The 144,179-nt window shown below is 39.1% G+C and overlaps 1 protein-coding gene across 1 annotated transcript; it reads right to left on the bottom strand.

Moving 5' to 3' along the window:
• Positions 1-92,590: 92,590 nt before the first annotated feature.
• Positions 92,591-134,615, bottom strand: IL20RA (interleukin 20 receptor subunit alpha). Its single transcript, XM_060190833.1, is given in 7 exon segments — positions 92,591-95,543; positions 95,546-95,774; positions 97,612-97,824; positions 98,613-98,788; positions 100,449-100,627; positions 112,297-112,432; positions 134,348-134,615. Coding segments are annotated over 6 exon segments (1,434 nt in total). The 5' UTR covers positions 112,374-112,432; positions 134,348-134,615; the 3' UTR covers positions 92,591-94,983.
• Positions 134,616-144,179: the final 9,564 nt, after the last annotated feature.

Here is a 144,179-nt window from a genome sequence, read left to right as displayed (position 1 = left end):
TGTCATAATAAGCCAGCATTAGTATCAAAACTTCCTCGTCTGTCCCCAATACTTCACTGCTACATAACAGAAGTTTATCATAACAGATGTGTACCCTATTTCTAGATCTCCCTTTCCCATGTTCCAACTACCATTATGATACTGAAATTTTTGCACTTAACCTCCACATAAGGATTGCCAATCTGCCTCACCTATTGCCTTTGTTTCTAGATGCCAGGGTAGGTCTACCAGGGAGAAATCTATCACATCTCCTGATATGAGGTCCACTCCTTGACTCTCTTAACAAGTACAAATTCTGAATATATTCCTCTTCCCACCTGCTTGCATCTTCTCTTGATATAAAACAATGGGGCTAGAAAGAAAAACCGAGGACAGAAAACATAGATCAGTAGGGCACACAATTAATAAAATAGACTCCCAAATTCCCGGTGGGTATTTGAGTGGATTGCCATCTCCTCTCCATTTCAGAGTTCATGTGCTTCAGGTGGTGTCAATTCTATGCCTCTACCTCAGTGTGTGACATCATCCAATGCAATGGAATTATCTCCTCCACATGGATACATGGGATCTGGTCAGAGCCAATGGGATGAAGACTACTTTCTGTGAGCTTTAGGTTGCATTTTTGTTTTTAACAGATTTGAGCTAACAAGAGTGGGAGACATGGGGCTGTTGTGTTGCTGTCAGCTAGATACTGGGAAAAGATGTAATAGAAAGTAACAGAGATGAGCCAAGGAAGTAAAGAGTGAGAGAGAGAAACTGAGTCCTCACCTGGCCATGGCATTAAACAGATTTTCACTGATGTTATTATCTAAGTTGTCAGTTATTCATATAGTCATTACAAGTTGGGATTTCTGCCACTTACAACACAAATGGTTACAACTGATAAAGAAAAATGTTTATCAGCTTAGGAGCCTATGTGACCTCTGCATCCCTCTAGATCTGAGCTCACATTCTGCAGTTATGAGTAGGGACATTCCATACTGCCCCAATATTGACCTATCTTCCTCAGGTGTAGCATAGAGTATGTTGTCCAGCCTCCCTTCAGAGGATGGAACATTCTCTATCATTGTTGATCCAAGTTGAGGGCAAGGTCCTATAGGGGACCACAAAGGGGTCTATTGTGTTGTTCCTGATAGAAATGACCTGTAACAATGGAGAGAGGGATTTATGTGAAGTCTAGGCCTGTTTGGGAATCTCAGGACTCCCCGACTAGGGCCCCAGCTGGTAGAATGGCCTGATAGTGACTAAAGAGTCATCGTTAAAGTGTGCCAGTCTCTTGCCCTTATTCAGTTTTTTCAGTCCTTGCTTTGATAAGGTTAGCTTTGGAGTGAGTGAGGGAAATGTAATAGGAAGTAGGTGAGGAGGGTATCTAAGTCTAAGTAGACACTATTTCATTATGTACTTTATACTGACTCACTACAGACTATTGTGTATTTTTGCTTTCAGGTATATATTTTGCCCTAGTTTATGGATATATGTGAACATATGCTCTATCTCGTGGGACCTGGTCTATATCTAGGCTTTGGGACTTAGTTTAGAAGTGAACCTCCTGGAATGGAATTAGAGACTACTATGAAAGGAAAGGTCTCACCCCAGTAATGAGGATAAAGGGTTCCATGCCTGATATTTCTGGACAGAGTCTGAAGTGAAGCATGCTGAGGTGGTACTTGCTGCATTGATTAGATTGGGATCGGTGGATGCAATATCATTTGGTATGACTTGAGAGAAGCATGCAGGAAAGTGAGCCCCACCCTAGAGTTTCCAGCACTGAGGGAAATATAGGCTCTATAGTGGAAGTGGGAAGTTCCTGCTAAGATGTCTTAGGGTTTAAGAAGGCAATAGATAGTTATTGCTATAATCATATCTTTTGGCAATTGGGTTAACTTTGAAAAATCCCTTTGTTAGGATTTTCTGTATCATACACACCATCATCATATTTTATGTCCTTTGATATTATTTGTATATAGCTATACCACCAGCTGCTTCTGTTCTCCTTGGACTAAGCTTTTAAGAGAGTCAACATATCAAAGACTCAGCCTATATATTAAAGAGACTCTGCTTTAAAAAGTTTGAGACATTCAATCAGTTTTTCCCTTCTCATATTACATAAACAGTGATTTATATGACTACAAAGTAATAGGACTGTACATAAACACCATTCCCACCACCAAAAGACTGTGTCCCATCCCACTCCTCCTCCCCTCCCTCCCCCACCCCCCACCTGGCCCCATGAAGCTGAATATCCACCTCACCCTCAACCCAGGGTTTTTACTTTGGTGCTCTACTCCAAATTTAGTCAGATTCTTCTTTGAGTTTCCCTTTCTGTTATTCTTTCTCAACTTCTGTTGATGAGTGGGATCATCCCATACTCGTCTTTATCTTTCTGACTTAGCTCACCTAACATAATTCCTTCTAGCTCCATCCAAGATGGGTCAGAGAAAGTGGGTTCATTGTTCTTAATAGCTGTGTAATATTCAATTGTGTATATATACCACAGCTTTCTCAGCCACTCATCTGTTGTTAGGCACCTGGGTTGCTTCCAGGTTTTAGCCACTATGAATTGTGCTGCTATGAACATAGTTGTACACATATCTTTTTGGTTGGGTGTTATGGAGTCCTTGGGGTATATCCCTATGAGAGGAATTACTTGGTCATATGTAAGCTGATTATGGGCCCCAGATCACATCAAATCAATGGGGTTTACAGTCAACAATATTTATACCCCTTTCCTATATTAGGGAGCTACTCTCTTCCCTGATGCAGCTTTCTGGTCCTTTTTACAGCCATGACATCATCTCCCCAGACAATAACTTGGATCTACTGGCATATCAGATTTCAGGCTGAGGGGCAAAAAGAAAAAGGAAAAAAAAAAAAAAAAACAACAAAAAACAACTGGTATAGCCACAGATCCTTTGGAATTTAACTAAAATATGCCTACTAGCTATCTACAAAATGGAGGACCCCCAACTCTTCATCTGCACTATTCCATCCTTTAGGTCAACAATTTGTTTGACTTTGTATGTTAACTCTCTTGTCAATGTCAACCAGCAGGTTCCGGATGCTAGCATGATGCTGACCAGACTTCCCTGGACAGACAACCCCACCAGTGTGTCCTGGAGCTCCACTTCCCCAGAACCCTTCCCCACTAGGGAAAGAGAGAGACAGGCTGGGAGTATGGATCGACCTGTAAATGCCCATGTTCAGCGGGGAAGCAATTACAGAAGCCAGACCTTCAATGTTCTGCATCCCACAATGACCTTCGGTCCATACTCTCAGAGGGTTAAAAAATAGGAAAGCTATCAGGGTAGGAGATGGGATACAGAGTTCTGGTAGTGGGAATTATGCAAACTTGTACTCCTCTTATCCTATGGTTTTGTCAATGTTTCCTTTTTATAAATAAAAAACTAAAAAAAAAAAGTTTATCAGTGGTTCTCAGCCAGCAGGATGGGGTGAAGGACTAAAGAATCTTTTTCTTTTTTCATCACACAAATTGTGACCTCTGCCTACATCTAGTGATTATACATCCTTTTCTGATTTCTTACAAAGTTCCATCTAGGATGTATTACTTAAAGTCTTAAGCAATCACATCATAACCTATAATCTTTCTCTTCAATTTAAAATCATGTTGATTCTTAAGATATGCTTCCACAACTCCATGGATCTGAAAGGAGTGCTATGTGTTGCACATTGTTATAATTAACACTAACTGGTGGTTATCACTATTGTACTTACTGTTTTCAGGTACATTTCTAGGTGTTTTAAAGGTACAAATTTATTTAATTTTCACAGTATTCATATAGATTGGGATATAAATTTATACCAGTCATACTAGAGGTTGAGTGAGGCATAAGGAGGCCAAGTCAATGAAGCATCAGGCTCTACATATAATTCCTTTCTTCTGCTGTCCTCAGAAAAGGGAAGATATAGCTTTATTCATAGATTCATTCTCTCTTTCTCTCTCTCTTTCTGTGTGTGTGTGTGTGTGTGTGTGTGTGTTGTGTGTTGTGTTCTATTTGTGAACAGTGATGAACCAAGGTAACTTTTGAGGTACCATGAAGAGCACAGTAAAGAAAGAAACTGAATTGCTATTATAATGATTATTATGGGACAATCTTTCTCTTAAGATGCAAGCTAGGCTATGTACTCTTTCATCTTACTCAACTTTGGTAATTACAGATGTTTACTGCTATTTCTGAGAATTCATTGAGCATAATTTTGTTCCCAGTTATTTCCCATTCCCAGCTTCTGTGCTCATCAGTTTAAAAACTTAATTAATTGACTGATTAATTCTCATGATATATATATATATATTTAATTATCTTTATTTATTTATTGGATAGAGACAGCCAGAAATCGAGAAGGAAGGGGAAGATAGAGAGGAAGAGAAACAGAAAGACACCTGGCAGCCCTGCTTCACCACTAGTGAAGCTTTCCCCCTGCAGGTGGGGACTGGGGGCTTGAACCTGGGTCCTTGTGCATTGTAACATGTGCACTCAACCAGGTATGCCACCTCCTGACCCCCAATTCTCATGATATAAAGAGAGATAAAAATCTTTGATGGAAACTACAGTTTTTGCCAGGCGTTCCTTTCCCTCTTCCTTCTAGTTCTGAAGTTCTGCTTTTGCTTGGTGCCTGGCTCCCAACCTACAGTAAGGTGCAATCAGTAGAAGGTGAAAGAAAGTCACCTAGATAAGATTCATATTACTTATTTTAAATGAACTTATTTTCCGGAGCTGGCAGATAGCTCACCTGGTAGAGAACAAACTTTACCATGCAGGAAGACCCAAATCTGAGCTTCTAGTGACCCTGAGGGAATATCTACAAAAAGAAAGATTCATGGATGGTGAAGCAGTGCTGTGGTATCTTTCTCCTGTCTCTCCCTACCTACATCTCACTCTCTGGCTATAAAAAAATATTTATGCCCTCAAAGGGAAAGCTTCACAAGTAGTGGAGTGGTGCTGCAGTGTCCCTCAGTCTGTTTCTTTCTCCTTTCCTTTCTGTCTCTGACCTCTATGTATAAAAACATATTTATGCCCTCATACATGGGGAAAGCTTCATGAGTGGTGAAGTGGTGCTGTGTTGTCTTTCTTCTGTCTTTCTTTCTCTTTCCATCTCTATCACTCACCCTCTATTTAAGAGAAGGAAAAAAATGGCCAGGGGGTGCAGTGGAATCATGTAGTCACTAAGTCCCAGCAATATAAACAAAAATAAACAAGTTAAAATAAACTTATTTGTTGATGAAAATTTTCATGAAACAGAAAGGAGTGAAGGTTGTATAAGTCTGTGAATGTAGCTAGTGTCGTTTAATGGCATACAAACATGACTAAAATAACAAATTATATCACAAAGTGTATCACTTAGACTATTTTGATAAAATATATTGGGTGACAGTAATAACAAATATTTATTTCTCAAAGTTTTAGAGGTTGGAAGTCTGATTTGAGGGAACTGGTATGGTTGGGTTCTGGTAAGAAGTCTCATCTTGGGGGCTAAATGGTGACACACCTGGTTAAGAGTAAGGATACTGAGCCTGCTGGGGGAAGCAGTGCCAAAGATGTCTTTCTTTCTCTCTCCCCTTTTCCTCTCAATTTATCTCTGCATCTATCCAAAATAAGTAAGTAAATAAATAAACAAATAAAACATTTTTAAAAGACGTGTCCCATGGCCTGTAGATAGCTGCCCTTTTACTGTGCCCTGGTACTGTCAAGAGAGAGCTCTGGGTTCTTCATCCCCTTAAGTTGGCACCAACCCCATTTTGGGACTCTACCCCCATGAGCTCATCTAAATTCAATCACCTCCCACAAGTCCCACCTTCAAATAATGTTACTTTGGGGACTGAGATTTCAACATATGGATTGGGGGAGGTATATTTGTGCCATTGTAATATATTATTCATACTTAAAAATTCAAGAATGTACCCCAATCCATTGAAATGGGTACTTTAAATGGATGAATTAAATAGTATCTGAATTATATCTCTTTTTTTTTTTAGTTCAAAGAACTGGCTTGTCCTTTTTTTCCTTTCTGTCCAATAGCACAGTTCAACTATGAATGTAACACTATAATACAACACAGTATGTCAGAACACAAACTGAAGAAAACTGGAGCTCTTACCTGACTAGGGAAAAATAGAAACAAGCTAGGAGGTGTAGATTGACCTGTCACTCCCGTGTGCAGTGGAGAAGCAATTAAAGAAGCCAGAACTCCCACCTTCTACTCCCCATAAAAATCTTTTGTCCTTATTCACAGAGGGATAAAGAATAGGGAATCTGGGAGTCGGTCTGTAGCACAGCGGGTTAAGCGCAGGTGGCGCAAAACACAAGGACCAGCATAAGGATCCCGGTTCGAACCCCGGCTCCCCACCTGCAGGGGAGTCGCTTCACAGGTGGTGAAGCAGGTCTGCAGGTGTCTATCTTTCTCTCCTCCTCTCTGTCTTCCCCTCCTCTCTCCGTTTCTCTCTGTCCTATCCAACAACGACAACAACAATAATAACTACAACAATAAAACAACAAGGGCAACAAAAGGGAATAAAAAAAAAAAGAATAGGGAAGCTTCCAAGGGAGGGGATTGGATAGGGAGCTCTGGTGGAGGGAACTGTACCTCTGTTATCTCACAGTCTTGTCAATTATAATTAAATCACTACTACTATACTACTACTACTACTAATAATAATAATAACAATAATAAAACTGGAGTTCTAAGTAATCCTGTGAAGAAGCCCTACCCCTACTTTCAGGCTATTGTATGAGAAAGGTACACTTGTTTGTTGAGTTTTTGGACTCAGGTTTTCTTTTTATTTCAGCATCTTAGCCAGTATTCTTTACAAAAAAAATTTATGAGTGATTTAATATTGATTTACAGAATTATAAGATAATAGGGGTATAATCCCACATCTTTCCCACCACCTGAGTTCTTTGTCCCCATTTTCTCCACTGGAAACTGCATTACTTCTCCCAAGATTATAGATATGGGTTGACTATTACTTCTATAGCTATCTATCTATATTTACATATATTAGCTCATTTTTTCCTATGGTCTTGCCTTCTATTCCTTTCAAAGTCACATCTACTACTTCTTAATGTCTTCCCTCCCCAACACACATTTCACCCCCTTTTTTCTCTCTGGGTCCTCATGGAATTTGAGTTCAAGACCCTCTGGTCATCTTCCCCTAACATATCCCTCTGGGAGTGTGGACCAAAATTCTTTATGAGGTGCAGAAGGCAGAAGGTCTGGCTTTTGTAATCGCTTCTCTTCTAGACATGGGTGTTGGCAGGTTGATCCATACCCTAGCCTGTTTCTATCTTTCCCTAGTGGGGTAGGGCTATGGAGAGGTGAGGTTCTGGGACACATTGGTGAAGTCATCTGCCCAGGGAATTCAGAATGAAATAATAGTAGCATCCACAACTTGGTGGCTTAAGTATAGTAAGATATAAAGCAGGACAAAATGTTTAATGAAGAGTAACTACAAAGTAGGAAAAGAGTAGATTTAAATAGGGATTTTATGGTGGGTAGAAGCTAGGAAGTCTATTTTAGGTATGTTCCTAGGGGTCCATGACTGTGGTAAGTTTTTGCTGGAGCTTGATAGATAACCTGCAGGTGGACTAAAATTATTGTTTGGGGAGGTGGTGTTAGAGCTGAGAATAGGACTCTCAGGGCAGAGAGTAGTTTCCAAACTTGAAGAAAATATATAAAAATAATTATTTATTTACCATGTCAATTTGATCTGGAGTCCACATCTATTCATATTTAGCACAGGAGCCTGTATAACCTCTGAATTCCTGTCAATCTGTGTCTGAAGTCCATGGTCACAGCGAGGAACATTCCAGGCTGCACTCATTTCAGGACCAGTTTCCTCAAGTAACAGAGTAGGATAACCCAGTTTCTCTTCTAAGAGTAGGGAAGTCCTTGGCATTATTAGTTCAAAGTGAGGATACAGTCCTGAAGAAGTCCACAAGACGGCTTATGATGATATTCCTGATGGAAGTGACAAGTGATGGTGGAGAGAGGGATCTATTAGAATTCTAGGCCCATTGAGTCTGTGAAGGAATCCAAGGATACCCTGACTAGAGCCTTAGGTGATGGAGTAGCTCAGCAGTGATAAAGAAGGCCATTACTAAGTGAGCCAGTCTCTTGCTCTTTTCTAGCTTTTGTAGTCCCTTCTTTACCTGACAAGCTTAGAGCTTTCTCCTGGTTATTAAAGCACTGAGTATCATTTGTTCTATCAAACCAGTATAAGGTTTATGGGGTTTGGTTTTAAGCCATGGAGGAAATACCCCTAGCATTTTAGTGGGGTCTAATCTAACTTTGAGTTTTACTGTATTTACTTGTTTGGTGATTCTAGTAAGGATTTGCAAAGACAATCGTTGTCCCTTAGTTGGTACGTATTTATTTTTTTTGCCAGTATATTTCTTGACCAACTGTATACAGTGTTTCTTCTAAAGAGTATCTGGGGGTGTGGTCCAGGAGTTGGTGCAGTGGATAAAGCACTGGACTCTCAAGCCTGAGGTCCCAAGTTCAATCCTCTGCGGCACATGTACCAGAGTGATATCTGGTTCTTTCTCTCTCTCCTCCTATCTTTCTCATGAATAAATAAATAAAATTAAAAAAAATGTAAGATTATCTGGGGGTGATAATGCTGATGCTATCAAAAGAGATTAAGAGAAATATCTTTCTTTTGCATAATTAGTTGAATAGATTAAGAGATTGAAGGAAGTGAAGTATGAGGTAGGAGAGTATGGTGTCTAAACCTGTTATAAATATTTGATTAGTCAACTTATAATGCCTTATTTAGGCCTTTCTACTAGATTGCTGAAGTAATTAGTTTTAAAGGCAATCACAGAGGACTATTAAGCACTTTTTATTTTGAGGTATATAGTTATCCCTAATTTATGGGTATAATATACATGTATCCAGTCCCTTAGGCCCTATCTTATATCTGGGATCTGTATATTTCTTAGACAGTATCCTAACTTTAATTTTTACAATGAGAAAGACAAAGGTTTTGAAAAACAAGAGAAAAGAGTTAAGAGCTTCTTCCTATTCCTTTTCTTTCATACCTTCTGTGTTTCATGCTAACACTCAGATTATAACCAAGATTGCCCAAGGACTCACACCACATGTACCTAACATGAAACTTTTTCGTCTACCAGGGTTGCTGTTGGAGCTTTGTGCTTGGATGGCTCCACAATAGTGGTGGCCATTCTTTATACAGGTGATAGACAGGGAGAAAGAGAAGCTATCTCCCTGTAGAAGGGGTTTGGGGGACTGAACCCTAGTCCTTGAGTATGGTAAAGGTGTGCTCTACAAGGTAAGCCAACACCCAGCCCCTATTATGAAACTTTATTTTACAGAACTCAAGACAGTAGTGTACTCTGTACTTTATATGATAAGCTACTACCAAATTACTGAACATTTTTATATTTGTGATATTACAGTGGATTACAAGATCATAGAATTACAGGGTATAGTTCTATATCACACTCCCCACCAAGATTCTGTTTCCCTACCCTCCCATCTTTCAAAGATAACCATTAAAGTTTTGACAAGTCTTAGAAGCAATTTACTTGCTTTTTCCCCCCTTTCTTTTATTGCAGAGTCTTATGTATCAATTTTATAGATTCCACACATGTGTGAAACTATATGGAAGTTGTCTTTCATCTCTTTATTTATTTTTCTAAAGCACAAGCACCTCCAATCCCATCCACTAGAAAAAGAGAGAGACAGGCTGGGAGTATGCGTTGAACTGCCAATGTCCATGTTCAGCGGGGAAGCAATTACAGAAGCCAGACCTTCCACCTTCTGCACCCCGTAATGATCCTGGGTCTATACTCCCAGTAGGATAAAGAATAGGAAAGCTTTCAAAGGAGAGGATGGGATATGGAGTTCTGGTGGTGGGAATTGTGTGGAGGTGTACCCCTCTTATCTTATGGTTTTGTCAGTGTTTCCTTTTTATAAATAAAAAGTTAAAAAAAAATAGCAAGACCAACCTTTTTCTAGGTGAGTGATGTTTATTTCATATTTATTCCTTTTTGTAAAGATAGAAAAGAGTTAGAATATGAAAGCAAAGTGTAAAACCCATGGTTCTCTTCAGATCCCTCCTTTACTATAAACTCATTTGTTAAATTGTCAAACTTTGTAAAAACAAAAACAATGGCTTAAGCTCAGTGTTATGTTCTGAAAATAATCTAAAAGGTTAACTCGGTACAGCAGAAAGAACCATTACTTCTTAACAAAAGCATGGATTTTATTTTTTTCCCTTTTACATGATGCAGTTCCATTCCTTCCACTGGCTCAATTGTCCTTCAGATAATGGGAAAGAGTAGCTTGCAGATACCAAGCACTTGGTTGAAAAAATTTTAAAATCCTATCATCTTGATTTTTTTGTATCTTGATGCAAAGCATCTAATTCAGATATATCTAGATGACAGGGGTCAGTTTTTTTTCTTTTATTTAATTTGTAGGATGTGTGTGTGTATGTGTATGCATATGCGTATTTCCTTATGTTAAAAATCATGGATTAGTAAATAAGGGGTGCTGTTGGTCTTGGGATGGCTTTCTGCACACTTGGTGAATCTAGTGTTCTTTTCTATTGTATGATTTCTATTGTACACTCTGCCAGTTATAAATCTCTGCTGTATAGTATGCTTGCCTCGGAATACTGGGAGTTAACACAGGTCATGAGTGAAATCCAAAAGTCCTGGCTATGCATGGAGTGCTTTTACACTGATTACTCAATTCCCTAGAGGGCTACCATTCTTTGTCATTGATAATTTCTGTGCCAGGTTACCCTTAGAGCAGTCCATAATAAGCTACCCAGCTCAAATTGCTGGTTCTTTTCTTTAAGGGGTAATGTTGAATTTTCAAATGAATTGGATAGGCAAACAGGGAAATTTTTTTCATTTTGCAATTCACCTAGTGGCTGTCTTCCAAAATTTGCATTTTTTTTTAAATAAATGTTATTACTGACTTGGTAAGCAGCCATTTCCATAGGCACTTACTGTCACTGGAATGGTATAAAGGAGAATTCACTTTGCCTAATATTACTTAAGTCTTCCAGAGCCCTGCTGCAATCACAGGGTGACAAAACTTCTTTCATTTGATAAAAGGCTCTGTGATCAAATACCATCCTCTTTAATTCCATAACCATGTGTAGAGATGATTGCAGAAAGGGAGAGTAAATAGTAAACCAAGCAGGTCATGGCAAAAAGGCAGGCATTTCGCTGTTGCTTATCTGCACTTTTACTTTATGCTGCCCAACACTTATCCATCCAGAACCTAGTCTAGCACCCAATAAATATTCTTTTGACTGACTGACAAGAGAAACTAAAGTCATAAAAAATATCAAAGCACAACTTCAATTTTCTCATTCAACTGGAAGCTATAGGACTTATAAGCTCCTTTGAGATGCTCTGATAGGTGAGCTTGATTTCTGTAGAATGCCATTATTGGGAAACAAGAATGGCATAAATTGAATCTACCGGGTAAGGAAATTGCCTTGTAGTCTCTTCACAAAGTTGGAGATGCAGGAAGGCTTGGTACAAGGCTGGAGTTCTGCTGAGTGAAAAGAGCTCTTGTTTGCCACTCTCCGTGCCTTGGGCTCCATGTAGTCAAGTTTTAGGAGATTGCTCTGAATCAATTCAATAAAAAATGCTCATAAAGAAACTTTTTTTCTTGGCAGGATGCTTGTCTTGAAAAGTAATATAGAACATTGCTAACACTTCAGACAGGGAAGATAGAAATAGGCCAGAAGGAAAAAATAAAAATGAAATTGTCCTGCTCTTTCTTTTTATTTGTTTTTAATTTTTTTAAAATTTTACTTATAAAAAGGAAACACTGACTAAACCATAGGATAAGAGGGATACAACGCCACACAATTCCCACCACCAGAACTCCTTTTCCTTTTTTTTTTTTTTTTTTTTGCCTCCAGGGTTATTGCTGGGGTTGGTGCTGCACCACGCTATTTTTTCCCTTTCTGTTGCCCTTGTTGTTTTATTGTTATGGTTATTATTGTTGTTGTTATTGATGTCGTTGTTGTTGGATAGGACAGAGAGAAATGGGGAAAGGAGTGGAAGACAGGGGAGAGAAAGATAGACACTTGCAGACCAACATCACTGCTTGTAAGGCGACCCCCCTGCAGGTGGGGAGCAGGGGGCTTGAACTGGTCCTTGTGCTTTGCACCAGGCGCTTTTAACCCACTGCGCTATCAGTCAACTCCCCCCCCCCCATTTTTTGATCTTTTAAGCAGTATTTTAAATAGTTCTTGGAAAGTGAACAAATTTGCTCTGTATTGTGGAGTTATTATCTGTGCCAGGATTTCCATCATTCCTCTGGAAGTGGTGATCAATGTAACTAATAAGCAGGAAATGACTAGACCGAGTCCATATGGAAGACAGCTATCCCACAGTAGTTCAGTGATGCCCAAATTAGGAGGAATGTTGGTCCTAGTAAAACAGTAGTTTCTCCATTAGCTCTGAGTTATCTCAAGTGAGACAACATTTAAGGGTAAAGAAGTGAGGCCATAATAAAGTGAACCAAGTGAGTGAAGAAAGGAGGAACCATAAGTATATAAGCAGATGAGAATTTTTTAATAATTTGTATAATTTTTTTACATCTTTTAGGGTTGTATAGATCATTTGCTAGGTAGTCATGGGCTTTGCCATGTGTGCAGTTCATGTTTGAACCCCAACACCATATGAAAATGCCATAGTACTGGTGAAAGCTCAATTGCTGTGGCATCTCTCCCTCTCTCTATATATCTGTTGTCTATCTTAATAAAAAAATGTCAGCTCTGGAGCAGTGATATCATGCCTGTAGGGAATCCTGTCACTGAAAATAAATTTTTAGAGTGAAGTTCAGAGGAAGGTACAGATATTTCCTTTAGAACAATGTCCTCACGCAAGCTGGGTTCACTCATCAAAATCTCCCATCATAATGGTTCTTTTTTTTTTTTTTTGCCTCCAAGGCCATTGTTAATTGAACTAGACTCTTGCCCTCATCTAGTTTTTGCAGTCCCTTCCTTATCTGATAAGCTTAGACTTTCTCCCAGCTGTTAAAGCACTGATTGTCACTTGTATCCAAACCAGTATTAATTAGGTTTATGGGATTTGACTCCAATTTAGGGAGGAAACAGACCTAGGATTTTAGTGGGGTCTTACTTATCTTCCAATTTTTCCTGAATTTACTTGTTTAATGATTGCAATAAAGGTTGGTATAGGGACTATAATCATCCTTTACTTGATATATAGTTTTAGCCAGTATATTTCTTGGTAAGTTGTATAGTGTTTCTTCTAAAGCATATCAAGGGGGTAACAATAATGTTGATTCTATGTCAGAAGAGATTAAAAGATGGAAGAATATATCTTATTACCTTTTGTGTAGTTAATTGAGTTGATAGAGTTATTGAGGGAAGTGAAGTAGGGTAGGAGAGGAGGGTGTCTAGGCCTAAGTAGTAAACATATGATTAGAGAAATTATGGTGCCTTTAGGCAACTCTGCTAGATTTCCAGACTTGTTAGGTCTAAATCTAATCAAGGAGGGATATTAAGCACTTTCATTTTGAGGTATATAATTGTCCCTTACTTATGAATACATGTATGCATGTACCTAGTACATTAAGCTCTATCTAGTATTTGTAACTGTGGTAGAAAACGTGAACTGGAACTAGGTAATCCCATGTCCTAAACAGAAGTTCTTTATGTAGAGAGCAATCATATCTGTTGATCCTATCTGATTTCTTAAAGTCTACTCTAAAAGGGTCTCCTCCAACACTTGCCAGTGGATGTTCCCCTGTATTGTGCAGTTACTTACCTTTATTCTTTTTTTTTTAGAAGCAGAGAATGGAGAGAGAGAGAGAGAGAGAGAGAGAGAGAGAGAGAGAGGGACCACAGCACCAAAGTTTTCTACAATACATTGAGAGAAGGGCTTGAACCTGCATTGAGCACATGACAAAACAGCACACTAGCCAAGTGAGCTATTTGTGTTTGTGTATTAAGGTCTCTATTAGACTGAGCTGTCAGGGTATCCTTGCCGTTATCTTTCTTCTTGAAGACTATGATTTATAGCACCTAATAGACCTTTAGTATGTGCTCAATTCATGAATTTCTTTTGTTGCATTTTTTTTTTTACTTAAAGCATGTTATTTTTTAAGTAAAGCTAAAATTTGAGAATATACTTTTTTTTTTATTTAAATTTTTAATTTAAGAAAGGATTAGTGAACAAAGCAAAGAGATCACCACAGTGAGTGAATTCATGGCCTTTTAAATAACAAGACCTTGAAAAAGGGATGTAATGGAAAATTCCCCTTGAATTTCCTGATATCAAACTATTTTCAAAATATTTAAATCAAATTTTACCATAGGCATCCAGTTCATCCTTATTATTTATTTAATAGATAGAGATAGAGAGAAACTGAGGAGGGGGCTAGAGAGGGAAAGACAGAACCGCAGCTCTACTTCACCACCTGTAAAGCTTTCTTCCTGCAAGTGGGGACCAAGGGCTTGAACCTGGGTCCATATATACTATAATGTGTGTGCTTAACTAGGTGTGCCACACCCTGGCCCACAATTCATTCTTCTTTCGAGTAATATGTTTATCTTAGGAGTGCCGGGGCACTATATATGCACAATTTCAACATTCCCAGATCAATATTTTCATTTTTATTTTAGATGTATATATACTTATCTAGCAAGAGACCACAGAACTGGGGTTTTTGTCTAGGGCATGACACTCACATTTGGTGCTGGGGTTTCAACCCTCTGCATGTATGTGACAAAGCACACAGTCAGGTGACCTATCTTCTGGACCTCTTCTTACCTTTTATGCAGTGGAACACAAATCTCTTACTTGCAAATTATGTTGTTCTCAAAACTGGGTAAATCATTAACTGGATAGTTACTAACAAAACCCTTGTTTTGTTTTCAGATTTAGTAATGCAAAAAGATCCTTGGGGAGACTAGCAAAGTAGCAGAAAGAATCCATCAATGAGAACACAGTTGAATGTGCTTTTCTAATGGTGGCCTATTTGGTATAGCTACTTCTGTGTTGATGAGAATGCAATCAAGTGTCTTCCAAAGCATTTTGTTAGTTCTGGATGAACTATACAAGCCATAATTTTTATTGTCACAACTTTGAGTACTTTCCCCAAAGCTGGAGGTATTTCATTTTAATCTTGAAATATTTTAATTAAAAAACATTCTTCAACAGGCTAGAATTTCTCCTGATTGAACACTCTTAACATGCAACATAGAAGTGCAATGTGCCTTACTGGATAATTATTTAAATGAGGTGTTGAATACTTGAGTTGAACAGACATCTTAATTGGCAAAATAGATGTATCCATATTTTTCATTTAAATACTTAATAATACATCTATTCAAAAATTTAGAAAGACTACTATTTAAGAAGGTCAATGACATCTCTACATTGTTCATTTGCTGGCATGCTAAAGTTACTTTCTTAATTTCTTCTACTCATGTCATTCTCATGGGTTTGCACATGAGGAATGGGATTTGCCCCTTGTTGAGAGAATGATTTTAATTTTTAGATACATTGAATGGTGTTTTCTGAGATTCTACCAGTTGGTAAAGCTGATAATAATAATACATTCTAAAATATTTTGTAGGGAAGCATTTAGACATTTTTGTGAGATCGTTTTGTTAGCTGCTTATAGTGAGGAAGGTTTTTACCTTTTCTAAGATAGCTTATGATTTATTTTTCACTTGAAACTATTATTAGAATTATGAAAGGAAAGACATTGATGTCTCTCAATGTTGTTATACCCTACCTAATTGTTGATTTGTTTATTTTCTGCAGTGTTGATTTAAATTCGAAAAGTGGGTGCCTGGTGGTGGTACATCCAGTTGATTCCATACATTACCATGTGCAGGGACCTGAGAGTTCATCTGTAGATAGAAAGCATGAGTAGTGAAGCAGAGCTTAAATTTTCTCTCTCTCTCTCCTCCCCCTCTTAGCTTCTGTCTGTCCTATCAAATAAAAGTAATGAAAAAAGGGGTGGGTGGGACAGGGGGTAGCTGCCTAAGTGGTGGAATTGTTGTATAGACACTGAGCCTCAGAAATAACTTTGGTGGCAATACAACGTGAAAAATAGGGAAGTACAAAGTGAAACATGAACTGGACATGATGTATTGCACCAAAGCAAAGGACACTGGGGTGGTGGGGGGGGGGGAGGGAGAATAGAAATAAAACTTTGGAGGCTTGTTACATCATGAAATTGCATACATATGTCAATGACTGCAGTGTGATGCATTAACCCCTTCAATAAAATAAATAAATAAATAAACATATCTTAAAAAATCATCCCCCCAAGAAGTAAAAAATAAGTAAATAAAAATTGAGATAGTCTAAATTTATATGACTACGACTACAACAGGTTAACACTAGCGTATTTCTAAATTACAAATATTGGTGTAGAGAAGTTCCATGTTTTTTCCTTTTTTATCCAGCAATTCTACAATATAGACTTCTCTTCTTGTCTCCCCACTCTTGAATGACTGAAGAAACTACAGAAAGTGAGTCAAAAGTTCACTGTTTGACAACTGGCCACTTGGTAAAAAGTAGAGGTATAATGGGTTTCCAAGTCTGTGTGCACTAACGCACTGGCCCTGGGAGAAAAATTCAGTAATTTCAGCTGTAGAAGCTCTGTCTTTCTCTGTAAGGATCCTTCAACTGTAGGGTCACAATCACAATTTACTTACTTTCTTTGGTGCACCATGCAGACAAGATTCAATTATTCCATTGAAGAAGCAAACCATTTGGTAAACAAACCATGTGCAAATCCATGTGTTTATCTTTTTTCCACTTAAGCTCCCCTCTACACACCTGAGCACACAATTCCATTATTTTCAAACTCTAAGGATAGGAGGGATTGGGCTAGTTTTAGGACACCATAATAGTTGGCTTAGCATGTTCAAACCCATTACATTAAATATAAATCCCTTCTTAGTTTTAGAAAAGCTAGTCTGGTAAAGGAGATCTTTCCTCTTCTTCATTATACCAAATTTTGTAAAAGATGTTTTTCACATTTTAACTTTCCATGGGTATGTAACATACATAGTGCACACATCCTAGATACTTAGCTTTGTGGATTTTCACAAGATAAGCTCACTCCTAAACAGCACCCAAATGGTTGACTTTGAAAATTATTTGTTCTTTGTTCCCACAGTTATTAAGCTTACTTGGTAATTCAACTCTGTACCTCACAGTGAATTTAGAAGGGCTAGCTAATTATAGCTTTAACTGTAAAACACTTTGACAAAACTTGAAGTAGTTAGAGAGCTGCTTAAATTGATTGTAATGTCACATGGTTTCTACTTAAGTTATTTCACCTGGGAGAATGTCAAACCGTCCTCATTAACAGATCACGAATGAGAGGTGTTTGAAATTCAGTTTAATGGAGACTTATGAATTTTTTAAACTATTGGTGTCATTACCTGAAATATTCCTATTTCAGTTCTTTAAGTTGACTTCCTTCTCTTAACTCTTTATATATGTATATGACTTTTTCTGTAACGATGAGTAATTTTATCTTTGAAAGTAACCTCCATGTATTATATGTTGATCCTATGGTTGACTGTCATGTGTACTCAGCTTCATTCTCTAATATATTTTTTTTCATTACCACCAGGGTTATTGCTAGGGCCTGGTGCCAGCACTACAAATCCACTACTTCTGGAAGTTATTTTTTCCCCTTTTCGTTTCTTTTCTTTTTTATTCTATTTTATTTGACAGGACAGAGAGAAATTGAGAAGGGGGAGGAGAGATGGAGAGGGAGAGAAAAAGATAGCCACCTAAATAGTCTTATGAAGTATCTCCTGTGAAGGTGGGGAGCAGAAACTCAAAATCAGGACCTTGTGCAAGGTAAAGTGTGTGTGCCACTCACTACCTGGCTACCTCACTCTCCATTCTTACTGTCCAGCTGCTGATAATGTTATTATATACAAAACCATATTTCAAATATTCTCCAGGTTTGGGTCACTTTGTAAATCTTTTCTTATTCTAGATCATTTCTAATCTAGAGGAGCAGATTCAGCACTACATGACCATCCACAGAGTTATGGAGTTTCCTCATCAATAGCGTCCCCATGTGTTGCATGTGTTGCCCAGAGGCTCAAACAGTGTTGTATGTTTGGTGAGTTGTGTGCTGGAAGGGTGAGTTATCTCTTGGTCCTGTTTGCTTTTGTTTTATGTGTGCTGGGGGCTGGTTTTTTTTTTTTTTTTTGGTGTGTGTGTGTGTGTTTTCCCTCTACTCCATCCTCTATCTTACCACTTCAACCTTTGTCTTTTTTCTGCTGGTAATCCCTCTACTATGTTCTTTTTGCATATTTTTTCAAGTATAAATCACCTTCTAAGCAATGCTTTAGTCACATTCTATGAGTTATGATATTCTGTACTTTTGTTTTCATCTTAAAATATTTTCTAGGACTGGCAAGTGCACTTCTTTGTTATGGACATGACCCTGGTTCAAGCCTAGTCCCCACCATATTGAAGGAAGATTTGGTGTTATAGTGTCTTTCTCCCTATCAGCAACACATAAATATTGTTACCTGCATACCACTGCTTTTTATTTAAAACCCAAAAATTACATTAGATTAGTCTCATAAGGTAGAGATATAAGGAAATGGAATATTTTTAAAGTTTTTAAAAATAATTTTATTAATTTCAATTGAACATTAGGGTGTATGACATACTTGAAGATAACTTATTAGAGCAGATAGATATATATATTTGATTTCCATATGACTATACAAGGAGATGGGATATTTTAAGACAAAGGTTAAGTTTCCCTCTCATTTGCTCTTGTGAGAGAGCTCTTATGCAAACGTACAATTTCTCTCCCCTTCGCTCTCTCTTAACTTCCAAGATGTGGGCTTTCCTTTATTTTCTGTCTCTTCTTTCTACTTGCCTTAAAGTCAAACCTCACAAAATTTACATCTGCATTGTTGTGTCTGTTTTCCCCTATCTTAGCTGGTCTTGCTTTTGAGATCTGAGCTCTGTCTTTATCACCTGTTGAAGTTGTTCTATCAAGACACAAGCCATACTTACAAATGCCAAATCCTTTCGTTAGCTTGACGCTGTTACTTTTCTGTAGCTTTCTCTCCATTCAGTTATGATCTCTAAAACCTATTCCTTTCCTTGACTATTACATGACTCTCCTGGATTTCATTCTGCTCATCTATGCTTTTCTTCTCAGGATTCCCTAAATCTATTCTCCAGGGCTCCATGCCTCCCCTTGATCATTTCATTCCCCCTTTATGATAACTTCTATTTCTTGAATGATACTGGAATGTGTGTTTTTAAAAAATATATATTTATTTATTCCCTTTTGTTGCCCTTGTTGTTTTATTGTTGTAGTTATTATTGTTGTTGTTGTTGGATAGGACAGAGAGAAATAGAGAGAGGAGGGGAAGACAGAGAGGAACAGAGAAAGATAGACACCTGCAGACCTACTTCACCACTTGTGAAGTGAGCCCCCTGCAGGTGGGGAGCCAGGGGCTCAAACCGGGATCCTTAACATTGGTCCTTGTGCTTTGCGCCGCATGCGCTTAACCCCTGTGCTATCACCCAACTCCCGGAATGTGTCATTTTATCCTACCTTGTCTCCTGAGCTTCAAATCTTTATACCAGTGGTATGTTTCCATCTGTTAAACTCATCTAAGTTATCTTCACTGTTGCCATTCTTTGCATTTGGCCTCTTCCATGAGACCACTTAGTTCAGAGCCTTGAATAACACCATTCTCTATGCTGTTACCATAGGTCTAATTCACTAACTGTAGTCAATAAATCAATATGCTTATTTCTACAAATATCCTGCCATCACATGCGTCTCTTTGTCTTCATACTCACTGCTCTAACCCTGCCTTTTTACTGAGTTGGCTTTTCTGATCCAAGTCACTGAGAGAGGAGATGACAGCCTGCATACAATACGGATGCTGTGGATCAAAGGCTACCCTTCTTTTGAATCCTTGTAATCATTTCCCTTCTGCAAAGGAAGTTCAAACTCTTAACATAGCCTCCAAGATCCTTTGGGACTGACCTCGCTTTCACTTGTTTACTTACCCTTTCCATCATATGTTTTATATTCTGAGGTTGTGCAATTTTGATTGTTAGGGGCATTTGACCCTCCATTAACTCTTGCAATCCTTCACACATGCTGGCATGTAGTTAAAAGGATGATATTGTGTCTTTGGATCAAAATTAATGGAACTGGAAGTGATCATGCTTAGTGATGTAAGGAATGATGTGAAAGACAACTACTGGATGGTTTCACTCATATGTGCAAACACATGAACTAGAAAAAAAAACCAATTCTTCCCTAAGGTTTTGGGAGAATTACAGTGGTTACTCTTGTGGGACACAGAACTTTAGTGCTAGATTTGGTGAGGGACTATACCCTTAATAATTTATGATCTTGTGAATCACAAATAAAACATTCAACAACAATAACAACAACAACAACAACAACAAAAATAGTGAGCAGTAATCTCCGGAAAGGCTTTCTCACTTTCTGCCTGCCTATTGTCAAATGGGCTAAGAAACTGTCTTGCAGCATCTTCCTATACCAGTAAAATTCTTACTCTGTGTTTTGATTGTTTCCTTTTCTGACTTTTCCACTAAGGGCAGGAAATGTATTGTTTCCTCTTTCTTCCCAGGGCTTAACACAATGCCTACATGTACCAGTTCCTCCATTAATGCAATATGAGTAAGTGATAAGTTGACTAGAGAAGTCTGTGGAAAACTTTGGGGTGACTGTGGAGGAGTAGGGAGGAATGAGTGTTTGTGAACTGGGTGGCTTATCAACTCCTCCACAGTCTAGAACTAGATCAAAAGTAATTTAAATAAAAAACGAATAGCGTTTTTTTTTTTTCCTGATCCACCCACATTATCATTTCTCTGATACCTGGAAGACTAAGAACCATATAACTTTCTGTTGCTTGCGTGACTGTGTCAAATGATCTGCAACATGTCAGGCATGATCAGCTGCTCTCTTGGGTCTGACACCCACAGGAATGGATTCCTCTCAACCTCTGTTTTTTTCTCTTTCATTCTCTTGGCATGCATTATACATTTCTGTGAGGTTTTTCATCCTAGAACAATTCCTCTGTGAAGAAAACATGCCCTTCATCTTGTTCTAATCCCCCCCTCCCCCGCCAGTAAACCTCCACAGAGAGAACAAAGATGATGACTTTTAAAAAAATTTAATGAGACACTTAGAGGAATGGCACAGAATAGGGTTTTAATATTACAGTTAAAAGAAAAAAAAAAGAAAGAGGATGATTTTTCTGAATCTTATCTTGAAAATAAATCAAAGTAAAATATTGGGAATCCAAATGTAAATTGTACGACTAACCCCAGTGTCCATTAGGATGAAATCGATGCTATAGAGAGCCCTAACAATTCCACAGAAACAAAGATGTTTGTTCCTTTGAAACAAAGTAAATGCTAGTTATGTTTTTGACCTCATCTGTTTTCCCTTAGAAATACTAATAAAGAATGGAAGGTAAAAATCTCTCTTAATAAGTCTCTTCATTGATATTTTTACATCAAAGTCTAGATCAATTTAATTTACAAGGAAAAGAATATTTATTTTCTGAGATGAAGGAAAATCACTGAGTTAAAATGTAGTTATTGAGTGGCTGTGGGAGCAAACAGTACTGAAGAAATATTGTGGAAATAAATATTTGTAAGCGACCACAATTACAAAAATTCACTTTGCCTGGGTAAGAGAAAACCTCTTAGAATTACAATCTGCTTCCAGCCATCCTCCATCCTTAGTGGATGTTTTCTTAGTAAAATGTCAGAGAAAAGGAATGAAAGGGCACTGATGGCCCCAAATCTTATCAACAGAATTAAGATCTTGTTAACTTTTTTTTCTTCAGTGAACATAGCCATTAGTTGCAGTGACCAGCACCCCAGTCACCTGCTTTGTGACTACTGTTATGTAAAGAAGAAATTAGAAGAGAGCAAAGTGCCAGCAGAGGAGCCCTTATAAATCCAGATCCTCATTGTTAATTTTAACCTTACATTTATCCAAGTTCTACCCCATCAAGAGAAGCTTTCCCTATCTCTCCCTCTAACTCCTTTGACCTTGATTCAGGCTCATAGCCTTCAGCAGTGTCATTTATATCCATTTTTTTCATATTATTGTCGGCTGGTAAATTTTATTCCCTCAGGATATACATCTTAGGAGATGAATTTTCCTCTGAGAGTTGAGAAACAACTGTCTTTTGATACTTCATGAAAGTGGCTCTTTCTTTCTTTCTCTCTTTCTTTCTTTCTTTCTTTCTTTCTTTCTTCTTTTAGGAAGTTATTATACTATTGGTTTGATAGTCCAGACAGTGTCACTTTCTGAAGGGTGAAGTCAATTATTAGAAAAAAGCTTAAAAGTATTTAGATGTTTATGGGAAATTGAGAAAAAAAGAGTTCAAGAAGAAATGTAGGATGGGAATGTGTTAAGAGTTTTGACCAGACAGAACCATTGAAGGTGGGTAGGAGGAATAAGCTCTTGATTCCCATAGAGTATCAGAATGAGGGCCAGAGAGAAAGTTCACTGGATAGGATGTGGATCTTGCCAACCATATGACCTAAGTCCAAGCACCATCACCACTATATCAATGGAGGAAGCTTTGGTGCAATGGTAGGGACTGTGCCACTCTCTGAAGGGAGAGCCTGCTCTGCCACTAGAGGAAGACTGGTCCTGAAATGAGTGCAGCCTGGAATGTTCCTAGCTGTGACCATGCACTTAGCTCAAACTGACAGGGCTCAGAGGTTACACAGGTTTCAGTCCTCCTTATTCCAAAGCATGTGCTCTGGATCATAGAACCATAGCTGAAAGCAGGACATCATGGGTGGCAAAACTGGGGAAGTGAAGAGATTCGATTTGCTTACATATTCTCATGGAGAATGTTCAACAGCTGCAGAGCCTTTGCACATACACACATATAAGCTGATAGCTAGAAAATTTCAACTTAAAAATAATTTGGTTGCAAAGAGGATTTCTACTTTAATTTTTATCTAAAGTAATACCAATACATAACTTTACATATATTCAAAGGACTTCATATCTCATAGTGATAAGAAAGACATGGGCAAATAGGGAGATTTTATCATTACTTTTTCACGTTAACTTCTTTGAGATCATATTTTATTTCTACAGGGAACTTCCGCTTCCTGAAAAAAGTATGGCCTAGTAGTTTTAATTTTGAAAGTCTTAAATATTTTTCAGAAATGTGTGTAAACTGCAATTTAATTTTTAAAATATATTTTATTTATTTTGGGTACAGAGAGAAGTCGAGAGGAAAAGGGCAAAAGGAGAAAGAGAAACAGCTGTAACACCACTTATGAGGCTCTGAACCCGGGTCCTTACGCATTGTAGTGTGTGTGTTCAAACAGGTGTGCCACCAGCCGATCCCTAAAACTTAATTTTTTGACCAAGGATGCTATGTATTTACAGGGGTTTTTTGGGGGGGAGGGGGGTTTGAGTTATTTACAATTATTATTAGTACACAAGTAGTTCTCAATGTCATTGTGTGAGAGAACTTAATAGTATAAAAATAAAATTACCTAAAAACTGCATCATGAGCTGGGTGGTAGTAAGCCTAGTTGAGTGCACATATCATCCTCAAGAACCCATACTGAAGCCCCCAAATTCCACCTTCTGGGTGGTAAGCTTCATGAGTAGTGACGTAGTACTATAGGTCTCTCTCTATGTCTACTGTGGGCCTGACATATGCAGTGCCAGGAATGAAACTAGGGACTAAATGCATGCAGTACTGACTTCTGTCTTCTGAACCACTTCCCTAACTTTACAGTGTTTTTTTCCCCCCCTAACTTTACAGTTTTACACTATAGTAGGTCTCTCTCTCTCTCTCTCAATAAATATTTTCTCAGAGTCCACAGGCAGAGCCACTACACCAGCCTAGCAGTCTAACAAATATTTTCTTTATTAATTTTCAGTGAAAGAGTTATAGATAAATACCAGAGCACTGCTCAGCTCTGGCTTATGGTGGTGCTTATGGTAGACATTGGAGCACTGTGCAATCTCCTCAGCCTAGTAAGAAGTCTTTTAAAAATCATTCTATTGGGGGGGGGGCGGGGGTTAATGGCTTATAGTACAGTTGTTGACACATGGATACAACCTCTCATTTCTCTCATTGCAAAATGATCCCAACCCCATTTTATTCTATGCAAAAATACATTATGAGTTTCCCAGCAACCTACTACGTCCTTTGGTGAGTATACTTTTATTCATTTTTTTTCAGGTGAAGAAAGGAAGATGCCTAGAAAAAAGAGAGCCATGGATCCCACACTTAGGTAAAAAGCCCACATAGACTCTGAGGTAGGATGGGAAGAGAATGGGTGAAGGGGGCTTTCGGGTCCTGGTGTACGATCATGGAAAAGGATTGGGAGTGGAAGTGTTTTGCAGACAGTTATCATGGAGAAATGAGAAATTGTACCCATGAAGAAACAACTACTGTAATCCATTGCCTGACCTTCCCCCCCACACACACACACAATAAAAGTTATTTGAGGGGGGAAAAAAGTCCACATAGGGAGTCCTGGCGGTAGCACAGTGCGTTAAGAGCACTTGGTGCAAAGCACAAGAACCTGTGTAGGGATCCTGGTTTGAGCCTCTGGCTCCCCACCTGCAAGGAGGTTGCTTCACAAGCCTTGAAGCAAGTCTGTAGGTATCTACCTTTCTCTCCCCTTCTCTGTCTTCCCTTCCTCTCTCAATTTCTCTCTGTCCTATCCAACAATGACAGAAATGACAACAAAAATAATAATAACAACAAAAACGATAAACAACAGGGGCAACAAAAAGGGGAAAAAAGGGTCAGCAGGAGCAGTGGATTCGTAGTGCAACCCCAGCAATAAACTTGGAGGAAAACAAACAAACAAACAAAAGCAACAAAGTCCACATAGTTGCTGCAGACTTCGGAAATGATTATTATAATACTACCCATATTGATTATGAAAACAGTTGAAATAATGCATGATGGATATTAATGAAAGAGTTAATTAACTAACAAAAAATCTCTGAAGGATGGCATGAACAAAGGTGGGAACAGGAAATAGAGAAAATAATGAGGAAGAAGGCATCCCCAGTCAAGCATGGACACAAGGAAGTGAAATGAAAAATCCATAGGCATGAGAATGAGAGAAACCATGGTTGGTTGGTGGACTCTTCTGCACTCCAGTATCCCAAGTAGTGGGTTCTAATTATAGCCGACCTGCTCTCACCCTTATTGTCAGCACCTTGGTGGACTCTGTAGTCAATCTGTGCCGGGGGCCAAAGCCTTAGCTAAGTCTCTCATATAGCTGGTGAGAGGACATTCCGACCATGACCATTGGAACTGAGATTACTATCTAGCTGTTTGGAAAGTCGCTCACCCACCTCCCTCCCCCACTACCTTAGCAGAACTTCCTCATTGTTTGTGCTTATATTGCGGCTGCAAAATAAAATTTTCAGAGCTTGATCAGACCTCCTGTCTTGCTCTCGTTCTTTGTGTCTCTTGTTCCCTCCATTCTCTCGCCCCCTAACCTAGGTCTCCGTTCATAGACCCTGCAGGCCGGGGCAAATCTGCTTGTGTCATGCCCAGTTCGAAACTGATAAAAGCTGGGTACTGCAGTACAAGTTTTTGCAGGTCTGGTAGGGATCAACCTGTAACCCACTAAGGTAAAATAAATGTAATTCCCTGCCCTCCCTGTGGTCTCAGTTCTTGTTCTTTGGCTACCATTTGAATTATAATACTAGAGAGCAATATTATAGAATATTTTTTATAATAGAAGAAGTAAAATTACACTAAAAAAGTTACCTCATGTTTTGTCTATAACTGGCTTCTCTGTTATAAATTGAGCATTGATTCACCCTCATAAACACAAAATTTAGGACCCAGTAATTCTGTCCTGTGTGTATTGGATGGGTTAATTATTTTCCAGCATTATAATAAAATAGGAACTAAGATTAGGATTGCAATGAGATATTTATAAGATAGGTCAAGATCAGAAAATTGAAAGTGTACAATTTGGAAGGAGAGAGGACTTAAAGTGAAGACTGGATGGGCTGGTTCTGTATCCCTGGTTTCTGTCAGTGGTGCAACTCCAGCCACAGGTGTTTCCTGTTCTTTTCAAATTAGAGGCCTTAGAGCTGGAATAATGCAGTATAGTTATTTTATTTTATTTTACTTTATTTTATTTTTTGCCTCTAGGGTTATTGTTGAGGCTTGGAGCCTGCTAATTATTCCTGGAGGAGAAAAACAAATACTGGATGGCCAATCATATGCAAGATTTTAGAGTCAATGCAAGAGAAAAGGCAGGGTGAAACATTAATAAACTGTGGTATTTTTCAGTAGACCTGAGGATATTGAAGAAGGAAGGTAGTGTCCTGTGGTAGAGGGAGATGGCACTCTGATGGTAGGTGAGGTACGCTGGCACATATATCAGGGAGATGTGAAATTACACCCCTGAAACAATAGTTGTATATAATAACATTTTCTCAAAAACAAAAATTACAAAACTACAGCAAAACAAAACCAACAATTCCCGCTGTTAAGATTAAGCTCTTCTGGTGGGAAAACATTAAGTTGATGTTTAAATATTTTTGAATAAACATAGCATTTTTTTAATTGATTAATTTATTTTGCATTTGAATTAAAAGCAGTTCATTAAATGCCTGATTTTGAATACATTTAAAACTAAGTCTGAGGGAGTCAGGCAGTAGCGCCATGGGTTAAATGCAGGTGGCGCAAAGTGAAAGGACCTGCATAAGGTTCCCTACCTACAAGGACCTGCCTGGCTCCCTACCTACAGGGGAGTCACTTCACAAGAAAGAGGTGAAGCAGGTCTGCAGGTGTCTATCTTTTTCTTCTTCTCTGTCTTCCCCTCCTTTCTCCATTTCTCTTTGTCCTATCCAACAATAATGACGACATCAATAATAACAATAATAACTACAACAATAAAAAATAACAAGGACAACAAGAGGAAATAAATATTTTAAAAAACTAAGTCAGAATTTTTAGTTCTGCTTTTTTTTTTTGTCTGTCACTGCTGTGGCTTCACAACTCTAGAGTGACTTTTTCAAATACATATCGAGAGACAGGGAGAGAAGGAAAGACATGATAGCACTAAAAACTCAATGCTGAGGGCACCAGGCAATAGGTAGCACAGCAGGTTAAGTGCACATGGCACAAAGCACAAAGACTTGCATGAGGATCCTGGTTGGAGCACCGGGCTCCCCACCTGCAGGGCGGTCACCTCACAAGTGGTGAAGCAGGTCTGCAGATGTCCATCCTCTTTTCCTCTCCTCTCTTGATTTCTCTCTGTCCTATCCAATGACAACGACAGCAATAATAGCAAAGATAAACAACAAAGGCAACAAAAGGGAAAAAATAGCCTCCAGGAGCAGTGGATTTGTAGTGCAGGCACTCAGCCCCAACAATAACCCTGGAGGTAAAACAAACAAACAAGCAAAAAAAAAAAAAAAAAAGGGAGTCAGGCTATAGCACAACAGGTTATGCGCACGTGGCACAAAGCACAAGGACCAGGGTAAGAATCCCAGTTCGAGCCCCCAGCTCCCCCCCTGCAGTGGAGTTGCTTCGCAAGCAGTGGAGCAGGTCTGCAGGTGTCTACCTTTCTCTCCCCCCTTTGTCTTCCCCTCCTCTCTCCATTTCTCTCTGTCCTATCCAACAATGAATGACATCAATAACAACAACAATAACTACAACAATGAAAAACAACAAAGGCAACAAAAAGGGGGAAATAAAAAACAAACAAAACAAAACTCAATGCTGCGGGGTAGATAGCATAATAGTTATGCAAAGAGACCTCATGCCTGAGGCTCCAAAGTCCCAGGTTCAGTCCCCCACACCACCATATACCAGAGCTGAGCAGTGCTCTTGTAAAAAAAAAAATCCCCCCAAAACTCAATGCTATGGGAGCTTGGCTCAGACCAAGTCCTCATGCAAGGATGGCAAAGCAGGTAAACTATCTTGTCTGCCGTAAGTGCTGTTTTTTAACTACATGTATTCATCAGAATTGCAAAACTTGTCCATTCATAGAAATCCTGTTTGAGCTTAGAAAACTATAACTCTAAAATATCTGTATTTGTCTCACTATTAACACACATCTCTATGAGAAGAAAAGCAAATGCAGTCTCAATCATAAAAATGTCCCTTTTAAACAATTTAAATGAGAAGTCAAAAAATCTTCTGAAACAGTCTTCTCATATTACAATAAACACTAGAGCCTGTTCCTTGTTGATGTCCACCAGGTTACACTACGAGTAGATAATCTAGGCTCTTAATTCATAAAACAAAGTAAAAAAAAAAGTGGAGAGAACACTTCTATTTTGGCTTTGACTTTTCATTATTTTAACAACTTTTTTCTTTCTCTCCCTAGATAGATACATTAGCATTTGCTACCTAAATGGTACTTCCTTTGTGACTTTGCAGCTGTCATTTTTATGCATTCATCAGCCCTAAGTGCTCTTTTGTGTATTTCTGGAAAGCTATTCATCTGTTTAAGCTAAACAAATAGAGCCGTTTAAGCTGTTAAAATACAGTACCACAGTTGTTTGTTTTTGCATCTTCAAGTTGCATCTAAATGAAAGGTTCTGGCTAATTGGTTCTAGGAATAGTATCAAAAGCAGTCCAAGAAAATTGTTCCTGGTAATTAAGTGGAATGCACTTCTGGTGCTCTCACAGGCCACACACAGAAGGGCATCCTGTCTTTCCCTGTGGCTGCTTGTGCTTATCACAAGCAGTTTAGTGGTGGTGGGCTGGCATGTTGGGAAGGGCAGGAAAAAAGATAAAACTGGGAACAGTGTGTGCAGACCAGTGCTGAGGGAGGGAAAAGGCACTGCAATTGAGGTAGAGGAGTCAGGACAGCACTGGTTGTGTCAGCCAGTGACCAGTGTAGTTTCACTCTCATACCCAATCTTGCTACTCCCATGTACCTTTGAATAGGTGTCCCTTAAGTGAAGTTGGGCAGACTGTAGATTTGGTTCTGGCTTGGACTGTTCTCTTGGCCTTGTACACTCAAGCTAGCTGCTTTGTGACCCCCTCCTCCAACCCCCAATACCTCCCTCCCACCCACTCCCCCATCTTCACTTGAGTCTGGGCTCTAGAAGGGAGAGGAGTTGCATGCCCTCAAGTTTTGTATTGCCACCCTGCCAGGTTCCCAACACCTTTGAAGGTGTTTTTGCTCTCTGTAAATATTCGTATTTTGGTAGGAGTACAGCGTTAAATAACAAGCCAGCAAGCAAGAAACAAGAGAGAAAATGGAAAAGGTTTTTCCTTTCTTTCTTTCTTCCTTTCTTTCTTTCTTTCTTTCTTTCTTTCTTTCTTTCTTTCTTTCTTTCTTTCTTTCTTTCTCTCTTTCTCTCTTTCTCCTTTTGGTCTGCTTTTGAGTAAGAGACTTCACATTTTCATTATGAACATGGCCCTGTAAAAATGAACTGGCCACAAGTGTGGGTCTTAGACCACTTCCCAAAGTAACACAACCCAACCCAACCCACACCATGCCACTCACTTGTGTACAGACTATTGTATTTACTGTGGACTGTAAAACATTAATCCCCCAATAAAGAAATTAAAAAAACAAAGAGGTTAGATTTAAAGTTTCTCCAGTCAGTAAGGGAAAATAAGGGAATTATCTAGGTGTTTATTAAGTGAATGTGATAAACTGAATGAGGGTAAGAACCTTGAGGAGCAAGGTGGCATTGAAAAAAATTTGGGTTTCAGTTCTCCAGTGTTAACAGCTTGAATGTAGCCAAGAATGAGACTGAGGCCAAGTGGAGGGTAGGGAGTTATGTTTCTTGTCAACAGGTTTCAGGTTGATTCGTACCAGGCCTGAGCCATCTTATGCCTTAGTGACCAGCTTTTAGCCTATTCAGACTGGGTGCCTTGCTAGCTGATGGGCTACAGACAGAATAGGTGAGAGCAGATTGGCTACAGTCTGCCAAGGTGCATGGATAGAATCCACTAAGGTTTCACTGAGGCACTGGATTGCCAAAGTGAGAGTCCACCAATTGCAGTGGTTTTCTCTCCACCCCCTTCATTCTTTGCCAGCAGTTTTTTCACATCACTGGAGTAAGGGACCTTAGTTTCTTTTACAAGTTAACAGATATAGAGTTTGTACTTTGAAGTCAGGTGGTCTTAGTTCAAATTATGCCATTGATTAATAATACAGTCACGACACACTTTTGCATAGAAAAACATAAGAAATGACGTCATGACTTTTCTAGCATCCCAATATTTGTGAAGATGATGGTCACTGGTTATAATGGTAAAATCTGGAAGTAGTCGACATGCTCATCAACTGGGAGTTGGTTAAGTATATAACAATACATGCTAAGAGATATAAGTAAGGACTGGGCCAGGGAGGTAGGTGACTCAGCAGGTAATATACATTCCTTATTATGTATAAAGTCCTGTCACCACTTTGGACCACTCACAACTTCACCAATGGAAATGCATGGACAGTAGAGGTGTACTTTGTTTTTTTTCTCTCTCTTCTTCCCTAATCCTCTCCTCTCCCTAGCTTTTTTCTCTCTCTTTCTATCTTTCTTTCTCTCTCTCTCAAAAAATGGACTCGGAAGTGACTCAGTGATATTATGCATGCACATTATCCTGGTTCATTCCCTGACACAGTAAAAAAAAAGGAATATATAAAAATTATATAATAAATATCACATATTTATGCATGTGAAATATATATGTGACAATATTCATATGATGAACAATTACTAAAATAATGAAATGATTAAATTATAGATTTATGCTGAGAATTTAGAAAGTGGGCAGGGGAGATAGCATAATGTTATAGAAAAGACTTTCATGCCTGGGCTCTGAGGTCCTGGTTCACTCCCCTGAACTATCATAAACAAGAGCTGAGCAGTGCTCTGGTCTTTTTCTTCCTCCTTTCTTTTGTTTCTTCCTTTGCATCTTATGTTATACACTTACAACTTTTATTGGAGGGAAAAAAAAAACAAGCCCTAATACCAAATTCATTAGGGAAAATGTTTCAATATAAGCCAATACTAAAGCTAATATATGAAAAGCATATTTCACCTTTCTATGTATCTCTTTCATTAAAATAAATAAAATGTTAATAAAGAATCTGGAAAAATATACATGCATATATGGTAATAAGTCTTTAAAGAAACATACAAATTCTCCATAATTAAAATGATAATCAGAACTCCAATTACTGTTTACATTATCTTGGCACTTCTGTTGTCTTCTGACCCCAGTAATGATGTGTGTGTGTGTGTGTGTGTGTGTGTGTGTGTGTGTAAACAACAAAAAAGACAAATCAATGAGGAGGTAGGAACAGGTTACTGAATAGGCCATTTGAGGGACTTTCAGATAAAAATTTTATCTTATTTCTCCTGAATTTCTAGAATTTAATACCAGGTGAATAATAATACACTGAGTAATCAATGACTGACTACTTCATGGCCCCAAGGCAGAGTGGAACTTCTTAGATTTTTAATAAAAGGACTACAGTTGGTTAGACACAAATTTGTAATGAGTACCAGAAAAGAAAAAAAGGATAAAGACTTCTATATGAGAGGAGTGTGTATTAAGATAGTGTAGAATATGGCACATGAAGAGATGAACTTCTTCTAGACCTCTCTCCTCTCTTTAAGGCTGTTCAAGATCTGTTTATTAGTGCTCCCTGGGTGTCTGATTAGAGTCCCAAGCATTTCCTTCTGTTTCCCAAAAGGTTGGAGTAGTGCCCTGCGGGCTTGTCACCATAGGCCTTTACCACTCCTAATCAGCCAGATGGCAGCTGCAGGAAATGGCTACTAAAGCAACAATCACAGGGCAGTGTTGACAGAGGAGGTCTTCAATTGAATAGGGAACATGAGGAAGCATATTCCCTGGTGTTTCTGAGCTGGGATATTAGAATTTGCTTTTATCATTTGGGCTTTGTGTACATGCTGGAATTACTTAAATAATAAAGCAACAGCTATTTGAGGACATTAATTTATTAGGCCAAATGGAAAACTGCTTTTAAAAATGTTCTGCTACATTAGAACATCTACTTAGAAACACTGATAACTCATTGCCTCTCTTAATCTACAATTTTTACTGACTCTGTAAGTGGCTCTGGGTGCAAGTGGTGCTATATATTTATTTTTTTAAAATTTTTATATGATACGCTTCATAAAAAGCATACTCTGATGCCAGCAGCAACCTATAAACCTATGCAAATCTTGGAAAAAGGACTGGAGAATTAATCACCACAGACTTTTCTTGCCACTACAGACCTCAACATGCTTTCCTCAACAAAGGGGAATGCACAGTTTAGATGCTTTAATAGAAGGAGAGCAGAATCTAACGCAAATGACAGTAATTCCTTTGAGACACTTGTGAACACCTTATGCTCTGACTGTGGACATCCACCCACAGACCTATTATTAGAATACAGACAATGTCCCATTGAGTACCCTTAATTATTGAAAGGCATGTACCTGCTGCTTAATTTCCTAAGTGTCACTTGTGAATTACACCTAATATTTCATACCAAGAACATATTTTATTATCTGTTTGTTTATCTACCCATCCACTTATCCAGTCAAAAGAAGAAAAGGTGTGATTGTCTAATATGCATTAGGTTTCTTCAGGTGGTACAAATATTCCTTTCTGAAAACCATAGTCTATGGTTTAATGTATTACATTTTTAAATTAAAACAGCATTATGAGACTGGAGAAGGAAGGAAACGTGCCTTGCCATGCAGGTGGCCCAGGTTCAAATGCAGACATAACATGAGAGTGCCAAGGCAACCAGAGAAGCTCCTGTGCCATGGTTGTTCTCTGAATGATGCCAGCCATATATACTCTATCCTGCTAAATTACTTTTCAAACATGAAGGAGACATTAAAATCTTCTCAAACACACAGAAACTGAGAGAATTCATCACTAACAACTCTGCCTTGCAGGAATCACTGAAAGGAGTCATACGTAAAAAGAAGCAAAGGAACTTCAATTTCAAATGAGGTCATCAGTGGTAGAATTGAATCAGGAACATGAACAACAGAAGAAGCCAAATACATAGGAAAGGGGAAGGCAAAATGGAAAGAGCAAAACAACCAATGTTGGTGAACCAAGGCTAATTATCAAAGAACTAGATATTAGACCAGAAATTTTAATACCCCAACCTTTGCCTGACCTTGGGTGGAAACTGGAGGAATAGTGTTGGGTGGGATGAATCATGAAGACAGGGATGAAACCAGATGACTTAACTTGTAGGTGGATCTTGGGAGACAGGATCAGAAAGGGAGAAGACAGGGTAAAATTTGGACTCGGTGTGTGTGTGTGTGTGTGTGTGTGTGTGTGTGTGTGTGTGTGTGATGCTGCACCAAAGCAGGAGACATGGGGGAAGGAATAGGAAATGGGGACATGGCGTGGGATCTGGGGGAAGGTGAGGTCTGAGGTCCTAGGTTGGGGAAGAGAGTATTTTGCAGATACCCATCACTCAGAGCTGGGATATTTCATCCATGTGTAGACAACCATTAACACCCAATAAAATGGAAAGAAAAAGAAAAGGGGTGGGGGAGAGGGGAGGACCAGATGAAATACAGTCTTTTGGTAGTAGGAATGGTGTTTATGTACACTCCTATTAATTTGTAGTCATATAAATCACTATTTAATTAATATGAGGGGAAAATTTGATTGAATGACTCAAACTTTTTAATGCACAGACAAGAGGCTGAGGCTTTGATATTGTTGACTCTTTTAAAACTTAGACCAGAGAGAACAGAAGCAACCAGTGGCACAGCTATGTACAAATAATGTCAAAGGACATAAATTATGGTGATGTTTGCTATGACACCTGCTATCCGATGTCAGGCTCAGAAACAAACAAACAAAAAGCTAGTATAGCCACAGGCCCTTTGGAATATAACTAAAATAGGCCTAACTCTCTACAACTTAACTATCTACAAAATGGAGACCCCCCAACTCTTCCTCTGTACTATTCCAGCCTTTTGGTTCATGATTAGTCAACAACTTGTTTGGCTTTATACGTTAACTCTCTTTTCAGCCACCAGGTTCCAGATGCTAGCATAATGCCAACCAGACTTCCATGGGCAGACGACCTCACCAATGTGTCCTGGAGCTTCACTTCCCCAGAGCCCTTCCCCACTATGGAAAGAGAGAGAGAGGCTGGGAGTATGGATCAACCTGTCAACACCCATGTTCAGGAGGGAAGCAGAAGCCAGACCTTCAATGTTCTGCATCCCACAATGACCTTGGGTGTTGTTTTCGACGGGTTATGTTGTTTTCGCCGTGCTGGCTTCACAGGCGGGTAACAGATGACCAGGGACTCATGGTTGATCTGTAGGCAGTATCTCTTTATTCATGCAGGACGCAGCACAATCTAAGCTGAGCTAAGCTAAACTCAAGGTACTGTAAAACTCACAATGCTGTCTTTATATATATACTTGCCAAGTAGGGTGGAAACAGGATGTGACATAGAGAGGGTGGAGAGAAAAGTGACTGTTGAAAATCAGAGTGTGACAAGGAGAGGATCAGGGTGTGACAAGGAGGGGGCGGAGCAGGCGAGAATCCTATCACTGAACCACCAATGCCCTGGAGGGAGGGTGGTGCTTGTTAACAGTGGTTATGTAAATAGAATAGTGTTAAGCAGGGGGGATTTAAACCAAATGAAACAGAAGGGGTCTCATGCATACCAACACTTGGGTCCATACTCTCAGAGGGTTAAAAAACAGGAAAGCTATCAGGGTAGGGGATGGGATACAGAGTTCTGGTAGTGGGAATTGTGCAAACTTGTACCCCTCTTATCCTATGGTTTTGTCAATGTTTCCTTTTTATAAATAAAAATTAAAAATATTACAAAATTTAAAAAAGAAAGAAAAAGAAAAGGAAAGAGAAGAAGAGAAAAAGTCAGCCCAAAAGTGAGAGGTATGAATACATATGTATGAGGCTCCAATTACACACACACACACACACACACACACACACACGCTATATAATAAAACCCCAGTATTATAGTTAAGTGCTAACTTCTGTTCAAAATATTAAAAATTCTAAATAAGAGCAAAAAATTTAGAAAAGCAGCAATACAAATAAAAATTCCAAGAACCCCTATGGCTTACAAAATAGTAAAAGTTTGTTCCAAGACAGAGAATCTGAGGAATGTTAGTAACTTTGGTAGCCTTTTCTTTATTTCATAAGTGAGAAAAAAAATCACAGCTAGAAAAGAAGACATTCAATGTTGCAGTAAAAGTAAGCCTATAATATTTGCCTTTAAGTTCCTATTCTGATACCATATTCTTTCCCACAGAAAAATGCCTACGACAAATACATACATCACATTGTTAAATAAGAGACCTCAAGACATTGCAAAATGTACCTACAACAACCTGGTGCATGATTGTGGAAAAGCACCTAAGTTGGGGATGGCAATATTTTGCAGAATCCTATCTTGAGAAGATGAGAAATTGTACCCATGTGTTAACAACTAACTAAGCCTTTAACCAATAAAATTATGCTAAAGCCAAAAAAATATAACAGTATTTTATGTCTCTAAATTCAATAGCCAAAATTAATATGACTAAAATAATGTAAAGCTTGTTTGCTTTGTGAAGATATAGACAGAACACTTTGGGAGTCCATTTCTCCCAATAAAACTGCTCAGAAACATTTGAGTACCTTAGTTAGTAATCAAGAGGACTATTATTTGCCTGACCAATAAGCATTCCCTTTATTTCCTCTTTCACAGAACAAATATTTTTTCTGGGTTCTTACCACTCCCTGCCCCTGCGTATATTCTATGCCTTAGAAGGGATAGACATCTTCCCAACTCCAAGGTTGGGGCCCACAGATGTTAGATGTAGTTCTCTTTCTTGCCTATGATTGGTTTAGGGAAAGTCATGTGATTAATTTAGAAATATGAGCTTTTTAAAAAATTGATTTAATAATGACAAGACCGTAGGATAAAGAGGGGATATAATTCCACACAATTGCCATCGCCATTGGAAGCTTTCCTACTCTTTATTCCTCTGGGAGCACATAAGATCATTGTGGGGTGCAGAAGGTGGAAGGTCTGGCTTCCATAATTGCTTCCCCATGGGACATGGGTGTTGGCAGGTCAATCCATACTCCCAGCCTGTTTCTGTTTTTCCCTAGTGGGGCAGGGCTCTGGCGCGGTGGGGTTCCAGGGTACATTGGCGAGGTCATCTGCCCAGGGAAGTTGGTTTGGCATCATGATAGCATCTGCGACTTGGTGGCTGAAAAAGCATTTAGGTATAAAGCAGAACAAACTGTTTAGTAATCAGGAACCTAAAGGTAAGAATAGAGCAGATGAGATTTAGTGCCTTCATTTTGGAAAAAGCTAGTAGGTCTATTTTAGGTATATTCCATGAGGCCCAAAACTTCACCAATTTTTGCCTGAGCCTGACAACCAACATGCAGGTGGGATAATGGTATTTATTGTCTGGGGAGATGGTGTCAGAGTTGGAAATAGGACTAGAAACCTGGATCAGGGAAGAGAGTATCTCCCAAATATGGGAAAAGTATATAAATATTTTAAACTATAAATCCCATTGATTTGATCTGGGGCTCATATTCAGCACAGGAGCCTGTGTAACTGCTGCATCCGTATAGGTATGAGCTCGTATTTTGTAGTCATAGCTAGGAACATTCTAGGCTGCACTCATTGCAGGACCAGTCTTTCTTGAGTGGCAGAGAATGGGGCAGTCCCTACCAATGTTGACCCACATTGAGGGCAAGGTCCTGTAGAGGCCCACAAGAGAGTGCCCTATGTTATACCTGATGGAGATGGCCAGTGGAGGAAGGGATCTGTTAGAAGTCTAGTTCTTTGTGGGAATCCCAGGACTCTCTGACTAGGGCCCCAGATGATGGGTCGGCCTGTGAGTGACCGACAGAGCCATCACTAAAGTATCGCAGTCCCTTGCCCTTATCCAACTTTTGTAGTCCTTACCTTGTCTGACAAGGTTAGCCTTGGAGTAACTGAGGGAAGTGAAATAGGAAGTAGGTGAGGTATCTATGTCTAAGTAGAAACTATTTGATTAGGTACTTTTTTAAAAGGTGAAATCACCATTTTTATTTATTTATTTATTTAATCCCTTTTGTTGCCCTTGTTTTATTGTTGTAGTTGTTGTTGTTATTGATGTCATCATTGTTAGACAGGACAGAGAGAAATGGAGAGAGGAGGGGAAGACAGAGAGGGGAGAGAAAGATAGACACCTACAGACCTGCTTCATTGCTTGTGATGCGACCCCCCTGCAAGTGGAGAGCCAGGGGCTCAAACCCGGATCCTTAAGCAGGTCCTTGCGCTTCACGCCAGGTGCACTTAACCCACTGCGCTACTGCTGGACCCCCTATTAGTAACAATTGTACCAACTAGTGATACTTAACAAAAAATACTTACAAATAGGACCTATATACAATAAGGGCTCTCAACCCTTTATAAAAGTCCCCTTATACGGGAGTCGGGTGGTAGCGCAGTGGGTTAAGTGGGTTAAGTGCACATGGGCCCTCCTCAATTGCTATTGAACAGGCCATGGCCGGTGCGCCACTATGTTCCATCGCTGGGGAGCCAGAGACGACCCGAACTGCCCCTGCGGCTACAGACAGACTATGACCCACATAGTCAACGACTGCCACCTCTCCAGATTTAAAGGAGGTCTCGAAACTTTACATCAGGCTCAACCTGACGCTGTTGACTGGCTACGGAAGAAGGGCAAACGCTAGAAGAAGAAAGTGCACATGGTGCAAAGCGCAAGGCCTGGCAAGGAATCTGGTTCTAGCCTCCGACTCCCCAGTCGCTTCACAAGCGGTGAAGCAGGTCTCTTGACTAGGTACTTTATGGTGTCTTTTTTTTTAGGCCTTTCTACTTGCTTGCTGCACTTATTGAGTCACTGTGAACTATTGTGCACTTTTACATTAAGGTATATTTTCCACCTAACTGATGGATACATGGGCACATATGATGAGCTGTCTTCTAACAGATAAAGGAACAGAGGGAGACTCTAGTCTTTTAAATTTTTAACCAAAATTAGACATCATGAGATGGAGATAGAGTTGACAACAATAGCTTGGCTGTGCAGCTTATGTCCTTACACTGGATTTTTGTAAAATGCTTTAGTATACTTTTTATATTACGCATGAGATATATGAATACTTGCTTTTTGCATTAAGTTAAAAAATCTATGTTAAGGTTGATTTTACTATTAGTTGTTTTTCCCCATTCCTGTTCTTCTGTTCTCATCTTCAAAAGATAACTACCATCATAATTCTGCATGATTCTTTCCAAATCTTTATTTTTTCCCCTTTCTCTCTAATTTTTTTAAATTGGGGGATTAATGGTTTGCAGTTTACAGTAAAATACAATAGTTTGTATATCCACGACTGTGGGAAATTGTAAGGCTGAGGTTGAGCATGGTGTGGACCACCTATGAAAAAATAGGTGCCTGAAAGTACAGCCACCTCGTCAGTCTCCCCCACCTCAGGGTCAAGCAGGGGAGGCTTTCCAGGTTTAGTCCCCCTGTCAGTCTCCCCCTGCCCACATGGGTCCCACATCCTCTCTATGTTAGCACAACAGTTCACTTCCTCATTCTCTAAACTAGCTTGACCATTTACCCAATCTCTCTATCCCCTGCTGTCTTGACTATGTAAGGTATCCCTTAACATTCCTGACCACGTAAGGCTAGGCCATAGTCGCTCTGTTCTCCTCCCTAATCCAACCTATAAAAACTCTTGCTTGCCATGCAATAAATGCACTAGTCATAGGCAAATAGAGTCCTGGGGTGATCCTTGGCTTCCCCTCTTGCCATGATCCACAGGGAAAGAACCCCTAGCTCATACCCCTGCTGCCCTTGATTTGACCTTTTCAGCTCCCTCTTCTGGTGTGCGACAGAGTGGGCCAGCTGACTTGGTTGGATTGAGAAGTGGGGACCTCGTCAGGACCCCGACACATAACACTTCCCAGTTTTCCACAAAGCAACTCAACTCCCACTAAGTCCTCCTGTACCATCATGATCTAGGACCTGAACCCCACCCTTTCCGAATCTTTTACTTTGGTGCAATACACGATCAAATCTTAGTTCTAGGTACTTCATACAGTTATGTGTGCCTCCCCTCCCCACACTGAAGGGACCTGGATAGCACACTCAGGCAGGGACTTACTGCATAGATAATCTTCAGTGTTATATGCAGACATTATACGTATGGCCTCAATACTTGGTAAATTGGTGGCTACAAGTTATCATGTACAGATGGTTCTATTCTCTGCTCCAGATCATGTAGCAAATATTTGGCATGCTCTATTGTGTTTATGTTTCACCCCTCCTGTCTTTATGTGATTCTTCCTCATTAAGATTTAACCTGAGTAAGTAGGTCATTTTCTCTAAGATATCTAGGTAATTATCAAACATATCTAGGTAATTATCAAATTGTGCTATAAACAAAGGCTTACTTTTCTGTCATACTTTTCTTCCACTGATTAGTGTATTTCTTCCTGTTTGGCATCCCTTTCTTCAGTTATTGAAGCTTATAAGCTAGTGATGGGGAAAATAAGTTATTTTATGGCTGACACTCTCAGAAATCAATTTTGGGAGATTAACACTAGGCTATATATTCTAAATCACCCTTGATGCCTGTGTATTGATTTTTGTAGCCTTGTAACAGGGCACTGGGGACAAAAAGGGGATATATTTGTTATGGGGGATTCTAGTATAACTGACCTTCAAAGAGACAGACACACAGAGTTTGTACTCTGTGGCTGTATGTGCCCAGAGACTTTGTCCAGACTAGAACCCTGACTATGTGCCTCAGAGCCCTCTCACTCAGCAGGGGAAGTCTCTAGCTAAAGTTTTGCACAGATAAAACAACCATATGGCTGTAATGCTAAAAGGTGAGGGGGACCATTTCTCCTGAAAACGTATAAGTTAGTTCTTAGATACTTAATTAATGTATTTATCAGACTAGATAAAGGCATTTGCTCTATACTGGTATTATCTGAAGCACTGTATGTGTTTATATATGTGGGGTAGTGGTAGTAAAAATGTGCTTAGAGGACTTGGGGAAATGACAGAGACATCTACCATTGCTTGAACCCCTTTCAGTAAGCAAGCTCTTGTAACTCAGAAATTGCCCCACATTCTTTATTTTAATTTATTAATCAATTAATTGCCATCAGGATTATCACTGGGGTTTGGTGCCTGTAGGAGAAATCTACTGTTCTTTTAAGAGAAATCCACTACTACTGGTAGGAATTTTTTTCCTTTTTAAAAATTATTATCTGATAAGATAGAAAGAAATTGAGTGGGAAGGGGGAGATAGGGAGAGAGAAAGAGACACCTGCAGTGCTGCTTCACCACTTCCGAACTTCCTCCCTGTACTGGGAACTGCAGACTTGAACCTATGTTCTTACACATGATGATATGTGCATTCAACTGGGGAATGATAGGTACTCACCTATCATAAATGCTGCTTCCCACTACCACTGGGTCTGTAGAAACCATGCTACTAGGTCTTCCTGAATCTTATCTGCTTCCTGATAAAAAAGGACTGGGAAGAAGATGACCCATCTGAGAAATGAGAAGAATGTAGAAAAAAAATAATGTGTTTTGATACATTTTTTAATTAAGTATGCTATTCCCAATGATATTTTGTTTCAGGATTCTTTTTTTTTTGTGAGGAGATTTTTTTTATTTTTTATTTTTATTTATTTATTTTTTATTTAAGAAAGGATTAATTAACAAAACCATAGGGTAGGAGGGGTACAACTCCACATAATTCCCCCACCCAATCTCCATATCCCACCCCCTCCCCTGATAGCTTTCCCATTCTCTATCCCTCTGGGAGCATGGACCCAGGGTCATTGTGGGTTGCAGAAGGTAGAAGGTCTGGCTTCTGTAATTGCTTCCCCGCTGAACATGGGTGTTGACTGGTCGGTCCATACTCCCAGTCTGCCTCTCTCTTTCCCTAGTAGGATGGGTCTCTGGGGAAGCAGAGCTCCAGGACACATTGGTGGGGTCTTCAGTCCAGGGAAGCCTGGCCGGCATCCTGATGACATCTAGAACCTGGTGACTGAAAAGAGAGTTAACATACGAAGCCAAACAAATTGTTGAGCAATCATGGACCCAAAGCTTGGAATAGTGGAGAGGAAGTGTTAGGGGGGTACTCACTGCAAACTCTAGTGTACTTCTGCTTTCAGGTATATATTTTGCAGTAGTTTATGGATACATTTGAACATATGCTCTCTCCCATATAGAAACTGGTGTATATCTATGTTTTGGGACTTTGTTAGAAAGTGAACCACCTGAGATGGAATTAGAGTATACTATGAAAGAAAAGGTCTCACCCGAGTAATGAAGATGAAGGGTTGTCATTCCACACGTGAAGTCTCTGGACACAGTCTGAAGTGAAGCATGTTGAGGTGGCAATCGTTGTGTTGGTTTGTTTCAGGATTCTTAATACGAAAACCAGCCAGTCATCAGAAATCCTTTTGTTGATGGACAGAGCTCCAGCAAAACTTCTTCCACAAGATGGCAGTAGACTCTTCTTGGCTGTACTCATCCAGCCTACTGGGTGTTATTTCTTCAACTGAGGAAGTAATAGTTTTCTTCTTCTGTACTTTCAGAAACAGGTTGCTTTTTGAGAATTAGAGGAGCTTTGCTGTACTTATATGAGGGTTTTTTTTTTGTTTGTTTGTTTAAGTCCTTCTTTTCTTAAATGAATGTCTTGGAAAATATTATGTTATGTGTTTAATGGGTAACTTTGGGTAACTTTTCTACCTTGTTCTAAATTGAATCCCTAGTATCCGGGAAGCCAGTAGTTTTGCAATAGGATTAGGGTGACGAGGGGAAGGTGACCAGATGTTCCAATTGAGACAGACAGTCGTGGTTCTGGAAATAAGCAGGTGTTCTGGAAGAGGTCCCAGGCAGACTCTGCTGTGCCCCTTATCTGAACTGAGTTGATGAGCTGGCCCCTTTCCAGAGTTTGACCAGAGCTGGGAGGGATCTGAAAACCAGGCACAGCAAGACATGTGGAAGGAAAGGGGAACATTTATTGAGGAACAGATGATGTGATGGCTGCAGTTAAATATTTGAAAGGCTGTCATGGAGAAGAGAGATGGCTGGAGTTAGTTTGGTTAAATGCTAACTAGGGAAAGAATCTTTGGAATCCCATTAAACATCTCATTTTTACAAAAGATGGAGTTAGACTGAAAGACTGACATTTGTCCAGTGTCACACACTAGTTGGTAACAGACAGAAGGGAGACTAAAACACAGATTTTTCACTGTACCTAAACATGGTCACCAAGCTCATTGTAAGCTGTGCTTGGGAGGGAAAAAGTCAAGTAGGGAAGTGGTGTCTGTTTAGTTTTAATTTTATTATGTTTTAAAACCAGAGCACTGTTCAATTCAGACTTATAATGCTGCTGGAAATTGAACCTGAGGCTTTGGAACCTAGGGAAGGAAAATCTTTTTGCATAACCATTATACTGTCTCCCCAGCCCTGTGCTTTAGTACTGAAGGAGAAATTAGACATCAATAGAGAATTCCTCAACTGCAGAGGGCTAGTGATAGCTTAGTAGAAAGTCTGCACAGGTCATTCACCTCTAAGATTTTCTGCCTGTGTATGGTGACCACAGCACTCTTTGAATAGTATCAGGTGATTCACCATAGCCACTATGACCAGCAGACTGACAGAGAGAGCAGCAGAGGCAGATTCTAGAGGCCGATTTGCTCCCAACCCAGAAGCAGCCTTGTAGGGATGACTAGGGGCAGAGGCTCCAGATCAGTGGTCCACATCCCAGAAGTAGCAGCAGCACTGTGATGACCTGCATCCTCTTCTCAGAAAGAGCAAGAATTTATGTCCACAGGACAATAAGAGCAGCCCACAGCCCAACAACAGTTCTGTGAAAAAGATGAGGGGCAGTTGCACAAAACAATCTGTTTACATCAGCAGTAGCTTCACGCCAGTAGCCTGGTCTGTCTTGGGAGCAATGACAGTGGATGCAGCAGTAGGAGGAACAGCACAAATTAGACGGAAACTGGTCATAGAAGCCCACATCCCAGAATCAGCATCATCTGAGTTCAGAAGGACAGTTACCCCTGAGGGCAGCAGACTCATCACGCTCCATCCAAGGTCAAGGAAGTGAATCCAGGACCAGCTATCACCTACTCTGCCTCAATTTCACACTGACACCTGATGCAGCCACCTCCCCAGGGGCCCCTGAAGTGACAATCCTCTTAAAGACTGCTCTCACACCCAGGAACCATGCCCACCCTCTCCTATATATGCAGGGTAGGCAGCAGCCTTTGGAATCCCTGCACTCAGGGAGGGAGGGTCAGTCCTGGAGCTTCTGCAGTGATATCAGCAAGTCCAGGAGCAGCTCTGTATCATGCCCAGAGCAGATGACAATCTCCAGTGCAGGACAGACAGATCCCTTCCTGTCCAAGGTTCCAGATGTCACCCTGCAGTAGAAGCTGGCATAGGAGGTTCCTGGGAAAGGCAGCCCCTGCTGTCTTGGTCCACTGCCTAGGCTACTAAGAGCCAAGAGGCCCCATTCAGCCCCTGTCCTGAGTTCAAATTAGGGTCAGTGTGAGATGCTTCTTCCTTTTTAAAAAATTTTTATTTATAAAAAGGGAACATTGACAAAAACCATAGGATAAGAGAGATACAACTCCACACAATTCCCAACATCAGAACTCCATATCCCATTTCATCCCCTGATAGCTTTCCTATTCTTTATCCCACTGGGAGTATGGACCCTGGATCATTATGGTGTGCAGACAGTGGAAGGTCTGGCTTCTGTAATTGCTTTCCCGCTGAACATGGGCACTGGCAGGTTGATCCATACTCCCAGCCTCTCTCTCTCTTTCCCTCATGGGGAAGGGCTCTGGGGAAGCAGGACTCCAGGACACATTGGTGGGGTCATCTGCCAAGGAAGTTCTGGTTGGCATCATGGTAGCACCTGGAATCTGGTGAGTGAAAAAGATTTAAGATATAAAGCAAAACAAATTGTTGACTAATAATGAACCTAAAGGCTGGAATAGTGTAGATGAAGAATTGGGGGGAGGTCTCCATTTTGTAGATAGTTAGTAGGCATATTTTAGTTATATTCCAAAGGGCCTGTGGCTATACTAGGTTTTTTTTTTTTTCTGAGCCTGAAATCTGATATGCAGGTGGATCCTAATTGTTAATTATTGTCTGGGGAGGGGATGTCATGGCTGGCAGAAGGACCAGAAAGCTGGATCAGTGAAGAGAATAGCTCCCAAATATGGGAAAGGTGTATAAATATTGGTGACTGTAAACCCCATTGATTTGATGTGATCTGGGGCCTATATTCAGCTTAGGAGCCAATGTGACCTCTGCATCCCTGTTCTGAGCTCACATTCTGTGGTCATGAGTAGGAACATTCCAAGCTGCCCCAATTTCAGGGCCCATCTTCCTCAGGTGGATCATAGAGTATGTTGTCCAGCCTCCCTTGGGAGGATAGAACATTCTCTACCATTGTTGATCACGTTGAGGGCAAGGACCTATGGGGGCCCACAAAGGGGTCTATTGTGTTGTTCCTGATAGAAATGACCTGTAACAATGGAGAGAGGGATTTATTCGAGGTCTAGGCTCATCATGTCTATTTGGGAATCTCAGGACTCCCTGACTAGGGCCCCAGCAGATGGGGTGGCCTAATATTGGCTAAAGAGTCATCATTAAAGTATGCCAGTCTTTTGCCCTTATTCAGTTTTTTCAGTTCTTGCTTTGATAAGATTAATTTTGGAGTGTGTGAGGGAAGTGTAATAGGAAGTAGGTGAGGAGGGTATCTAAGTCTAAGTAGACACCATTTCATTAGGAACATTATGGTATCTTTTTAGATCTTTCTACTTGCTTGCTGCATATACTAACTCACTGCAAATTATTGTATACTTTTCTTTCAGGTATATATTTTCCCCTAGTTTATGGATAAATGTGAACATATGCTCTATCTCATGGGACCTGGTCTATATCTAGGCTCTGGGACTTTGTTAGGAAGTGAACCTCCTGGAATGGAATTAGAGAATCCTATGAAAGGAGATGTCTCACCTGAGTAATGAGGGTGAAGGGTTTATATTCCATGCCTCAATCATTTGGTATAAATTACAGAAGCATGCAGGAAAGTGAGTTCCACTCTAGAGGTTCCACGACTGGGGGAAATATAGGCTCTATAGAGGAAACAGGAGGTTCCTGCTGCCTTAGGGTTTAAGAAGGCAATAGAGAGTTATTGCTGTAATTAAATTATTTGACAATTGGCTTAACTTAAAAAAAATCCCTATTAGAATTTTCTGTATCATACACAACATCAATATAATTTATGTCTTTTGAGATTATTTGTATATAGCTGTGTCTTATAGAATAATGCCACTGTTTGCTTCTATTCTAAGATTTCAAAAGAGTCTACATTTCAAAGACTCAACCTATGGTCTGTGCATTGAAAAGTTTGAGACATTCAATCAGTTTTACCCTCTCATATTAATTAATGATTTATATGACTATAGATTAATAGGAGTGTACATAAACACTATTCCCACCAGCAAAAGACTATGTCCCATCCCATCTCCCTCTTGCCCACTCCCTCCTCAGTGATGCCGAACATCCACCCTCACCCTCCACCCAGAAGTTTGTACTTTGGTGCCCTACTCCAAACTCAGATTCTGCTTTGAGTTTCCCTTTCTGCTCTTCTTTCTAACTTCTCTTTATGAGTGGGATCATCCTGTACTCGTCTTTGTCTTTCTGACTTAGCTCACTTAACGTAATTCCTTCTAGCTCCATCCAAGATGGGTCAGAGAAAGTGGGTTCATTGTTCTTAATAGCTGCATAGTATTCCATTATGTATCTATACCACAGCTTTCTCAGCCACTCATCTGTTGTTGGGCACTTGGGTTGCTTCCAGGTTTTAGCTATTACAAATCGTGCTGCTATGAATATAGATGTACACATATCTTTTTTGGTTGAGTGTTATGGAATCCTTGGGGTATATCCCTACGAGAGGAATTATTGGGTCATATGGAAAGTCCATGTCTAGCCTTGTGAGAGTTCTCCAGATTGCTCTTCACAGAGGGCGGACCAGTTTACATTTCCACCAGCAGAGCAGAAGGGTTCCTCTATCCTCACAGCATCTCCAACACTTGTTGCTGCTGTCCTTTTTGATGTATGCCAATCTCACAAGGGTGAGGTGGTATCTCAATGTTGTCTTTATTTGCATTTCTCTGACAATCAGCGACCTGGAGCAATTTTTCATATGTTTGTTAGCCTTTTGGATCTTTTCTATAGTGTTTTGTTCATATACTCTGCCCATTTTTGGATAGGGTTATTTGCTTTTTTGTTGCGAAGTTTGCTGAGTTCTTTGCATATTTTGGTTATTAGTCTCTTGTCTGATGTATGGCATGTGAAGATCTTCTCCCAGTCTGTGAGGGTGATAGTTTCTTTTGCTGTGCAGAAGCTTTTCCATTTGATGTAATACCATTGATTTTTTTGTTTGTTTGTTTTAGTCTTCCTTGTAGTTGGGTTTGTATCATTAAATATGTCCTTGAGGTTAGGTGGGAAAGTGTCCCACCAATGCATTTGATAGTTTCTGGTCTAACATCCAGGTCCTTGGTCCATTTGGAGTTGACTTTTGTTTCTGGTGAGATAAAGTGGTTCAGTTTCATTCTTCTGCACATTTCAACCTAATGTTCTGATCACCATTTATTGAAGAGAGCCTCCATTTATTACTTTGGGCCTCCTGTCAAAGATTAGATGTCCATAGGTATGGGGGGAGATGCTTCTTTTAAGACTTAAATTTCATTGGACTAAAGAGTTTTACAAATATACAAAGGGTAACTGATTCTAGTCTAGTCAACTTCACAAGTGAATCTCCATCTGCTCTTTATCTCTGTGAACCCTGTTACTTCTGCTTTTATCTTTTGACAAATTGACTATGAAGAATGAATGGAGTCTTAACCATCCCTCCCCCATTTCCAGGGTTCCTCTTATCTTCATGGCACCATTCATATCTGAATCACTATTTTACCACTAGCTCACAAGCATGATTCCGCATCATATTGCCAGTAAAAATCATTGATAAACATTAGCCTTGGACACACAGATAAGAAGCACTCTTTAAGGAGCATAGTTTGTCCTAAGAGATTTCACTCAAGGGGAAGGTGCAAATTTTATTATAGCTTTTAAGTTTTGTAATGGATGAATAAAATTGATTTTACACTTTAAAAATGTGGTGGGGATTGGAAAGTCTGGCTCTAGCAAAGGTCTGGCTTTTTGTTTTAAATGTTACTTTTACATGTTGGTACAATAGGAGGCTAGTGAGGTTCTTAACTTGGGAAGTCGGGATTCCCTACTTGTTGTTCAGGACTGAGGAGAAAAAAAAGACCAGAGAAAAGAGCATCACAGGCTTTTTTCTGGGAACATCCAAATAGCAATGAATATTTTATTATATTTCCATGCATTAGTTTATTGTCTTTGTCAGGGTTCTTCTATGACCTGGCCAGGTGGTTTCTTCACACTTTGTGTGACTTCAATTTTTATCTGCATGATGAAATAGGTACAGGCCAGTGCCTGGATATGAAACACAGCAGTAATTAAGCATCTGGTGATTGTTTTTTTTTTTTTTTTAAAGATGAATTAATAGTGTCAGCAGTACATGATGGAAAATGCATTTCATCTACAGGGTCAGGTGGTGGTACACCTGGTTCAGTGCATACACTATAGTGTCCAAGGACCTGGGTTCAAGCCTCTGGTCCCCACCCACAAAGGGAAAACTTCATGAGTGGTGAAGCAGGTCTGCAGAAATCTCTCTGTCTCTCTCTATCTCTATCCCCTGCCCTTCTCAATTCCTCTCTGTCTCTATCCAATACTAAGTAAATAAGTAAATAAATTAATAAAGAAATAAATAAATGAAAATGTAGTCCATCTACTACATTCAGCCAGAGCATGGACTGGTCATAATGGAAGAAATGAAATGTTTACAAAATGTGTCATTCATTTGACAATGTCATTGGAGTGCCCACATGACTTCAGGTGTCAAGAATACTTTCTTATATTTTTTTAGTAGCACCTAAGCATTGCCCATGTGCAATTTCACTGATTCCTAGTTGAGTTTTGTCATTATTGTTGTAATTATTATTATTATTATTATTTATTATTATTATTTGCCACCAGAATTATCTCTGGGGAGCAGTACCTACAGTACAACCCCACTATTCCTAAAGACCAGTTTTTGGACAGAGAATGAGAGATAGAAAGGGAGAGAGAGACCAAAAGAGAAGATGAGACATGACAGCACTACACTACTTATGAAGCTTTCTTTTTGCATAACTTTCCTATGTGGTGACTGTTGCCAAACTCAGGTTCTCTGGCATGGTTAAGTGTGTGCCCAACTGAGTGAGCTTTATCTTGTCCCTTCCTCATATACAGAACATTTTTTTTCCCCAGAAAGGTTTGTGTGTTTATCTTCAAGTGTGAGAGAAACACTTAGCTTACCTTAAGTTTTTTTTTTAATTTTAATTATCTTTATTTATTGAATAGACAGTCAGAAATTGAGAGGGGAGGGGGTGATAGAGAGGGAGAGAGACAAAGATACCTGAAGCCCTGCTTCACCACTCACAGAAGTTACTTAAGTTAATAAATAAGAATATTAGAAAAATAGAAGCTGTTATGAAATGTTGTGTGGCTGGTCTTGTACTTGCTTCATGTGTAGCTTCTCATTTAATCTGCACAGTCAGCCAAGAGTTGAATTCCATTGTACAGGAAACTGATTTGAAGGAAAGAAATGTTACACTGGTTACCCAAGTAAGTATGGCTGTAAGGGGCAGAACTAGTTGAGTCCAGATAATTCTTATCTGTCTGAATTTAGATGCTGGACTCCTAACATTGTGAGTTAGGATAGTCTAGAATGTACTCCCTACCCTACTTTCTCCCAGTCTATGGGCTTTGTTTTCATCCCTAGCACAGACTAGAGTATCAAGAAATCTTTGTTGAATGGATGAATGAATAAATAGCACAAGGTAAGTGCTAATGTTGGCAACAATAATATATTGGTAGGTGAAATTTAGGAAACCCTGACATATTTAATTGGTTTCAAAGTGTGTTCAACAAAACAAAGCAAAGCAAGCAAACAAGCCCAAACCAACAACAATAATAATGCCCCAAAGAAACAAATCCTAGTGATCTAAGACTGAAACAGGGGGGCCTGGAGAAATGAAAAGATTAAAGAGTAAATTAAAGCTTGAAGTCAGTCTTCCTGGCTCTTTTCCCAGTGCTTATTTCACACTGAGAAAGTTGCATTTGAAGCACATTGGAAAACCTCACTGTTGTGCTGGTGTCTATGTCAAGTATGCAGAGAAATAGTTAAAAGTGTCAAACCCGACCTACACAAAGATGCATTTTAAATGCTGGGTGTCACCCTTCACAAAAATGCCCTGGGTGAGATCAATTCACATCATGTATTTGTACATCAAGAATAGACAGTTTGGATGCTCAAATTTAGGAGGGACAGTTCAACTTAGCCAATCTGATTTCAAAAAAAGCTTTAGGGCATAATGTAACCGAATGCATTACTCAAATATGGCATTAAATCACAGTTCAAAACTTAAGCATAGATAAGAGAGAACTCTTAAAAATTATATGATAAGTGCAAGATGAAATTTAGACAGGAAAAAGAAAAAAAGAAAGAAAGCTCAACAGAGAGAAGAAACTGATTATGACTAGGTTTATCTTAAGACTTCCAAGTGGCAGCAACTAAAGAGGGAACTGAAAGACCAGAGGGGTTCACAATGTCATGGCATGTAGAGGGGGGGGGATATTTTGGGATAGGCAAGTCATGAATTTTAAAATAATTATTAAAAAATTGATAAAAGTTGGGATAGTTGATTTGGTAGGTGTTGAATATGGGAATATACTTGAGGCAGAATGTTATACTGTTTACCTGAAATAAATGATAGAAAAGAATGCTTAAAGATTTTATATGATGTTAAAATAAAAGCCATACATATCATCAATAATAATAAAATTATAACTTAAAGCAGTGTTTGCTTCAATTATTTGTAAGATAAAATTTTTGTTATTCCTGTAATTGGTTTGAAAACACATTGGTCCACTTTTCTGGTAAAAGTAGTGGAATGTAAATCAGAAAATTGAAATTTTTATATATTTCAAAGAGCTGGAGATTTTACTATTTAATGTAATTGTATTGTGAAATTTGTTGTAAAGGATGAAACACCATATATGTAAAAATGACTAGGTCTAGTGGCTGGGTGGTGGCAAATCAGCACATGCATCACCATGTGCAAGAACCCAGGTTCAAGCCCCCAGTCCCCACATGCAGGGCAGTGAGTAGTGAAGCAGTGCTATACCTTTCTCTCATTCTCTCTCTCTCTCCTGTCTCCCTCCTCTCTCAATTGTTTCTGTCCTGTCAAATAAAATGAAGAAAAAAGAGGAGGGGGGCTGGAGAAAAGGAGCAGTAGATTTGTTATGCTGGTACTGATTCCCAGCAATAACTCTGGTGACAATGCAGTAGGTCTGTGCTTTGAAGGAAACAAAATTTGACATATTTTATTCTACATATAAAACATAAATAATAAGTTGTGTGACCACTAAGATAATTCAGAATAGATATTGGAGAAGTATTGAGTATTAAGATAAAATTTTAAAAGACGTTAGGTTGATATAGTAACAAGATAAAATCGTAGGAGCCAAGGGACGAAAAGAATTTCATGTGTCATAAAGAGGGAATATTAGTTTACTAAGGCTACTGTCCCACAAATAAGGTAAATTAAGAGTGAAATCAAAGTGTTACAGAGCCGTGCTCCCTCTCATGGTTCTGAGTGAGTCCTTCCATACCTGCTCCTAACTTCCTGTGAGTGGTGACCATCTTGAATGTTCTTGGTGTGTGGTAAACTCCAGTCTCCGGTTCTAACTTTGCAAGGCTGACATCTCCCTGCTATCTCAGTCTTCACATGACTTCCCCCTCTCCATGTTTGTTTCTCTTTTTTTCTTCTCATAAGGGCACAAGTCATATTGGACTAGGGGCCCACTCTATTGTAGTTTTGTCTTCATTACCTAATTACATCTGCAGGGATCCATTTCCAAGTAAGGATGCACATCTTTCAACACATCTTTCCCACAGATACATTTTGACAAATGACATAATATGGCATCAGAAAATTGTAGGGTAGAAGTGATTGCTCAATAAGTGAATATTGGCTAATACTTTGGGGGAAGAATAAATCTAGATGAATAAATTGATGATGAAACACTTTATCTGCAAACTTCAAACAGATTAAAGTTCAAGATAAAATATGAAAAAAGAGAAACATAGACAATATAGGTGCATATTTAGGTCATTCTAGGTGTCAAAGACTCTTTTTTGTTTGTTTGTTTCTAATAGAGATAGAGAGGCAGAGAAGCAGAGAGTGAAAGAGACCACAGCACCAAAGCCACCTCAATGCAGTGGGTGTCAGGGTTCAATCTGAGTCATGCATATGGTAAAATAGGACACTACTCGAGTAACTTTTGCCTGCTCCAGTCAAAGGTTCTGATGTATAAAAATAGTGGTAGGGGTGTAGTGCAACAAAGTTAAGGACTCCAGGGTGGGGTTGGGGGCTCTTAGGTCCAGGTGCATGATGGTGGATGAGGACCTAGGTGGGGGATTAGAGTATAAATTCTAATGACATTTTGTTCAACATTGTGTTGTTGATAGGAAAGGAAATCCTAGTCAACACTGAACAAAAGGTTGTTGAGTAGTTACTTTTGTTATACACTGTTTTGCTTAAAGTTGGGATTTCCAAGAACAGATGGATGACTTTGAGAGCCTATTACATTTCTTTCCGGAGTTATATGCACTTGCCAATTCCACACAGATTAAAGATGGTCATCTAAAACATTATTAAAAGTTCTTTCATAGCATGATTTTCTAAAAATCTAAATCAGATCTGATTGCTGCTTATATCTCACAGCCCCCCGCTAAAATTTGGAAGCAAAATCCACATGGGCTCCAGGTCCTCCAGGCTCTGGCCCTGGTCCATCCCTTACTGTATATATATATATATATATATATATATATATATATATATATATATATATATATTGCCTTCAGGGTTATTGCTGGGGCTCGGTGCTTGCACCATGAAGCCACTGCTCCTGGAAGCTACTTTTTCCCCTCTTGTTGCCCTTGTTGTTTTATCATTGTTGTGGTTATTATTATTGTTATTGATGCCATTGTTGCTAAATAGGACAGAGAGAAATTGAAAGAGGAAAGGAGGAAGAGAGAGGGCAAAAAAGATAGATCTTTGCAGACTCCTCTGCAGGTGGGGAGCTGGGGGCTCGATCTGGGATCCTTTCGTGGGTCCTTGTGCTTCGTGCCATGTGTGCTTAACCCGGGGTACTACCATCGGATCTCACCCCCATCTCTAATATTACTGACTCTAGCACACTGTCCTTCCTCATGTCCTTTGACCACAAGAAAACTGTACTCTCTTCTCGGCCTCTTTACTTGAAATGCCAATTTCCCAACTTTCTCTCTTTTATTTCACTGAGATTTCTGTCTGAGGTGACCTTGTCAGAGACTAATCTCCGATTCAAATAGTATACTTACTTACATCCCTCAGTTCCTTTTTTTTTTTTTTTTTGTCTTGACAGCTTTTCTTTCCTGAAATTATCTTCTGTTTCCTTGTTTCTCATTTGTTCCCCCACTTACAATGTAAACTCCGTGAGGGAAGTACTTTACTATTATGTGTCCAGGACTTAGGACTATATTTAATATGTGGTTGCACTCAATAGTTTTAACTGAAGTAAATAATGGAAACAATTTTTTTTTGCATAAAAAATTGGCAAAGAAGGGCCAGGCAGTGGCGCACCTGGTTAAACGCACACATTACAATGCGCAAGGACCCTCTTTGTCTTTCTCTTCATTTCCCCCTTCCCTCTCGATTTCTGATAGTCTCTCTCCAGTACATAAATAAAGATAATAATAATAATAAAAAAGAAAACCAGAAGAGGTTTAAAGTGGAAAAAATTAAGAGCTGGAGAAATATATCCCTGGGGAGGGTGTTTGAAGCCTGGCACCGCATGATAGTGTCATAGTAGTAGGGAGAACTTTAGTGTTGTGGTATCTTGCCTCTCTTCCCTACTTCTGTTTATCTGAATGAAAAAGCTTCCCAATGGGTGATGAGGTACTTGCTATAAAATAATAATAGTTGGTAAGATTATAAATCACAATCACTATCACCTGAAACATAATTTGAAAATTTGTGTTGAGGACTCTAGGACTTGTGAATCCTTTGGACACATGCCCAGGAATCTGCCACAAAGGAACAGTTTGATATTGAAACAATACCTGTGTGCTTTTTAAAAAAATTTTTTATTAATGAATGCTTGCTGCTTCTAGAGATTAGTTAAATACAGTATTACATGTGTATATATAACAACATAAAAGCTAGCAATTTATATAAATAATTTATCATGTGAAAAATAAATGCTATAACATTAGGAAAAGTGAAAATAAAGACATAAATTTTGGAATCAGCATACATTTTTATTGATATAGCACTGATTAACATGCAACATCCAGGCAACAAAATGTTGAACAGTCTTTAAAAATAGTGAAGAATTTTTATGTAGTGTGATAGAAGCACTCCAATATATCATCATGTAAAGAGTAATAAAAGTACATTAACATGCAACAATTTGTACTAAATAATATACTTCTATATGTATGATGCCCTATTATTTTAAAACAAATAGCTTAAATAAACTATTTTTTTAACTTTTGAAATAAACTGGTAATTAGTAGCCTCTGATAAATGAAATTGAATAGTTGGGGTCTTATTTTCATTATACGGCCTTTTGAATTTAATGTTGTGTGCATGTTCTGTTTTATTTATTTATTTATTATTTATAAAAAAGGAAACACTGACAAAACCATAGGATAAGAGGGGTACAAATCCATATAATTCCCACCACCAGAACTCCATATCCCATCCCCTCCCTTGATAGCTTTCCTATTCTTTAACCCTCTGGGAGTATGGACCCAAGGTCATTGTGGGATGCAGAAGATAGAAAGTCTGTCTTCTGTAATTGCTTCCCAGCTGAACATGGGAGTTAACAGGCTGATCCATACTCCCAGCCTGCCTCTCTCTTTCCCTAGTGGGGTGGGGTTCTGGGAATTGGAGCTCCAGGACACATTGGTGGGCTTGTCTGTCAAGGGAAGTCTGGTTGGCATCATGCTAGCATCTGGAACCTGGTGGCTGAAAAGAGAGTTAACATCTAAAGCCAAGCAAGTTGTTAACTAATAGTGAACCTGAAGGCTGGAGTAGTGCAGATGAAGAGTTGGGGGGGGGGTGTCTCCATTTTGTAGATAGCTAGTAGGCATATTTTAGTTATATTCCAAAGGGCCTGTGGCTATACTAGTTAAACCCTGGGTTGAGGGTGTGGGTGGATGTTCAGCTTCACGGCGTGGTGGAATGGGATGGGACACAGTCTTTTGGTGGTGGGAATGGAACGGTGTTTATGTACATTCCTATTAATTTGTAATCATATAAATCACTATTTAATTAATATGAAAGGGGAAAAATTGATTGAATGTCTCAAACTTTTTAATGCATAGACCATAGGCTGAGTCTTTGATAGTGTGCATGTTTTAACTATTAAAAATAAGTTCAAACACTAAAGTTTATATAATGCAGGATAATAATAAAAATCATGACTAGAAATATTAAAAAAAGACTTGAGGATAAATACTGTTTATTTTTTCCCTTTATATTATCTGCATTTACCCAATACGTATACATTATTTTTTTCGTATACATTAGTTTGTATAGAAGAAAGATACTTTTAAAAGGCATTCATTTTAGTTTAATTTTTGTGAAAATATAATCATTCAAATTGAATTTGATTAATGGATATTTGTATCACTGTCACATTAAATTATTTATCAAGAATGTTAAATCCAAGATAGCTGAAGAGATAGTCTACATGTCTAAGACACGTGCACAATATCATTTTGGGGACTTTACTGTACATGTGAATGAATGTTTTTTTTGGGTGTGTGTGTGGGTAGGTGGCAGAAATAGCAGGCTAAGTGTTCCCTCTAGAGTAGTGGGTGTGTGCACATGTTAAACTGCTTTATAGTTCCTAAAGCTGGGACCTGGCAGTAGCTTACCCAGCAGAGCACACACATTACCATACTTAAGGACCTAGATTCAGGCCCCAGACCCCCAACTAGAAGTAGGGAAATTCATGAGAGGTGGAATAGTGCTATAAGTATCTCTTTATCTCATCTCTCTTCCTTTCTGTTTATCTCTGTCTCTAAAAGAAAAAGAAAGGAAGGCAGAAAGAAAAGAAGGCCGACAGGAACAATAGAATTGCTATGCATAGACCCTGAACTCCAGTGATGATGACCTTGGTGACAAAAACAAGTAGAGGACTCAGTGGGGGTTGTATTGTTATGTGAAAAACTGAGAACTGTTATGCACGTACAAACTATTGTATTTATTGTGGACTGTAAAACATTAATCCCCCAATAAAAACAAACAAACAAACAAACAAATAAGCAAGCACATGCAACCCTGAAGTTACTTACAGGTTTCTGGGAGGCTAGAAACAAAAGGAAAAAAAAATTTAGGGAGGTGTTCTGTCAAACTATATATAGGCCATCTTTACTTAGAAGTGGATATTTTAAACTTATTTTATCTGTGTAGTTTGATAGTTCACATTGCCCTGCCAATTTTTTTTATGGAGATATAGCCTTGACTGGCCAACATCTAAACTAGAAGAAATTATGTACCCAACCCTGGAGTTTGTTTTCCTGGAAAATAAGTGAACTGCACAAAGCAATATACTAATCCTTTCCAAAATCTCTAGAAGGAATGACTTCCTACCAGACTAGGTTACCAAGTTGTTTGCATGCTCCTCACAATGTCTGCCTCTTTACTTAACCTGGGCTTGAAATCTTCAGCTTCTCCTACCTTCTTTCATTCTCTCTTCCCATTTTGCTTTTCTTCTCTTCCAAACAAATTTCTCAACTTTCCTTTTTAATATCACTTTAGCCTTTTTTTTCCCCTCAGCCAGGGAATGATACTGGAGAATTACTACCAATCAAATTAGTTTATCAGAATATTTCTTCCAAATAAATGTGGAAGACTCCATCTAAGGAATCTTAGTAAGATTATCTAATAACATTTTCAAAATTAATGCTATAGATAGAACTTCAAAACATCATGTTAAAGCAAAACATTTATTCTTCTTCTTCTAGCGTTTGCCCTTCTTCAGTAGCCAGTCAACAGCGTCAGGTTGAAAGCTGTCAGGAGCTGCTTGTTGCTGGCTTTGAAAGTGACTGGGATCCATGTGGATTCAGTCGGCTAGGAAGGATCGTCAGTTTCCCCAATGAATGGGTACTCACGGGATGCACCACGAGAAGGTCGATCCAAGCAAAACATTAATTCACTTACATATAAAAATGATTTTTTTGCTACAGCCATCACATACTGAATACTTTTCAAAATAATTCTCTTGCCTTGCCTTATTAACCTTTCTGGCAACCCTATAAAGTAACTGGTTTACTCCCTATTATTCAGTTGAAGAACATGAATCAAGAAAAGGTTAGGCAATCTGCTGAAAGGCACATAGGTGAAGTCAGAACGGTAAATCTGGATTTTGAAATGAATAGCCTGCTTTTTATAACACACATGCACATTTGAGTAGGCATGAGGACATTAAAAGTTTTGAATCAGATATTGATGGGGAAGCAGGAAATAGTAAGAGACAAATAAAACATATTTGGGAATAGGAACTTAATTGTTTTATTTATTTATTATTATTTTCTTTTAGAAGTTAATACTTCATCTGGTCTATGAGTTATTTCATGCACAGATTGTTTTCCTTGTAACTGGATTCAAATTAGTGAAGATGCTGTAAAAACATTGATGGAAGTGAGTTCTGCCTAGGTTTTCTTCTAAATATTTGATGTTTTCTAGTCTAACTTGAAAATCTCTAATCCATTTGGAGTTAACTGTTTAATATGATGAAATCTGGTGGTCCACTTTCATTCTTTGCAAACTTCTAAAATATTGAAGACACAGTAAAAGTTCATCACCCTGATACCTAAAATGATATGATACAGACATAACCAACAAAAATTAAATTACAGACCAATATCTCTGATGGACATAGTTACTAAGATTCTAAACAAATTCCTAGCAACCTTTTACATAAAAAAAGTTATACAACATGACCAAATGGGATTTATCTCAGAGATGCAAATTGGGTTCAACATACGAAAGCCAATAAACGTGATTCACTACATCAACAAAAGTAAATCCAAAACCGCATGATTATCTCAATAGATGCAGAGAAAAACTTTGACAAGATCCAACATCCCTTCATGATCAAAACATTTAGACAAGTGGAGATAGATGGAAAATTCCTCAAATTAGTAGAATCCATATATAGCAATCCAATTGCCAACATGATATTAAATGGAGAGAAACTGAAAGATTTTCCCTCTACCGTGAGGTAAAACACAGGTCTGCTACTATTCAGCATAGCCTTGGAAGTCCTAGCTGCAACAATCAGACAAGAGAAAAAATTAAAGGGATACAGATTGAAAGAGAGAAAGTTAAACTGTCACTATCCACAGGTGATATGATAGTATACATAGAAAATCCAAAATATCACAGTCAGAAACTCCTGGAGTAAGGTGGCAGACTATGAAATTAACATGCAAAAAGTTAGTGTCATTCCTCTACATAAAAACCAAGCGAGAAGAATAAATGCAACAATCAATGCCATTCACCATAGCAGCAAAAACAATCAAATACCTATGGGGTAAGCTTAATGAAGTGAAAGACGTTTATACTGAAAATTATGATGCTTTCAAGGAAATAGAAAAAGATACAAAGAAATAGAAGACATCCCATGCTCATGGATTGGAAGAATTTATATTGCCAAAATGACTATTCTACCCAGAGCCACACACAGATTTTATGCAGTACCTATCAAGGTCCCACCAAATTTCTTCAGAGAGCAGAACAAAAGATACCAAAATTTGTCTGGAGACATAAAATACCCAGGATAGCTCAAGATAGCCCAGGTAACCCTGAGGGAAAAGAGCAAGAATAGAGACACTACTGACCTCAAAACATACTACAGAAAAACAAAAACCAACCAAACAAACAAAACATACTACAGAGCCACTATAGTAAAAATGGCCTGGAACTGAAACCAAAATAGACACATAGACCAGTGAATAGAATTAAGAGCCCAGAAATCAGCCCTCCCCCCCCAGTCAACTAAGTTTTGTCAAGGGCACTCACAACATCAAACAGAAAAAGGAGAACCTACTCAACAAATGGCGGTGTTGGGAAAATTGGTTGAAACATGCAGAAGAATGACAGTGTTTCTTTCCTTTTTGTCATTGTTAGGGATCCATTGTTCCAGGGTCTACATTTTGAAATTCAAAGAAAGAGACAAAGAGAGAGAGGGAAAGACTCCACAGCACAGAAACTACCAGTTTCCAGTGCAGTGGGGGCTGGGATCAAGTCTGGGTCATGGACATGACAACACAGCTTCACTATTCAGGTGAACTACCGTGCTAGCCCTTGCTTTATTTCTTAAATATCACCTGAATGGTAGGAATCCTTTTCCTGACTTTCACCTTTTTTTTTTAATTGAGGAGCTAATTAAAAAAAATTCAACTACTTTGTATTGTTATTAGTTTAGCATTTAGATGATTTTTTCAGGAATTTCTTTGATTTAAAAATAATGGTTATATCACTGGCCGCATCCATTGGGAACATCATCACAAGCCATTTTGTGGGTTTCTTTGGGACTGTATTCTCACTGTGAACTAGCAATGGTAGAGTCTGTTCCACTCTCCAAAGAGAGGCTGAGTCACCCTGCTCTGCCACTGGAGGAAGATTATTTCTGAAGTGAGTGCAGCCTAGAATGCTCCCAGCTGTGACCATGGACTGTGAGCTCAGTCTAATAGGGACTCAGGGATTACATAGGCTCCATGCTAAATATAAATGGAAATGGGCCCTGGGTCATATCAGTGTGGCAAACAGTTAATTGCATTTATATATTTTCTTCAAGTTTGTGAGCTTACTAGTTCTATTCTCAACTCTAACACCATCTTCCTAGACAATATTTCTAGTCCACCCCCATGTTAGCTATTAAAGATTACTAAGAGATAGGCTTCTAGGAACATTCCTAAAAAAGACTTCCTAACTTCCTTCCATCCTAAGGTCCCTACTTTAATCTGTTCTATTCCTATTGTATGGTTCCTGTTTACTAAATGTTTTGTCTTACTGCCTTTCAGCCACCAAGTTCCAGGTGTTACTGTGATTCCATCCTGACTTTCCTGGGTAGATAACCTCACCAATGTATCCTGGAACTTTGCCTCTCCAGAACCCTACACCACAAGGGAAAGTTAGAAACAGCCTTGGGTGTGTGTGTGTGGGGGGGGGGATCTACCTGCCAGTGTCCATGTCCTGAGGAGTAGCAATTATAGAAGCCAGCACTTCCACCTTCTATACCCCCAAAAGAATTTTGGTTCATACTCCCAGATGGATAAACAACAGGGGAAGTAAACCAGAGGGCTCTGTACACCCATTCTACTAGGACCCAAAGTGTTCATCACTAGGTATCATATTGTTTTTATACTATCATTGCAAAAAACAAAAACAAACAAACAAAAAAAAACACCAGCAGAAGCCATATATGGTTTCTCTTTTCTGAGAGAGAAAAGGGAACAAAGGAAAGACACCCAGAAATAATAATATGGGTGACTTAGAAAGGAAGTGAAGGCAGGACCATTGGAAAAAAGGGGACTACATATATATATATATAGTTATAGAATCAGCCCATATCAATGACCTTGGGACAACTACTGCAGTTTCCAGTGGAAGGGATGGGACACAGAACTCTGGTGGTGGGAACTGTATGGAATTATACTCCTATTATCTTACAATTTTGTAAATCAGTATTAAATTGATAATGAAAAAAATTAATGAAAACTAAAATGGCCGTTATTGTGTTTCTATAAGTCTTACTTATAACTTTCTTTTCCAACTTATAAATGTGCTATGTTGCGGCAGTAAAGATTAATTGTAGTTTAGATTACCCTTGTTTTCCATTAACTCCACTTTGCATAAAACAGTTTTGTTTAAATTGGATTGTCTTTTTGAGGAGAACAAATCATTTCATTGTGTCTGGTATGATCATGAATTGGGACAATTTTGAGCTTGGGACATCAATGTGGGAACCTCAGCTGCAGGTGTGTTGGGTCAGAATGGACAGAAACACAGAAAACCCTGTTTCTGAGAGGATCATTGTACAGGATAGGTTTCCAGTTGCTCTAAATTGTGTCTCAAATTTCCAGTGATTTGCATGCACTCACTACCTCTGGACTGTGAGAGCTTACAGAGCTCTTTCAGTCACATACCCTTTTTCTTTGTTGGGGTAGTTGGAGGTTTCTTCTTCAAGCAACCAAAAGGCCTTCAGGAGATCTGTACCAAATTGATAGGTGAATGAATGCACTGCTCCATATTAGCATATCACCAGGCAATCTCTGACCTTTTGTATTTTTTGCATCTAGAATTAACATTCATGTCTAGGACCAGCATGACAAATCTGTTTCTGGAAGCCATTCACCCCTCTTTCTTCCTTTCATTCTCTCTCCCTTTCTTCCTTTCCTTCTTCCTTTAGACAGAGAAGGAGAGAGAAAGAGAGACAGACAGAGACACCTGCAGCACTGCTTCACTGAGGTGTCCCCCCTGTAGATGGGGACCGAGGTCTTGAACTAGGTTTACTAGGTGTGCCAGTACTTGTTCCCTTTGATCTCCTTCTAGAAAACAAAAGCTTGCACTTAGCATCAAATGACCCTTCCAGCACTTTAATGGTGTACATATATTAGTGACACCTTTTCCCCCAACCGTTTAGGAAAACAACCTTAATTGAGGTATTTACTAACAATTATTTTATTTTTTATTTCACAAAATTACATGTCAGCAGGGGTTTAAATCCATACCATCACCACCACCAGAGTTCTGAATCTCTGCACTGCAAGCCACCACAGTTCCCCTACGGTTGTAGCTATGGATCAACCATTATCTTTACAACTGTCTGTCTACATTTATACATAATTGACCCCTTTTTCTTCCTGATCCAATCCTCTCTTCCCCTTTAAGCCACTCATGAAAACATTACTACTTCCATATGTCCCTCTCCTTTTCTTTCTCTCTTTCTGGGTGCTGATGGAGCTGGAGTTCAGAGCCCTCATATCTTCCTCCTATCACTTCTTCCCTGCTGGGAGTATGGATTAAGGTTGTTTTTGGAGTGCAGAAGGTAGGAGTTCTGGCTCCTGTAATTACTTCTCTGTTGGACATGGGTGTTGGCATTAATGACGCTTTTATTGGAGTATATTCTAAACCCTCTGATAACTTTAGTATGAAAAGGTTCAATGAAAACTTGTGACCAGAAAGCAATGATATTAAAACAGATCTCTCAATGAAAGAACACTTTTTTTACTTTCAGAAAAATTGTGTTTCAGGCCCAGAAGTGACTCAGCAGTGGAGCACGTGCATGAAGCTCTGGGTTGGGTCTCCCAGCACCAAAGTAAGCAAGCATGTGTGCATGTGCGCGCGCGTGCGCGCACACACACACACACACACACACACACACACACACACCCCAAACAAACACTTCTGTGTTTCCTTTTGACAGTGGGTGCAGTGAGGCTTGCATACTTACAAAAGTGTGACACTGTACTTCTGAAATTTTATAATATTGTAAACAAATTATAAATCAATATAGTTTGCTTAAACAATTGTATTTTCTTGAAACCTGAAGGGAAAGCTTATTCTAGTGACTAAAAGAACAGGAATCTCTTCTTCCTCAATAGTGTAGCTCCAGTTGTCTGTCCATGTGTCTCTTCATGTACCCTAGATTGAACATTCAGCAGTGACTGGTAATCAAATCACATCAGTTGACACAGAGCCACCTGCCCTCATTCTAGTCTTCAGAAGAGAGCTGCTGGGAAGGGTTTCAAACTTTTCATCTTGAATTTACAAGCCAGAGATGTCCAATTTTCTCAATGAAAGTATTGATTTTAAAAACAGTTCTCAGCCCTGCTGACATCAAGGGACACTCAGCATCAAGATAAAAGAGAGTGACAAAGCTGTTAAATTTTCTTTTACATGAAAAGCAAACCTCTGAAATGAGTATCTTACATGACAAACAGAAAAGATCAATAAGATGTTGAGGATCTTAAACTAGGAAAGTAGAATAATTCTTTATTTAAACCAAAGTTCTTAGAAATTGATGTTTTCATTTTACTTTACTTTAAACATTTTTTATTATATTATCACCAGAGTTATTGCTGGGGCTCAGTGCCTGGAAGGCATCTTCCTTCCTTCCTTCCTTCCTTCTTTCCTCCCTCCCTCCCTTCCCCCTTTCTTTCTTTCTTTTCTTTTTTGTTCCTTTTTGTTAGAGACAGAAATAATAAGAGGGAAGGGAGAAATAGGCGGAGAGAAAGAGAAACAATGGCAGCATTGCTTCACCCCTTGTGAAACTTTCCAGTGCAGGTAGGGACTAAGGGTTTAAAAACAGTTCCTTGCACATGGTAATACATACACTTTACTAGGTGTATCACTGCCTTGCCCTGGAAACTTATATTAAGAACAATTATATTCATAGAAAGTAGGTCCTCAAATCATGTTTTATTCAATGTTGGTCAAGATGTCTCCTTTCTCTTGTTTTATTGTTGTAGTTATTATTGTCGTTGTTGTTGGATAGGACAGAGAAATGGAAAGAGGAAGGGAAGACAGAGAGTGGGAGAGAAAGATAGACAGCTGCAGACCTGCTTCACTGCTTGTGAAGCAACTCCCCTGCAGGTGGGAATCCTTAGCCGGTCCTTGTGCTTCTCACCACGTGCGTTTAACCCGCTGCGCTACTGCCCAGCTCCCAGAACTTCCTTTTTATATAAAGGCACTGATTCCAGTTCCACTATGGGTACCCCCCACCACAGTCTAATTGCCTTTCAAAGGCCCCAAATCCACATACTATCAAATTAATGATTAAGGCCTCAACAAAGAAATTTGGAAGGGATACAAATACTAAGTCCACAGCTGAACACACTGCCATGCAATACTCTATTTAGGGATCTTTGGATTGTGTCTTCCATTGAGTTTCCCAGAAATATACCTTGAGGTGAAAATTCATGTGAATTAGGGTATATCTATCTCCAGGAGAAGAAATTGGGGAGAGTGGCAATATGGATGTCTGCTATATCTGAGTCCCATGGGCATATCTCTTGCTTAATTCTGCTGTCAAAGCATTCCAACTAGGGTAAAGGTTGCTGACAGTAACCAGGGTGTGTTAATCACATACACAATTGAGAGCCTTTAAAAGCAGCAGGTATAGACAGGTTGATAAGAGCCAAAGCACTGATAAGTAAGGCCTTTATGCAAATAAGTCACCCATCCCATGAGATACGAGCACAAACATCAAGTTGCAGGAAACATAAACCCAGCAAACTAAGTGAAGTAAAAGGGAAATCTCAGTTATGATTGCATTTGCCAGCATGTAATAGCAATGTCACTCTGGGCCAGCCAGAAGAATTTGTGCTTCTAACCTAAGGAGAAAATCTGAGATTAGCAGTCTCTAACTAGTCTAGGTATTCCTGATGTTATCAGCACACAGAGTTCCAACTGTTCTTGCTGCTGCATGAATACTCTGGAACCTCCAGGCTCCTGTGCACATTCCTGGCAGAAAGAAGAGGTACGGAAACAATATTTTGTGTGTATCAGAAAATTAAACATTTCCCAGAAATATTAAACAGACCACTGATTACTTTTCATTGGTTCTGAGTTGCTTAATTACTTTCTTTTTTTTTAAAAGAGACAGAAAAAGCATGAAAGAATGAGACCACCACAGCACATAAACTTCCTTCAATGTAGTGGAGTCGGTCTCAAATGTGGATAGAACACATGGCAAAAGCAGAACACTATCCAAGTGAGTTATTTTGAAGACCCTTAATTATCTTAAATATAAGGAAATCTAGGGAGGTGGACTATGGTTCTCTTGAAAAGCATAACTTTTCTTTCAATTAGAAGAGTGATTGGGTATCCCAAAATATATACTGAATAGGGCCTTTCTTTTGGAATAAAAAACAAAACAAAACAAAAAAACGATGGACAGGTTCCACTCTCTGAAGGGAGGCTGGGTCAACATACTCTGCTACTTGAGGAAGACTGGTCCTGAAATGACTGCAGCCTAGAATGTTCCTAGCAATGACCATGAGATATGAGCTCAGACTGACAGGGATGCACAGGTTATACAGACTCCTATGCTGAATATGAATTGACATGGGCCCTGGGTCTGATCCATGAGGTTTACAGTTAATGGCATTTATATACTTTTACCGTATTTGAGAGCTACACTTTGTCCTGATTCAGCTTTCTGGTCCTATTCCAAACCCTGACACCATCTTTCCAGACAATACTTTTAGCTTGCCTGCATATTATCTGTTGGGCCCAGAAAAATTAGTAGAGTCACAGCCTCCCTTGGAATATAGCTGAAATAGAATTCCTAGCTTTTCCCAACATGAAGACCCCAAATCTCATCTGCTATAGTCTTATCTTTAGTTTCTTGACTACTAAACAATTTGTTCCACTTGATATCTTTATGTTTTTTCAGCCACCAAGTTGTAGATGCTACCATGAGGCCAACCTGACTTCCCTGGAAAGACAACCTCATCAATGAGTTCTGAAACCCCAACTCCCCAGAGCCTTATCCCCATTAAGGGAAGACAGAAGCAGGGCTGGGGGTATGGATCAACCTGTCAATACCCGTGTTCGGTGGAGAAGCAATTACAGAAGCCAGACCTTCCACCTTCTGCTCCGAATAAAGATCTCTAGTCCATACTCCCAGAGGGATAAAGAATAGGGAAACTTACAATGGAGGGGATGGGACACACAACTCTGGTGGTGGGAATTGTGTGGAATTTTACCCCTTTTATACCACAATCTTGTTGATCATTATTAAATCACTAATTAAAAAGAAAAGAAAAAGAAAAAAATCAAACAACAGCAACAAAAATAATGGACGGGGCCCGGAGCGTGGCTGCACATCTGTGCAGGGTCCAGCTCCTGGTCTGGGCTCCCTGCTTTGCCTGCAGGCCGGAGGTGAGAGTGACTCTGGCTGAGAATATATGCACCCTTAGTGCTCTGTTGGACAAGGACCCACTGCCTAGCGCTGGATGCCTATGAGCCACATATCACTGGCTCATTGACCAAGTGGAAAGAACTAATGTTTCCAGAAAAACTGAGATAGTTCTAAAACCAACAGGTCCCAGAACAGCTTTTGCAAACAGTGACTGGGGCCTTGTGCATTGTAATGTGTGCACTTAACCAGGTGTGCCACAGCCTGGCCCTTCTTTGCCAACTTTTTATGCAAAAATTTTTTTTTCTGGGCCTCCATTATGAAATGGGAGTTGGTGGGTGCTAGATTGGCTGACATGGAAAGACCTGCAGAAAAACTCAGCACAGCTTAGTCTACTGTTTTGATGGCTACAGAGCTAATTTGGTCAGGATACACACTTGGTATTATTTCAAAAAATTGGAGTCTGTTTGCTATTAATTTCTTCTTTTTTAAAAATTCTTTTTATTTATTTAAATAAGGAGACATTAACAAAACCATAGAATAAGAGGGGTACAATTCCACACAATTCCCACCACCAGAACTCCATATCCTATCCCCTCCCCTGATACCTTTCCTATTCTTTATCCCTCTGGGAGTATGGACCCAAGGTCATTGTGGGATGCAGAAGGTGGAAGGTCTGGCTTCTGTAATTGCTTCCCCACTGAACATGGGCATTGGCTGGTGGATCCATACTCTCAGCCTGCCTCTCTCTTTCCCTAGTAGGGTGGGGTTCTGGGGAATTGGAGCTCCAGGACACATTGGTAGGGTCGTCTGTCCAAGGAAGTCTGACAGGCATCACGCTAGCATCTGGAACCTGGTGTTTGACAAGAGAGTCAACATACAAAGCTAAACAAATTGTTGACCAATCATGGACCTAAAGGCTGGAATAGTGCATATGAAGTGTTGGGGTGGGGTGTCCTCCATTTTGTAGATAGCTAGTAGGCATATATTAGTTATATTTCAAAGGGCCTGTAGCTATACTAGGTTATTTTTTTCCTCTGAGTCTGAAATCTGATATACAGGTGTGTTGGGCATTAAGCCAGCCCCCCTGCTCCATTGCTGATATTATGGCCTATTTACATAATCATTGCTTTGCCTGAAAGATCCCCACCCATCCCATTGATCTACTTAGAGATCTTTCTTAGATCTACTTAGAGATCTTTCTACTTAGAGATCCTCCCTGTCTGCAGGGTAACATTAATCCCACCAGTTAAAACCCTTGCAACATTTGCTGAGGAAGCTTCTACCTTCCCAGCATGTTTTTGCCTTTCTCCACCCCCTTTCCTAGCCATTTTTGTTTCCAACTTGCCACTTCTGGTTTTATCCTATAAAAGCATTGGCTTTCTGATCAATAGATCCTTTTGCATTACCATGCTGCCACGAGTTCCTGAGTCATCTATCTCCTGAGTCACTGAGTGAGTAGCAGCCCAGGCTGAGTCTGGTCGAGTTCTCTCCAACCCAGAGAGCAGGTGCCTGGAGAAGAAGCACCCCCATGCTAGCCCGGCACAGGTGGATCCAAGTTATTGTCTGGGGAGTTGATGTCATGGCTGGAAAAGGGACAGAAAGCTGGGCCAGGGAAGAGAATAGCTCCCTAATATGAGGAAGGGATATAAATATTGTTGACTGTTGCCAGGCTAGCGTGGGAGTTCCTCTTCCTGGGTACGTATGCTCAGGGTTGGAGAGAACTCGACTGGAGCCAGCCTGGGCTTCTACTTAGCCACGTGAGGGAGATGACTCAGCAACCAAACATGTGGTGGTGAGGCAATGCAATATATATTTATTGATCAGAGAGACAAGGCTTTTAAAGGGCTGACCTGGAATTGGCAAGTCGGAAATGGAAATGGCTAGGAAAGGGGGTGGAGAAAGGCAAAAACACGCTGGGAAGGTAGAAACTTCCTTAGCAACTGTTGTGAGGGGTTTAACTGGTAGGATTAATATTACCTTGCAGGCAGGGAGGGTCTCGAGGGTAGAAAGAAGATAGATTAAAGGAATGGAATAGGTGGGGATCTTTCAGGCAAAACAATGATTATACATATATAGGCCATAGTATCAGGAATGCAGGGTGCTTTGTGAGGCTCCTCACAATTACCTGACAGACTATAAACCCCACTGATTTGATCTGATCTGGGGCCCATATTCAGCTTAGGAACCTATGTGACCTCTGCATCCCTGTAGATCTGAGCTCACATTCTGCGGTTATGAGTAGGAACATTCCAAGCTGCCCCAATATCGACCCATCTTCCCGGGTGTAGCATAGAGTTATGTTGTCCATCTCCCTTCTTTGTTGGGGCAGCTGGAATCTCTCAGTTGTTTTGTATTTGGAGATGTAACCAAGAACTAATAGCTAATGCAAACAAATAAAAGAGTTTCTGACCCACCTGGATGTGGACAATGACTAAAAACAAATAAACAGGGAGTCAGGCTGTAGCGCAGAGGGTTAGCAGGTGGTGCAAAGTGCAAGGACCTGCATAAGGATCCCAGTTCGAGCCCCTGGCTCCCCACCTGCAGGGGAGTCACTTCACTAGCGGTGAAGCAGGTCTGCAGGTGTCTATCTTTCTCTCCCCTTCTCTGTCTTCCTCTCCTCTCTCCATTTCTCTCTGTCCTATCCAACAACAACAATGACATAATCAATAACAACAACAATAACTACAACAATAAAACAACAAGGGCAACAAAAGGGAATAAATAAATATTAAAAAAACAAATAAAACAATGGACAGTCTTATGGGCTTCCAAGGAGAAAATGCAAGCACAGTTTGGAATCCTGAGAGATTGTATCAGAAATGGCCAATGAAGAATTTGTGTTTTCTAAATTAGGTTGTATACTGGAGCAAGGAAATGTGTAAAGCAGCATTAGCAGCAACAACAACAACACACAGGCTTATACTGTGGCACAATAAAATAGTGAGCAGTGTGTAAGCTGAGAAGTTTGCGTGGCTATACATACACCTGGGAACTGGGTCCAGCTTGGTGGTGAGAATGGTGATGGTGGCAATAGTAGTGGAGGCAGCCATAGCCTTGGGGACAGGAAAGGGTTCCATGTAAGTGCAGTGTTAGGAGGATCCAAGGCAGGAAGCCAGTTCACTGCTCAATCTCTGAAGCCTGTGTCTGGCGCATCCATCAGTACAAATCTTAAATCTTTGGTCAGGAACTAGTCCCACTCAGGTGGCAAGACCTTGTCAGTAAATTATTAAAAAATAAAAACATGCTTATTGATATTGCAATAAAGCCTATCAGGAAGTTGTTAGAATTTTTTTGTGTTAAAACAAGACAAAACAAAACAAAACAAAAAAACCTGTTTGAAAATTGCTATAACATTGCCAAATAAATATCCACAAACTCAGGCATTGAAATTAATACTGATGGAAAAGAACATTATTTCCATATGAAGCTTCAGTAAAAACAGTTATTAATGAAGAAGATCATTTTAAAACTAATTTTCTCTTGTAATTAAGATACAATTATAGAATGCATAACCAGCTGTTTGAATTATATACAGATCATGAAGCCAATTTATTTTATAATCTACACAATTTACAGGAAATGTAAGAGGAAATACTGAAGTGCCATTGTACAAATTTACATTTAAAATTAAATTCAGACTTACATGAAATAGATTTGTTTGAAGAATTAAGTATTTTTAGAAAAATTGGTCTGCAAGAATCATTAGTTCTTGATATGATAGTATTAGCATTTCAAAAGAGTAATCGGAAATCTTCATAGCCTATGAAATTATTCCCAATAGCCCCAATAATATTACCATTGATATATCTTTCTTACATAAAAATTATAAAAATTGATCACAATATTGAATTTTCTTTAAAAATTAATTTTTGTTTATTAGCTAGAGACAGAGAGAAATTGAGAGGGAAGAGGGTGCTACTTCATCGTTTTTGAAGCTTCCCTCCTGTAGTTGGAGACCAAGGCCTTGAACTGGAGTCCTTGTGCATTGTAATGTGTGAGCTCAACCAGATGTGCCCTTGTCTCACTTCTCATAATATCGAATTTTCCAAGAGCAACTTGCATTGTTTTTAATGATATCAATTGCAAGTGAAATTGCTAAAATGCATTTTATATATAAATACATTTTCAAAAAAGTGAATCATAAAAATCTTATCAAACGATCATACTAATAGTTAATCTTTTTCTTAGTATCAGAACTTCATATAACATGATTCCATCATGCCCAGGCTCATTGCAATAGAGGAACACACACAGAAACACACACACACACACACACACACACACACACACACACACACACAAACACAGATTTAGACAGAGGGGAGAGAGAGGTAACTTCTCAAATAAACTCTCTTTTTGGCCCCATAATAAATATTAATAAATATTCCTATTAGAATAAATTTTACATTTTGGTAATTTAAATGGAATCCCCTTTGTATTTGAACAGAATCTCTTGTTTATTTTTATTTTATTTGTTTTTATTTCTGATTTATAATAAATTACAGGATTGCAAGATTAGAGAGTATAATTCCATACCACCCCACCACCTATATCCCTAAACTCCTAACTCCTAAAGATAACTACCATAATTCTTGCAAGTCTTAGAGATAGTTTTCTTGCATGGATATGGCCACCCTAATAGAAAGACACCCTACAACAAAGGAGAAGATCTTTATACAACATACTTCAGATAAAGGAAAAATGACAAAATTTCATGAAGAACTCAGTAAACTCAGCATAAAACAAACAAACAATCCCATTAGAAAAAGAGGTGAAGACATGGAAAGAAACTTGACCAAGAAAGAGACCGAAAGGGCCAACAGATAGATGAGAAAGTACTCAAAGTCATTGATTATCAGATAAATCTAAATGAAGACAACACTGAGATACTACTTTACACCTGTAAGAATGTCATACATCAGAAAGGATAATAACAATAAATGTTGGAGAGAATGTAGGAGAAAAGGGACACTTCTGCACCTCTGGTAAGAATGTAAATTGGTCCAACCCTTATGGAAAACAATCTGGAGATTTTTCAGAACACTAGAAAGGAACCTACCCTATGACCCCACAATTCTTCTCCTGGGGATTTACTAAAAGAAACAAAAACACCTATCATAAGTTATCTATGTAAACCTATGTTCATAGCAGTACCATTTATAATAACCAAAACTTGGAAACAACGCAGATGTTCACAACAGATGAGTATCTTATAAAATTACGGTATATATACATGATGATACATTATTCAGCTGTTAAAAATGAAGTCATCTTCTTTGAATCATCTTGGATGGAACTTAAAGACATCATGTTAAGTGAAATAAGCTAAAGACAAAGACAACTGTCAGATGCTCTCACTTATAAGTGTGATTTAGTAGAGTGAGAGAATGAAAAGAATAAAAAGTGAAATGAGAACTGGGAATGATGTATTGCACCAAAGTAAAGGACTTTTGGGAAGGAGGGAGAGGGAGGGATGGGAGAGAACTGGAGGGCCCTGGTGCATAATGAAAAATTCACTCAATGTGTAAATCACTGTACTGTGAATTATCATTTCACCTCCAATAAAACAAGAAGCTGTGTACTTGTTTCTGTTTTTTTTTTCCTTCAAATTCATGTGTATCAGATCTCTATATTCCATATGAATGAAACTATTCAGTAGTTGTCTTTGATCTCTTTACTTATTTTGCAAAGCATAATCACTTCTAGTTCTATCCATTTTGTCCCAAAGGATACATTATAATTTAAAAAAAATTTTTTTATTTCAGAGTGGTATTCCATGGAATATATATCCCATAACTTCTTTAGTCAGCCATTTGTTGATGGACATTTAGGCTGCTTTCAATCTTTGACTATTGTGAATAATGTCCCTTCAAATTAGTGTTTGAATGTCAACAAGTGTCTCTTGCTTTTCTTTTTCACTGAGTTCTACAAATTATACAGGCTGTTATTTTCTGTCCTGAGGCCACACTGTATGCCTCTACTCAGGGTTCCAAAGTGGTCTTCCTCTTCTATCTCCATTTCCTGCTTGCATATATAGTCCAGTGGGACCTCTTTTTGGTCAAAGTGTTTTTATATCAATTCATTAATTCTACCCCAGAGCCCTGATTCTACATTTCCAGGACTCTTAAAAACTTTTTATTGAGAGATTAGTAATTTAAAGTATAGTTGTTGGCACTTGAGTATCATCCCATCACAACAGTGTTTACAAAACACTCTTACCTGCAGCCTGTGGAATTTCTAGTCCAGTTTCAGGAATTGATCTGTTCTATTAGTAGAGACCACACATGTGTACTTGGATGGTCACACCTACATTTATAGAGGCTTAGGTAGAAGACAAATTCAAAAGAGATGGTGTGGATTGCATTTGTGTGAGGCAATTAAATGTGGGGGAGGATAATTTAGCTTTAATTTCCAATTAAACTTCTTTTTCTAAGGGTGTTCAACATTTCCACACTTAAATATAGCCAACACCACTTTAAACTAAGAAACAGAAGCCAATGCTTTGTGTTGAGAAATACTTAGGAATTCCTCATTCAACTCCACTGGCAAACCCACAGATAATAGAATTTGAATTATGGTCATACGTACTTAGTTGAGAGTACTTTGATTTATCTTAACATAGGACTTTTTTCATCTTGTTTTATTTACATTAACTGATATCCTAAAAAGCTAAACAGAAAAGATAGAAATAAAAAATGTCAACATTTTCCAGTGAGACAAATTTTGATATTTTCATTTAAACTGTAGTAAAATCTAGATTCTTGCCATATATTTCAAGAAGCTCAAGAAATTCTTGTTAAAATAAAAGTACAAGTTAGGACAATTAATTGTCCCTAAATTAATTTAGGAACACCTTAGCTATCTAGAATTCAGACTAATTGATAACCACAATCTGGAACACAGCAATGGAATAAGATTTCTTAATGGGCTTAAACAGTCCTTGCAAAACTAATGTTCCAGAGCTTATTTGCTTTAATTGTACAAGAGAGACTCAGTTAGAATCTATTCATCCTTACTTTATACATTATCTAGATAACTTCAATTATTTGGTTTGTCAGCCCACAGCATATTGAAAGCAATAGTTATTTATTTTTTTTGGTAGCAGAAGTAAATAAATGAAATAAGTGCTACTAAAAAAGTCAAAGTGGTTACTAACCAGAAAGGGAGAAACTATAAAATTAAAGTTGTTTGGAGATATAAAATGTACTGATGTGTCTACTGACTTTCTCAGATACATGTAATATAACTTGGTGGACAGACTGCTATCACTCATTCACTTTGCTAGGCACCCAGGAAACAGAGATCAGAAATTCAGTATTTGTAACTCATGGAGGTGGCACAGTGTATAAAGCATTGGACTCTTGAGCATGAGGTATGGAGTCCAATTCTTAGCATTGTATGTACCAGAGTGATGCTCTAGTTCTCTCTGCCCCTCCCCTTTCTCTCTCTCTCTCTTTCTTATCAATTTATCAATAAAATTTGCACACACACACACACACACACACACACACACACACACACACACACACACACACACACACACAAACTCAGTGCTTTCTTTCAAGGCCTTATCATCTAGCATGAAGGCTGACAAACAAAAAGATGGTCATGATATAGTGAGTAGTATGGTTTGACACTAGATAAGAAAAAAGCCATCACATAGGCTCCTAAGCTGATTATGTGCCTTAGATCACATCAAATCATTGGGATTTACAGTCAACAATATTGATAATCTTTTCCCATATTAGAGAGCTACTCTCTTCCCTGATCTAGATTTCAGGTCCTTTTTCCAGCCATGACATCATCTCCCCAGACAATAACTTGGATCCACCTCCATATCAGATTTCAGTCTCAGGGGCAAAAAGAAAAAGGAAACAAACAAACAAACAAACAAACAAAAAAGCGAGTATAGCCACAGGCCCTTTGGACTATAACTAAAATATGCCTACTAGCTATCTACAAAATGGAGGACCCCCGAACTCTTCATCTGCACTATTCCAGCCCTTAGGTTCATGATTGGTCAACAATTTGTTTGGCTTTGTATATTAACTCTTTTTTCAACCACCAGGTTCCAGATGCCAACCAGACTTCCCTGGACAGACAACCCCACCAATGTATCCTAGAGCTCCGCTTTCCAAGACCTCTTCCCCACTAGGGAAAGAGAGAGACAGGCTGGGAGTATGGATCTACCTGTTAACACCCATGTTCAGCAGGGAAGCAATTACAGAAGCCAGATCTTCCACCTTTTGCATCCCACAATGACCTTAGGTCCCTACTCCCAAAGGGTTAAAGAAAAGGAAAGCTATCAGGGGAGGGGATGCAATACAGAGTTCTGGTGGTGGGAATTGTATGGAGTTGTACCCCTCTTATCCTATGATTTAGTCAATGTTTCCTTTTTATAAATAAAAAATAAAAAAAATATGCAAGAAATAATCATTAATTATAAAATGTAAAATATTTTGGAATGCAATAAGACAGTATGTACATTGTGGAAAAAAAGAAGAAGTTCAGCTTCATTGGGATATATATGTCAAAAAGCCAAGGTGAAGAGCTAGAATTTATATGAAGTAATCCAGGTGAGATGCTTGGAAGTTCAAAACTAAGGCAGTGGAAATGGAGAAATGTGTAAGATATGGAAGACCAAAGGAGCAGAATTTCTAGTTTAGCATGACCTATATCTCACATGAGGGGTGAGAAAGAAGAATCAAAGGTGTCTCAGAATTCTGACTTAGTGAAAAAAGATTCAAAGGTTTTTTTCTGTTTTTTTATTTATAAAAAGGAAACATTAACAAAACCAGATTCAAAGTTTTAGTCACCAGCATTTCAAATGAAGACTTGGACATCATTGATTAAAGGTCACAAGAGTGTGAAATCCACTTAGTAGTGACTTAAAAAATTTTTTTTGAAATATTTATTTATTCCCTTTTGTTGCCCTTGTTTTATTGTTGTAGTTATTGATGTCATCATTGTTGGATAGGACAGAGAGAAATGGAGAGAGGAGGGGAAGACAGAGAGGGGGAGAGAAAGATAGACACCTACAGACCTGCTTCACCATCTGTGAAGTGACTCCCCTGCAGGTGGGGACCCCGGGGCTTGTACCCGGATCCTTACGCTGGTCCTTGCGCTTTGCGCCACGTGCACTTAACCCACTGCGCTACTGCCTGACTCCTGTGTAGTGACTTTTTAAAAGAGAAATAAAACATCTCATTCTAAGAAAAATGTATACAGGGAAATTCTTCTAAATGCTTTGTGGGCAGAGTACACACCATTTATTCTTATATTCCCATTGCCCAAATGTGATGCATGATTAATAATATTTCATTTATTTGTCTTATAGAAACCAACTAAAATCACTTTGACCTTTTCTAGTTATCTCCCTTCTGGCCTAAGATAAGAACTGAGGAAATTTATAGATTCTTTTTCCTTCTCTGAGTTTATAGCCATTGGCTCCAGATATACTTCTCTTTCAAACAGAATTGTTTTTAAGGGGAAATATCTGCATTGTCTTATTGAATCAGTTCTTCTGAAGACACAGAAACTTTTCATCTCAGATTTCCAGTTGCTTTTTTTTTTTTTAACAAAGGTGACAGCTGACAATTAGCTCCCCAATACTGTGGGGTGTAGATAGAGTCTAGTGGTGGCATCTGAATTGTCCTGTGATTCCACCCACAGGTGACCTGTATACTCACAGATTCGGGGGTAGGCACACAGTAGATGTCTTTCATGCCAACTGTGAATGGAGTCTTCATTCAGCCTGTCCTTAAATACTTATTGGCTCCAAGAAATTTCCTCAGAGGCTTCTATTTGGAAAAGAAACTTAGTTCTGAGATCCAGGTTGTAAACAGTTAAGCTAAGACATACGTAAGGAATACAGGACTTTAGTGGTAGGCATGGTGAGTTATGCATAAATATGTGTTGATGAAATACGTATTACTAGAGTCATATATATATATATAAAATCAGAAGTGATTTTGAAAGTAACTACTATAGAATATATATATGTATATATATGTATATTCAGAAATTCAGAATTAAGTTAGGGTTGGATGAAGGGAAAGTAGTCTCACAGCATTATAGAACATGTCTAAAAGCTCATGTCTACTGGGGAGACATGCTATTTTTATTTGAATATTTATTTTTGAAAGCAAATCCTGAAAAATAGAAGCATTTATCCTTTATCAAACAACTGTGAGTCACGGTGGTTGCTATGTCTGGAAGAAGAAGCTATTAAGTCTCAGTTGACTTTGAAACAGAAAAATAAACAAAATAAAATAAGAATGAAATTGTTTTAGGAAAATCAATTTCCCAAAACACCCAAGAATATTCATTCCTCCCAAATGGAACTTATTAAGTGTGACTGGCAAATTTTTGAGTTTGTAAAGAAAATTTTAGATCTTCTCAAATGAGATAGATTTCATGCTTGGACAATATAAGTATCTGAAATGTAGCTATGTTGAGCAGTTGACTTTCTTGGTTCAAGTTTGCTACCAGGTTATATTATATAATCCAAGGTTCTGCACTTGGCATTCTAAGTACCAATTAAGCAGCATGAGTGCAAGGAAATTGAGTTTATTTCAGTGTGCTAGTAGAGCTTGAAAGATGGTGGGCTTTTGTCTCAAATAACCATCTCACTTTAAATCTGGGGCTTAGGGTTTATAATGGGCAATAGGTATGTGGGGTTGAAGAGGTTCAGTCACATAGACATCTAACTGGCATAAAGGATCCTGTCATCAGACTGTCTATCTGGCTGGAGGGCTTTTGTCACAAAGTGGGTAGTCTGTCTGGAAAGGGTTGTTTTAAAAATTTTTTTATTTATAAAAAGGAAACACTGCCAGAAACCATAGGATAAGAGGGGTACAACTCCACAAAATTCCCACCACCAGAACTCTATTCCACCCCCTCCCCTGATAGCTTTCCTATTCTTTATCTCTTTGGGAGCATGGACCAAGGGACATTATAGGGTGCAGAAGGTGAAAGGTCTGGCTTCTGTCATTGCTTCCCTGCTGGACATGGGCGTTGAGAGGTCAATCCATACTCCCAGCCTGTGTCTCTCTTTCCCTAGTGGAGCAGTGCTCTGGGGAAGTGGGTGTCCAGGACACATTGGTGGGGCTATCTGCCCAGGGAAGTCCAGTTGGCATCATGCTAGCATCTGAAACCTGGTGGCTGAAAAAAGAGTTAACATATAAAGCCAAACAAATAGTTAACTAATCATAAACCTAAAAGCTGGAATAGTGCAGATGAAGATTTGGAGGTCTCCATTTTGTAGACAGTTAATTGGCCTATTTTAGTTATATTCCAAAGGGCCCATGAGTATACTTGTATTTTTTTTTTTCCTGAGTCTGACATCTAATATGCAGGTGGATCCAAGTTATTGTCTGGGGAGATGATGTCATGGCTGGAAAAAGGACCAGAAAGCTGGATCAGGGAAGAGAATAGCTTCCAAATATGGGAAAGGTGTATAAATACTGTTGATTTTAACCCCCATCGATTTGATCTGATCCGGGGCCCATATTCAATTTAGGAGCCCATGTGACTTCCGCATCCCTATAGATCTGAGCTCACATTCTGTGGTCATGAGTAGGAACGTTCCAAGCTGCCCGAATTGCAGGACCCATCTTCCTCAGGTGGAACATAGAGTATGTTGTCTATCCTTCCTTTGGATCAGAGAACTGATATGCTACCCCACTAGAGAAAGAGAAACAGGTTGGGAATGTGGATCGACTTGCCAAAGCCCATGGCCAGTGGAGAAGCAACTACAGAAGCCAGACCTTTCACCTCTGCACCCCATAACAACCCTGGGTCCATACTCTCAGAGGGATAAAGAAGAGGAAAGCTATCGAGGGAGAGAAGGGGATACAGAGTTCTGGTGGTGAGAATTGTATGGAATTGTACCACTCTTATCCTATGGTCTAGTTGATATTTTTTATTTTATAAATAAATAAAAAAAAAGAAAACTGAGATGGATGTGGCACTAATTTCTGTTTTCTATACTTACTGCCTTCATATACCTATGAGAAAACTTGGTCACCAGGAAGGAGCTATAGATTGACTGTTGGCAGGAGAAGGATGTGTGAGCCCATTTTATTTTGGAGTGCTAGGGGTTTTTCTGAAAATGTAATCTCCCTGCTAAGATAGAATTTTGTGTTTATTGGAAAGTGTTGAAAAATGACAAGACTTTCCTCTAGGAAGCCTGTGGGAGCAGAATGAGCCATTTTTGGATATAAATGTCATGGCATTGCCTGTAGCAGTTCAAGGAAGACATAATTGCTGTGTGCTGCCTCTTTTTTCTGCACTCAACCACCCACTTCCCTTGAAGCTGATCCACAGTCTCTAGCAGAGGGAAAGGCGGCAGAGGCTGCACTTGCTCACGATTCTTTCCCACTCTCTCAGCAGGTGTCTTAAGCTAGAACTTTATCAGAGTCAGTGTCCTGAGAGCAGAAAGAAATTCAAGCAATCAGACGAAAGGCCATCTGTCATGGTTGTAAAGATTGCTGGGGCAGCTCCAGGAGTGATGGCACCATAAAAAATAAACTTTGGAGCTCACTATACCAAAAGCATGATGAGTATATATGAGATAAATTTTAGGCTTCTTGAAATTTTACTAGGTATCTCAAAATCTAATCCTGAGACACTGCATTTCATACTATTCCTGGGAGTACAAATGTGACACAGATATGTGTATGTCTACCAGTTCCATTCCCATGAGACTTACCAAAATCCTTATACATTAAGAAGCTTTGATAACTATTTCTCTTTTTTGAATATTTTAAAATTATCTTTATTTATTTGTTGGATAGAGACAGTCAGAAATCAAGAGGGAAGGGGAGATAGAGAGGGAGAGAGACAGAGAAACAACTGCAGAGCCGCTCCACCACTTGCAAAGCTTTTCCCCTGCAAGTTTGGACTGGGGGCTCAAACCTGGGTCCTTGTGGACTGTTAACGTGTGTTCAACTAGGGGCACCACCACCGGGCCCCTATAAATATTTCTCTATCATTATAATTGCACAGCCTAGAATGTTATTTAACGGGTGGACTCATTGAAGTTCAGGACACTTGCTTATACAATTGTGTATTTGTATTTCAGATTCAGTATAAACCCACTATGATTTTTATAATTATCTGGTCTATATTTGATAGGATTAAAATATTCAGAAAACACACCACCAAGGTTACTTTAGTTCCTTTAAACATTTAATATTAAAGTGTGGAATTTCGCAAGGTTGTATGTATTTTATTTTGGTGAGTGTGACTAGGTTGAAGAGGTATTATTTACATGGTCATAGACTCCCTGTTTCCTAATTCCAACCTGACAGCCTCATGTGGGAATATTCATCTTCACCTATGTTCATCTGGCTCCACTTTCTTGTTTCAAATGCAGTTTTGAGTGTTCCTATCTGAGCTTATACATTGTGCCTATTACTATAACATTATAGAATATTGATAAAATTAATCTCTTACTATTATGAATTCAATTAATTAAAAATTTTGATATATGCTCTATTTATACTTGCTGGTTCTTATTTACTAAACATTTTGTCCTGCTTCATATCTTTTTTTAAAATTTATTTTATTTTATTTATTCTCTTTTGTTGCCCTTGTTGTTTTATTGTTGTAGTTATTATTGATGTCGTTGTTGATTAGGACAGAGAGAAATGGATAGAGGAGGGGAAGACAGAGAGGGGGAGAGAAAGACAGACACCTGCAGACCTGCTTCACCGCCTGTGAAGGGACCTGCCTGCAGGTGGGGAGCCGGGGGCTTGAACCGGGATTCTGACGCCGGTCCTTGAGCTTAGCGCCACCTGTGCTTAACCCGCTGCACTACAGCCCGACTCCCCCTGCTTCATATCTTAACTGCCTTTCAGACACCAAGTTGCAGATGCTATGGTGATTCCATCCTGAACTCTCTACAACAATGTGTTCTGGAACCCCACCTCTCCAGAGCCCTACCCCACTAGGGAAAGATAGAAACAGGCTGGCGGTATGGAAAAACCTGCCAACACTCATGTCCAGCAGAGAAGCAATTACAGAATCTACAACTATCTCATTCTGCACCCCATGAAGAATTTTGGTCCATACTTCCAGAAGGGGAAAAATGTTAGGGGAAAATGACTTGTGGGCTCTGAATTCCAATTCCATCAGGATCAAGAGAGAGAAGAGTACAAAAGGAAAGACATTTGGAAGTAGTAACAGGTGTAGGTATGACTTAGAAAGGAAGAGAAGGCAGGACCATACAAAATGGGCAAAGGGGGCTAGGTGCTGGCACACCTGGTTAAGTACACATATTATAGTGCACAAGGACTTGGGTTCAAGCCTCTGGTTGCAGGGATGGGGGTGGGTTGGGGGAGTCTTTTGTGGGGAGAAAGCTTCACAAATGGTGAAGCCAGGCTGCAGGTATCTCTCTTCATATCTTCACCCCCTCCTCTCAATTTCTCTCTGCTTTCTCTATCCAATAATAAAATAAAGATAATAATAATAAAAGAAAGAAAATGGGCAAACCCCCCATAATCTGGGGCCCTAGTCAGGGAATCGGGATGTATTGGATCGACCTTCTCGTGGTGCATCCTGTGAGTACCCATTCATTGGGGAAACTGACGATCCTTCCTAGCCGACTGAATCCACATGGATCCCAGTCACTTTCAAAGCCAGCAACAAGCAGCTCCTGACAGCTTTCAACCTGACGCTGTTGACTGGCTATGGAAGAAGGGCAAACGCTAGAAGAAGAAAAAGTCAGGGAATCCTGGAATTCCCACATAGATATGTTGGACCTAGACCTCTAACAGCTCTCTCTCTACTCTCACTGGATATCTCCATCAGGAATGACATAGTGGATTCTCTTTTGGGTCCCTGTAGGACCTTGCCCTCAATGTGGATCAACAGAGCTAGGGACTGTACCATTCTCCGAAGGGAGGTTGGGTCAACATACTCTGCTATTTGAGGGAGATGGGTCCTGAAATAATTGCAGCCTAGAATGTGCCTAGCTATGACCACAGAATTCAAGCTTAGGCCTACAGGGATGCATAGGCTCCTGTGCTGAATATGGGCCCCAGATCAAATCAGTGGGGTTTACAGTTAACAATATTTACATATTTTTCCCATATTTGGAAGCTATTCTCTTTCCCGATCCAGCTTTCTAGTCTTATTTCCAGCTCTGACAACATCTCCCCAGACATTACTAAATCAATAAATAAAAAAAGAAAATGGGAAAAATATAGATAGGTAGATAAACATAGTTATAGAAATAATAGTCAACTCATATCTGTGGCCTTGGGAGAACAGTTGCAGTTTCCAATGGAGGGAATGGGGACACAGAAGTCTGATGGTGGGAACTGTGTGGAATTGTACCCCTTTTATCCTGTTATTTTTTAAACCAACATTAAATAAAAAAGCAAGAAAATAATAAGCAGAAGAATAAAAATAAAGACAAGCAAGCAAACAATAAAGAATAAAGTTACTTCTGACAGGCAAAATAAAAACAATTTTGATATAGTAAATGCTGTGATAAAACACCCTGTAGTTCTATTCTTGTGCATCTGCCCAAGTATTTACGTAAGATAGTTGTCTTGGAATACAATTTCATTTTTAACTGTAGCTGTTTTCATGGTTTCAACTTTCTGCCCCTCAGTGGATTTGATTTTGCCAACACAGAAGATAGTATTGCCTCTACTGAATTCTTTTATTCATCTGAGTTAATTTGAGTTTTCATTTTAGATGCTATATCTCCAGCAATTTCTCACACTGGGTTTTCTATTACTTTCCTAGAGGCTCTATGGAACTTGGTCTTTATAATTTCACTGTCCCCTTCTACCCATAATATTGTTTCTTGTTTCTCTCTTTGAATCTACATATCCCGTGACTCTGTCCTTGTTTCCTTTATGTGGTCCCAGTCCACATCTCCTTTCATGATTCTTCGGGCTCATTGCAGTTTATTTTTATTTATTTATTTTTTCTTTTTATTTATAAAAAGGAAACATTGACAAAACCATAGGATAAGAGGGGTACAACTCCACACAATTCCCACCACCAGAACTCCATATCCCCTCCCCTCCCCTGATAGCTTTCCTATTCTCTAAAATGCAGTTTATTTTTAAAACACAGAACTCCTTCTGGATTGTGCTTGTGATTGTAACTAAAAAAGTTCATTGCCAAATCCAAGTTATCAAATTTACTGCTGTTTTCTTCTAAAATTTAAAACTTCTTTGTTTTACACTTAGATCTCTATTTCATTTTGAATTACTTCCCTTGTAATGATAGCAGTTCTGGGACCATAGGGTGGCACACCTGTTTCAGTGCACAGACTACCATGTGGGAGGACCTGGGTTAGAATTTGCAGCATGGAAGCTTCATGAGTGGTGAAGCAAATATTTCAAATGTCTTTCTGTGTCTCTCCCTTTCTACCTCCCTTTCCTCTTTAAGTTTCTCTTGGTCCTATCACATAAAGAAAACAAATAAATGAATAAATAAGTAAACAGGAAAAAATGACTGCCAGGAATGTTGGATTCATTGTGCAGGTACCAAGCCCAAGAGATAATCTTGGCGATAATAAATAAAATTAATAATTAAAAATATATAGAAGGTCTTTGTCTAGATTCTTTTAATTTTGTATTTGCATGTCCAATTGTTCAAGTGACATCTCCTGTATAAATTATCCTGCCTCCATTAAATTGCCTTTGTGCCTTCATCTATCACTAGTTAACTATATTTGTGTGAGTGTACTTCTTTTTTTTTAAGGTTTCCAAATTTCTTTTATTTATTTATTTATTTATTTTTTATTTATTTAAGAAAGGAGACATTAACAAAACCATAGAATAAGAGGGGTACAATTCCGCACAATCGCCATAACCCGATCTCCACATCCCACCCCCTCCCCTGATAGCTTTCCCATTTTCTATCTCTCTGGGAGTATGGATCCAGGGTCATATGGGTTGCAGAGGGTGGAAGGTCTGGCATCTGTAATTGCTTCCCTGCTGAACATGAGCGTTGACTGGTTGATCCACACTCCCAGTCTGTCTCTCTCTTTCCCTAGTAGGGTGGGGCTCTGAGGAAGTGTACTTCTAAGGACTAATTTGTAAATGTATACTTGAAAGTATACTTTTAAGATTTATGTGTTCATATATTTTATCATCAGATGTTTGAGAAGCTACTATGTGATAGGCAATGTTTTGGGTGTTGGGAACATATAAGTGAAAGTGAATAGATAAAATTTTCACCTTTATGGAGTTTATATGCTAAAAATCAAACAATTGGAATTAATAATATATTAATGTAAATAATTGGAATTATTAATATTACCCTTTCAATTAACTACAGTGTGCATTTATATGTCTCATCTTTTAAAAAAAATTTGCATTCATTTATTTTAATTGCAGTACATTTACTGTGTATCATCATGGAATGTAAATTCAGGTTGTAGAATTTCATAAGTGTAATAAAACATTTTGTAGTAATTTAGGTTTGTGTATGATGTCTGAACAAACCAGCAGACATTATAGGTAATTTGTTTAGTTTAATATTCTATAGTACTTTTTAAAAAATCTTTTTTTATTTTACTTATTTTTTTATTATTGAATAGAGACAGAGAGGAAATTATAAGGGTCAGGAAAGATAGAGAGGGAGAAAGATAGAGAGACACTTGCAGCTGCTTCACCACTCATGAAGCTTTCCCCCTGCAGGTGGGGACCGGGGTCTAGAGCCTCGGTCTTTATGCACTGTAATGTGTGCACTTAACCAGGTATGCCACAACCTGGCCCCCTATTTTACAGTTCTTAAAGACAAAATAAACATTCTACAAATATTTTTAAAATGTCCATCTAAGTTTGCATTAGAGCTTAAAATACATATGTCTATTTCAATATGACATTTAAAGTATTCTGATAGAATAAAAGCAAAATATAATTCTGAAATTAATTACAAAAGAGATGATAGGGGTCGTTAGTTAAGTTGTTTTCATGTTTACAAGTATGATTTTGGAAAAAAAATTCCTTTTCAGTAGTTCTGTTATTATCTTTTTAGGTTTGGCTAATCGTACAAAAATCTTTGGTTGTTGGGAGGCTTATCATGATAAATTTCGTGCAATGCTCTTCAAGAGACAGCCAAACTTATAAACGGAAGTATTAATGAGTCTACAAGTCAGGCACAAAAAGTTAAATTAATTGGGGTAATTGGAACAACTATATAACATAAAAAAGCATGCAACATTTTGTAATGACTGTACTTCAGAACTAGACTGTTCTTTAAAAAAATGTCATCACAGACTGGGAGTATGGATCAACCTGCTAATACCCATCTTTAGTGGGGAAGCAGTTACAGAAGTCAGACCTTCCCCCTTCTGCATCCCACAATGACTTTGGGTCCATACTCCCAGAGGGATAAAGAATAGGAAAGCTACTAGGGGAGGGCGGTGGGAATTGTGTGGAGTTGTACCCTTTTCATTCGATGTTTTTTGTCAGTGTTTCCTTTTTATAAATAATTTAAAAAAAAGTCATCAGAAGAATTTAAAAAAATGGACATTTTGCCACCATGAAGGATATTTAAGTGACACAACTTGATAATCCTTTTAAGAACTTACTTACTGAAGCAGGCACTCATATTTTAGTCATCAGGGGAATCAACCCTGTGGAAAGAAACCCAATATTCAAATTATCATATTATTGTTAGACCTACTCAAATAATTTATTGCCAATATAAACATATGTGATGTCTAACTAAAAGAAATACCAAGATCAAGACAGTGTCTTTTCTTCTAAGGTTTAGATTTTGCCCAGAATTCTTTATACATGGAATTGGCAGTATCAACAGTTACTGCTCCCACAGCAAAGCCTAAGGCTGCAACATGCATGTGGATCAGGTGAAGGGACTGTTTAGTATTTTTCTGATCTTCAATCCGTATAATCTATATGCAAGATTTGCTGCAAAACCTGCCATTATAATAGGAACAAATGGTGCCTTCTTAGCTTTTCAGATCAATTTAGACTCCTGACCATCTTCTGAAGAGTAAGTTAAATCATGTTGCTTAACAGTGACTGAAAAAACTACTAGAAGTCCGAGAGTCCATGACCCCTGATGTACAGACTGGCATTTTTTTTCCCCCAGAGCACTGCTCAGCTCTAGCTTATGATGGTGCTGGGGACTGAACCTGGGACCTTTGGTGCCTCAGGCATAAAAGCCTTTTTTTTTTTTTGCATAACCATTATAGTATCTGCCATGCCTTGTGCCATCATCTTTATCTTTGTAACTCAACTCCATTGTTCTCTTTCTTTTACTTTTTAAAAAGAATTTATTTTTATTGCTGAGAAGTGGTTATTTTATTTTATCTTTTAAATTTATTTTTATATTACAGAATTACACGTTGACAGGGATTTTAATCCACACCATTCCCACCACCAGAGTTCTGAATCTTCACTCTCCCCACTACAATCCACCACAGTTCCCCTAAGGTTGTAGACATGAACTATCTTCTCTACAACTGTCTGTCCACATTTATACATAGTTGTCCATTCTTTTTCTGATTCAATCCTCTCTTCCCCTTTAAGCCACTCATAACATCATAGCTACCTTCATATGTCCCTCTACTTTTCCTTCTCTCTCTGTGGGTGCTGATGGAACTGGAGTTCACAGCCCACTAATCTTCATCCTATCACTTCTCTCCCTTTGGGAGTATGGATCAAGGTTGTTTATGGGGAGCAGAAGGTAGGAGTTCTGGCTTCTGTGGCTGCTTCTCTGCTGAGCATGGCCATTGATCCTTATCCCCAGTCAGTTTCTATCTTTCCCTAGTGAACCAGAGCTCTGGAGATGCAAGGGTCCAGGACACATTGGTGAGGTCATCTTCCCAGAGAAGTCTGGATGGAATTGTAGTAGCATCCATAACTTGGTGTCTGGAAGGTGGCATGACCTAAACTGAGACAAGATGGTTAATGAACAGGAACCAAAAAGTAGGATTAGAGCAGATGAAATTAGGGATTTTAGGGTAGAAGAAAGCTAGGAAAACCATTTTAGACATGTTCCTGGGGGCATACAACTATGGCAGTTTTGCTTAAGTTTGGTAGCTAGACTGAGGTTGGATAAGAATATTGTCTGAGAATGGTGTCAGAGTAGAGAAAAGAGATAGAAAGTTGAATTAGGCAGGAAGTAGCTCCCATTCTTATAAAATTATTTTTTCCTATTCATTATTACCTCCATATGTCCCTCTCCTTTTCTCTCTGGGTACTGATAAAGTTGGAGTTCAGAGCCTTCTTTATTATTATTATTTATTTATAAAAAGGAAACACAGACAAAACCATAGGATAAGAGGGGTACAACTCCATACAATTCCCACTACCAGAACTCCCTATCCCCTCTGCTCCCTTGATAGCTTTCCTATTCTTTTCTTTTTTTTTTTTTCAATTAAGCAAGGAGACATTCACAAAATCATAGGACGGGGAGGTACAACTCCACACAATTCCTGCCACCCAATGTATAAATGTGAAAAGATAGTTGGATGGTTGGTCCATGTCTACAACCTTAGAAGTATGATGGATTGCAGTGGGGAGACTGAAGATTCAGAACCCTGGTAATGAGAATGGTATGGATTTAAACCTCTGTTGACATGTAAGTATATAAAATTAAAAAATTAATAAAAATATGTTTTTCACAAGTAAAAAATATTTTCTTTTTGTGTGCGGCCAAAATTAAATATTTACCTCCATCCACCTGTTCCAGGATATATATATATATATATTTAGCACTACAGACTGTGTAAGCTCTAAGTCCCTATTGGTCTGACCTTATAGCTCATGGGCACATTTAGGGAACATTGTAGGTTGCGCTTATTTCAGGACGCCTTTTTCGAGTGGCAGAGCAGGATACCCCCAGTCTTCCTTCAGAGACTGGGACTATCCTTACTGTTATTGCTTTATAGTAAAGCCAAAGTCCTGGGAGGGTCCACAAGAGGCTGTTCCTTATGGAAGTGACCAGTGGGAGTACCCCATTGTTTTCTACTTATAAATTTGAGCTGGGGGCTATACAGTGTACATGGTGCTGGAATACGAAGAAATCTCCATTCTCTTTTATTTTATTTTACTTTATTTATAAAAAGAAAATGCTGAAAGAACCATAGGATAAGAGGGGTACAACTCCTAACAATTCCCACCACCAGAACTCTGTATCCCATCCGCTCCCTTGATAGCTTTCCTATTCTTTAACCCTCTGGGAGCATGGGCCCAGGTCATTGTGGAGTGCAGAAGGTGGAAGGTCTGTCTTCTGTAATTGCTTCCCCACTGAACATGAGCATTGACAGGGCGATCCATACTCACAGCCTGCCTCTCTCCTTCCCTAGTGGGGCAGGGTTCTGGGGAATCAGAGCTCCAGGACAACACTTGTGGGGTTGTCTGTCCAGGAAAGTCAGCTGGCAACACACTAGCATCTGGAACCTGGTGGCTAAAAAGAGAGTTAACATACAAAGCCAAAGAAGTTGTTGATTAGTCATGAACTTAAAGGCTGGAATAGTGCAGATGAAGATTTGGGGGTGGGGGTGGGGAAGGGCCTCCTATTCGTAGATAGCTAGTAGGCATATTTTAGTTATATTCCAAAACTACACTAGTTTTTTTTTTTTTTTCCTGAGCCTGAAATCTGATATGCAGGTGGGTCCAAGTTATTGTCTGGGGAGATGATGTCATGGCTGAAAAAAGGACCAGAAAGCTGGATCAGGGAAGAGAGTAGCTCCCATATCTGGTGGCAATACGCTGGCAGGAAATAAAATACTTGGGGAAAGCAAATATATTTTATTTTTTAAAATATATTTTTATTTATTTTATTTTAATGAGAAAGAGTAAATTCAAAGACATATATATGGAGAGAGATAGAGAGATAGAGAAAGAGACTAGAACACTACTCAGTTCTGGCTTATGGTGGTGCTGGGGATTAAACCTAGGACCTCAGAACCTCAGGCTTGAAAGGCTTTGCATAACCATTATGCTATCTCTTCAGACCTGAAATCTCTATTCTCTATCAGTTCTTTTCATCCCATTTTCTTCCTTGTTGATAATGCATATTAATATGATTTTTAGATTTGCCTAAATCTGAAACCCTCTGACCATTAAGAAATAAGATATTGTTTAAGTTGTACTTATACACTGATTACTTTCAGAAAGAAAATGCTCCATCACAGTGTAACTGCCTTTGGGCTTTTTAGATTACTGAGCTGAGAACAAGGAATATTGATTCAGATGGAAGGTTTATCTAAGCCATGCTTTGAAAATGCTCTTAACCTAGTGTTTATTTGCAATGCTCTGATACATAGTTGCTCTAATAATGCCTACTTCAGATTTAAGATTCAGAAAGATATTTATAGAAGCAAGATGAGTTCTGAGCCTTCTTTGTGCAGTGGGATAGTCCCTTTTCTGACAAACCAAAACTTCATTAAGAAATAAAGACAGGGGCCAGGTGGTGGCGCACCTGGTTGAGTGCACATGTTCCAATGCTCAAGGACCGAGGTTCGAGCTTCCGGTCCCCACCTGTAGGGGGAAAGCTTTGTGAGTGGTAAAGCAGGGTGTCTTTCTCTCTTTCCCTTCCTCTTGATTTCTGACTGTTTCTATCCAATAAATAACTAAAGATAATAAAAAATAAAAAATAATAATAATATAAAATAAAAAAAGAAATAAAGACGTGAGGCAGGGGATAGATAGCACAATGGTTACACAAAGAGACTCTTATATCTGAGTCCCAGGTTCACTCCCCCACACCACCATAAACCAGAGCTGAGTAGTGCTCTGGTAAAATAAATAAATAAATAAATAAAATAAATAAACATTGGCAATATCCTCATTAAACATGAGGAAAATAACCTAAAAAAAGAAATAAAGACAGTGATGAAGAGGGGAAAATGATTATATTTCTAGACTTAATTTCTCATAAAGATGAGAGACCAGAAAGGTCAGTCCAATGCTGAATGCTCAGGGAAGAATAGGTAAGCTTCATATGTCACTTTCAAGTTAATTCAAAGAGTTGACCTATGGGAAAAAGAGAATGAGGCACTAGCTAGTGAACTTCCTAGAAGAAAAAGAACACAAACTGGGATTACAGATTATTCCTTGTTAGACATTTTGAGATGAAAGAGATTTGTGAGATCATCTAGTCCAGTCCCATGGAACAATCTTTTCAAAAACTTAGTGGAAATCAGCCTATTCTTGGCCCCCTCTCATGTGGAAGCTCACTCAATATCTTAAATGGTTAATAATTATAAGCTGCCGCTTAGTAATGGAAAGCTCCCCTCTACTACCCAGGAAGTTCTTTTGGTGCTTTCCATGTTGTTTCTATGTAGTGCTGGGAATCCAGTGCAGGGTCTCGCACATAACAGGGTATGAGCTTTACCTGCTGAGTTATTGCCTGGCTCCCCCTATGTGTTTCCTAGTTCCATCCTCTGAAGCAATGACGACAACAAATCTAATGACTCCATTTACAGGAAAATCTTTTTTACATGTGACAGCTCTGATACCTTCAATAAATTCTGGATTAACTCCTTACTTCCATTTATGTCCTGGCTACAAAAAACATTCTGACATTTTCTGGATAGTTAAGACCTTTGTTAAAATAAAACTGTGGTTCTCAGAATGAATACATGTTACAGGTTTTTTTTTTATGCTAGGGTTTAGTTGATGGGGGTTGCTACTGAAATGTACCCAAATGTCATATATATATAATGAATCAAACATAATTCATGTATATATTCCTAATATTTATATATGGTTTGATTTTTGTAAAAGAGATAAATGCTTCAGTCCCTATTGTGTCTGGTTAAAAGGTGTATTCATTTGAAAGTATTGTTTCAACCTTTAGTTTCACAACCTTTAGTTTCATTTTGGAAACTGGTGGCAATAAGCTGGCAGGAAATAAAATACTTGGGAAAAGCAAACACAGTCTATTGAATATTTGCAAATGGTCACTAAGCATTTGTATCCAAGGCAAACTTATTACAGAAAAGAGCAGTTAGTTAATGTGTAAAAGCAGAGGATTTAAAAACTCTAACCGTCTCACCAGCATACTAATCAGTAGCAGAGCTCAACTGGTATCTGTATCATAAGATGAAATTTATTTGTGCTATTTTATTTTTGTCAGGGTGACTACCTGCCTGCCTGAAAGCTTGTGGCTTATTAACTCATTATTACTTGTGACTAGGAGAAAGGTGCTTGCAATTTAGTGGTTCATGTATATCACTTGCCCTCCTGATTTGTTGCCAGGGCTCACATAGCTGCTGTTTGAATAACAGTTTTTAGCAAATCCAAGGTTTTCAGCACAAGTCCATCCCCATAGAAACCCAATTAACCAGTTTGTCAATAGCTCTGCCCAGTTCAGGATACGAGACATAATCAAACCCTTAAAAACAGAAATTGATATTAAATATACTTGTTTCTTATCTTTTGAGGGAAAATGTCTAACAGCTCTCACAATTTCCAACTCTTTGAACAATGGTGCAAAGCTACACTGTTTATGGAATGACACAAAATTCAGGGGGTTTAGGGTTTCATTATTGTTTTTTAATTTTTAATGTTTATTTATTCCTTTTGTTGCCCTTGTTTTCTTTATTGTTGTTATTGATGTCTTCATTGTTGGATAGGACAGAGAGAAAGGGAGAGAGGAGGGGAAGACAGAGAGGGGGAAAGAGAGACATCTGCAGACCTGCTTCACCGCTTGTGAAGAGACTTCCCTGCAGGTGGGGAGCCTGGGGATCCAACCGGAATCCTTACACTGGTCCCTACTTTGCACCACCTGCGCTTAATCTGCTGTGCTACCACCCGACTTTCTATTATTGTTTTTTTTTTTTAAATCGAATACATACTAGGGCGTGTATAGCATATAATATCTACTCAGTTTAAAGAATAGTAATAGTAATAATAAAATGCTATGTTTCTATTACATTTAAGGAGACTCTTAACACTTCTGTGAAAACCCTTGCAAGATCTTGAATCCAGTTAGTGGGAGTGGGCAAGGGATTGAAATCTTAGTTTTGAAATTTTTGCCACATATGAAAATAGTGCTTGATTCTGTGTTTTGTGACATTAAACAAATGGAATTATCTTTTTTTTTTTTTGCCTTCAGGATTATTGCTGGGGGCTAGGTGTCTTCTCCTGGAGGCCATTTCCCCCCCTTTTATTGGCCTTGTATTATTCTGGTTATTACTGTTGTGATTAATGTCTCTGTGGTTGGATAGGACAGAGAGAAATGGAGAGAGGAGGGGAAGACAGAGAGAGGGAGAGAAAGATAAACACCTGCAGACCTGCTTCACCTCCTGTGAAGTGATCCCTCTGCAGGTGGGGAACCGGGATCCTTACACTGGTCCTTGCTCTTTGCACTATGTGCGCTTAACTTGGGGCTCTACCGCCCGACGCCCTGGAATTATTTTTACAATCTTCTAAATTAGGTTGCATACTGGAGAGAGAGGAGAGACAAGAAAGCACAACTCCACCATCCATGGAGCTTCCTCCTGGCACCGGTGTGCTCCCATATGGTTCCGGAGCTCTACTCCAGGTCCTATGCGTGGCAGGGCATGAGTTCTACTAATTGTTTTGTCTACTGTTCTGTCACAGATGTTTGACAAATGTTGGTGGCATCTGTAAAGTTTCTGTTCATCTTTAATAGTCTTGGTCTTTAACATAACCTCCAAGTGGATGTTCGTTGCTGAATGCAAGTAAAGACAGTAGGTTAAGGTTTGGAAAGCATTTCTTCCTCCAAGGCTCCCATCAGGGAGGCGGAAGCTTGGTGTTTGTGTCAACTGAGGGAGGCTCCTTTGACTTCAGAAAAGTCCACTGGTACATTTGTCTAAAACTGCATCTCTGGCACTTTGTTAATTATGGAAGCAAAGAGTTATTTTCTCCTTTACCTTTCCTCAGATTTTTTTTTTGACTTCTGAATCTGTTATTCTCTGGATTAGATGGTACATGGAGGCTTCTGACCAACTCAGAAGGTGGATTTCAGTCTTCCTTGCAATTGAGTTTGTATCATCAAAGATGTCCTTGAGGTCTAGATAGCAACAGATTTTTTTTTTTTTTTTTTTTTTACAGAGCCCTGCTCTGCTCTGGCTTATGGTGTTGTTGGGGACTGAACCTGTGACATCAAAGCTTCAGACACTAAAGTCATTTTGCATAATCATTATGCTATCTCCCCAGCCTTCCCCTCCTCCTTAATTTTAGTTACTTTACAATTAATATTGATAAAGTATTAATTTCAATAGTGAAATAATGTATACTTAATATATTAAGTAGACAATATAGTAAATATTTAAATACTCCACAATATAGCATGATTTATTAAGGAATTATAGGCACATGTTTTTGTGCAAAGCCTTTGAAAACTGTGGATCAAAGATTTGTGGAAGATAATATGGAAGGAGATTCAAAGGAAATAGAGGAAAACAGTTCACCAAATAATTTAGAAAAAAAAATTGATCTGTGATAAGGAGGCGTGATGTCTGAGCCAGAAAGAAATTGATTTATGACCCAGGTGCACTGATCCATGCTGACAGAGCCCTGTGTTTAATGTTCTCATTAGAATTATATGCTATCCAGCCTTGTGCTCTGGGTTGTACAAATAATTCTTTTTCCATATTGATTTCCTTTGAGTTGAGCAAAACTTGAGGACTCCAGATTTTTTTTGGGTTGTCAGTTGAGGAGACAAGTGCCACACTCCACTCAGTTCCTTACCATGTGAAAAGGGCAGTAGGCTTCATTCTGTAGCAGTTGTGTTTTATCCGCCCAGCAAAGTTTATGGAACACTGAAATAAATACTAATATTCAATTTTCTTGTCTATGTATTGACATATACCTACATTCTTGTAAAAGATTTATTTTTTACGAGAGCATTGATCAGCTTGGGCTTCTGGTAGTGTAGGGGGCCTCAGGCACAAGTGTCTCTTTGTATAACCATTATGCTATCTATCCCTGCCCTAAAATAATTTTTTTTACAAGGAAAACCCAACCTAATTAGGAAGAAACACGTAATGTCCTACAGCAACTAGTAAGAGGATGAAAAGTGTTTATCAATCAACCTGACATTTCAACTTCTGAGCTTCATTTGGGTCTCAGGTTTAAGGATCAAATCCAGTGAGATTCCAGAGATGACTTCTTATAACATGTGAGGACTGGGCCACATAGGTGACAGGTGCATGATGGCTGTTACCCACACATACACACTGCTACTAAAAAATATTTTACCCTTCCACACAAGGAATTCTTAACTTGTTCTCATGTTTGAAGATAGATCTGTGTTGCAAAGTACTGAAGTTAAAAAAATAAAGAAATGCTCAATGTTTCTGACATGCTTAGAATGACAAGAGGTGTAAAAGCAAGTCAGAATTATATTACCTTTTACAGAACCAAGAAATGTGGTTCAACCACTGAAGAATTTAAACCCAGAGACAAAAGGTAAGAAACAAGTTTTTATTGTACTTTTAGGCAGAAAAACAAAGTGAAGCAAACTCTGCCTTTGAAAAGTTGTCATATCTGAATAGCTCCTCTTTCTGGGGCTAGATAAATACCATAAATATTCTTTTAAAAATTTTCTTTATTGGGGGATTAATGTTTTAGAGTCGACAGTATATACAATAGTGTGTACATGCATAGTATTTCCCAGTTTTCCAAATAACAATATAGCCCCCACTAGTTCCTCCTCTGCCATGGTGTTCCAGGACCTGAACCCTCCCCCGACTCATCCCAGAGTCTTTTACTTTGGTGCAATACACCAGCTCCAGTCCAGGTTCTGCTTAGTGTTTTCTCTTCTGATCTTGTTTTTCAACTTCTGCCTATGAGTGAGATCATCCTATATTCATCTTTCTGTTTCTGAGTTATTTCAATTAATATGATTTCTTCAAGTTCTATCCAAGATGGACTGAAAAAGGTGAATTCACCATTTTTAATAGCTGAGTAGTACTACATTGTGTATATACACCACAACTTTCTCAGCCACTTATCTATTGTTGGACACCTGGATTGCTTCCAGGTTGTGGCTATTACAAATTGTGCTGCTATGAGCAGAGGTATAAACAAATATTTTTGGATGGGTATGCTTGGTTTCCTAAATGTTATTCATAAGAATCCTGACTCACACACCACTTATTCTGTGCCAGGTACTCTTCTAAGTGCCTTCTATATTCATAGCCTCTCTCTCTCTCTCTCATTCTCTCTCTCCTTCTCTCTCTCTCTCTCTCTCTTCAAAACAACCCTAAAGGAGTTTTTATCTCTATATCATAGGAAGGCAAAGTAGGACACAGGGGATGTTTAATATATAAATGTTCTGTGAATGAAATAAGGAAGTCAAATCCTTATCAATACCATTATTTTGCTAACAACAACCTATTCTTTCTCACTCTGTAGCATCTTTCATAGTTAGTATTATAAGTTTGTTCTTCAAAAATGGCAGAATTATGTCTACAGAGATTGAAAAGAACAGAACACTCTGGTTAATATAATTATACTCTAAATGAAATCATTAGATCAGAAACTGTTTGGATTTGTAGACAATTTCAAAAGACCATGACTCCAGAATCAATCTCTCCTACCAGTGTTGTCTGCCTGTGCCAGAGATATAAATAAGGAAGTATGGATAATATCTGTTTTCCTGAAAGAGCATCAGTGGATTATGAGTTCGTGATTAAAACAGATACATATTAAGGTAAATCATATGCAATTGCTACTTCTGCAGATCAAAAACAGTCAAGCATTTATATGATTTCAATTTAATAGATTCTGTCATCTTTTAATGCAACATCACTGTAAAATTTAATTTTCTAAGAGAATGGTGAAGGAAAGGTAATAGTTACTGGAATATCTGTAGGATGGTCTTCTTTTATGGTAGACATTTTAACTTCCAAGGAAATTGTGTCAAATATTTAATACATTCTCCAAATTCAGTTAACTGTGTTCTTTTAGTGTCTTTATTTCTTTATTGACTCTAAGATTACGTAAAGAATATTTACTTATACACATTACAACAAGTTTTGAGGCATTGTTAATATCAATTACAATACATAACAAAGTAATAACAGTGTTTTAGTGGTTGAACTCTCTGTAGGTTAAACTATGTAGGTTGTCTTTTAAGAACACATTTCCAGAAATAAATGCAGTATTCTATTATAAAACATTGTCATTTCCTTTCAGGTTATTCCCTACTAAGTTACTGAGAGGACAGTTTTGACTACAAAATAATATCAACTTATGCTTGCAATTCAGAATTTCTCATGAACAACTTATATGGTCCCTTAAAGTAGTCAAACATATGTGTTGTTATGAAGGTCTGTGCCTGATTTATTCATTCTCAATATGGGCTACTGTGATTGAGTAGTGAGTTAGGGTCTTTACAACTTACCACCTGTACTCATATATTTAATTACTTCATAGTTCTGATAATAAACCAAATTAAATAACTATTATTTATAAGGCAACTGATCTTCATAACCATAGTCCTTATACATGGAAAGTGTCCATAAAATCTTTGTAGAAGAGAAGGGATGGATAGAGTTTGGGGGCCCTGGTGCACGGTGGTGGAAAAGGACCTGAGGTGAGAAATGATACCCAGGCATCAACACCTGTGCTGTTAACTATTACCCATATAGTGATTTAAAAAAGGGGGAAAACAATAAAGAATCCATACATAACACTCACCTGCATACCTTCTAAATTCAACTTTACAAATGCTTACTGAAAGGTAACTGAATTTCCAAAAGCAAACAGAACAATGAACATGTACACTTCCACCCAGATCCTTTATTATTATCACTCAGAAGTTTGCATTCCCTAGCAAAGAGAACCTTAAGCTTTAGTCATCCATATGCACAGATATTCCCTAGTCCTTGATAAATTTCACAAGATTGGTTTCATTTTCTTCTGGTGGCCTATCTGGAGCCTGCTCCTGGTAGAGTCTAGACAGAAGATTTGTGAACCTCATGTAGTCAGGATGCTCACATTCCTCTGCATCACATTCACAGTTAGGTAAGGAAGGTAAGCACAGCCTGCCTGTCTGGGGGTCCCAGTCCACTAGAGTAGTCAGTGGCTCTTCCTCTTGTCCCCCTCCTGTGTCCTTGTGCTCCTGTGGCAAGGGGTCTAAGTCTCTGAACTGTGGAATACATGAATATGGCAATGTTTGTGGAACCAAGTCTGCCAAAGTCACCTGTTGCTCAAATAATTGTCCTTGTTTAGGCACCTCCTCCAGTAAAATGAGCTCTTGATCTCTAGGCTCTGCACATATGCTAGTAGTTCTCATATCACATGCATATTCAACGACTGTTTTATTTGTGGGTATTGTACTGTAGAGTGACCCTTGTTGGGTTAGGGAAGCACTGCTGGTGCTGTCCTCAGACTGACAAAGTACATCCACCAGTGTGAAGCATATCCTAAGTGTTTTACTTCCACTTCCTCCAGAGGGGGCTCCCGGTCTACACTGGACTCAGTGTCCTTCAAGTCCAACGTGTCTTTGTTTCTTTCCATTACATATACATCTTTATGAGAAATTTTGGAATCCTCCAACATATTGAGGGTGATAAAGTTAATCACAAGCTTTTCAGCAGGAACAAAGAATCTTTTGTCAAGTTCACCTCCATAAATCAAAATCTATCGAGAGAGAAGAGAATGGTTTTTATCTTGTTTACTTTAGAGAGATATTAAAAACAGTTGTTAATTGGAATGCACACTCTCATCAGATATTTTTTAAAGAGCTCCTTTTACTAACTCATGGAAGAAAACTTCACTTAGAATGCACAGAAAACCTTACTACCATGAAGATAAGAGACTCAAGACCCTTGACAAGCTTATAAAAGTGAAAAGTGGTTTAATGGGTGGTGTTTACCCAGTTTAAAAGTCAGACTGTGACTTCCCCTTCCTTCAAGTGGCTGAAAGAATGCAAGGAATTATAAAATGTCTCAAGTCTGTGAAATTAGAATTTTGGTCATATGAAGAGTAGCCAAGACCTGTGAAACTGTGGAATTACTTTGTTACTTATAATTCACTGTGTACATTGAATTGTGGTTATCTGGAATACTAGCCTTTTTTGTTTGTTTTAAATATAATTATGGACATACACACACAACTGTGCATGGAAATTGGGCCTGAAGAGAAAGCAGAGCATGCAATTAAGGGTGGTTTACTTTGTAAACATATATAATAATTTCCAAAGGGATATATTTTTTATAGAGAAAGGGAGAGATACTAAAGCATAGCTCCATTAACCATGGAGTCTCCTTGGTTCTATAGTGATCTTGGGTGGTGCTGGAAGTAGGTTTTATACATTTATACATATTTGAGAGTTCAACCAACCAATAAAAACAAACAAATGAAAAAACAGAAAGAAAAAGAGAGAAGCATTTGGGGCTGGGCTGTAGTGCAGCGGGTTAAGCGCACATGGGGCAAAGCACAAGGGCCTGAGTAAGAATCCCGGTTGGAGCCCCTGGTCTGCAGGTGTCTTTTTCTCTTCCTTTCTGTCTTCCCTCCTCTTGATTTCTCTCTGTCCTATCCAACAACAACAACAACTACAAGGGCAACAAAATGGGAAAAATTGCCTCCAGGAGCAGTGGATTCATAGTGCAGGCACCAAACCCCAGCAATAACCCTGCAGGCAAAAAAAAAAAAGGGAGTCGGGCTGTAGTGCAGCGGGTTAAGCGCAGGTGACGCAAAGCACAAGGACCGGCATAAGGATCCCGGTTGGAACCCCGGCTCCCCACCTGCAGGGGAGTCGCTTCCCAGGCGGTGAAGCAGGTCTGCAGGTGTCTGTCTTTCTCTCCTCCTCTCTGTCTTCCCCTCCTCTCTCCATTTCTCTCTGTCCTATCCAACAACGACAACAACAATAATAACTACAACAATAAAAAAACAACAAGGGCAACATAAGGGAATAAATAAATAAAATAAATATAAAAAAAAGAAAAAGAAAAAAAAGTTGAAAACAGAGGTGGGGGAGAGGGAGAAAGAGAGAGAGAGAGAGAAGAGTGAGAGAGAGGAGAGAGAGAGAGAGAAGCACTGTAGGAATAAGGGAACTCAATTACTTATTCACTTGCCCCAGGACCCTCGCACAGAGTGTTATCTGACTGTAACATGAAGAGCCTATAATTTTCATTCCTGAGGCAAAAGATTCTGTCTAAAAGCGTATTAGGATAATAGTTTGTTTCTAGTTATAAAATTGTCTCCTGTTCCCCTAGACCACAGAACCTCTATTGGTCAGAGTGATTAAAAGGACACTGAACTGTATAAAAGCTCTTAATTGTTAATTTTTCAAGGCAGGAAGTCATGTGATCTCAAGAAGCTTGTGAGCAGCCAACTGGTGTGAAGAATTCCTTAAATATGGCCTAGTTCAAATGCAGTCTGGGACTGTTTTTTTTTTTTTTTCCATACTGATTGCTTCGTCATTTGTTTGCCTCCACCTACTTCTGTTAGATATAGATTTGAAAACACTTGTCTATACTGTCATACTTCTTCCTACTTTTACCCAATTTCCTTTCTCAGGCCAGCTGAGGTTTTTAAGCTTACCTTTCAAAGTCCTGAGACACTGTGTTTCAGAAGGTTCAGCAGGGCGATGGTGCCCGGGGACATAGGACTCCACGTGGACACAATACAGTGTACCTGGCTCCAGCCAGCTAAGCACTAGTGTGTGGTTATTCACACATAGGGACCACTAAGACAGGGAATTGCAAGCAACAATTAGAGATGAAGACTGCCAGTGTCAATTCAGGCAACTCTCAGTAATTAAAAGACTAAGGGATTAAATCCTTTACCATCACAACAAATTGTCTTTTCAGTAAGATTCTTAAATTACCTTCTTTCTTTAGCTTATTAAGGAGAGACAAAAAAAAAAGCATGGCCAAGAAATCAGAGTAAAAGAACAATTTTGGGAGCCTTCAAATAATGCCACAAGGGTGGATCTGCTATTCAACATTGTACTGTGCTTTTTTTTTTTTTTTTTTTTGGTTGTTGTTGGTTCCAGGATTGCTCTGAGTTGAATTTTTCAGGTAAACAAAGACAGAGAGACAGAATGACAAAGACACCACAGTACGGAACCTGACTCCTGTGTGGCAGAGGCCTAGTTGAAACCTGGGTCAAGTACATGGCAAAGCAAGTACATTCCCAGGTGAAGTATCTTGCCATCCATGTCCTATAATTATGCTAGCATTTAAATTTCTCTCTTCAGGGATGACTAGTAGATGTCAGCAAGTAAAAACTCTCCATCAAAGTGAACTAGACATAGCTCTACACCCCATTAACGGAGAGTTTCAAGAAGAAAAACCAAAAGGAAGCACTTTCAATCTTATCACATCAGTTGCTACTGCATGCTGTATGATAGCTCTTTTGAATATCACATCTTTGTAGTTTCAGATGCAAAGAATTAAAGCCACAGAGCTACTCATTCCTACGTTAGATAAAAAAGTCATACAGGTTGTATGTTCCATTCCATTTCAGGCTTACCGTTCTATTTGACTTTGTATTATATATAGATACATTGTACTTCAGATTAGAGAATATTTGTTGCATGGAAAGAGCATTTTCTTCTGGATCTTTCTTCCACTTCTCTGGAGCAGTCAGAACAATAGAAACAGATTTCTCATCATTAGTCAGAGCAACTTTTGGAGGGCCAATTTGTGCTGAAAGAGGAGGAAAGAAGGAATTATGTTCAGATACAAGTCACTTTAGATAAAACTAAGATATAATGTTACCAAGATCAAAGCTCTAAAACTCATTCCTCTTATGGGAGCTATCTCAGAATGCTCTAAAATGGGCTGATGTGTTATGCTAAATCTTGAAGGGATCATTTCACACACTCTAACATAAATAGTAAGATAGTAAATGTCAAAAAAGTGAATTCAGGGTTAGATGGTATCTTATTCAGTATAGTGTACATATTACCATGTGTGGGGGCCTGAGTTCAAACACCCTTTTCTCACTTATGGAGGTAAGTTTCATGTGTGGTGAAGAAGTACAAGTGCCTGTCTGTCTCTCTGTCTATCTCTCATCCTTATCAAAAGAAGGAAAGACAGACAAGCAGACACACACACAGAGAAAGTCACTTATAAATGACTTTTTTTTTGAGCCCTGTAAGCTTTGAGCTCCAACAAGAACCCTGGTGGCAAAAGAAGTAATCTAAGTGTATATTTACTGAGTCCCTAATCACACAGATATTACCAGTATTTGCTGATAGAAAATATATTTAAAGTATTTATAATACTCCTGTTATTTGAAAAGCGAGTGATAAATAACATGGATATGATTTGGTACGTGGTAAAAATCAGGAATGAAGAATGGAAATGGAATGGAGAAATGAAGCACCACCTTTGGACACATGACTGAGATGATCTAGAACAACAGTTAGTTAAGTTTCACCATAAAGGGACCAGATGGTGGTGCATGTGGGTAAGTGCATATGTTTCATTGTGCAAGGACCAGGGTTCAAGCCCACTCTCATCACTTGCAGGGGAAAAAACTTCACAAATGGTGAAGCAAGTGTCTCTGTGTCTCTCTCCCACTCTGTATCCCCCCTTCCTCTTTATTTTGAGTTGTCCCTATAAAAAAAAATAAAAATAATAAACAGAAAGAAAAAGTTTTACCATAAAAGTCTAGACATTAAGTATTTTAAGCTTTGCAAGTATTACTTAAGTAAATGAAAAACCCATTATTAGCTATTGGAATAGAATAGAATTTGACCCAACATAGTCTGCTAACTTGTAGTCTGGAAGGGCATCAATGAAAAAACTATAGACTCAGTATAGTAATATAAATTTCATTCTAGAATATCTGAGTGGTCCTCTATGGATAAATAAACTATAGATCAAAGTTGGAAAAATTAAAAGGAGACTATTGCCATAATTTTGAGTTAAATCTAGAAATCACATCATGACAGTGTCAAGTTTGTAGTTAGAATAGACAGTTTAGTGATCTGAATAATCTTAATGAATTTTGTAGATACATAGCAGTGGGTTAAATGACCCACACTATTGAAAATATCTGTCAATTGTGTTTCAAATTACACAGCTTCCATCAAACCATAAAACAAAAAAATTGATATTATTGACATATATTATCAATTTTGATTGTGGGAGAGATCTTAAGGATCACTTGGCCAGATCTTTCATTTTAAAGAGGAAACTCGAGGTCCAGGGAGTTAAAACTATGCAGGCTGTTTTTTTCCCCAGTTGAAGCACAGAGCACAGAATAATCAAGCAGAGCCCTAGCCTCTCAGGCTGTTACATCAGGAGGCCATGTGATCTTGATCTTAATACATGTTTAATAGGTAACTGTGCTACTTACTTTCTAAAAAAGGGTAGAAGCGTCCTGTTTCTGCCCATTTGGAGCAATTTTTTCCTGAAATGGCCTTAACTCTGCCATAATATTGGTGTTCATAGTCAGAAGTTTCAGCAGAGAGATCACAGTAGGTGCTATTGATATATCTACATTTGGAAATATTCAACCATTTCTTTTGCCCATATCTGTTAAGAAGGAAACTGAGTTAATAATGATATGCCTCTATGCATTACAATAGGAAAAACAGTTATACAAAACCAAATAGAACTGAAGATGTTTTCTTCATAACAACAAAAGTGCCTCTCATTAATATAAAAAGGAATCAATTTTTTGCTGTTAGCAATTTTTTTCATTAGTTGTCAGGAACATGAGTCAGAGTTTCTGTAATCACCTTTCTTTTCTGTGAATTATAATGTGGAAAGTACATTTGGAAAGCATGTACTTTATTATTAATCTTAGGATACAGGAAAATATTACAATTCTAGTGATTAAGTTTTTAGTCTATTAGGAATGCTCAGGCCAGTTTACTTTTTTTTATTTAGTCATCATTTTATCTTAGAAAAAGAATTACCTTGACATTCTCAAAGCATTTGAAACATCTACTTACCACTAAGGTTTCTGGGAAAAATCCACTAGGCTAACTTGCATACTCAAACCTGCATTTTCAGTACTTGTAGTGATGATAATGGTGATATTAGCTAGCTTGTTTAGATTGAGTTTTCTTTATTAAAAACACAATGCACATCAGAAATAAGAATGGAGAAATAATTTCAGTACTTTGTAAGTTGAACAGACTGATGTGTGGAAAGTTTTAATGACCCAGGATGAGCCAGTGAAAAATAGAAGACTGGATAGGAGACTACGGAAGAAATTAAAGCAGGCATGTCTTGGGTTTAGAATGATAACTCTGGTGGTAGCAGAATTTGGTGAATATGACACTGTAGTGTTTCAAGTGGAAGATGTTGGTAGATAGTACAATGGATGGTGGTAGTGAAATGAGTAACAGGACAAAAGGAAGAAATATAACAAATGGGACTCAGTGATTAAGGAAACTGAATTAATAATGATATGCCCTCTATGCATTACAATAGGAAAAACCGTTATTATACAAAACCAAATAGAACTGAAGACCTTCTCTTAAAGATTAAAGGCATGATGAAATGATGATGTAACAACTATGTCTGTTTCTGTCTGGGAGTTGAGTGGGATGTGGGTAAAATTTACCAAGATGAGGAATATTGAAGAAGACTGGACTTGGGAAATAGGTGTGGAGAACAGGTGAGAAATAAGTTAAATATGGGCCCCAGATTAAATCAGTGGGGTCTACAGTCAACAATATTTATAACACCTTTCCCATATTTGAGAGCTACTCTCTTCCCTGATCCAGTTTTCTAGCCTTTTTTCCAGACATGATATCATCTCCCCAGACAATAACTTGGCTCCACCTGCATATCAGAGGTCAGGTTCAGGAAAAAACTAGTATAGTCATGGGCCCTTTGGAATATAACTAAAATAGGCCTACTAGGTATCTTCAAAATAGAGACTCCCACAATTCTTCATCTGCAATATTCCAGCCTTTAGGTTCATGATTAGTCAACAATTTGTTTGGCTTTATATGTTAACTCTTTTTTCAGCCACCAGGTTCCAGATGCTACCATGAACCAACTGGACCTTGCTGGGCAGATGACCCCACCCATATGTCCTGGAACCCTGCTTCCCCAGAGCCATACCCCCCTAGGGAAAGAGAGAGACAGGCTGGGAGTATGGATTGACCTGCCAATGCTCATATTCATCAGGGAAGCAATTCTAGAAGCCAGCCTTTCCACCTTCTGTACCCCATAATAATCCTGGGTCCATACTTCCAGAGGGTTAGGAAAAGCTATCAGAGTAGGGGATGGGACATGGAGTTCTGATGGTGGGAATTGTGTATTGTACCCCTCTTATCCTATGATTTTGCCAGTATTTCCTTTTTATAAATAAAAATTAAAGAAAAAAAAAAAGAAGAAAGAAAGAAGCAAGCTCAGGAAGATAGTTGAGAGAGACATGGCCATGAAGTGAGTGACCAGATCAGATTCTTCCCTCAAATAGCAAACATCTACAACTATCTAACTTAACAAAATTCACCAACTATAGCTGAGATATCCACAAAAACAGCATAGCTTCAGCTGGTAGGTATTCTTGGACATGGTTGGGTAAGTAGGGGCATGGAATTGAAACACAAAGAATTTAGAGCTCCAGCAGAGCACGGTGCCATTTTCCCTCTAGGTACAGCAAGTAGTCAAGACAACACACAGTATTGGCAGTGAGAAAAGGAAATTTATCTTAATCTTTGGCCTCAGAGGCATTACCCTACTAAATTAAAGGTAAGGACACACTAAAAAAGCAAGGAGCATTTGTGACTAAAAGAAATTTGGTCTGTATTTACAGCAGCTGGTGGTGGCTAAGTGGTAAAGTCAGACCTGCTTCTATGAACACAGCTGCAGCCCTAGTAGCAACCCCCTGAGTCTTGGTTTTAGATTGAAATCATTCAGAGAAGTCATGTACATTTACCACACAGAGTACAAACAGCTCAAAACAACAACAACAACAACAACAAAACCTAACCCCAGTCTCCACCCCTCCACCATACATAATATAACAAAGTGAAGCCCAGATACCACAACAATATCACCACCTGCTGGCCAGCAATAGCCACTAGAAGAAATGTACAAACAGAAATATTTCAGAAACAAACTGCCAAACATGCCAAGTCAGACAGATAGAAATGAAACAGAAGGACTCCAAGAAAATAGAGACATAGACGGACTATCATAGAAAGACTACAAAAAGGTCATTATGAGGATTTTCCAAGATCTAGGTAAAGTATGGAGAAACATAGTCAAGAGTTCCAATACATCAGATAAGAGGCTAATAACCAAAATATATAAAAAGCTCACCAAGCTCAGAAACAAAAAGACAAATGACCCTATTAAAAAATAGTAGGAAGATATGAACAGAATATTTACCATAGAAGAGATCCAACATGAAAAGCCAAGTCACTGAATGCCACTCTACTTCATTCCTGTGAGATTGTCATACATCAGAAATGAGAGCAACAACAAATGCTGGTGAGATTGTGGGGGCAAAGGAACCCTCCTGCACTGCTGATGGGAATGTAAATTGATCCAACCCCTGTGGAGAACAGTCTGGATAACTCTCAGAAGGCTATAAATGTACCTACCCTAAGCCCCTGCAATTTCTCTTCTGGAGATACGTCCTAAGGAACCAAACATACCCATCCCAAAAGACTTGTATATACCTATGTTCATAGAAGCACAATTTGTGATAGCCAAAACCTGGAAGCAACTCAGGTGTCCAACAACAGATGAGTGGCTGAGAAATGGAATACTACTCAGCTACTAAAAATGGTGAATTCACTTTCTTTACCTCATATTGGATGGAGCTTGAAGGAATCATGTTAAGTGAGATAAGCAAGAAAGAGAAGGATGAATATGGGATGATCTCACTCAGAGCTAGAAGTTGAAAAATAAGAACAGAAGGGAAACATAAAGCAGAACTTGGACTGGAGTTGGCATATTGCATCAAAGTAAAAGACTCTGGGTGAGTGACAGAGGGAGGGTTCAGGTCCTGGAACACGATAGCAGAGGAGGACCTTGTGGGGTTTGTATTGTTAAGTGGAAATGTTATGCATGTACAAACTATTGTATTTCACTGTTGACTGTAAATCACTAATATCCCAATAAAGAAATAATTTAAAAAAGTCTTTTTACAGACTGTGAGTATGGATCGATCTGTCAATGCCCATGTTCATCAGAGAAGCAATTACAGAAGCCAGACCTTCCACCTTCTGCATCCCACAATGACCTTGGGTCCATACTCCCAGAAGGTTAAAGAATAGGAAAGCTATCACAGGAGGGGATGGGATACAGAGTTCTGGTAGTGGGAATTGTGTGGAGTTGTACCCCTCTTATCCTATGTTTAGTCAGTGTTTCCTTTTTATAAATAAAAAAAATTAAAAAAGTCTTTTTAACAAGTGGTACTGGGAGAACTGGACAGTCACATGTAGAATAATGAAACTATACCACAACTTAACACTGTACACGAAAATTAACTAAAAAAGGTTCAAAGATCTGGCTATTAGACCTGAAAGTATAAAATACATAGAAAAGCATATCAGTGAAACATTTAATGACATTAACACTAAAGATGTATTTGGAGACTCTACCCTATGGGCAAGGGAAATAAAACTAAAACTGAACAAATGGGACTATATCAAATCAAAAAGCTTCTATACATCAGAAGAAAACTCTATGAGGATAAATAGGAAACCCTGCAACTGGGAGCGCATATTTGCACATCATACTTCAAACAAGCAATTAATATCAAACATCTATAAAGAATTCATACAGCTCTACAAAAAGAAAAAGAACAATCCAATAAAAAGTGGGCAGCTGATATAAATAGATAATTCTCTATAGAGGAGATACACATGGCCCACAGACATATGCAGAAAACTTCAATTCACTCATCACCAGAGAAACGCAAATTAAAACCACATTGAGATACCACCTCACACTTGTTAGAAAGGCCTTTATCAACAAAACAGGAGAGGATAATTGTTGGAAAGGATGTGGAGACAGAGTAACTCTATTAACTGCAAACTGGTGCAATCACCATGAAGAATAGTATGGAATACTGTAATAAAATACAAATGGAAATACCTTATGATCTAGCAATATCACTCCTAGGTATTTATCCAAAAGAGATAATAACACTATTTCAAAGGGATATATATATACCTTTGTGTTCATAGATGCATTATTCATAATAGCCGAAATTCCTTTCAATAGATGACTGGATAAAATACTTATGAGACATATACTCAATAGAGTTTTACTCAGCAATGAAAAAGATAACATTGTGTCCTTTGGGATAAAATGAATGGAATTGGAGAAGATTATGCTTAATGAACCAAGTAAGGAGGTAAAGGACAAATACAGGATGGTTTTATTCATATGTGGAATTTAGATAAATTAAACTTGAAAGGAAACAAAATGTTAATGCATATCTGAGACTGTGAAAAACTACAGTGGCTATCTGTGGGGGGTTTGGGATTGAGGAGGAGACAAAGACCTTTGGTAAAGGTGTGACATTATAATCCTATTTACTTATAATCTTATGAATCACTATTAATTTAACATAATCAGGGGATAGATTTAATACTTAAAGCTCTCTAACTGCCTTGACCATAACTCTAAGTATACATATTTTCTTTAGCCTAAGTATGTTGTAGGCACTTTAGGGCAGCAGTGGGGAAAAGGAAGGCAGCTGAGTAATCAGGATGTTTGCTGGCGGTTTTAAGGTAAACCACACACAGTAATCCATGGCTTTTAATTAAAGAAGAAAGGGGGGGGGGGAGGTGGCATGTGTAGAAAGACGCCCATGTCCGGGAGTCCAGCCTTCATAAATCCAGAGACCTGCCATATCTCAATCCACAGTGGGGGAGAGTTTGGGGTCAGACCCGCTCACACCTCATGGAAACTACGGCCTGGATTTTCCCGGGCAATGGGTCCAGTCCCCAACACCTGGGTACATTCACTGGAGCTGCATAAAAATATCAAAATATAATATTTTACTTGCCCAAGGCTACCAGGTTAACAGATGACCATCTAGCTTTGGAGCTAAGCTTGGGGCCCTATATTTCTGTCCAAGCATGCCATGTCTCCAGTATGGCACATTTATTTAAACATAATCCTTTTTAGGGTCATTTCTGGTTTTTCACTGTTCTGGGCTGATTTTTTTCAAAAAGAAACTGACAGGGCAACAACTAGGGCAACAAAAAGGGGGAAAAATGGCCTCTAGGAGCGGTGGATTCATGGTGCAGGCACCGAGCCCAGCAATAACCCTGGAGGAACAAAAAAAAAAAAAAAAAGAAAGAAACTGACAGGCAGTTAGAGAGAAAGAAAGAAATCACAGCACTCAAACTTCCTTCAATTAAATGGGGACTAGGTTTGGATTTAGCTTACACATGCGGCAAAGCAGTGCATTAGCCACGTTTTACTAGCTTTAAAATACTCTTTTTAAAAAATTGTACAATCTGGGGAATGTTATGCATGTAAAAAAAAAAAAAAAAAAAGGAAGAAGAAGTAGAAATGCAAAGCAGAAATTGACTGAGTTTGGAGTATGGCACCAAAGTAAGAAAGCAGAAGTATACTAGAGTTTGCAGTGAGTACCTCCCTAATACTTCCTCTTCACTTTTCCAAGCTTTGGGTCCATGATTGCTCAACAATTTGTTTGGCTTTGTATGTTGACTCTCTTTTCAGTCACCAGGTTCCAGGTGTCATCAGGATGCCGGCCAGACTTCCCTGGATTGAAGACCCCACCAATATGTCCTGGAGCTCAGCTTCCCCAGAGACCCACCCTACTAGGGAAAGAGAGAGGCAGACTGGGAGTATGGACCGACCAGTCAACGCCCATGTTCAGCGGGGAAGCAATTACAGAAGCCAGACCTTCTACCTTCTGCAACCCACAATGACCCTAGGTCCATGCTCCCAGAGGGATAAAGAATGGGAAAGCTATCAGGGGAGGGGGTGGCATATGGAGATTGGGTGGTGGGAATTGTGTGGAGTTGTACCCCCTCCTACCCTATGGTTTTGTTAATTAATCCTTTCTTAAATAAAAAAATTAAAAAAAAAATTGTACAATCTGGGAGTTGGGCTGTAGCGCAGCGGGTTAAGCGCAGGTGGCGCAAAGCACAAGGACCGGCATAAGGATCCTGGTTCGAACCCCGGCTCCCCACTTGCAGGGGAGTCACTTCACAGGTGGTAAAGCAGGTCTGCAGGTGTCTATCTTTCTCTCCTCCTCTCTTTCTTCCCCTCCTCTCTCCATTTCTCTCTGTCCTATCCAACAACGACAAAAACAATAATAACTACAACAATAAAACAACAAGGGCAACAAAAGGGAATAAATAAATAAAATAAATATTTTAAAAAAATTGTACAATCTAAATTACTTTCTCTTAGAGAAGAGATGACTCTTCTTGGTTTTTTAAAAGTCTTTTTTTTTCTGAATCACATGGGGAGTGAACAAACTCTTTTCTCTACCTAATGGAAAAGGAAGCAAAGACATACTCATGAATCACTTTTCTTTGTAGAGTGATGTCTTTTTAAACACCAGCTTCTAAGACACTCATAAACGAGAATGAGACTCTAGATAAATGTGGTCTTTCTGAATCATAGTTGGATTCTTTTGGTGCTAGTAGTGGCCAGACTTTTTTTCAAAGAAAAAATAACTTTTTTCTTTCTTTTTTTTTTTTTTTTTAAACTATGGGACTCAAAATAAAACTCAGTCAGACAAGTATAATAGAAAAATGTATTACCTTGAAACACATTACCCTAATGCATCTGAAATATATGATTCTTCACAACTTATTAAATATTTAATTGAAGGAAGTTTGAGTGCTGTGATTTCTTTCTTTTTCTCTGCCTGTCAGTTTCTTTTTGAAAAAAAAAATCAGCTCAGAACAGTGAAACACCAGAAATGACCCCCAAAAGGACTATGTTTAAATAAATGTGCCATGCTGGAGACATGGCATGCTTGTGCATGAGGGTGGACAGAAATATAGGGCCCCAAGCTTAGCTCCAAAGTTAGATGGTCATCTGTTAGCCTGGTAGCCTTGGGCAAGTAAACAACTAGATTATACCATATGTAGCCTTCATAAAAATAACTGATTCCAACTTAAGAGGAAAAAAAATAGATTGAAGTAAGATTAAAGGAGTTGCTGAAGTTCAAGTATTTTATAACCATAAGAGCTATTAGTCCACGAAAGATTTTTTTTTAATTAAGAACTCAGTATTCTTTCTTTTTTTCTTTTTCTTTCCTTTTTTTTTTTCTTTTTGTGCCTTCAGGGTTATTGCTTGGGCTCAGTGCCAGTACTATGAATCCACTGCACCTAGTGGTCATTTTATTTTGCATTTTATCAGCTAGGACAGAGAAAAGTTGAGAGGGGAGAGGGAGATAGAGAAATACCTAATCAAATAGTTTCTACTTAGACCTAGATATCCTCCTCACTTACTTCCTATTTCACTTCCCTCAGTCACTCCAAAACTAACTTTGTCAGACAAAGTAAGGATTACAAAAGCAGGATAAGGGCAAGAGACTGGCATACTTTTAAAAAATTTATTTATTTATAAATTATTTATTTATTTACTTATAAAATGGAAATATTGATAAGACCATAAGATAAGACATGTACATTTCCACACAGTTCCCACCACCTGAACTCCATATCCCATCTCCTCCCTTGAAAGCTTTCCTATTCTTTATTACTCTGGGAATGTGGACCCAGGATCATTGTGGGGTGGAAGGCCTGGACTCTGTAATTGCTTCCTTGCTGAACATGGACATTAGCAGGTCAATCCATACTCCTAGACTGCCTCAAAGTGGGGCAGGGATCTGGGGAGGTGGGGTCCCAGGACATATTGGTGGGGTCATTTGCCCAGGGAAGTCAGGCTGGCATCATGTTAGCATCTGGAACCTGGTGGCTAAAAAAGAATTAAGATATAAAGTAGAACAAATTGTTGACTAATAATAAACCTAAAGGGAAGAATATTATTGATGTGGATTTGGGAGGGGTTGTCTCCATTTTTGAAAAAGCTAGTAGGTCTAATTTTAGGCCAATTTCAAGGGGCCCATGACTTTACTGATTTTTGCCTGAGCCTGGCAGCTAACTTTCAGGTGAACCCAAAGTATTGTCTGGAGAGATGGTGTTATACTTGGAAAAAGGGCTAGAAAGCTGGGTCAGGGATGAGAATAACTCCCAAATATGGGGAAAGTATATAAATATTGTTAACTGTAAACCCCATCGATTTGATCTGGGGCCCATATTCAGCACAGGAGCCTATGTAACCTCTGCATCCTGTAGGTCTGAGAGACTGGCATACTTTAATGATGACTCTTTTATCACTACCAGACCACCCCCTCACCTGGGGCCCTAGTCAGGGAATCCTGGGATTCCCATACAGACATGATGGGCCTAGACCTCTAACAGATTCCTGTCTCCACTGTCACTGGTCATCTCCACCAAATACAAATAATGGACACATTTGTGGGACCCTATAGGACCTTTCCCTACAATGGTAAGGACTGTTCCATTCTCCTAAGGGAGATTGGACAACATACTCTACAACTCAAGGAAGATGGGTCCTGAAATTAGTGCAGCCTGGAATGTTCCTACCTGTGACCACAGGATGCAAGCTCAGACCTACGGGGATGCAGAAGTTACACAGGCTCCTATGGGCCCCAGATTAAGTTGATGAGTATACAGTTAACAATATTTATATACTTTCCCCATATTTGAAAGTTACTCTCATCCCTGATCTAGCTTTCTAGTCTTTTTTCCAACTATAACACCATCTCCCAGACAATACTTTGGGTCCACCTGCAAGTTAGCTGTCAGGTTCAGACAAAAACTAGTAAAGTCATGGGCCCCTTGGAATATACCTAAAAATAGACCTACTAGCTTTTTAAAAAATAGAGACCCCCCAAATCCTCATCTATAATATTCTTCCCTTTAGGTTTATTATTAGTCAACAATTTGTTCTGCTTTATATCTTAATTCTTTTTTAGCCACCAGGTTCCAGATGCTAACATGATGCCAGCCTGACTTCCCTGGGCAAATGACCCCACCAATGTGTCCTGGAACCCTGCCTCCCGAGAGCAGGGAAAGAGACACTCCACCAGGGAAAGAGACAGTCTAGGAGTATGAATTGACCTACTACTGTTCATATTCAGTAGGAAAGCAATTACAGAAGCCAGACCTTCCACCTTTTACGGCTCATAAATGATCCTTGGTCTATACTCCCAGAGGGATAGAGAATAGGAAAGCTTTCAAGGGAGGGGATGGGATAGGGAGTTCTGATGGTGGGAATTGTGTGGAAATGCACACTTCTTATCCTATGATCTTGTCAATATTTCCATTTTATATTTAAAAAAATGTTTTACCTGAATATGGATTTATCTCACTCATAGACAAAAGTTGAAAAATAAGAACAAAAGGGAATAAACAAAGCAGAACTTGGACTGGATTGGTGTACTGCACCAAAGTAAAGGACTCTGGGGTGTGTGTGTGTGTGTGGGGGGGGGTTTCAGGTCCTGGAACATGATGGCAGAGGAGGACCTAGTGGGGGATGAATTGTTATGTGGAAAACTGAGAAATGTTACACATGTACAAAGTATTTTAATGGTGACTGTAAACCATATATCCCCCAATAAATAATAAAAAATATTATTCCTATTGTCTTAGAATACCTTAACCTTCCTCTTTTCATTAAACTTCGCTACTAAAACTTGCTTGTAGGTTCTAGCTGGGGAGTGTAGCGACTTGTACACCCTCGATTGAAGATGGGTCCATCTCTATTTAGGGAAGGATGTCCTCTGACCCAGCATGCATCTTCAAAGGGACACATGCATGGAGTTACAAGGGAGGAAGAGGACAACCATCCAGCCAGCCAGATCAGTTGAATCAAACCTGGTGATCAATGGTGTGACAGATGTTACAGCCAGATCACCCTCATAGCCAAGCTTTGCCATTAGAAACCATGCTGTTGAGGCAGGGTGGTGGCACATCTGGTTGAGTGCACATGTTGCAGTGTGCAAGTACCCGCCCAATTCATGCCCCTGGTCTCCATCTGCAGGAGTGATGTCTCTTCACAAGTTCACAAGTGATGTCTCTGCAGGTGTCTTTCTGTCTCTCTTCCTCTCTGTTTTCCCCTTTCCTCTCAGTTTCCAGCTGGCTCTTTCCAATAAATAAATAAAGATAATTTTTTAAAAAGTTACAAAAAAGAGAAACCATGTTGTTTGTAGATGAACTATAAAAGATTATTTGTCTCAATATTTCTCCTATTTTTATGAGAAAACTTTCCAGGAACTGAAAACCTGTTCTTTTTCTTTTCTTTTTTCTTTTCTTTCTCTCTCTCTCTCTTCTTTATTAATAATGAATCACAGCCCCACAGCTTCTTTGGAATTACTACTCTTTGAATGTAACCCGTGTTGTTTATTGAATATTGATTAAATGATTATAGAATGAGGGTGTGCTCCATACCTACTAATAAAATCATATTTCCCAATTTGACAGGGAGCCAGCACATTCTCAGGTTTTGTGTTTTAGGAGGCTGATGTTGTTTATGGCACTTCAGTAAAGTTATAATGTCCGTTGGTTTCCTCTCTACCATCATCACCTCCCTTCTACTTCCCCAACCCACCACACCTTCTCCTTGGTCTATGGTTAGACTTCTTCAGTGGACATGACACTAGAACTTAATTGCTCTCTCAACAATTTTTACTCTTTTTGTTTCTCTTTCCTTATAGATAAAAAGTGTAATAGAGAGGAGGAGGAGACAGAGGGAGGGAGAGAAATAGACACATTTGTGGCACTCACTGCTCTATTACTTATGAAGTTTCCCCTCTGCAGATGGGGACTGGAGGCTTGAACCTGGGTCCTTGTGCATGGTTTTCTAGTCAACTTCTCACCTTCTAAAATGTTTATTTCCCCAACAATTCTGGATATTTCTGAGATGAAAGGTGTGCATATTTCCTCAGATACAGAATGACATTTTGAAAAATTTCTTCCATTAAACAACTTCCCTTTACCTGAGTGCCCTGCTGTTTCTGTTTCGATGAAGTTTTTTTTTTTCTAATTTAATCTAACAAACAGTAACAAGACAATTTAACAGGTAGCATCTGAAAATTCCCTTCAAACTATTATTCCATACGATAGATGATTTATCTTTGCCCAATTAGCCGAAGTCTGAGTTTTATGGTCATAAATTAGACAAAAGGAAAAGAATCAACTTACATGAAATATTGCACCGTGTAATTAGTTTGAACTTCTTGAAGATGCTCTGGTGGGCTCCACTGCAGGATGTTCTCCATATTGATGGATAAGAAGGTGATATTTGTAGGCTTAGGGAAACCATGAGAGATACAGGAGACTAAAAAAAAAATGAATAGAAAGTATTTGAGAACTTAGTGGAGAAGGAAAGAAAACATAGCCCTATGTTAGCAATATCCAAATATCACCCTCAACAAGTCACACCTTCCAGTATTCATGCCTATTTATTTACTCACAGGCTGAGTCTAAATTAAGCTTCGGACTTAACTTTACCCAGCAGAATATGGCAGAAATGACTGCAAGATTAAGTCATAAGATGGCCTGGAAGCTTCCACTATGCTAGGTAAAAGGTTGGCTTACTCTGCTGGAGAACCATGTTGAGAAGCCACATAAAGAGGGAAAGTTTGAGTTGTGTGTGGCTGAGTCACCCTTTCTGGGTGAAGAGTGAAGCCACTATGGATGTTTCAGCTCCATTTGCCGCAGACTGAAGATGCACAGAGACCAGTTCTCTGAATGAGACTATTTGACATTTCTCTGAGAAAAATCATCCAATTTAGTCATAGTCCACTCTCAGAATTTTAAGAAATTATGACAGTATTTTCTGAAAAAAACAAACTTTTGAAGTGATTTGTCATACTCCAGTTGATAAATGAAGCAATCCCTATATTGTACAGAGGAATAAAATTTAGCATACCTGTCTTTGAGTTCTGGAGGTTGACTGGGTTAAGTTTTACTGGAGTATATAGTAAAGCACTAACTTAAAAGGAGTTAGTGGAGGTAAATCATTTATTTAATTAAACACTCATGTAATTCATATAATTGTGCTCTAAAGATAAAAGTGACCTAGAACTGCAAATGCTGGGTAAGAGCTAGATTAGCTCACTTAATAATGTCCTTTTTGGTCAATACCAGGCCACTCCATTATCTGCGGTCCTACTCAGTGGATCCTCGGATTTCAACATAGATATGATGGGCCTAAACCTCTATCACTATTCACTTCCACCAGAAATGCCATCATAACCCCTTTTCTGGGCCTACCCAGGAACTTGTCCTCACTATAAAGTAGCAATAGTAAGGAATGTCCCACTCTCCAAAGGAAAGTTGAGTCATCCTACTCTGCCACTTGAGGAAGACTGGTCCTGAAATGAGTGCAGTCTAGAATGTTCCCAGCTGTGTCCATGAACTTTGAGCTCAGACTGACAAGGACTTAGAGGTTACACAGGCTCCTGTGCTAAATATGAATATATATGGTCCCTGAGTCAGATGGATAGGGTAAACATTTAATTGTATTTATATTTATATTTATATCTTTGTGTTTGGTAGCTACTCTCTGCCCTAATCCAACTTTCTAACCCTATTCGCAACTCTGACTACATCTTCCCAGACAATATTTTTATGTCACCTACATGTTAGCTATTAAGCTCAAGCAAAATTACTAAAGTCATGGACCCCCTAGGAGCATGCCTAAAATAAACTTCTTGGCTTTTATCCACCTTAATATTTCTATTCTCATCTGCTCTATAGCTACTTTTTGGTTCCTGCTCAATAATCATTTTGTCCTGCTTTATATCTTGTCAACTTTCAGCTACCAAGTTGCGAATGCTACTATGATTTCATTTTGACCTTCCTGAGCAGATGAACCCACCGATATGTCCTGGAACCTCACCTCTCCAGAGCCCACCCCACTAGGAAAAGATAGAAACAGGTTGGGTGCACGAATCAACCTGCCAACACTCATATCCAGCAGAGAAGCAATTACAGAAGCCAGAACTCCCACCTTCTGCACTCCATAAAGAATATTGGCCTATACTCTCAGAGAGAAAGAAATTTTAGGGGAAGATGACACAGTACACTGAAATCCAATTCCATCAGGACCTGGAGAGAGAAGAGTAAAAAAGGAAAGACATTTGGAAGTAGTAACAGGTGTAGGTGTGACTTAGAAAGGAAGAAAGGGATGTGTGTGTGTGTGTGTGTGTGTGTGTGTGTGTGTGTGTGTGTAATATTCAACTTATCTCTGTGACCTTGGGAAAACTACTGCAGTTTCCAATAAAGGGAATAGGGACACAAAATCCAATGTAAGGAATAGGGACACAATACTATGGTGATGGGAACTGTGTTGAATTATACCATTGTTATCTCATAATTTTGTAGATCAATAATAAATCACTAATAAAAATTAAAAATACTAACATAGAGAACTAATTAAAAGAAACACCTCTATAGAGAGTGGGAAAGTGAGACACAAGGAAGAAACTAGCAAAGAGGAAAAGAATTCAGAATAGACTATTATATAAAAAGAAACCCATACATTACAGAGCTCGAGAATACAGGTTGAAGCCCCTTGTCTTCACCTATCCTAGACCTCTCATTCTTTTATTCACCATATCTAATCCAGTGTGAAGTTTTATCACTGAGATTCTCAAAGCGTTTCAATAACTTATCCTTTTCTTTCTTTTTTTCAATTTATAAAAAGGAAACATTGACAAAACCATAGGATAAGAGAGGTACAACTCCACACAGTTCCCACCATCAGAACTCCATATCCCTCTGAGAGTGTGGACCAAGGGACATTATGGGGTGCAGAAGGTGGAATGTCTGGCTTCTGTAATTGCTTCTCCACTGAACATGGGCATTGACAAGCTGATCCATACTCCCATCTTGTCTCTCTCTTTCCCTAGTGAGGCGGGGCTCTGGGGAAGCAGGGCTCCAGGATACAATGGTGGGGTTGTCTGCCCAGAAAGTCTGGTTGGCATCATGGTAGCATCTGGAACCTGATGGATTAAAGAAGAGTTAACATATAAAGCTAAACAAATTGTTGACTAATCATGAACTTAAAGGCTGGAATAGTGCAGATGAAGATTTGGTGTCTTCATTTTGTAGATGGTTAGTAGGCCTATTTTAGTTATATTCCAAAGGGGCCATGACTTTTTTTTTCTGAGCCTGATATCTGATATGTACGTAGACCCAAGTTATTGTCTGGGGAGATGATGCCATGACTGGAAAAAGGATCAGAAACCTGGATCAGGGAAGAGAGTAGCTCCCAAATATGACTGGTGTATAAATATTGTTGACTGTAAACCCCACCAATTTGATCTGATCTGGGGCCCAAATTCAGCTTAGGAACCTATGTGACCTCTGCTCTAGTTTTAAGGGTTCTCCTCTTTCCTTTTTCCTTTTGGTCTGTCTTTCTTTATTTTCTTCTTCTACTGTCCTCTTTATTCTTCTATTGTATTTCTTCTCTCTCTCTCTCTCTCTCTCGCTCTTTCCCTTCTTCCCTCTTTCTAGAATATTGCTGAGCTTTACCTTATAGTAGTGTTGAAAACTGAACCTGGGAAGTCAGCACTTCATGCATGAAAGTCATTTGCACAGCTATTATGCAATCACCACAGTTTTCTTTCTGCCTCTGAAAGAGTAAGCCTGTGAGTGGTAACATTGTCTATGTGTGGGATCCAAGCTTAAAAAAGTGAAGTTTGACCAACACAACGATTGCCACCTCAACATGCTTCACTTCAGACTGTGTCCAGAGACTTCACGTGTGGAATGACAACCCTTCAGCTTCATTACTCGGGTGAGACCTTTCCTTTCATAGTATACTCTAATTCCATCTCAGGTGGTTCACTTTCTAACAAAGTCCCAAAACCTAGATATACACCAGTTTCTGTGAGAGAGAGCATATGTTCACACGTATCCGTAAACTACTGCAAAATATATACCTGAAAGCAGAAGTACACTAGAGTTTGCAGTGAGTACCCTCCTAACGCTTCCTCTCCACTATTCCATGCTTTGGGTCCATGATTGCTTAACAATTTGTTTGGCTTCGTATGTTAACTCTCTTTTCAGTCATCAGGTTCCAGATGTCATCAGGATGCTGGCCAAGCTTCCCTGGACTGAAGACCCCACCAATGTGTCCTGGAGCTCAGCTTCCCCAGAGACCCACCCTACTAGGGAAAGAGAGGCAGACTGGGAGTATGGACCGACCAGTCAACGTCCATGTTCAGCGGGAAATCAATTACAGAAGCCAGACCTTATAACTTCTGCAACCCACAATGACCTTGGCTCCATGCTCCCAGAGGGATAGAGAATGGGAAAGCTATCAGGGGAGGGGGTGGGATATGGAGATTGGGTGGTGGGAATTGTACCCCTCCTACCCTATGGTTTTGTTAATTAATCCTTTCTTTAAAAAAATTATAAAAAAAGTGAAGTTTGTATAAAAGAAATGTAGTTTTCACTTAACTTAGTTTTTTAAAGTTGCTGTCATAAGGAAACAAAGCATTTGACCTTCTGAAGTAAACTACACTCTGGAATACGCTATCAATCATTCATGTTCATTGAGCAACAGCCATTTTGATCAGTGTTGTATAACTGTTAAAGTAATCCTCTAGACATGCTAAGTCAATTATTAAAAGGTCGCCAAACTGATAAAATAGGTAAAGAAATTACTTATATGATGGCAACAGTAAAGCATTAAATAATTTTCTCAGCCTTCCATTTTATTTATTTTTTCTGTATAGGAAGTACATTTCACCACAAATATTGTGAAACATGTATATACCTCTCCAAGTCTACACTACAGTTAAATTGTATATCTCACCATAATTTTGGTAGCTAGTTTTCCTGATAGACTACAGTGATTATCTCCTCCTAGCATTTACAATCTACAAAACTCTATTCCCACTCTGTTTCTGGATTGCTCTGTATGACCATTAAATATGACAGAAATGATGGTTTAATCATGCACTGCTCAACATAGAAATATATTCTAAGATATACATTGTTAGATGACTTCTTATTATGCAAATATCAGCAGGATCTGCTTAACAAAATAGTGTAACTTACTATACACTTTTGCCACATGGAGTAGCCTGTTGGAACCAATGTTGTATATGCTGTCTATCACTGAGTGAAATATTAGTAAATAAAGCATGATTGGAGACCATTTCCAAAATGAATTCTACATCTGGTGTCTTCTGTCTTGCTTGCTTTCTTTGGAATATTTACTTCATGGGGAAATCAGCTGCCTTATTGAAAATAGTCCTAAGAGGAAGTCCATATGGCAAGAAAATATCTGAGCTCTGATGGGGAACTGCATGTCTCCTGCCAACAGGCATGCTGGTAAGTTTAGAGTTGGCTACTCCAATCTTAGTTAAACATTCAGATAACTACAACCCTAGTCTACATTAAAAAAAAATTTTTTTTAAAGCAGAGCACTGCTCAGCTCTGACTTACACTATTCTTATTGCTAAAGACTGAACCTGCGACTTTTGCTGTTTCAGGCATGAAAGTTAGTTGTGCTAGTGTTGGTGCCACCTTCCTGGCCCTGTTTATGTATTTATGAAGAGCCAGAACCACCTGACTAAGACATCATTAGATCCTGACCCTCATAAATGAGTGAGGTAATGTATGTTTTATCTGCTGAGGTCTAAGTCAACTTGTTACACAACAATAGAGAACTAATATAGCAAAGAATCTGATGATGAGCAAAACCAAGAGAACTGAAGGAAGAAAAAATGTCCCCTTCTAATTATAATAATGCTATGTGATACTTGTTTTAGCAATTAAGTAAAATGTTTTGTTTAATAGTTTGATTTTACTTTTATGAAAAAAATAAAACCCAAGGAGATAATTGAAAATACACTGGTCTTTAATAAGAAATTTTAATAAAATATTGACTTTTAATAGCAAATTTTAATAGCAATGCTTTTTTTTGAGATAAACAGTTAAGTTCAAAATATACTGACAGGTAGACAGGGAATCAGAGTAAGTACCTTTAATGTAATTTTTTTCTCTAGGTTTATCTTAGGGCTTGGTGCTGACACTATGAATCCATTTTTATTGGATAGGACAGAGAGAAATTGAGAGGGGAGGGAGAGATAGAGAGGAAGAGAGAAAGAGAAACACCTGCAGATCTGCCCCACTGATCTTGAAGCATACCCACTGCGGGTGGGCAGTGCGGGCTTGAACCTGGATCTTTGCAAGGGTCCTTATGCTTTGTACTATGTGTGCTTAATGTGCCACCACCCGGCCCTCTATAAATGTTTTGTACATTATTGCTGGGAATGAATATCAGTTTAACTTTTTCTAGATTCTTCATATGGATTGACATTATCATTCTTTTTGCAGATAATTACAAGTCAAAGATTGTATGAGACTACAGGAGCTAGAAGAAAGGAAGAAGTTTTCTCTAGAGATTTCTAGGAATTGGCACTGGCAATATGTTGATGTCTGACTTCTAGTTTCTAGAGCAATGAGAGAATACATTTCTGTTTTTCTTTTCTTTCCTCTCCTCTTTCTCCTCTTTCCCATTCTCTTCTTTTTCTTTTTGTAAAAATATTTATTTTATTTATTTATTCCCTTTTGTTGCCCTTGCTGTTTATCATTGTTGTTCTTCTTATTGTTGTTGTGATTGCTGTTGTTGTTGTTGGATACGACAGAGAGAAATGGAGAGAGAAGGGGAAGACAGAGATTGGGAGAGAAAGATAGATACCTGCAGACCTGCTTCACTTCTTGTGAAGTGACTACCTGTAGGTGGGGATCCGGGGGCTTGAACCAAGATCTTTATGCTGGTCCTTGCGCTTTGCGCCACATGCGATTAACATGCTGCGCTACCACCTGACTCCCATTCTCTTCTTTTTCTTATTGCCACCAGGGTTATTTCTGGGGCTCAATGCCTGCAAGATGAATTCAGTTCTCCTGGCAGCCATTTATTTCATTTATTTGTTTGTTTCTGATAGAGACAGAGAGAAATTTAGAGAGAATGGAGAGACACACACACAGAGAAAGAGAAACACCTGCAACATAGCTTCACCATTGTGAAGCTTCACCCCTGAACACTGGGACCAGGGCCTTATAGGTATACTACCACCAGGTTCCAAAATTTCAGTTTCTTTTTATCTATTTTGTTATGGCAGGTACAGAAAGCCACCAGAGGTGCCAACTATGTGGATATCTAATGGTGAGGGGCAGATATGTTCTGTTCTTCTGTTGTTCCCAGGCTAGTGGGAAAAGAGACAACATTATCAAGTAAAAGGGTAAATTAATAAATACTTATAAACTTGGTGGAAAGGTCATAAATGGGGAGTTGTTCTAAACCAAACAAATTCTACTTAGATATTTAGAGACTTGGGAATGAGCAGTGTGTTGGGAGGGCACTGTTTGAAGCAGAGACTTTGAATGCTAACTCAAAAAAGTGCCTGAAACTGTCAAAGGATTTATAAACTAGAAAAAAAAAATGACTCATAGCAATAGCCAAGATAAAATTGAAGGCTACAAAGGAGTTGAATCCTCCAGTTATTGTAAACACTGGGAAAGAGTTTGAATTATATTTGAAAGGCAATGTGCTAGTGTTTGTTATGTTTAGCAGTAGAAACCCTATGCCTACTTTTATCTATTTATTTATTCCTTTTTATAGAGACAGAGAATCTGAGAGAGAAGGAGGAGGGAGAGAGTAAAAGAACATCTATAAGAACTGCTTCACTGCTCTTAAAGTGTTCCCTCTGTAGGTAGGAACTGGGGCTTGAACCTGCATCCATGAGCATGGTAGCATGTGCACTCTTGCCAGGTATAACACCACCTAGACTCTATTTCAGATGGATTACTGCACTATTGAGGCAAGAAAAGATTACATGAGTGTGTAAGTGCAGGACTGGAAAACTAGCGAGACCGTCATGATTTACCCCTAGAGAAGAAGGCTGAGCTTGCCTTGCTGTGGATAGACAGGAGTGGTGGCAGCTTGGAGTTCTATTTTCAAGTAGAGACAAAAGCTCTAGTGATAAAGCAGAGCTGCAAAGTCCCATCATGAAGAAAACTGTTTTATTGTGAAAGCTCAATTAACAGGTGAGGATTTATCCAGGGATTTAATTGTTTTGATGAGACATGATAAAAATAGAAATAGCAAAAAAAAAAAAAGGGGGGGGGATTAGCACCTGCTTTTTAAAAGGTGGGAGAGAACATTCTTGGAAAAGAAGCAATTGTGGTCTGGGAGGTGGCGCAGTGGCTAAGGCACTAGACTCTCGAGCATGAGGTCGTGAGTTCGATCCCCAGCAGCACATTTACCAGAGTGATGGCTGGTTCTTTCTCTCCTCCTATTTTTCTCATAATAAATAAATTCTTTAAAAACAAACAAACAAACAAACAAAACCGAGCAATTGATAAGTAATGTTTTTCTCATGGCTTTTTGTTGTTAATGAATTGCATCACATTTATCTATACACGTGGAAGGTTTCCCAGTTCTGAGTAACAGGTGTCTGCTACATAATCTTATCATCCCCAAAGGAGGACCCCAAGCCCCCTCGCCCCCCCCAGGCCCTCTATTCCATGGCTTTTTGGCAGTGAAATTGTTTAGAAAACATAGAGATCGGCTACAAACAGTGAAGTCGCTATTTTTAATAGCCGAGTAGTATTCCATTGTGTATATATACCACGACTTGCTCAGCCACGGGTTGCTTCCAGGTTTTGGCTATTACAAGTTGTGCTGCCAAGAACATATGTGTACACAGATCTTTTTGGATGGGTGTGTTGGGTTCCTTAGGATATATCCCCAGGAAAGGAATTGCAGGATCCATTTCTAGCCTTCTGAGAGTTCTCCAGACTGTTCTCCACAGAGGTTGGACCAATTTATATTCCCACCAGCAGTGCAGGAGGGTTCTTTTGACCCCACAGCCTCTCCAGCATTTGCTGCTATTACCTTTTTTCATGTATGACATTTTCACAGAAGTGAAGTGGTATCTCATTGTTGTCTTTATTTGCATTTCCCTGACAATCAAACACTTGGAGCATTTTTTTCATGTGTTTCTTAGCCTTCTGGATCTCTTCTGTGGTGAATATTCTGTCCATATCCTCTCCCCATTTTTGGATGGGGTTATTTGCTTTCTTGTTGTTGAGTTTGGCAAGCTCTTTTTATCTTTTGGTTATTAAACTCTTGTTTGCTGTATGGCATGTAAAGATCTTCTCTCATTCTATGAGGGGTCTCTCGGTTTGGGTAGTGATTTCTTTTGCTGTGAAGAAGCTTTTTAATTTGATGTAGTCCAATAGGTTTATGCTTGCCTTAGTCTTCTTTGTAAATGGATTCATTTCATTGAAGATGACTTTGAAATTTATACAGAAAAGAGTTCTGCCAATATTTTCCTCTAAGTATCTGATAGTTTGTGGTCTAACATGCAAGTCCTTGATGCACTTGGAATTTACTTTTGTATTTGGTGAAGTATAGTGATTCAGTTTTATTCTTCTGCATGTTTCAACCCATTTTTTTCCAACACCATTTGTTGAAGAGACTCTGCTTTCCCCATTTAATAGTCTGGGCACCTTTGTAAAATAATATATATCCATAGGTGTGGGGGCTTACTTCTGGACTCTCAATTCTCTTCCACTGGTCAGTGTGCCTATTAATGTTTCAATACCAAGCAGTTTTGATGACAATGGCCCTGTAATACAATTTGAGATCTGGGAGAGTGATGCCTCCAGTTCTGTTCTTTCTTCCCATAATTGTTTTGGCAATTCTAGGTCTTTTCTGGTTCTAGATAAACATTTGTAGCATTTGTTCTATTCTCCTAAAATGTGGTTGGGATCTTGATGGGGATAGCATTAAATTTGTATATGGCTCTGGGTAGTATATTCATTCTGATAATGTTAATTCTGCCAACCCATGAACATAGAATATCTTTCCACTTCTTTGTGTCTTTTTCAATTTCCTTAAGGAGTGACTCATAATTTTCAGTATTCAAGTCTTTCACTTCTTTGGTTAGGTTTATTCCTAGATATTTTATTGTTTTTGTCGGTATAGTAAAAGGAATTGATTTCTGAATTTCAACTTCTTCTAACTTAGTGATTGCATAAAGGAATGCCACTGATGTCTGAATGTTAATTTTGTAGCCTGACACTTTACTGTATTGCCTGATGATTTCCAAAAGCTTCTTACTGGATTCCTTAGGTTTTTCTATGTATACTATCATGTCATCTGCAAATAGCGAGAGTTTGACTTCTTCTCTTCCAATCTGTATACCTTTAATTCCTTGCTCCTGCCTGACTGCTATGGCAAGAACTTCCAACACTATTTAATTAAAAATAGTGATAGTGTGCTCCCTATCTAGTACCTGATCTGAGGGGAAATGCTTTCAGTTTTTCACCATTGAGTATGATGTTGGCTGTAGGTTTGCTATATATAGACTCCACTATCTTCAGGAATTTTCCTTCTATTCCCATTTTTTGTAGTGTTTTGATCATAAAGGGATGTTGTATTTTTGTCAAAGGCTTTCTCTGCATCTATTGATATGACCATATGGTTTTTTTGTCTTGCTTTTGTTGATGTGGTGCATCATGTTGATTGATTTATATATATTAAACAAAACTTGCATGCCTGGGATAAACCCCACTTGGTCATGATGAACAATATTTTTAATATACTGCTGTATCCGGTTGGTTAGAATATTGTTCAATACTTTAGCATCTATGTTCATCAGAGATAATGAGCTGTAGTTTTCTTTTTTGGTTGTGTCCCTGTCTACTTTTGGTATGAAAGTGATGTTGGCTTCATAGAAGCTGGCAGGGAGTATTCCAGTGTCTTCAATCTTCTGGAAGATTTTTAAAAGTAGAGGTATTAGTTCTTCTTTGATGGTTTTGCATAATTCATTTGTAAAACCATCTGGACCAGGACTTTTATTTTTTGGAAGGTTTTTGAGAACTGTTTAAATTTCATTAGCTGTGATAGGCCTGTTCATGTTATCTAATTCCTCTTTACACTTAATTTTGGAAGTTCATAGGTATCTAGGAACTTGTTCATTTCTTCTAGGTCCTCTAGCTTGGTGGCATAGAAGTGTTCATAGAAGCCTCGAAGCCTCACATGACACATTGAATTTCTGCGGTGTCTGTTGGGATATCACCTCTTTCATTTATGATCTGATTTATATGGTCTTTACCTTTTTTGGTTTTGTGAGTTTGGGTAAATGTTTGTTGATTTTGTTGACTCTTTCGAAGAACCAACATTTACTTTCCTTGATCTTTTGTATGGCTTTCTTATTTTCAATGTTATTTATTTCTGCTGTAACTTTAGTGATGTCTGTCATTCTGGTTGCTTTAGGGTTCCTTTGTTCTTCTTCTTCTAGGTCTTTAAAGTGTTCAATAAGGCTTTTTATTTGTGCTTTTTCTTGTTTCCTAATGTGTGCTTGTATGGCTATGAACTTCCCTCTCAGTACTGCCTTAGCTGTGTCCCAAATATTTTGATAGATTGTGTCTTCATTTTCATTGAACTCTTGAAACATTTTGATTTCTTCCTTTATTTCCTCTTTGACCCAGAAGCTGATAAGTAATGTACTGTTGAGACTCCACATTTGGGGATTATTATTAATCTCTTGTTGATTGTTCAGTGTTAATTTAATTCCACTGTGATCTCAGAAGATGCTTGGGATGATTTTAATGCTGTTGAATTTGCTGATGCTGTCTTTGTGGCCTAACATATGGTCTATCCTTTAAAATTACCCATTTGGACTTGAGTAGAGTGTGTATTCCAGTTTCTTGGGGTGAATGACTCTGAAAATGTCCAATAGTTCTAGTTTATCTATCTCCTCATTTAGCTCCCTCATGTCTTTATTGATTTTCTGCCTGGATGATGTGTCAAGTTGAGAGAGTGGGGTGTTGACACCCCTGACTATGACTTTTTTGCTGTTAATATATTGCTGTAGCTCTTTCAGTAGATGTTTGATGTATTTAGATAGCTTCTCAGTGGGTGCGTAGATGTTAATAATTGTTAAGTCCTCTTGATTGACTGATCCACTGAGAATTAAGTAGTGTCCATCCCTATCTTTAAAATTTTTATTTATTTTAGTGTCTATCATGTCAGATATGAGAATAGCTGTTCATGCCCTTTTTTGTGGGCCACTGGCTTATAGGATAGTTTTCCATCCTTTCACTTTGAGTATGTGTTTGTCTTGTGGAATTAGGTGGATTTCCTATAGACAGCATATTGTTGAGTTGTGTTTTCTGATCCATCTTCCTAATCTGTGCCTTTTAATAGGTGAATTCAGGCCATTGACATTTATTGATATCAAAGATTGAAGATATTTTAACACCATTCTTGTAGAGTTTTAGAATGTTCTGATCTATGGCATGTTTATGGTGGTCTGACTGTTTATAGGAGAACTTTCAGAACTTCTTTCAGGGCAGGCTTGGTGATAGTTGATTCTTTCACATGTTGCTTGTCTGAGAAAGTTTTGATGCCTCAATCTAGTCTGAATGACGGTCTAGCAGGATACAGCAGTCTTGGCTGAAAAGCTTTTCTCATTCAGCACTCGACAGATATCTTGCCATTCTCTTCTGGCCTGCAGTGCTTGTGTGGAGAAGTCTGCTGCTAATCTTTTAGGTTTTCCTCTGTAGGTGACTCTTTCTCTTGCAGCCTTCAGGATCCTTTCTTAATCCTTATTTCTTTCCATTCTAAATATGATTTGTCTTGGTGTCTTAAAGTCTGGGCTAATTCTGTTTGGGACCCTCTGGGCTTCTTGATCCTTGATGTCTTTTATGTTGTCTAGACAAGAAAAGTTTTCAGCTATTACGTCCTGAAGAATGCTTTCTTCCCCTCCCTCTCTTTCTTCCTCTGGTAAGCCAATAATGCATTTATTATTTCTTTTGAAATCATCCCATAGGTCTCTGTTGTTGTTTTCATTATCTCTTAATCTCTTTTTGAGATCTCTTACTTATTTTTTAGTTGTCTCTAATTTTTCCTCAATCTTGCTAATTCTGTCTTCAGCCTCACTTATTCTATTCTCTCTCCCCTCCACTGTTTTCTGGAGTTTATCTATTTTATTTCCCTGTTCTGATACTGTTTTAGCTTTTTCAGCTAGTTGTATTCTTAGCTCAGCTATTTCAGCTTTCAACTCTCTAATAACCTTGAGATAATTAGTGTTTTCTTCCAGGGTCTCATTTGTTGTTTTTGCATTTCTGATAAAAATTCTTTCAAACTCTTTACTCACTCTTGTGATTATTTCCTTAACTAGTGTTTGGATATTGACCTCATTATTTTGTGCTTCATCCTTTTGGGGGATTTTAGTTGGACTCTTGTCCTGGCTCATTTCTCCAATATTTCTTCTTGTTGGTTTAATCATTCTATATAGTATGTTATGAGGTCCCTCTCTCAGTACTTTTCAAATTACTGACCACTCTTTCCTGGGTTGACTTGTGTCTAAGTAAGGCATTAAAAGGTTCACAGTTCTGTAAATTGACAGTTGTTTCAATATTATTTTAATCCCTGAGTTGGAGCACAGTGAATTAGAAGCCTCTTTTGTTCTTTTTCTTCCCTGTAGGCTATGGGAGTCTGAGGGCTTTTAAACTGTAAGTAGGCTTCTTAGCTTAGTCACTGACTCCTGACCAAAAGATAAAGCAAAGTGGGGCAGAGATAATCCAGTGGTTATATAAAGAGTCTCCCACAGCCCTACTGCTAGGTATAGATCTACTGCCACCGAGGTATAGATCTTCTCCTGAGTTTCCTGGTTAGTTCTCTGTTCTCTGGTGTCAGCACAGGGCTTCCCTCCTGCAGCTGCAGCCTCTGAGGGCAGTAGCAATGGAGGCTCACATTTGCATCTGGTGAGTCTTAGGAGAGTCCTCTCCTCCCTTCAGCCATATTTTTGTTGGTTAAACAGACTGGAGGTGGTGTCTCAACTGGTAAACTGCTGGAGTGTTACCAGACACTTAATCTCTCCCTAGGCTCCTCTCTGTCCACAAGCCACACATGTTTGCACCCATTGGTGATTTGGTGGGTTCCTGAAGACATTCTAGTTCTGTCTTGTTGCCTGTCCCAGATGATCTCCTTTTGTATTCCTAGTTGACCCAGGTGAGGAGAGGAGAGGAGAGAAATATTTATTTAGCTATTTAGAAAAACATCTTTTTGAATCAGCAAAATAAATCTCCTAGAGCCGTGCATGCAACCCAGGTTCAAGTCCAGCCCCCACAACAATGAAAGAAGCTTCAGTAAAATAACATCTTCTGTTTGCCAGGGGCCAGTCTCAGCAGGTTACTAGGGTACTTCCTGAAGGAAAAGGGAGTCGGTGAGTAATGAAGTGAGAGACATGTCAGCTGATTCAAATGCAGGAGAGGGTCACCTCTGGCATCCCTCTGCAGAGCTTTATTTTTAAGCACTTTTCACCTGGATACAGTTGACATCATGCAATATTATTTTTATTAACATCAAAAATAAATCCAGACATTATTATCATTTTAGGCATGTTCTTCTTGAAAGTTTCCTTGGTCTGAGACAGCCTTACCTCCCCTAGGTTTTGACCATCTATGAGGCCTTGGTGTGCCCAAAATAACTTCAAACATTATTCCCTTCATTTTGGCTGTCTGTGTTGGGTTAGCATATCTTTTCTGAAGCTCAATCTAAAAGCTTTTCTTCTTAACTCATTCTTGGATGGGTCTAACTATATCATTTAAACCAAGTAACACTTTTCTAATATCTAGTAAACTGTCTACCTAAAGAAATCTTCTGCTGTAAAGTAAGCACACACCATGGGGGCTCTCTTCTGGCTAAACTTTGTATATATGAGGGTTTACTAACTTCTATCCATATGAAAGTTTATTAACTTCTACTCATTTACCATTAACATTAACTACTTAAATACACACCTCTATATTCATCATAGATACCTGGAAGGGAAAAAGGGGATCTGTGGGTGAGGGTAAGTGATAGGGCCTTTTTATATTTAGGTGGAAACCACAGTCTGCCAATCATTCTATAAGCCACCTATAGTTCTGGTTTTTTGGTCTGAGTCCAACTTTTGGGAAGCTGCAGTGATGACAAATAGTTCTTTTTCTGAAAGCCTCTTAATGAGTACAGCAACTTCTGCTCCAAGATCAAGGATGAACTAGAGGCAGCTAAAAAAGAAGTAAAAGATCTCAAAAAGAGATTAAGAGATACTGAAAACAACAATAGAGACTTATGGGATGACTTCAAAAGAAACAATAAACGCATTATTGGCTTACCAGAGGAAGAAAGAGAGGGAGGAGAAGAAAGCATTCTTCAGGACATAATAACTGAAAACTTCTCTTGTCTAGACAACATAAAAGACATCAAGGATCAAGGAGCCCAGAGGGTCCCAAACAGAATTAACCCAGACTTAAAGACACCAAGTATGCGTCCATACTCCAGAGGGATAAAGAATAGGAAAGGTATCAGGGGAGGGGGTGGGATACGGAGATCTAGTGGTGGGAATTGTATGAAGTTGTACCCTTCTTATGCTATGGTTTTGTTAATGTCACCTTTTTGTAAATAAATAAATAAATAAATAAAAGAAAATATGAAAACCATACAAAAGATCAACAAAAGTAAATGCTGGTTCTTTGAAAGAGTGAACAAAATCGACATTGCATTATGTAATATATACTGACAACTGTATTTAGTTACAGCTTTAAAGACCTTTATGAGGGGCTTAGCTGATCTCTAAATTAGGTCAGTTACTTTTTTTTTTATAGGAATTTGTTTCCTCAATTCTGTCATTTATACTTCAATGCAAGCACTTATTTGTCTATCTCTCAAGATAAGGCTCCAGGAAGAGATCTTGTTTTCTTATTCACCTACAACAGTTCCAGATATTATGTGTTGATGACTCTGAATAGAGGAAAGAGTGAATTAATGAAAATATGTAAATGAATTTTATTAGAAATTACACTATGTCAAGTTATTTTTAACTTTGAAAATTCTAGGTCAGTGCATGGTATATTAAACCAAATCTGTTTTGATAGCTCTGATCACCTCAAACCTCATAACACTAAGTTATTTGTTCTGGAACTGCATGTGATATCTTATTTTGCACTTAAAGATCATGAACTGAAAGACAGAGCATTGAGTATATAACTTAGCAGATCTTTTGCAATGTATATATTTTTACCTAAAATGTGGATAAATAAAATGTGGGCTGGGTTGGACTTATATGAACAGTTTTCCTTAAGTATGAAAAGGTACAGTGAAAGTGCCTTTAGAAAAATAAAAACAGAACTTCTGAGGTCTGAGGAGAGTGAGCCTCATTGCTGACATAATTTAAATTTCTTCTTCTTTTTTTTTTTTTTTCCATTTTCTTCTTTTTTTTTTCTCCATGCCTGCACTGCGAATCCACTGCTCCTGGCCACCATCTTTTTCCCATTGTTGTTGCTGGATAGGACAGAGAGAAATTGAAAAAGGAGGGGGAGACAGAGAGCAGGAGAGAAAGGCAGACATCTGCTTCACGGCTTGACTTGTGAAGCTACCTTCCTGCAGGTGAGGAGCCAGGGGCTCGGACTGGGATTCTTGTGCTGGACCTAGCTCTTTGTGTTATGCATGCTTAAGCCAGTGCACTACCACCAGGCACCCTTCATCATCATTCTTATACATGCATTGATGATACTCTTTATTGTTCATGTTATAGAAAGTACAAAAGAAAACCTCATTTGTGTTCTCAATAGAAAGAAGACATCTCTCCGGAAAATCCTTAGGACATGACACAGGCAGAAATGTCCCTTTGCAAATGGACACAGACTAGTAATCCTGTTGAAGAGGGGAAGTCCTGGTCTCCTGCTTCAAGGATAGCTTTTTTTTGTTCTACTTTAGAAACCAAGAACATGAGTCTTATTTACTGCTCTGTAAGTTTCCAAGGAATGCTGGATTTGAGAGCTCTATCTCCTTGAAAGAACTATATTGAGGCCTTAGCTCCCAGTACAATACAAAGTGACTTTAACTGAATATAGATCATCATAAAAAGCAAGTTAAAGAAAGGTCATTAGAATGGGCCCTACCCCAATAAAGTGGGCTTCTCTTTAAACAGGGGAAATTTAGACACAAAGACAGATTTCCAGGAGAAAGATTATGTGAAGCAATATAGGGAGAACACCATCAAAGGCAAAAGATTGGAGTGATGCACCAAACCAAGAACTAAAGTACCTCGCCCATACCTTTCAGAATGAATCAATCCTACCAACATTTTGATATCATACACCTAGTCTCTGGAACTACAAGACAATAGATTTGTCATTTTAAGTCACCCACATTGTGACACTTGGTTATGACAGTCATGAAAGACCAATAGTGCAGGTGTCTGATGCTTATTTATATTTCCTCAAAAAGAACAAGATATTTATTGAAGATAAAAATGAATGCTGTAAAGACTGCCAAGTCACCTGAAAGTAATGGATTGCTATGGGAGTTGGGTAATGGGTTGCTATGGGGGGTAGGTAGGGGGACTGTTGGGAGAAAATTTTAGTGTATGTGGGAAATCATGTAATAAACAAGTATTCTTTCTTCTTCTTTTGGACATCAGGATTATTTCTGGGGTGCCAAGAAGTGCATTTTCTGTGATGTGAGATGATCAGACAGAAAATTAAACCTTTTATGCTTAATCTATCTTTTTGGCTTTTAAAAAGAGTCAGTTCATGTAATGTTGATTATGTTTCTCCCTTTGCTGAGAAGTAAACCATACACATGGGTCAATAGAATCTGATAAATTAGGAATAAACTTCCTGGTTAATCTTCAATTTCTGGTGAACATAGAGTGAGGAGACCTAGAGGGAGTCACAGAGATATTCTGAATTTTGTCAGAAGTTTATCTGAAATTAAACACCAAGTCTTTCCCAGCAACATATTGACATTTCTCCTGGTCTCTAGGAGATTTTGGTACTGTACAACCTGATGCAAAGGGTTGTGTGACTTTGAATTTTTTTAAATATTCAAAAAAATTGAAACATTCACTACCCTACCATGGCACTGTCAGACAACTCTTAGAAAGCCTATATTCAAATATAGTAGCTGGTCCATCAAGACAGAAATCACAAAGTCACAGACTCCTCAGAATACACCTAAAATAGACCTACTAGCTTTTTCCAAAATGGAGACCCCAACTATCTATCTTCAATATTTATGTCTTTAGATTCATGACTAGTCAACAATTTGTTCTGCTTTATACCTTAACTATTTTTAGCCACCAGGTTCCAGATGCTACCATGATGCCAACCTGACTTCCCTGGGCAGATAACTCCACCAATGTGTCCTGGAGCCCCGCCTCCCCAGAGCTCTGCCCCACTAGAGAAAGAGAGAGACAGGCTGGGAGTATGGACCCACCTGCCAACACCCATGTTCAGCAGGGAAGCAATTACAGAAGCCAGAGCTTCCACCTTCTGCACCTCGTAATGATCCTGGGTCCATACTCCCAGAGGGATAAAGAATAGGAAAGCTTTCAAGGGATGGGGATGGGATAGGGAGTTCTGGTGGTGAGAACTGTATGGAGTCATACCCCTTTTATCCCATGGTCTTGTCAATATCTCCATTATTTATTTATTTATTTATTTTTCCTCCAGGGTTATTGCTGGGCTCGGTGCCTGCACCATGAATCCACCGCTCCTGGAGGCCATTTTTTTCCCCTTTTTGTTGCCCTAGTTGTTGCAGCCTCGTTGCGGTTATTATTGCCATTGTTGACGTTGCTTTGATGTTGGATAGGACAGAGAGAAATGGAGAGAGGAGGGGAAGACAGAGAGAGAGGGGAGAGAAAGATAGACACCTGCAGACCTGCTTCACCGCCTGTGAAGCGATTCCCCTGCAGGTGGGGAGCCGGGGGCTCGAACCGGGTTTCTTACGCCGGTCCCTGCGCTTTGCACCAGGTGCGCTTAACCCACTGCGCCACCGCCCGACTCCCCCATTATATAATTTTTTTAAAGGAGACAGGCATGATGTCTGGATAAATACATAATATATCTTTTAATTTGGCTTCAAGATACCTGGAGACCCCAAAAGAAAAGAAATATAACTAAAATAGGCCTACTAACTGTCTACAAAATGGAGACCCCCCAAATATTCATCTGCACTATTCCCTATTTCAGCCTTTAGGTTCATTATTAGTTAACTATTTGTTTGGCTTTATATGTTAACTCCTCTTTCAGCCAACAGGTTCCAGATGTTACAGTGATGCCAACCTGACTTCCCTGGGCAGACGACTCCATCAATGTGTGCTGGAGCCCTGCCTCTTAAGAGCCCTGCCCCACTAGGGAAAGGGGAGAGATAGGCTGGGAGAATGGATCAACCTGTCAATGCCAATGTTCAGCGGGGAAGCAATGGCAGAAGCCAGACATCTTTTGCACCCCATAATGTCTCTTGGTCCATGCTCCCAGACAGATAAAAAATAGGAAAGCTATCAGGGGATGGGGTGGGATACAGAGGTCTGGTGGTGGAATTTTGTGGAGTTGTACCCCTCTTATCTATGGTTTTTGTCAGTGCTTCCTTCCTTTTTATAAGTAAAAATTATATATATATATAATTTTTTATAATATATATAATATGTTTCATAATATATATATGAAACATAGCAAAGGGCAATACAAGCAAAACCTCAGTGAACTATATTCTTTTGCAACAGACTTGGGGGCTCAGAGGAGGAACTGAAGGAATACTATGGGGAGACTGGGAATCTAACTCATCCTTTCGTAGAAGATTAGTGATACAGACTACTTACCTTAGGGAAATGTGGACATGTACTCTCATGACAACAATCCTGTAAATCAATATTGACTCAATAAAATTATAATGAATTTAGAAAAAGATAAAAAAGAAAAAGGAAAAAAAAAGAAAGAAAGAAACAAAAGGAATGCTTTCCACAAGAGTCAGGGACAATTTTGATTGTAGTCGGTCAGACAAGTTTATTCTCTTTGTTTTTTCTCAAATATTCCTTTACAGTCAAAATGGGGCACTAAGCAGTGGTACACCTGGTTGAGTAAACACCTTACCATGCACAAGGACCAGGGTTCAAGCCCCAGGTCCCTACCTACAAGGGGAAGCTTCATAAGTGGTGAAGCAGAGCTGCAAGTGTCTCTCTCTTTTGCCTTCTATCTCCCTCTTCTCCTTTAATTTCCTTCTGACTACATAGAAAAAAATTAAAAATGCTTAAAGAATTGTCAAAACTCTTACTGCTTTCTAATGTCTGTCACCCAAGTCAGTTAAGGAAAAAACTTAATTTCTCTTTATATTCTCTTTATTTATTCATCTTAAAAACAAAATCAATCAATTTCAGATCTGTTTTTGAGGGTCACTCAATATTTGTATATGTCAGGAGTAGTCTTTTCCTATTCAGCATTTCATGGAATATTATGAAAAAATGAGTCAAATCTTAACTAAATTTATGTTTTAGAAAATAATTTTTTTTATCTCCAGGGTTATTACTGTGGCTCAGGCACTACGAATTCACTGCTCCTGGAGGCTTCCCCCTTCTTTTCTTGCCCTTGTTGTTTATCGTTGTTATTATTGTTGTTGTTGGATAGGACAGAGAGAATTTGAGAGAGGTGGGGAAGACAGAGAGGGGAAGAAAAAGATAGACACTTGCAGATCTGCTTCACCACTTGTGAAGCAGGCCCCCTGCAAGTGGGGAGCTGGGAGCTCGAACTGGGATCCTTATGCCAGTCCTTGTGCTTTGTGCCATGTGCACTTAACCCACTGCACTATCACCCAGCCCCCAAGAATTACTTTTTAATGAATAAATATTTTATGTTATTAAACAATCTCTCCAAAAATCTATCTATATGCTTTTCTTAAACCTTAACATTGTTGAATTTAAATAAGATTTTCTTTGACCATTTTTTTCAAGTCCAACTTTCTCTCTGAATTCACTATTCAGTTCTGGTTAAAAGGCAAAGAAGTCTGTGGAGAGTCTGGGACACTGGTTGTTAGAAAAACAGCTATTAATTTCATAAGTGAGACACCAGGATGAATATGGTACTAGGGATGGAATCTGGGACCTCAGGTTTTCAAAGCATTCACACCACCCCAGTAACAAGAATTTAAATAAATACAATGGACAGGAAATAGTTCAGTGCACCCTTGGCCAAGCAGAGTACATGGGTTCCAGACCCCAGCACATGAGCACTATGCATGCACAAGTGCTATGGTGTCTCTCTTCTATTTCTGTTTCTCTTTGTGCAAAATTTAAAAAGGGAGACTGGAGAGAGTCCGCTGAAAGCTGTGGAACCTTGCAGACATGAAGCCTCAGCAAAGCTCCTGTGCTAAAAAAAAAAAAAAAAAAAAAAAAGGACGGGGAAAAAAGAGAAGAGGGGAACTGTTGTAAATAACAAAGTGTGCATTGGAAGTTCATATTTGAGGCACATTAAGTCTCAGGTTCATCATCCCCCAGCACCATCATAAAAATAAGCTAGATCAGTGCAGTACTCCGTTTTAAGTAAAGAAGATAGTGGGGAGGGGGGAGTTACTTTCTATTATAAACCAGTTAAAGTTCTATTTCTGGGAGAAAAAAAACAGTCAAAGGGCATATAGAAGCATGGTGCTAACAGCTAATGAGAGAGAGGGGGAGGGGAAGGGGAAGGTGTGGGGGAGAAAGAGGGAGGGCAGGGGGGAAGAGGTGGGGGAGAGCTGGAGAGGGAGGGGAAGGGTGGAAGAGGTGGGGGGAGAGCTGGACAGGGAGGGGAGGGTGGAAGAGGTAAAGGGAGAGATGGAGAGGGAGGGGAGGGTGGAAGAGTTGAAGGGAGAGATGGAGAGGGAGGGGAAGGGGAGGGAGAAAGGTGGGGGAGAGAGCTGGAGGGAGAAGGGAGGAGGAGGAAGAAAGAGGTGGGGGAGAGAGCTGGAGAGGGAGGGGTGGGGGAAGGGGAAGGAGAAGGAGAGGGAGAGGGAGAGGGAGAGAGAGAAGGAGAGGGAGAGAGGGAGAGAGGGAGAGAGAAACTTGCCAAAGCTTGCAATGCATAGAGAGCGGCTGAGGAAGTGGGAACCTTTGATTCAGATGTTCTAAGGGGCGGTCATGACCATCCACTCTCCCAAGTAGGAGCTGTAGGAACCACACAGAGAAATCACCATCCAGCTTGTTACAGCCCAGCCACAAAGTCGCAATGAGAAGTGTGAAACCTAGAGTAGCGCCAGCGCCACGGGAGGCTGTCGTTCAAGGCAGAGAGTTTGTCCGCGCAGAGACCCCACTGGCCGCTCAGCTGGGAGTCAGGGGCCCAGGGTGCTGGGTGTTCAGCTGGGCCGGCTCAGCTGAGTCTCTGCCTAGCGCCAGGCTGTCCCTGGGCGCCACCCACCTACCTGCCCATCCCGGTGGGGAGTAGAGGAGTAGCAGCAGCGAAGGCAGTAGCAGCTGCAGAGCCAGGAAGCAGGGCTCCGAGGCCGTCCGGCCTTGGTCCTCGAGAGAAATCTGGGGGTCCACATGGGCTGTGGGGCTGGGTCACATGTCCGCCGAGCGCAGCTGCTCTGACTCCGCAGAAACTATGGCTGCAGCTGCTGCTGTACTGGCTGGTGCTCCGCGGCTAGGCGCCCAGGAAGGCAGAGCCACAGCTACACCCCCAAAACACCTGGTGGAGCCTGAGAGGATGCCCCAGGCAGAAGAATGTCTCAATGATTTCTAGTGCTGTCACTCATCATAGGAGGATTCAGTTCTGAGAGTTTGAGAGTTTGGCGCTGGGCAGAGACTGTGGTGCTCACGCCTATCTGTTGCTAAACCATTTTAAAGTCCCAGAGGTCAATGCGGGAAGAAATAAATCAATATTTATATCTCAACAGACTTAGGCATTGTGCCATGCATTGTATTGGATCTCACCTCCTACAATTTAGCTCTGCCACCTTTCAGAGAGGAAAGGGAAATTTAGTGGACCAGAATAGAATCCTAGATTGTGAGCAGTCCTGAGTGGATTTGCAAACAAAAGCAAATTCTTCTTAATGGGGGGTGAGGAATTAAAATCAGCAAAAATCCTCTAGAGCTTAAGAGGTGGCTCAGGAGTAGAACAAACCTTGCATAGATTACCAGGCTGGGTTTAAAACTCTCCAACCCCACTCAACATCACATAGAGTAGCTCTGGCTTTCTCTCTCTCTCTCTGTCTCTTTCTCTCTCTCTGTCTCTTTGTCTCTCTTAAAACAAATAAACTACCTCAGATATGTTCTTCTACTAGCCTTACAAATACTTACCTTTCACAGTGCTAATAAAGAGAAATGACCCTCCCTCCCCAACAGATCAGCTACCTTCATTTTAGAATAAAGAAGTTTTAGTAATTGAACCAAAAGAAGTCTTTCTGGTGGGAGTGAGTGAGTAGAGAGTATTCAGAGTCCACTAAAAAGACTTGCAAATAGGTGGTCAGGTCAGGTCACTTGTTGTCTTTGGGTTCCATTAATAGGGAGGAATACTGACAGTTAACCAATGAGAACACTGTTTCAGTTATGGTGGCACAGAGCCAGACCAAGAACAGCTGGTATGACTTCCAGTTCCTTTGCTCTCAGAATCTACCTCATTGCACTTGCCTCAGGGAGTTGTGGTTTCCTGAGGTTCTTTTCTGACTTTCAACCTACTTGTCTGTTTGCACTTTCTTCCTTTAGCTGTGAACTCATAGCTGCCTACTGTAGATCCTTTATATGCCTAGGCCTCAGATACCCTGCTTTACTTCTTATTTCTTCAACTTCTTTTTATTTATTTATTTATTTTTCCCTTTTTGCTGCCCTTTTTTTTTTTTTTTTTTTGGTTATTTGATGTTGTCCTTGTCAGATAGGACAGAAAGAAATGGAGAAAGGAGGGGAAGACAGAGAGGGGGAGAGATAGACACCTGCAGACCTGCCTCACTGCTTGTGAAGTGACTCCCCTGCAGGTGGGGAGCTGGGGGCTCAAACCAAGATCCTTATGCAGGACCTTGTGCTTAGTGCCATGTGCACTTAACCCGCTGTGCTACCACCCGACTCCATATTTCTTCAACCTCTATTTAACCAATTCCTTATAACATTTTAAAAAATGTTATAATAACTAATACTCTTTCTTCTTTACTGAGAGGACTCATTGATTTGGGAAGAACTGCGCATTTTAGGAAAGATTCTATAATAACAGCAGCTTGGGTAGCAGTTGTTCTTTCTAACTGTAAATTCTATTAGTTTGGTTCCATCATTATCATGTTACGTCTTGTGAGTGAAATATGATGTGTATTTGCTACAAAAATACTTTAGGTCCATTTTATGGGGTGGTACAAAACTTTAGAACATTTTTGTTCAAATATAAATAGTTCATGACCCTAAAGGGACTAAAGAAATGCTTCACAGGCCACTGAAATAGCTCACTTGGAGGCTGGTAAATAGATGACCTGGATAGTGCTGCTTTGCTATATTTGTGACCCTGGTTCAAGCCCAGCCCCCACTACAAAGAGGGGAAGCTTTGCTGCTGTAGTCTTTCCCCACCCCTGCTCACCCTACCCTGCTTCTCAAAAAAATTAAGGAGAGAGAAAGAGAGAGAGAGAGAAGTAGCTCATTTGGATTTTGCATAGAGTTCTTATATGTAACTTAGGTTTGAACCTGACTACATGGATACTTTGTCTCTGTCTCTCTATCTCTGTCTTTAAAAAAAAAAAAAAGACATGTATCATCACTCCTCCCTTACCTCCCAACCCAATTTGAGCAGTAACATGAGGCATTTTATTACTTCCCATGAGGAAGTGGAAGTGAGTGAATTTCCTGGGACTTGGAATCCTTTTTCTTCATAAATGAGCTACTATCTCCTGTGTGTGAGCCAACAGTTTTCTTTATGTCTGTCTTACCTTCCCTGACAACAATTTCACTGATCTCATACCAGCCCACCAATTCACCACTTTATCCTCAGGATAACTGTGGCTCTTAGCAAGATGAGTGTGAGCTGAGCAATTAATTTCTCTTGGCTTACATGATATATCTCATGCATTAAATGAGAGAGTTTGATCATCCTTTTCTTTTGTTCTATCCTGTGACCTAGAACTCACCTTACGGAGTTGCCTCTGTGTCTTTAAACTCTCTCTGTTCCAGCCCTGCTGTTCTCAGGAAGAGGCACTCCTAATACCTCTCTATCTAAATCTTCACAGTCAAAACAAAGCCTTTAGATATCCTGCAAATGGTGTTTGAAATAGCAAATAAAATGGTTGATATATATTTTTTACATTTCCTCTTCTTCCTTTTTGCCAAGATTTTCTGTGCTGTCATTTTAATTTTGTGACATCTGATAGGTGGGTGTCTAGGCTGTATGATCAGAAAGGCATAAACCATCAGTTTTCCTCCAACCCTCTGAGTAATAGCATTAAACCGAAACAAAATAGCACATTTTTTTCCTACTCTAGTTTAGCTCTTAGGTAGTTTCCAGGATGATATTAAATCACTGCCAAACTCTATCATCTGAAGTTGCTGTACTCTTACTTTGAACCAGGCACTATGCTAAAAATCTGATATTTGACACCTTTTTCAGTTCTTCTAACACTTTAGTAAATTAATGTGTTATCTTAGAGTTTCAAAGCAAGGACATAGGCTTAGACAGGTCATTCATTTAATAAGAAATGGATTTGGGACAGGAATCTTTCTTAATTTTATGCCAAAGGTATGTTTAAGATTTGTGTGATTAGGGAGCTGGCTGGTAGCGCACCGGGTTAAGTGTACGTGGCAAAGTGCAAGGACCGGCATAAGGATCCCAGTTCCAGCTTCAGGCTCCCCACCTGCAGGGGAGTTGTTTCACAGGCAGTAAAGCAGGTCTGTAGGTGTTTATCCTTCTCTCCCCCTCTCTGTCTTCCCTTCCTCTCTCCATTTCTCTCTGTCCTATCCAACAAAGACATCAACAACAATAATAACTACAATAAAACAACAACGACAACAAAAGGGAATATATAGGGAGTCGGGCTGTAGCGCAGCGGGTTAAGCGCAGGTGGCGCAAAGCACAAGGACTGGCATAAGGATCCCGGTTCGAACCCCGGCTCCCCACCTGCAGGGGAGTCGCTTCACAGGCGGTGAAGCAGGTCTGCAGGTGTCTATCTTTCTCTCCTCCTCTCTGTCTTCCCCTCCTCTCTCCATTTCTCTCTGTCCTATCTAACAACAACGACAACAACAATAATAACTACAACAAAAAGACAACAAGGGCAACAAAAGGGAATAAATAAATAATAAATATAAAAAACAAAAGGGAATATATAAATAATAATAATAAAAAGACTTGTGTTATTAATTGAGAGAATTGCAGGAAGCCAGAGAAGGGATATAAAGAGAGGTTAGAGTAGAGACCTAGATACGTATTGTTGGCAATCAGACATGGGGCCCATAACATGTTTGATCCTGCTGAGTCATTTCCCCAGCTGTACACATTCTGTTTTTTCTTATTTTTTGTATTTATTTATTTTCCTTTTTGCTGCCCTTGTTGTTTAACATTATTGTTGTTATTGATGTTGTTGTTGTTGGATAGGACAGAGAGAAATGGAAAGAGGAGGGGAAGACAGAGAGGGGGAGAGAAAGATAAACACCTGCAGACCTGCTACGTTGCTTGCGAAACGACCCCTTTGCAAGCTGGGAGCAGGGTGTCAGGACTCAGAAGCTTGCTTGCTAGGGTCATAGTGCTTCGAGCCATGTTAATGCACCCAGTGCATTAACGCCCAGCCCCCATAGGCTGCTTACTTCTTAACTTAGGAAGAATGCAGCACTGATGTGATTCCCATATCATTAACTGCACTGTGAATGGAAGCAGTAATTCATTATTGGACACTCAGGTGTGGCCAGGGACAGCTTTAGAATGGCCTATAGTTTCCACTACAAAAGTAAGCCTGAAGGGCCAATGAAATAGCTCACTTGGACAGTGTGCCGTGTTGTCATGTGTATGACCTAGGTTTGAGACTGATCTCCACTGCAATGAAGAAAGCCTCACTGCTTAGTTTCCTCTCCCTCCCCTCTCCCTTTCTAAAATAGAATAAAATTAGCCTGCAGATAAGGGAGTCTGGGTAATAGAGGGAATACTTGGCAATAAAGTTCTCTGAGGAGTTGAGGGTGGTGTCAACAAATTAAGAAAAAAAAAACAACAGTAACAGCAAGAGTGGTCTGGGTAGATAAAAAGGGTCCAGTGCTTAGGAAGTTTCTAAAGTACATTTTAGAATAAAAACTGACATTCACTGTGAATATTTGAGACCACTAGTAATTTTTACAACATGACATCTGCTGAAATCCAAATAATAGTTAATGCTTAATATCATGTGGTGGCCTGTCTCATCAAATCTTTCAGCTCCTTTTATTTATTTTTTGAGTGGTGGTTCATGTATTTTAAAAAATGATCATTGTGACATACATGTCATAAACATACAGAAAAATACACAAAGATTAAAATATAATTTAGCCAAATATTACAAAGTGTACTCATGAGTAAGCACCACACAAGTGGTGCTTCATTCTCTTTTTCATACAACTCTAATTTATGAAATCATGTTTCAACTTTCATTACCATTTAATTAGTTTTGGCCCTTCCTGTTAAATCATAGAGTTCCTCTCTCCCTCTCCATCTCCCTCTCCCTCTCCCCCTCCCTCTCCCTCTCCCCCCCCCCCCATATGATAAGGTTTGTTAAAGTTAACAAACCATGTTAACTTTAAAGGGACTCAGACAATCATCATAGGAACTACGTGTGTGTCATCATGTCTGGCTACCACATTGTTCTGTTTCATTTATTTGTTTATATTTGATGAATCCAGCCAAGCCTTGTACATATGTGATTTCACTGCTCCTGGTCCTTTTAATTCAGAAAGGCCTAGAAAGATGGAGAGACATCATAGTACTTGAACTTTTCCTGGGGCTATGAAATTCCCATGGATTCAAACCTATGTGCATGAATAGACATGTCTTACATGATGAGCTATTTCTCTGACCCTACTGCACTAATTTATTGCTTTCTAGAACAGAGAGAGAAGTTGTGAGGGGAAGGAGAGGTAGATACATACATGGACGGATAGATATATATATAGATAGACAGATAGATAGATCTTTTGCTCTGATTCACTACTAATGAAGCTTACCCCTATAGGTGAAGACTGGGAGCTTGTACCCTGGCTGTTATGCATAGCGGTGTGTGCACTCAACCAGTAACAGCATGACTTAGCCCCCATACTATTTTAAATAGAGGGTTTTTTTGTTTGTTTGTTTGTTTTTGCTGGTAGAAGTGCTTCAATTTTTCTCTTCATTAAGTACATGGGTATTTTTTTGCCCTTTCTATTTCCATTGAAATTTTAGAATTACTTGTCATTTTTCACAAAACAACTTGTCAGATTAAAACAATTAGTGAGGCATAACAAACATCAATAGGTCCCACGAAGCATACTACTTTTATTGTTTTCATGTGTATACAGCCATCTTACCAATCCTTCATATAAAAAGACTCCTTCATTCTCTTTTTCATACAACTCTAATTTATGAAATCATGTTTCAACTTTCATTACCATTTAATTAGTTTTGGCCCTTCCTGTTAAATCATAGAGTTCCTCTCTCCCTCTCCATCTCCCTCTCCCCCTCCCTCTCCCTCTCTTCCCCCCCCCCCATATGATATAAAGAGAGGTTAGAGTAGAGACCTAGATATGTGTTGTTGGCAGTCAGACATGGGGCTCATAATGTTTGATCCTGCTGAGCCATTTCCCCAGTTCCTGTGACCACAGAGATCTTATGCCCGCACCACAAGACAGGAATCATAAAGTCACAAATCTATGAGTTTTTATAGACATTACAGGGACTTAGCTGCCATTATTCCTTTCTGAAAGGAGAGAAGTCTTACCTGTCTGTGCAAATAGATCCATTGGTAAGTATGCAAAAATCTCTCAGGAAAGCTAAGGGGGGGTGTTTGAAACTCTCTGTATGAGTGAGAGACAGAGACAGAGAGAGAGAAAGAGAAAGAGATTTTTTTCTTTTATTTAAGAAAGGATTAATTAACAAAACCATAGGGTAGGAAGGATACAACTACACACAATTCCCACCACCCAATCTCCATATTCCACCCCCTCCCCTAATAGCTTTCCCATTTTCTGTCCCTCTGGGAGCATAGACCCAGGGTCATTGTGGGTTGTAGAAGGTGGAAGGTCTGGCTTCTGTAATTGCTTCCCCACTGAACATGGGCGTTGACTGGTCAGTCCATACTCCCAGTCTGCCTCTCTCTTTCCCTAGTAGGGTGGGTCTCTGGGGAAGCTGAGCTCCAGGACACATTGGTGGGGTCTTCAGTCCAGGGAAGCCTGACCGGCATCCTGATGACATCTGGAACCTGGTGACTGAAAAGAGAGTTAACATACAAAGCCAAACAAATTGTTGAGCAATCATGGACCCAAAGCTTGGAATAGTGGAGAGGAAGTGTTAGGGGGATACTCACTGCAAACTCTAGTGTACTTCTGCTTTCAGGTATATATTTAGCAGTAGTTTATGGATACGTGTGAACATATGCTCTCTCTCACAGAACCTGGTTTATATCTAGGTTTTGGGACTTTGTTAGAAAGTGAACCACCTGGGATGGAATTAAAGTATACTATGAAAGGAAAGGTCTCACCCGAGTAATGAAGCTGAAGGGTTGTCATTCCACACGTGAAGTCTCTTGACATAGTCTGAAGTGAAGCATGTTGAGGTGGCAATCATTGCGTTGATTAGGTTGTGATCAGCAGATGCAATATTATTTGATATGGATTGGGAGAGGCATACGGGAAAGTGGGCCCTATCCAAGGGTTCCAGGACTGGGGGGAAGTAGAGTCTCTATAGTGGAGATGTGAGGTTCCTGCTGTCTTAGGGTTCTAAAAGACAATCGATAGTTAATGTTATCATCACATTATTTGGTAATTGGGTTAACTTTGAAGAGTCCTTTTGTTAGGGTTTGCTGTACAGTACCCAGTATCTTGTTTATAGCTGTGCTATTGGTTGCTTCTGATCTACTTGGTCTAGGCTTTTGAGAGAGTCTGCATATCAAATACACAGCCTATATATTAAAAAGATTCAGTCTGTGTTTTAAAAAACTTCGAGACATACAATTAATTTTCCCCCTCTCATATTAACTAGTGATTTATATGACTGCATTTTACTAGGAGTGTACATAAACACCATTCCCACCACCAAAAGACTGTGACCCATCCCTACCACCCACTCCCACCCCCCACTGGCCCAGGAAGCTGCAAGTCTACCCCTCACCACAGGGTTTTTACTTTGGTTCCCTACTTACAATTTGGTCAGGTCCTGCTTTTAGTTTCCCTTTCAGATCTTCTCAACTTCTGTTGATGAGTGGGATCATCCCATACTCATCTTTATCTTTCTGACTTAGTTCACTTAACATAATTCCTTCTAGCTCTGTCCAAGATGGGTCAGAGAAGGTGGGTTCATTGTTCTTGATAGCTGCATAGTATTCCATTGTGTATATATATTACAGCTTTCTCAGCCACTCATCTGTTGTTGGGCACCTGGGTTGCTTCCAGGTTTTAGTTATTATGAATTGTGCTGCTACGAACATAGGAGTACACACCTCTTTTTGGTTGGGTGTTATGGAGTCCTTGGGGTATAACCCCAGAAGAGGAATTACTGGATCATATGGAAGGTCCATGTCTAGCCTTCTGAGAGTTTTCCAGACTGCTCTCCACAGAGGCTGTACCAATTTACATTCCCACCAGCAATGTAAAAGGGTTACTCTGTCCCCACAACCTCTCCAGCATTTGTTGCTGCTGTCCTTTTTGATGTATGCCATTCTTACAGGAGTGAGGTGGTATCTTAGTGTTGTCTTAATTTGCATTTCTCTGACAATCAGTGACCTAGAGCAGTTTTTCATATGTTTGTTAGCCTTTTGGATCTCCTCTGAGGTGAATGTTTTGTTCATATCCTCTGCCCATTTTTGGACAGGGTCATTTGCTTTTTTGGTGCTAAGTTTGCTGTGCTATTTATATATTCTGGTGATTAGTTTCTTGTCTGATGTATGGCATGTGAAGATCTTCTCCCATTCTGTGAGGGGTCTCTTTGTTTGTTTAATAGTTTCTTTGGATGTGCAGAAGCTTTTCAATTTGATGTAGTCCCATTGGTTTGTTTCTGCTTTAGTCTTCCTTGCAATTGGGTTTGATTCATCAAAGATGTCCTTGAGGTGGGAAACTGTTTTACCAATGTTTTTCTCTAAGTATTTGATTGTTTCTGGTCTGACATCTAGGTCTTTGATCCATTTGGAGTTGATTTTTGTTTCTGGTGAGATAAAGTGGTTCAATTTCATTCTTCTGCATGTTACAACCCAGTTTTCCCAGCACCATTTATTGAAGAGAGCTTCCTTCTTCCATTTAGTCCTTTGGGCCCCCTTATCAAAGAGTAGATGTCCATATGTGTGGGGATTTATTTCTGGGCTTTCAATTCTGTTACACCGGTCTGCGTGCCTATTTTTGTTCCAATACCATGCTGTTTTGATGATGATGGCTTTATAATATAGTTTAAGGTCTGGGAGTGTGATGCCTCCATTTCTGTTTCTTTTCCTCAAGTTGTTTTTGGCAATTCTAGGTGTTTTCAGGTTCCAGATAAATGATTGTAGTGTTTGTTCTATTCTCTTAAAGAAGCTTGGTGGAACTTTGATGGGTATTGCATTAAATTTGTATATGGCTCTGGGGAGAATATTCATTTTGATGATATTTATTCTTCCAGTCCATGAGCATGGGATATCTTTCCATTTCTTGGTATCAGTTTCTATTTCCTTGAGTAGCGACTCATAGTTTTCAGTATACAAGTCTTTCACTTCTTTGGTCAACTTTATTCCTAGGTATTTGATTGATTTTGCTGAAACAGTAAATAGGAGTGATTTCTGGATGTCTTCTTCTTAAGATTTAGTGTTTGCATAAAGAAATGCCACTGATTTTTGTACATTGATTTTGTAGCCTGATACCTTGCTATATTGCCTAATATCTTCCATTAGTTTTCTGCTGTATTCTTTAGGTTTTTCTATGTATACTATCATATCATCTGCAAATAGTGAGAGCTTTACTTCTTCCCTTCCAATCTGTATTCCTTTGATTTCTTTCTGTTGCCTGATTCCTATGGCAAAAACTTCCAATACTATGTTGAAGAGTAACGGTGACAGTGGACAGCCCTGTCTAGTCCCTGATCTGAAGGGGAATGCTTTCAGCTTTTGTCCATTGAGT

Source organism: Erinaceus europaeus, chromosome 4 (assembly GCF_950295315.1).
Source record: "Erinaceus europaeus chromosome 4, mEriEur2.1, whole genome shotgun sequence".
Classification (NCBI taxonomy): Eukaryota; Metazoa; Chordata; class Mammalia; order Eulipotyphla; family Erinaceidae; genus Erinaceus; species Erinaceus europaeus.
Note: the sequence above shows the minus strand (reverse complement) of the source record. Positions and strands in the feature narration are given on the sequence as shown.